The sequence below is a fragment of the Gavia stellata genome, chromosome 1, assembly GCF_030936135.1.
Source record: "Gavia stellata isolate bGavSte3 chromosome 1, bGavSte3.hap2, whole genome shotgun sequence".
Classification (NCBI taxonomy): Eukaryota; Metazoa; Chordata; class Aves; order Gaviiformes; family Gaviidae; genus Gavia; species Gavia stellata.
Genome location: NC_082594.1, coordinates 86,785,668 through 86,929,846, shown reverse-complemented (window position 1 = coordinate 86,929,846; position 144,179 = coordinate 86,785,668).

The window sequence follows — 144,179 nt, the reverse complement described above, 5'->3', positions numbered from 1 at the left end:
ACATGGCAATGTCACAGAAAAACACTGCACAACAGCAAACAAACTGCATAGGCACGACACCTTAATATTAATCAGTGTTTTTCCAACATCCAGGCAGCCTGAGCAACTCAGCATCTAAGCAGCTGATGACCGAAGTTGAGCTTGGGTGAAAAAATGTGACATTCCACATGCATATCACACAGGAAAATGTCATACAATGTCACACCGCATAAGACATTTGGCAATGCTTTCACTGGCTGCTACTCGGGGTCCCCTCAACCCGGAAGACTGAAGCCCCTGCCTTGAGTATAGTATTGTATACCCACATCCATACACACGAGTACAATGTACTATCAATACAATGTCTCTGATCACATACTGTTAAGTGACTGTGATGGAAAGTCTGATTGCAGCCTGCACAAATAAACAAGGAGGATAATCATGTAGAAAAGCCTTCTGACCCTGCACAGAGACCTGGTAGCTTATGAAAGTCCAGTTCTTTTCTGAAAATATTACAGGGGGAGGAAAACAAAGAGAAAAATCTAAAATAACAAGAAGAATCTGAAATAATGGGGCAGAATTAGAGGAAATCTGAAATCCAGCACTTACAAAAGTTAGAAGAATGAATAATAACAACATAAACATGGAAAAATAAAACTAAAAATGCAAAGCAAAGTGGGTATTAAAAATAAGCAGCAGAAAAAAAGAATGGAGATGGTCCATCATTCTTTCCTGACCCAAAAGACAGCATAAAATTATTTTACCAGACATCTTGAAACATTTAGCTTCTCACTGCTACACCTTTGCTTCTTTTCACATTTGCATGGAAATATATTTCAGCATAAAATCATGGTTTAAATGACCACCCTAACTTGCTTGCCATTAACATTTTCTACTCTTCATAGCAATCAGTTACAGGTGGCCTGTTACTAGCTTCTTAGAGGAAATGTAGCATCTCAGTACTGCCAGGCACACACTGTGCTATAGGATAGTAATTGAATAGGCCTTAAAATGTGTATTAGAAAGGTCCAGCATAATTTTCAGAAGAAACAATCAGTCTCCAGCATATGAAAGGACCCAGTTAGCAAGTTCAGACATACGCTTTGATGTAAGCATTTTCTGTCTCTACAGAAAGTTTTTTTTTATTTTGATAATTTTGCTAAAAGCCTTCTGCAAACTGCCTAAACCTTGTTGAGATTTTACTTCCCATTAGTTTCCACAAACTAGCCAGACTTTTTGTCCCTCCGATGAAAATGAGGTTGGAGAGGGCCACATTCCCATTTCTCGTGCAAGTTCCTGACAGTAAGTAGCAAACGTGCCGTAAGAGGTCATTGGATTTCATCTCACAGCTTTGTCCCAAACCTCAGCCATTCTTAGGCTGCTGCCACACTGTGGGACCAAGTATCCCAGCAGCCTCAAAGCGCCGTGTGAGCTCTTGGGAGACCATGCATGCGCCTCACAGCGAGCCTTGCCTGAGATCAATCGTGCCCTTCCCCGTGCGTCAGAAGGATACGCCTGCCTCCCTGCTCAGGGATCCCAACAGGCATGTGTGCATGCAGAGCCACACACATCTCCTCACACACACACAGGCAGCATCACCATTATAAGAGCCAACAGTAACACACACGCAGCTTGGAATAAATATGTGGACAGCATGCAGAGTGGCCTTTTCAGATAGAGGCGTAAGCTGAAGCTGACTGGCAACCAGTTTATTCAATGATTGAATTAACTGAATAAAAACAAGCTCTACACTGTGATAAGGATAAACCCAGAGGGAGTGAGCTAAAAACCATTAATGACAGCTTGTTGGTAACCAACCCACCTGACCTCTCTCACGCTTTCTGTAAAAATTTCCTTTGTCCTCCAGTTTAGGCTTCATACTATGGGCTTCATCACTACAATGTGTTTCTTATTTTTTAAACAGAACATTGGAAGCTGAAAGAGAAAGCCAAGAAAGCTTTTAAAGAACTCAGTAGCATTCAGTAGTGCTGTCTTTATTCTTAAAGTGCCTACACTGAACAAAAATAATGTGCTTTAAATTATCACGTGAATATAAGAAGTGCCTCCACTTACAAAAATAAATAGGTGTTGCAGTACTTTTGGTTTTTAAGTTTGGGGAAATCAGATGCTTTTGGTTTCTAAAGAAATCAACCTTTCTCTTCATTGCTGGGCACAACCATCCAAAATTATGCCCTCAGCGTAGGGCTGACTTACAACAAGACCTTACTCTAATTTATTAACGCAGTCTGTCAAGCTGTTGAGGTGGGGTACATTCTGTCCCAAACAAACTTTTCTAGTAGTCAGGTACAAACAGAAGTTGGTTATCGTACGACCATGCTCCTTTTCTCATAGGAACATCCCATGACCTGTAAGCTGGCCACAGGGCCACATAAAACTGGTTTTGTCACCAAGAGACTACTCTTTGGGAAGGGAATCACTGGTCATCAGTTGAAGTGCTGGTAGTGATGTAGGTGCTTTGCATGATTGGGCTGGTCATTGTAGAGAGACTATTAAGAAAACCCAGTCACCAAAAGCTAACAGGGTTTTAAATTGCTGCAGAACAGCAACCTGCTCTGGGCTAACTGAGACTTTGCCTTGTCCAGGTGCAAGTTGACTAGACAGGCTGAAACGGCTCTAGCCCCCTCTCTGTGAGCACTGTTTAGAGAACATGATATAAAAGCTGTCATTGCCCACAGCTGCCCCCCTTCATCCCAGTTGTAACTGGCCACATCCACCCTTGTCCCATCCACCCAGCTGCTGTCATTAATGCAATTCCAATTATTGCTACTAGTTGCTATTTAAGTCTAAGATCTGAGAGTGAACTCTAATGCAGGCAGGAATTAACAATCTTACAACCTACCATAAGCAAATAATGAGTCCCTACACTAATTTTTCCACCTTGTGGGATGAGGGGGGTGTTGTTTAACATGCCAAAGGATCTGTGTTCCCATTTCTTCTGTAGGAAAGAATTTGACTAGCATGCCATGGAACAGACAGGGAACTTGAGGTATGTCGTGCAAATTTATGCAGAGCCAACTTAAAAGAATAGAAACAGAATTTCTATATATACGCATGCCAATTACACAGTATGTTTCCATTTTTGTTTCCTCTTCTGTGTCACTCTCCCTTCAGTTGCCTGCTTATCATTTCACACAAGCACATATGGGGTACCACACCTTCCACTTGCACAAACAAAACAAAAAAAATCATCTATTTTTAAGAATTCATCAGCAACTATTCATTCAAAAACTGTTTAGAGCACTCATCTGAGGTTGCTAGGTGACAAACTATGTATTCACCTATCTCCTTATTAGCAAAAGCAGAGAATTTAACAAGCAGTTACAGTAAAGGACATTACTGTCCACACAAAGCATGTCAAGGCTGCAGGAACTCGGGCTGTTAACTTGCTCATACTTCTGTGAAACATTATCCTTCTCAGCTGCAGGGAAGTACACGTGTCAATTAGACAGAAGCTCCGACACACTTCTGAAAATGTTTTTTCATTATCCTGATTTAGAGTCTAAATATTTGGTTGTAAGTGACACTGCTTAAATGAGAAGTGTCAGTTAATAACTTGCAATTGCAAATGCTTTTTCTTTTCTTTCTTTTTTTTTTTTTCTGGCAAATGCATTGTTGTTGCTGATACCCTGATCATGAAAACATGAATGAATGTGAATGACTGTAAGACTGGTAACCTGCAGGAATGGAGGAGTCCTGCGTGTCATGGATCTATATATAAAGCACTCAGATCACTGCTAGGGAGACCCATTAAAAGATATCTATAGCACTGCTATACAATAGATCTTACCGGACACTCAGTCATCTTAAACTTTGTGATAGGTGTCCTACACATTTCGTGACTTTGTAGTATCCACCCAATTTGGTGTTTAATGGCCTAAAATATCTTGATAGCTAGCAAAACACCACAGACGTTTTACTATGCTTTTATGAGGTTTACATTCAAGGCTGCAAGGTGCTACTACAAAAACACAGATGAACTGATGGCTCACTTAGTAAGTAGAAAGGATAGGTGAGATAATGAGCAAAAGGTAATGGAATTGTACAGTAGAACAGTCATCAGTCATCCAAAACTCTCATTGCACCCAGCGCAGAGTGAAATCATGCAGTTAACTCCTCCGCACCGAGCCTGTTACCTGAGCTGGTTTCCTTTTTCACAGTGAAATGTGCACCAAGGTGTTGTACAAGATACCTTGCTGTATTCTTGTACCTTCCTTTCTTCTAGGCCTGCATGATACTAACTCTTTACTGAAATACCAAAGAACACAACGTGCAGTACATGATATGGTATGCAGAAAACTGGGTACACTCACACCACAGATATTTGTTGCTGGAATAAAAAGAGCTTGAAAAAGAACAACACACATACCACCCAAGCCATTGCTTTCCATGTAAGGGTCCTTCAAAGCTCACACAAATTCAAGGACAGATTTGGTGTGTTTGTTTCGGAACAACTGCAGGTCAGATGCTGTGGGTGTACCAGGCAGGGGAGGAGAAAGGGAGAACATCTGTTCTTGCTCTTTCTGGACTGCAGGTAGTGGTTGCCTCTACTTTTGGGGGTAACTGGCAGCTTAAGGACAGTGTGAGGGAAAGGGATGTTGGCCTTCATCCCATTTGCCCAGCAGGGCACCGCTGCATCACCACCAGGTTGTAATTAAGTGTCTGCTTCCATGTACCCCAGGGGTACATTTAGAGGCATTCTTCAAGTGTGGGTATTGGAAAGTCACTCATCAAAAACAGCATAAAAAATCACAATCTAAATATTGGTCACCCTTTTCTCTCACCTCACCCCCTTCCTAAAAGTAGGATTTTAAAATCATGTATATAGTTACTCTATGGATCGTGCTTCCACTCCTTCCTCCCACTCTATGTAGTTTTACTTGAGCTCTTTTACAAGCTCTGGTTTAAGAAATAAATTCATAAAATAATTCATCTTCTTCCCTGCTCTGCTCCTCCTCTTACGTGCAGATTTCCGTGATGGCACTCCTTCATTTCTCTGTGAAAATCATGTCTTTCAGAATTCCAAATATCTGATTGTTTGATTCTTGTAAAATTAAACTGTGTTGTTAGGTTTGGATCGGTTTGATTTGATTCAGTTTTGTTTTCAGAAACCTCCCAGATTCCATATCTCCTAATAGAGAATATTATTGGTCTCAGTGCATAGCCTGGCTGAATCGGAAAACTCAGCACAGAAAAACAAGCAAGCAAGATGTCAAAATGCTCAGCCTGAAAGAAAAACAGCAGCATCAACCATTGATTTTCATGTGTCACATCTTCCTGCTCACTGACATATTCTGATTAAAGGCTTACAAGTGCAAACCCAGAATGACTTCATTGACTCTGGCAGAATAACTTCAAATCTACACAGCTGAAATCAAGATCTCAGTCCAATCCTCATTTTGTAGAAAATAGCTCAATACATAGTTCTCCCTAGATAGAAGTAGAATTTATGAGCACCAAACCAAAAACCAAACAAAAATAACCCCAGGAAGTAATACATTTTGGGGCCTGTATCCACCCTTATACAGTTCTTTTTCATAGCATCAGGGACAAATTTGTCCCTTCTTGTTGGCTGCGGTAACTCATGGTGTTATTTTACATTGCTACATTTCTTTTTTTGTTTTCGTTCATGCCAACAAGACCATGAGTAGGCGTCATATAAGATAAATCTCACTAATTTTAAAAAAGAAAAACTAGTGAACAGGAGGTGATAAATGCTGTGCTGCCTACTCAGGTTCTGTCACATAAGATGTCACTTCTTTATTTTAATTATATTTTCTGCCAAGTCACAAAAGCAAGCGATTTGTACTGCATGTGATCCTACTTTTTGCTATGGAATGTTTCTGCACAGCCAATTGCAAAATGCATCTACTTGTTTCTGTCCCAGTTTTTTCCCATATTCGCTTTTATGGCTGCTTCCTGATGTTCTATAGAAACTGTCTCTTCAGGAAATGTTAATACATAAATAACAGCTTGTTCACTGCAAAGTGACTCAGACTATTTGCACATGGAATTCATTTTTTTCAAGCATTAATAAAATACATAGGGAGCCTAAAAAAATCTACATTTTAAATACAGTTTTGCTAATGCACACTCACAGCTACCTAGTTTTGATAAAAAATTCTACTGGATTGAAAAATTGAAAGCTAAAAAATTCTGGGATCTAGAATGCACTAACACCAAATCCTTGTCTGTTTGCATGGCAGGCAAGAATTCTTGAGGGTGAACTAAAATGATCTTCTAGCAACACCAGCTGTTTGATTGACTGCTAATATCAGCAGATGCTTTGAGCAGAAGGGCTACCTGTAGCAGAGCTGGGCTGATCAATGCATGTCACTGAAACAGCATCATGCGCAGACAGGACACAGACACAGTGATAAAATCCTACATTTCACCAAAATAAAATTCGCTTTGCAAATGGGAACATAAAAAAAAAAAAAAAAAACCACTTGCTAAAATAAATGAAAAACCAAAGCCTGAGGAGCATGAACCAGAACTCAAGCATAACAACTAAGTCCTGGAAGAGTTTTAACACAAGGCTCACACCAAGTTTAGTGCTCCTGTGAGTGAAGGAGATGGCTTTGATGAATTTTATTTGAAGTATCACATCTCAAGAATTATTTTCAGTCACAGAATGAGAAGCAATGAAAGAAATTGTTTATTTGCTAAACTGGAAATCATAAACAGGAATGAGAGAATGAATTGTAGGATGGACTCTACTCTAATTAAGAGTAGAAGAAGAAATAACAGCAGAAAAAGATCGCCTAGCTTAACTGCACACATGGGGACCAATCAGATAGCTGGGTTATGCTGCAGACAACTTCAGATCCGAGCTTGGGTAGTTCAACTAAATCAAAACCAGTCCGATCACAGTCTGAATGCAAAATTACATTTCTGAAGTAATCAATGTTGTGATTTTTGTACTATAACTGTCCAGTCAGATTGGTAGTATTTCTGATTGTGTTCAACCTTGAACAAAGGAAGAACATACTATTTTCATTTGACCGTTTGTTTTTCATTAATCACAATATCCTTATTATGCAAAAAATGAGATTGAATTAGAGTTTGAACATAAAATTGAATTACGTCTCAAGTAAAAATATAGATTCCCTAATAGTTTATCCTTATCAAATGAAACAACCACCAATTCAATGATCTTGTCTCTGTGATGGGCCTTCTAGGGACCCTCTGCTCAAGGATAAGTGAAGTTCTCCACCTCTTGTGGAGCCTGGAGTGCCTGGAGCACTCCTCTGTAGAAATACTGCTCAACTCAAACTCCAGCTCTGCATAGCAGGGAATCTTAGGGCGTTCAAAACCACAACTTGACTTGTTTTCCTGGATCCACCTCTACGGCTAGATCCATCAGAGTACTACTTGTACACCTGCCGAGACAAGTCTAACTTAAGAAAGAATTACTAAGGAACCTCAGCATTTGCTTTCTTGACACCTCAAGCCTCTTCATGGGGAGGGAGCATCTACTTCACCTGAGTATAAAGCCAGTCCTTTTCTCCTTCCTTCGGAAAAAATTCTATTTAAACGTCAGTTGCCTCACAGGACTCTTTAAATAAAGTTTGCTTATATTTAGAACAGGCATTCTTATGTCCTTGTTTACCCTTACACATTTAAAAATTACAAATATATCACCCATGTTATCTATGTAAAATCTACATTTCCTGTTTACAGTATAGCATGTAAGCACTAAGTTAACAATATTTTCACAAATCGTTTGTATTTCCCAGAAGAAAACTTACTTTTTACTGTGGACTTAGTCTTTTCTAAGTATAAATAAATCTTCGGCTGTAAGTTCTCTGTTTGCATGAGACAAACACTGGGACTATGCATAGGTGTGAGCTGTTTTGCAGATATACCTTCTCACCAGAGGGGATCTGGTTTCTTTGTCCCCCAAGAATCTTGCATTTGGGAACATACAGAGCCTTTATTTTCCCCTTCTTTGTTTGGATTTGAAGGCCCTTTCTCTCCTCTTTGGTTCACAGTGTGGCAAGCAAGGACCTTGCTGGGAGAATTTTCCTGACTTTACAGCTCTTGTGCTCACAGTTCTATACTATTATTCTTCACTATAAATGGCCTTCGTGCAGTTTACACTGCCACAATATTCTGCTAAGCTGTATATCACAGGGAATATTCTGTATGCACATCTTACCCAACACACAACCTTCATTTCCTTTTGGTTCTCTGTAGGGATTCCTCCTGAAGCAATACCATGGATGACAGGCTTGCTATCAGAGAGCTTCGAGTACCCTTCACCAGTTTAAGAGGTTTATACATAGTTTAACCATACATAGTTCTCTTCTGCAGTAAGTACTCATTACACAAACATGTCAGCATTGTGTGCAATGTGATGATGATCTTTATTTCAGGATCTGTAGAAGCTTCAGGAAGTCAGTGTGAAGTTGAATCGTATTTAGTTTTATGTGCTAGGAAACCACCACAAAGTTTGGCATGAACCAAGAGTTTCATGGTCTGTCAGAAAGTCTGCACGAAGTACATATTCTCCAGTTTGCTACCACTTAGTACGTGACTCTGAAATGGCTCACTCCTCCCAAAAGCATTTGTAGAGTATAAAAACTAACTATATACTTTCTACAAGTTAGAGTCTTCATCAGGGCAAGTTCTTTTAGACAGAAGTATTAATTTCTTTTCACCTTGGAAAGCCTGGCCTTGTGAAACAGCTCTTCTGCAAGTCAGATGCTAGTTACATTGCTGCTCACAGGAGCCAAACTCGGTAGCTCAGGCACTTCCAGGAGCGTGTCGGCAGTAACATAGAGTGCAGTGGAGTTATGAACCCTTCCTGAGCATGTAGTCAAGCTCTTGGCTTGCTTTGGGCTCCAAGCTTCCTCAGGCCCACTGCTAACAGGATACCAACCAGGTTAACAGCTCTGATTCAAAAGCCTGAAGGATTTTAAGCTTGTAAGCTGTCTGTAATGCCATTATTGAATGACCAGGAATTACAGTCTAGTATACTACAGAGCACCAAAATGGTGCCTTTTGCCTTAGGCTCTCAATAGCAGCAATTCAGCAAGTGGTTCATAAGCAGCTCAGTCATCTCACCAGGGACCTCTGGGGAGAAGGTGGTGAAGGAAAGCAGACAGCTAGGTTAGGTGGTATTACTGCTTTCTAAAGACAAACTTGTTCTACTTATTAATTAGAAGCCTTGGACCCCTTGGACTCCTTGTCTGTGAGCATGGCACCGTACACAGGATTTAAATGTTTTCACATATTGACGTGATGCTACTCTCTTTCCATTTTTTTTTAAGTTTGCAATAAAACAAATTACCACAATTATAGAATATGTTCAAAAGAGAGGTTCCCCAGAAAAAGGCAAAATATTCAAAGTTCAAATCCTGGAATAACCATGCCCTTTCCCTTCAATGGCAAAACTACCAAACTAAAAGGAGGCAAAGGGAGGATCTGACCCAGCACCCAAAATGAAAACACATTGTTGCCAGGTATATAACTACATGCATGCTCTAGGTCAAATCTTGTCCTAAGCAGAGCTGTGATGGGGATGAGACTGATGGTCTCATGACTCACTTTCTGATCCATTCTAGCACAGATGAAGGCGAGCAGAGAAGCCACCACACTGCATGATACGGAGGATTTTACTGTCACCATGAGGAGAATGTCCATTTCCTGCTCACCAGTCAGGAGGACCACCATAAGCTATACAGTGTGTACCTTGAGGAAACATGGCTTGTGGTTGGTGTATTATTCTAGTTTATTCTCTTCCACAGTCCTACGTGTTAACGAGGACTCTAACCGGGCAAGTAAAAAAAAATTCTCACACAGAATATTCCCCCACCGTTGTATATCAAGACTTTGTTATCCCTTTTCTGTGCTACCTGCCTATCTTGTTTGTCTGAACTAAAATTAGAGGAGCAAATGGAAGTAGGGTTCTGCTGAACTGTAACATATTCAGGACAGAATAGAAAAGGCAGTAAAGTGCCTAGCACAAGAACTGCTCAGAAGCCAGCACTGCCATATGGTGGGAAATGATCTCTTTTTTGCATTCTGAATAAGAAAAATTAAATCAAAATGTTAATATTTCCCTGGAAAGATACATATTTTTAAACCACTCATTTCATTTCAAAGACATGGACCTATTTTTTCAAAAGATAGAAATATTTTTGTGATTTCATTCTCTCTGTTCTGTAAAATAAACATTTTTACCACACAACTTTTAAAATGAGTTTTCAATAATATAGCAATATTGAATGAGAACAAGAATATCGAATAAAAGGATTGAATATGTTGATATAATAACTGGTAATCACTATAGAAATGGGTTATTCTCAGTGATGTGGCAACTGCTGCTTGGCTTACTTATTGACAGGTGGTATAGCAGACAGTGGAATACAAGTTTGGTACTCATTAATTCACAGCTGGCAATTTTCTATTAACTTCTTTTTGATTTGTGTTGATAAAAATACAATATAATTCTAAAAAATGCAGCAGGTAAGGCTTTTTAGTTTTAGTTGAAATTACCAAGGCAGTGAACACACTTCAGTGAAACACTGAGTCTGTAAGATTCATTTTTTTCAACAGCAATTTTTTACAATATTACTACATGTCATATCTATCTTACCTAATGAGTAAGTTACATATTTAAAGTATGAGGAACAATGGATTTACTCAAATCCAACAAAATTTCTTTAGAATTTAGTGCTAAAAACCAGGGCCCAGTGTCTGTACCAGGATATCTCAGAAAGACACTACCTGCAAAGGAGTCAAATACCTACTCATTATGAAGATAATGAGCGGGACCTTTGAACTGTTTCTTGAGGCAGGCTTCCCAGCTGTTCTGGAAGACCTAGTTAGGGAAAAAATCAGGTGACTGGGAAAGTATATAGATATTCAGACATTTATTCATACCAGAGCTTGGGGTCAATAAAGACTTACTTGGGACTCATTTGCATCATTCACCATTTCACTGTTCTCATCCCTCTGTCTGTTCTTTTCACTGTCGTGTCTATTTAATGTCATTATAAGCTGTGGACTTGTAGCACATAGCTAAAAGAGTTTTCCAAGACTGCTTCTTGTGTTTCATTCTCCTTTTGGTTTACCAATCTGCTAATAAATTCTTATATTCATAAGAGAAAAGTTAAACAGACTCAAATTTACTATATGGGGTCAGATTCTCTTTGATGTAAATTAATACATTTCCCAGCCCAACTGAAAACACTGTTTCTAATAAAAATACTGATACAATTTTATTAAAAACAAGTCACTGTGAGTGCAAATTTTTTCTATACTGTATTTAAGAGTAGAGTATTGGTGTAGAGCTGGGTTTGTTAAGTTAGCTAAATGTAGGGGAAGAATGGGAAGCTTCCACTGAATCTTCTGATAATTGGGAGAAAGTCACTAAAGGTGGTCCAAGTCCTATTTCCAATCACTTTCAGGGAGGTTTATACTTAATTCTTCTTCAAATGATCCATCCAGGATTTCTCAGCTCATTTTCTATCTGGCATTTCTAAAGGTCCTTTAGCAAGAAAATTTAAAAAAAATCACATTTTCTTTTTATAATGAGAGTCTTCCTTTAAAAAGAAACATCTGTCAGTAGTTTTGCAGGGGAATTGGGACTTGGAGACTATGGTCCTATTTCTGCTCTTTCCTGCTACTCACTGGATGACTTTACACAACTCACAGCATGTCTCTGTTACCTCAGCTACCCCTTTTTGTCTTCCCATACTACACTCTGCTGTCATTGTGGCACAGACTGTGATATGCAATCCATTTCTATGGTGCCTCACACTGAGAACTTGATTACAGCTGGGGTCTATAGACACAGTGTGGCAACACAAGTAACAAAAGAGACTTCGAGTATGGGGAAGGGGCAGCAGAGCAAACTGCCCCTAAGTTCTTGGATAACTTATTGTAATTTCCCACCAGAAATACAAGAGAAACAGACTTAGGAAAGTGTCAGACTGTCTTTATCTCAACTCCAAGCAGTACTTTCCAAGCACATGTCTCTGCCAGATGTGCTAAGAAATTTCTGGCTGCATCTGCAATGAGTTCACTGGGAAGGAAAAGGAGAGCAAGCTCTGAATTTGCATGGAAGAATCGGGTTCCTCCAGATCACTGTTCCACTTATGCCAAGGACACAAGGAGGGATATCTGAAAAACAACTCTTAGATATGGATAATATTTCACCTGACTTGCCAAAGTCACCTGCCAATGTCAATGCAAGCTGGAACAGAGCTATTGACAGATGTTAGTGGGGCCCCATGCACAGGACTTCAGCTGCCCCAGTGATCTCAAGAAGAGGAGGAAGATGTACAAAAATATACATGCAACAAGTTGGCAGCAAGGCAAAAGGAACCATAGAACCATGATGACATCAATAGCAGCAAGGAAGAAACTTCCCATGATTACTGCTTTTCTAAGAAATATTAGATAATACTATACCTGTAGATCACGTGAAACGTTACAAGATACAGGAGGTCTCTTAGCATACATCTGGTCCTGTTTATGGAACAAAGCCTCTGGTAGCCTCACTTCTAGCTCCCAGCACATCCGAAATATCATCAATGCAAAGTCTTTTCCTTCTAACTTGTATTTAAATGATTGTACAAACACATCAGAATCTGTTCAGTCTTCTCAGATAAAAAATTCAGTTTAGTTGAAGTGAGATGACTGACGTGACAAGTAGAGCCCATAACTATAAAACCACCAATAATATGCACCTTTATATGACTTGAACTGTCTTTTGACAGATTTAGCTAATTTATGTATTAGATGTCACATACCTGAAGTAAGTGACCCCTCTATTGCAATTATCTTGCTCCAGCATGTTAAAAAAAAACACTTCAGGACCTGTGCAATGAAACAGATTTGGAAATAATCATTTTCCCTTGTCACTATTTCCATTATTAGAAATGCTTAAAGTCCCATATGGGGTTTTTTCTGCCAGTGAATCACCTCAGCCATCTCCAAGTGCTGTGAAGTATCAGGAGAGGAATAGCAATACCACAACACAGGCACCTGTTACAAAAAGAGTTAACCAGCTTTTCTGACATGAACCCAAGATTCACACGCAGAAATGTACATGTGCTTCAGCACTTCTATTTCTGCTCAAAACTATTGCAGTTGTGCACCCACAAGTATTTTAGCTTCCTGAACCACAGGAGGCTTACTTTTATAATTACAGACTTACATGTTCTAATGTGAATGCATTTTCCACCAAAACCAGATCTATTTCTTTATAATTTGACTGCATAAACCACAATAACATTTTTCTGAGCTAAAAGTAAAGGTACTTCTCAGAAATCTACAATCTTTTTTCAAAATTTCCTGCATTATACACTGGTATATTGTATAAAGTAATTGCTAAAAAGCATAGAACAACGCATCAGCATTTCACATATCAGTGTTTCACTGCAACTATAAAGAGATAAGTATTTGCTTAAGCTACTCACAGTATATCGTTCCTAGCTGAAAGAATTATCTAAACCAAACAAAATATAAACATCTTTGCCTAGAGATAAGGCTTCTAATTTTATTGGCCATATATATGGAAAAGCAGCCCAGCAACCTTGATAGTAATTGAATGTAAGGCTTTGCTTGTGAAGCAGTGAACACAGGCAACTTCATTTCACACCTTTAGTTAATTGCAGTGTACTTGAAATATTTTTAAAACACTTCCGTATGTGTAACTGTTGGTAAACATATTTTTATTGAGAGGTCCCCCTTAAATTACAAAGTAACAGCAATTTGTTTTCATTTAATTGACAGCAAGATATCGGAGGCTTAAAATACACAATGGAAGATCTCCAATAATGAGACCTTTGAAGATAAGCTTTAGCAATCTGGAAGGAACAAGCTGGATCTGTCAGTGTGCAAGCCTGTACTGTTCCAAACACATGCAGTCCTATCTTACCATTCAGCTAGAATTAAGATTCCAAAGAGGGGATGTACATCACATTTGTGGCAAAAAAAACCCCCAAACCTCCCCGATACCTGGCCTTTCTTCTTTTCCCCATAGTGGAAGGGAAAAGACTCCTCTATTTGTATTGAGCCCTGCACACAGCTCAGCAGAGGTGCTGCTGTCTGCACTTCCTCACGAGAAGAAGATACAAGGTTTGGAAGACCATTTCTTCCTGAGGGCATGCACACTACGTCCTCCCTACAAGAAGCTCTATCTGTGATCCAGTATAATTCTCTCCCTCTCTGGAGACGGTGCCTAAATATGCAAAGCTAAGCTTGAGGTCTCCTTCTATATACAACAAATATATGCTTTTTTGATGGAGCAGATAGTTTTAATGGTTTTCCAGATAAGAGAATGGAGTTCAGCCTACCAACACCAAAGATCATAGCTTCCACCTCTTGCTCACTTCTTTCCCTCAACCCTTGGATAAAATGCACACCCATTACCACAAAGAAGGTGAGAGACAATTAAAAGGAAAAGACCAAACAGGCACCTGCTCCTCCCCAGAGATGGTTCTGGCTGTTTGTCACCAAGGAGTCCTTCCCTCTCACAAGGCTTGGAGATGTTTCCTGGCCTCAGCCGCACTGCATCTTGGGGCAAAGCCCTCAAGAACATCAGCTTCTCCTTCTCTGACCACATCCTCCACGCAACCCTCCTGCCCAGGTTTCCCTGCCAAGGAGAAACATGGACCCAGCTCACCCAGTCAGGTTGTTGATTTGGACAGCAGAAGCCCCAGCACTGCACACCCAACACTAGCACAGACCCCCACTGACACACCACTGCCTGCTGTTGTCCTCTGCGCTGTGGTATGTTCCCCTTTTTTCCTTCAACTTAACTTGGTTTTAAGACTATCTGTTCTACGCTGGCCAGTGAATCCTGATGGGATAAGCTGCAAACCAGTTAGAACAGCTGGTTTGACTCCCAGGGACTAGTTACAAGGAGTGAAAATTACACAGTATTATGCACAACAGGTAAAGGCACAAGAATTATAACATAAAAAGAGGTATTGGAGGAGACCTGAAAGAGAACAGAGATATCCATAGGTAGCAATCACAGTTAGGATATTCTAATTTTGCATTTTTGACAGTTTAAATAAATTTGGCAGTTCCTTGCTGAAATCAGAAGAAACTAATTAAAATGTAATGGGAGCAATGACAGGAAGTTAATACATTGGAGTCTCTGGTTTGGAAATGCAACCGTTGAGTGCATCACCTAAAATACCTTGCATGAATTTGAGTAATCATGCAAAAACAGCTAAAAAACAAAGCCTAACTTAGTCACAAAACCACAGCTTTTTAGCAGCCAGGAAAAGGCTTCTCTAAATTGGTATTTTGTGTACGCTTCAATGAAAGTTAGACACCCACGTGCCAGCATGTGTGCAAGAGGAGATGATAGCATTAAAGGTAACATCAAATCAGCAATACTGTGAATCTTCCTAAACCTTACTATAGTTCTGTCACAGTCACACCAGATGGAATAGGACTAATCCAGCCTCTGGCTGAATAATCCTGGGGCGTCCTGCAGGTAACAGAATGAAGATTACTACCAGGCATGCAGAGGCAGAGGTGAATGTGGAGGTGAGAGCTGTTCATCTGTGAGGGGCACTGTGGTGGGTGATAAATTCAGCTAACTCAGAGACATTCACCCAGGCATCCCCCAAACCATTCTGTTTCCTTCTTTCTTTGACACTGGGAAGACAGGTGGCCCCATTCGCTTTTAGGACATGTTTTTCTAGTGATGGTCAACGTTAAGGTGGCAGTGAGTAAAGTGTACTTTACTCAGGTACAATACCCTAACGTGATTCCTTTCTAAAATATTAACAGCAGAAAGAGGGGTTAGAAAGCAGAGCCAGCAACAGGGTTGCAGGTGAGCACACAGACATGCAGCTCTAAAAAAGCTTAGGAAAAAAAACCCCAGCTTTATCGCCCTGGAGCAACATTCCCTACACACAAGCATTGCTTTAAACTCCTCCTGTCTCTACTTACTGTCTCACACACTGCTAGTGCTATCCAGTACCTTGCATCTGAAATAAACCAGTAGTTTTCCACTTCAGGAAAGAAGCTAAGAAAGGGAACTCCATTTGTACAGCGTGTTGTTATAGAAACAAACTTTCCTTACAGTGCCCCTTCCACACTCCAGATCCAACTGTTGTTTCAAACAATAGAATAAAAATAATAATAAAACAGCCCAGAAATTTACTGATGGACAGCCACCTCATTATCACGTGTCTTGTTTTTATCATTTCCATGAGACTGTGAGGAGAAAGCACTAAGCACTCGAGTTGTAAAATATCCCTAAGTTGTTTCTGTAGCAGTAACAAAAGGTTTGCTATTGATCCAATTTTGTTATGGATTGCTAATTTACAGGCTGGTTTAATAGAAACAACAGAATGTAACATACATTGGTGACAAGACCTTGTTTGTCCATGATAGCTTGCACTGCTGCAGTCTTGAGCGGTGTATTATGGTGTTATTTATGTTCTCTTAAATGGCAATTAGTCTGCCTAGAAATGTGGAACATGCACACTAGCATGTTAACAATCCTTTCTCTCAGAGAGGTGATAAAGGCAATCTACAAGCTAATGAGGATGCTATACTAAAACATGTGATGGTCAGATCTGTGAAGCTGTTTAGTAAGTTCAAATGCCAGCAGGGAAAGATAAGAGACTCCAACAAAGCAAGATGGACAAATGAGTTGTGTCATTTGGACAGTAACAAAGGGAGAACAGGGACTGTAGTGCTAGGAACAGAGCTTCAGCACAAATATTAAGGAAACAGTCTCTGGGTCACAGGAAACAAAATTGAGGCGATGAAATTGAAGACAGCAGAAACAGCGCAGCATGGGACATCATATAATTGCAAGATCTTCTAGCCAAAGCCGCGCCCTCCTTTGAAGAACAGGTAATTTTGTTCCGCTGCCCTGTATTTGGAACTTCTCTACTGTGTAATAGCGATTTTGTCATGGTGACCAATTAAATGCATCAAATAATAGCATCTCACTTACCTACTCGCTTACTGTCCTGATGCAGGATGAATATATCAGGTACAGAGGAAATGGATACCCCCAAAAATGGGCTCACTGAGGAAGCTCTTCACCAGGCAACATTCACTACTGGGATGCCACACAATCATCTTCCACTGATTCAGATCCTCCTTACTTACTGTCACTAGTGGCAGACTAAAAAGCAAGTAAGGAGGAAGCCCTACTGCTAGCCAAAGATACAAGGTTGCAGGGAAATACACTAAAAAAGATACCAAAGACCCTTCAAACAAACAATCAAACAAAACCACCCTGATGATATCACCATATTAGATTACATCAGTGCTGCAGTCCTTTTTGGTATCTCACTTGTGCTCCTTCACTTGTTTGGGTTATGAACAGATGTCTGCCATCCCACACCTACATACCCATCTAAGACCTGATTCTCCCCATGGGGCTGCCCCTCTCTCTTCCCACAGTAATTACAGAGGGAGACTGAGGCATCTCAGCTCTGAATGGAAGTGCCTCAGTCAAGTTTCATGGTTTAGGAGGGACGAACTGCATAGTATTTGGGCTATAAACTTTTTTTTTCCCCTTCTACATATGCACAGCCCTCACACAATCAAGGGCTGAACCCTTTTAGGGTCCACCACAGTATGAACAAAAGATGACACTTCCACAGTCAGCTCTTAGTTAGTTGGGGCACAATTGACAATGTAGGTTATATGATAACCTGGGCAGAGATTGTGGAGATTGGCACTATTCTGTTACACTCTTTCTGGACTCAAGCCAACCTTAAAGAAATCAAGGCATGCACATAAAGCAGGAAGCTTAGTCTCAGTTGTCATTCTCTGCATGAACTTAATCCACTACCACATGATAATACAGTCTCCACAGTAATACCCAAATAGAAACAAAAACTAATTTCAAAATTTTAGGAGAAACACAATTTTTTCATAACTCTTCTAAATGTAAAATCTTTTTGTTATTTCTTTCAAAATTTAGTCTCAGCAATGGATCTTTATATTTTTTGAGGTTCTAATGTTTTATCAACAGTTCATATCAGGCAAGAAAACTTTTCCCTGGGAATATGTCCTCCAGTTCTCTGAGTCATTACAGTTTTCCTTATACACTGCAGTGGTATGTAACCATTTCCAATCAGCAGTATTTCTCTGAATTGATGTTTTATGAGAAGAACATATTCTTGCCATCATCTATGTAAGTGTTCATTGGCCTGGGAATAATAATGCACCTACAAAAGCAGTTGCACATATAGTCCCACTAATCCATGACTTCACATTACAGTATTAATTCTGCTTTTAGTAAAGGGGAAGTTCCTGAATCCTGACCCTAAAAGGGGGGAAGCTTATGTGAGGAAAATACAGGTATTCACAGGAAACTCCTATTTACTTACCAATATCAAATAAATGTGCTTTCTTGCACTACCCTATATTGTTCTTTCCCATTAGAATAAAGGAAACACATATGTAGAATATCCATTGTATTCAAGGATCAGTAGTCAGTTGGTATCTTTAACCAAGCTTAAAGAAAAATAAAAAGTGTTTGATAGCATCTGGGGAAAAAATTGAAATGCTTCTAAAATGCCCAGATCTGCTGCTGTTCTACCACTGAATGTATTCGTGCACCTTAAAATTTATATGACACTCAGTTTTGATTCGTGTCCATATCTTCCAGTCATTAGATAAGATAGTGCTGTGATAAGTCTGCATTATTTGTAGACATAGGGAGAGTTTTAAAAGCCGATCCTAAAGATCTGTAATTTTGCTGTATGGACACAGAGGATGCGAGGATATGATCATAAGCAACAAGAGATGTCACCAAGTCTCCTTATGTCCTTTTTCTATTGGGCATTTGGCATACAATGGCAAGACACTCACAATAAGAGGTCATTAGACTGAGTTTGTCCTGTAGCAGTGTCCTGTAGTGAGCTGAGACAATTGCTAATGTCATGCATATGACATGCAAATCCCTCATTGGACATTGATTTTTCCCTTATTCTGACTCTCTCCCAGTACATACTAAAGATACCTTGGGCAGGAAGACTCAGATCCAGATCTCAAGACTGCCAAGATCCAGGCATGCTCAAGGTCACATGAATAGAGTAGCTTGAAAAGAATTATCAAAGACTGGTGCATTTTAATAAGTGCACCCTTGTGTGTTTTAAGAAAAATGAAGAATATTTGTAAGAATAATTGTATATCAAAAGAGAGAAAGAATCAAAATAGAGAATGTAAGTCTTCTTACTGATTTCAATAAACTTTGTATCAAGTTTTGATGTTCAATTTCAATGGGCATCTTTACATACATTGAAGCCTACCTTACTCCACCGATAGTTCTATTGGATCTGGTGGAACTAGCACAGATGTATTTCTCATTCTGAATAAGTTCTGAGAATTGACTGCTGTTTGAAGTCTTCCACAAATCCTGATCTTCCTTCATCTTACTTGTTTTCTTCCCAAATTTGAAGCTGAATTCAGAAAGACTACTTCAGGTTACCATGTCAGTAAGAGGAGGGACCACATGATATGCCATAATTCAAGTTATGCTGGCTTTGAACTTTAAACCTTTACCTATCATGAATCTTATCAGAGACAGCCTTCTTCTAGTAATCAAGTGCCTTTGCTTATTTTCATTTTAACTGTCTTCCCTTATTGCCAATGTATTCATTTAAGATGGTCCTAGAAAGAGTTGCCTTTAAAATGCAAATGAAAAATTTACTCTGCCTTGGGTTCTGGAGGTTATCATATGTGCAACTTACTGTACTGATTGGAGTTTAAATTTTGTAGGGATTTAAATACAACAGACTCAAAGTTCATTGGATAAAGGTAGTTCATCACTGATCAAGCAGATACAGAATTAATTTCTAATATTTTACATAGGAAAAAAAGAGAGAGAATGGAAGAGAAACAGATATGCTCAGCTGTGTGGTAGTTGCGATATATTGAAGCTTTGCCAAAGTCAGGGCATGCTAGCACAAAACATTTTGCATAGCAAATAACACCGAGTGCAGTAATCCCAGAAAATTAAAATTCCAAATTTCATATTTTTATTAAGAGAGGTCTTTATTAAAGAGATAAAAAACAACTTATGGAGGTAGAGTAAAATATTGTAGTCACACCTCATAGAATGTCCTCTTTACTGATAAATATCTGCAAGAGCAGAATTACCCTGAGCTATGCAACAGAGCACACAGCCACGGTATGTCCATCTGGTGCTCTAATGTATCTGGGGGTTGATTAATCTCACCAGATACAAAAAGGTTGTAATGTTGCACCCAGAATTTTCCCATTCCTCTAGGTGCTGCCAGGGTCTTCATCACAGCAGTTTCCCATGGCCAAAACATGTTTCCCCAACCAATCAAACTACAGGAGCAGACACAGCACTTCGGGGTTTTGGTATTAACATACAAAGTCAACAAGATTTGACTATACACAGATGGTTTGTTCACTGTTTGTACAGACCTTGAACCTGTTGCTTTGAACTCAGCAGCAGTTTTACTATCTTCTTGAGAAGCAGCAAGTACAGAATAAAGAAGAAACAGGCCAGTATGATCATTTGCTGGTCTTATCACTTGTGAGGAAAAGAAGAAACTTATTTAAAGATGAAATAAAAGAGTTTGTGGACCAGAAAACATAAAAAAATGCAAGATGATCTGCTCATTGACACTGCATTATGTCTTTAGAGTTAGCTATCATGGTTAGTTGACACTATTTGTTATCAACAATTAGTTTTTTAGAACTTAGCAAAACCCTAAGAAAAAAACAAAAAAAAGAATCAGACATCATGCTTTGTCTAATGATAGGAAGCCAGATGGAAAAGAGCTGTGATAATAAGCATCTTCTAATTTCATTACAAAGAACAAACCCTCTGTTGAATGCTTGTTCTCCTTAGTCAAGTGGACTCTCATGAGTCAAACATGCTCAGGAACAGCAACTGAATGTCATCAACCTTTCCTTTCTAATTCTCATAGACAGTCAGATAATTTTTCAAAGTCTCTTAAAATAAAACTTTTAGTTCTCAGGAAGTTCTTGGCAATAATTTGGGCTGATGATAAACAAGCCTTCACTAACTACATTTAAAGACAGAAGAAAAGTCTTTGCATCCTAAATTGGGTATGCTTAAATGGGATGAAGGAACATAGCAATAAAAACACAACCACTACACTATTTCTTTCTTACAAATGGATTCCCAACACAGTTTCTTTGTATGCAGAAGCTTGTTGACCTTCTGGATAGAAACTAGTAGGTGAGTCAATTTTAATTATTTATGAAAGCCTCATCAACAGTTTTGTTTCATTCCAGAAGAAGCTATGCTTGAACTGAATACATCCAACCTGAGAAGAAACACCACAAACCTAATTTTTCCTTGTCACCTCATTACACTCACATCCAGAATGGCAATAATCAGCACTCTGACTTCTCATTCCACCTGCAGAGAATTAATTTATCTGCTGCTCTGTGGAGTTATTACTGGCAAAAGAAACACTAATGACAAAACAGGCTTTAAGAGACCTTAAATACACAAGAGCCTCCTGTAGCAGAAGGAAAAAAGTAATGGACCGTATGAAGAAATTCAGTTTAACTATGGGCTTGTTTGAAATCTCACCAGTGTGAAGTATTCATAGTCATAGAAATAGACTTTACTGACATGTTTGACTTTCTATGATCTTGCTGAATATCTAAAAAGAAGGGAAGCTGACACGACATATGGCAAATGAAACTGTTAATGCAGTATAGCCTTGTTTTCACAGCTAAAGAAAAATTAAAGAATTTTTTTTTTCACCTGATCAAACCACTATGAGCACAATACAGGCAAGTTTTATTATGAGGTAAAACAACAAAAGGTAGCCCCAAGTAGAATGCAAGTTGTGAGTCCTATTTGACTCTGGTGCACAGGAATTTGGAGAAGGTGAAGAAACAGTCAGATGAGACTCAGTGAACCCACTATTGCCCCCTTCAGACCAATACCGTGTTTTATTTTAGTCTCTACTTGTCACGATCCACGAACTCACAAAGTTTAGTCAACTTTGGCCTCTAGGCTTCAAAGCCTATCACAAATAAAGACTAGCTGATATCTTGCAGTCCAATTTCAAACACTGCATTCCACGAGGCAACACATTACCCAGTCCCTGGAGACAAAGCCATGATGACCATATATTGACAGAACTGATCAGTCTTAGCCTTATGTATAACAAACTTCAGTATCATTCTAGGAACCATGATGATACAGCTTAGCTTACAGCCCATCCACAGCTGTTGGCAAAATTTTAACAGAAAAGAAAAATCAATTGGCATTAGCTTCCACCTCACAGTTATACAAAGTCCATCTGTATCTTGTAACATGACTGCTTAAAACATTGCAGGAGTCTCATTCCCAGCTTAACCTAGGACAGGCAAGCAAGGCCTTTGTTTATTCAGCAAATGCCCAAGCTAAGATGAAAATGTATAACTAGAAAGAGGAAACTTTTTCTGCAGGATTCAGAGGGTGATATTCAGAGGATAAATAGGTAGGGACATCTACTTATCACCACAGCTGTCAGTTTTAACACAGACTGAAAATGAAAAATGACCAAGAGCCTCAGAGAAGCCACAGGGAGTAAAGAAGTCATGCTCATCTCTTTGTCAGCATACCTCTTTTTCGCATTTACTGCTGACCTGTTCTGCAGCAACTACCTTGCACTTGCACCAGTGCTCTGGCATCTAGGTTGACACAGTAAAGTGAAAAGTTCACAGATTTCTGACACTACTTTTGTACCTGCTCTTTGAATACAGTAGCTGAAATTCTGTATGCCTGAAACCAAGATTCAGATAGCTTGTGTGATTTATAGGTATGCAAAATCCAAGTCACAATCTGGTCCTCAAATAGTATTAAGTAGTCTCCGAAGTAGAGCTCCTTTATATAAGACATTTAAAATTGAGTGAGACATATCACTGGAGAGCATATTTTAGAACAAACTTGTGTCTTGACTGGGTTGGGGAAGAAGGAAGGAAGAAAAATGGATGTCCCAGTTAGCAAGAATGCACAATGTTTTGCAGTTACAAATAAATTTGGCATTTCATGAACAAAAATAAGAAATGGCCGGGGGAATGGAGGGGAGGCACAGATTCAAACAGTGCCCCAGTAGAGAGAAGGCAGTGGCTGTCACGCAACTTGCATGAAGGGCACACAATACTCCAGTGAATTATGGCGTAATGTGTTTTGTTTCTGATCAGCATATTTCACATGCCCTTCACAAAAACAAAAAAAGCACTGCTCAGTCTGCCACTGGAAGCCAATGAAAACAGGCAAAAGTTGAATCCTGTCATCCATGTGGAGATGCATTACAACATGACAAGCATCCACAAGCAATAAATTTGTAATGCAAAAAGGAATCATAATTCAAGGCCTGCCCCAGTATACTTCAAGTTAGAGCTTGAAACTGTCAAAAAGGCAATGGTTCAAAATTTTTCAACACAGAAAAAAACGATTGAAATGGGATTGTAGGTATAGACAGGGCTGAGATGATGTGCTGCTCAGCTGTAAGCAGCACCTTTCACCTTAGTTTCAGAGATTTAATGGGCGTGAAAGATGAAGAGCAAAGGCAAGAAGAGGGATCTGTGAATGAAAATAGAATGAATAAAGGTTAGTTGTGACATTCTCAGGTTAAGGCCTTATTCAAAGACAAAGCAGTGTGGTGTTGATAAACATGTTCTGGGCTGAAAGACAGGCAAAATACTGGCTGGGGCTTGCTGTGCAAGCATCATGCACAAACCTGCAGCTTCTTTTAATCAACAAAGAGCTCATCTCAAGTGAAATGACTTTCAAAAGACAATCACAAAACATACAGAACACTTCCATAATTGCCCTTCTTATCCATATGAAAACACTAACTATCATCAGGAAGGGCATAAAGCACAAAATAAAAAGTTCTTCAACATTTTGCAAAACCATTAACATTTTTTCTGATCAGAAATTAGTACAAGAAAAACTAAAAAGTGTAATGGCAATTTATGTAAAAAGAAGGATAGACAAAGCCCCTCCAGTCTCCAATTAAACACTGCCCTAACAGCAAGGTCACTGAGGCATCTCCAATTGAATTGAGAATGGAGACTCATAAAAAGTGTCTTCTCTAGAGTGATTACTAGTTTTAGAAAGTTTCCCATTTTTAGTTCAGATAATATTTCATAATATTGACCATATATTTTGTATATATTATTACATATACTATATATTATTATATATATTCATAATATAATGATTCTATAAAGAGTTCTTGAAGTGAACCCAATGATCTGATGACTTTTACTGTGCATGACTAGACAATGTCCATTGCTTACAGATCTTCTGAGCAACAGAAAAACAAGCTAAACACATGCAACGACAGTGAAGCTGTAATATCTAAAGTTCGGTTTCTCTGAAGAAGAGATTCTAAGAACATCCTTGGGGGTTTCTGTCACGAATCCTGATTTAGGATCCTGCTGACTATGCCAATTTGCCGCGAATGGGCTGTTTAGACCACTTAAAGAACCACTGTCAAAGGTATCGGCAAAAGTGGTTTTATTGAAATATGATGTTATAGAAGTGTAACTTAGTTAACAATGTTCCATGGCAAGGTTCACTCTTACTGTACTGCACAAAGGATATAAAAATGATTCAAAACTACCAAGACAGAATCACAGTTACCAAGACAAAATCTCAGTGCAATATAATACAAGCTTATGAGCGATATTAGTCATTTAAAAAGATCTGCAGTTGGTAAGGGGTGTCTCTGCCTCGAGGAGCAACCTTGAGAGGCATCCCAGCTCAAGGGGAGATCACCACCATGCAGCCAGCTGCTTAGCAGGGAGAGCTGAAAGAAGGCTCATGTAGGCTCTCATATTTATGGAATAAAGTGGTTGGCTCGTAGTCAAATTACATGTGATGGAAAAGGTATGCATCAGACTCCTTGTACCTTTCTTTGTTCCTTGATAAATGAGTCTTGGAAAAGCCACCCACTATTCATGTGTTAATTGCATGATCAGTGTTCCAAGCTCATATGCATCAATGCTCACCATGTCACTCTGTTCCTTTGTGGGTTTTCAGAGAACAGATTGGAACTAGAGAAGTTCTTGGCCCAGTTACAGCTTAGGCCTTTACCTCCATTGGAGCCTGGACCAAACTACCACTAGTTTAGTTACGGAGTGGAGTGCATCCATCACAGTTTCTATGCTTATTCTTCCAGTACATTCCAGACCAGGTACAAACATCTTACTGAAGTCATTAGGAGTTTCATTATTAAGTTCAGTCATGCAAGAACTTTAATGAAATTATATAGGAAGGAACATTTCCTAATTTTTGTATTTGATTTCTTGATTATTCAACCTGGCATCTGAAGTAAGTTATTCCTAACATTTAATAAAAAGGAAGGTTCTGTAAGACATATTTCATCGCCACTTTGCTGACAATAGAAGAAGCAAAAAAGAGCCCAGTTAACTCTCACAGAAACTGGAGTGGTACAGAGCGTAAAGTACTAAAAAACTGGGAGTGTGTGTGTGGGAGGAGGCAAGAGTAGGTTACACTAAGGAGGTTCAATTTTGAATGCCCATAAAAGTAATTTGTTGGGTAAAAAAGCAGCTGATTTTTCACAAACACTTTTTCTAGTAGATTATGAAAGCACATTTCTTTTTCCCCAGAACTCATGTAAAGTATGGCTGTATTTGAGCATGGGGAAATATACTGTATCTGTTAAAAACAATTCTCATAGCTATATTCAGAAATAATAGTGCTTCTGTCCACTGCTATAAGAGGATGCCCTGGTGTTAGCTCCAGAGCTATTGGTGAACATGTAATTATTGAAGCAGTGTATATTTTATTACACATACTAATAACTCCCTACTACAAACCTTTTTACCTACAGCTAGCAAAGTGTTTTGTCCATACTACATAAGATCACTTTACCTTCCCTTTGCCCCCACCCACTGTTTCCTTATCTGTAGAGAGCAGTGACAGAGGGTCAGACCTGCTCTACTGGCACAAGAGTCCTCTCCTTTCTTTTCTGATATTCCTTTCACCATCCTCCTTTCTCCCCAATGCCTCTCTCCTTTGTTTTGTTTTCTAAGGTTTCATAGATCTTAAGAAAGATCCAAGAGTGTAATTGGTGAAATACAAATGTGAAACAACCCTCTGCCCCCTTCCCTGATACCAGAGAGCTCACAGTACAGCAGAGCTATGAAGGACTCACATCTGGAGGGCCAGCCGTCACAAAGGAGTGAGTCTGCTGCCTCCTGTCTAGAGGAGAAGATTGAGGCCAAGCAGGAAACGACCTGGCAAAGCCACAAACCTGAGGAGGGATGCAGAACTGTGAAGGTGATCCTACATCATGTGCCTGGCCAAGGGAGCTCTAGCCCTTTTAATGGCCCTGGTAAAACTGTACCCAGAGGGTGACAGGAATAGCAGCACATACAGTTGTTCAGCAAATGGTACCGAGAAACCAAAATAGCAATGCAAGGCAGCTGGGAAGGTTGTCTCCTTCAAAAAACTATTCCTTTTGAAGGATATTCTTGGATGGTGAAGAATGTTTTCCCCAACAGATTTCTGGTAGCCTTCAAAGCAAGACTATGTAAGTAGGGCATGGGCTGAAGCACTCCTGTGTCCCAGTCACTCTCCACTGCTCGAAGAGGCCCCTGGGCAATGGGCAGCTGGATCTAACTGACAACAGATTGAGCCTTCACTCTTCCCTCGTACTCAGAAGAACCTGACTAAACCACCATTATCCTTTCATCCATTAGTCTGTCTATTATTGTCCCCATAAAGGCACATCCTTTTTTTGCTTTGAAATTATTCCTGTTTATGTCATGCTTTGCCCATGCTTTTTTGGACAATTTTCTTCAACCATAAGCCAGACGAGTAAACTTTATTAAGTCAGTGCTATCTCAGAAAAATATTGACAAAACTTCCCTGGAAGAGGCCCATTTAAGCAACAATAACAATATGAATGTACATGCTTTATAAGCTATTAATGCACACTGTGAATGGACTGAAGCCTCCAAGCTAAAACATGAATGTGTTTATCTGCTGGAGGTAGGTATCAATTGCATTACAAAACATGTCAAAATGTCTAATATAAATTTTATTATCTTGTTTTAAACCTTAATTTGTTTAAGCCTTTTGAAAAACGTAATTTCTACTTCACTGAATCTTTCTATTTCTTTAACTTGTTATAGGAGAAAACAGCAGGAAAAGCTGTGTCTTATTTAACTCAACGTGGACCAGCTCCTCTTCAAGGTCGGAACTACCCAACTTACAAGTCTTTACAGTCCATGAGGTTCCCTTTCCACTTTGGCACAGGTGGTAAGTTTGCCCTCTTTCTTTTCTTCTGAGCTAGGTATCATACCAAATACCTGAGGTTTCCAAGGCAAGGTCATACAGAGGAGACTGCAGACTTCCTCATGTGTCCTGGATTCACTGTATCTCTGAAACTGCCTTGGGGTGCCCTATGAAGAAAAAGTATTGTCATTGTTATTGCCTTGAATCATTCCCACTGTGACAATGCTTTCGTCTTACAAAACGTTCCTTAGAGAAATGGACACCATTTACAATGAAATAGACCCTACAGCCACCTAGACGCCAGAGATGGTGGAGTAAAAAACACCTTCCAAACAAATAAGCTCTAGGACTTGCACTGTGTCAGTGATGTACATCACCTGTCCATCAGCCAAAAGTGTAAAAGTAAATTGTGGAGGGAAGTCTTCTGCAAACTGCATTCCTCTGCTCCTCCTCCAGAGAATTTCCCCCACAAGAATGGGAAACTCAACAAGGTGGCATCACAGGCCTTCGTGCAGTACCTTAGCTTAGCCAGCTGAATGAAACCAGTTTCTCCTCTGCTGTTGAAGACAAGCTTATGCTATGCCTATGGAACGGAAAAGTGTGCAAGAGCACTAAAAGACAATGAGGTCACTGTTAATTTTACATAAATAAACTTAAATTTTGCTGCTCTAGTATAGTATAAAGTACAAATCATTACGTTACATGAGTCAGAAAATCACATTCACGCTCAGAGCTGTCATTATGTCATTGTAGATGCTACTTCCTCCATGCTACTTGGTATACAGCCTTCACTGTGGGGTGTCATGCAAGCCCTGGCATTGCATAGCAAAGCACCACTTCTGAGAAAGACTTATGAGGAAGATGAAGGAGCAAAGAGGTGATTAACTTTCCGGAAGGTAGACGTTAATCCACATGACAGCCTATTCCCACCAATACGACTGCTCATGGCAGCCCGGAAATGTTAAAGAGCTTCAAGTCTCAGCTCAATCTTAGGCTGAAACTTGGCAGCTCCAGAGGGAAATCAGGACACGGCCAGATGGGAAAAGAGGTGAGACAGAGCCAAGAGTCCAGAGAGGCTGGCAGCCAGGAAACAAAACCTTGGTTCAACTACATAAAAAGCATCCTGTAATGTTTCCATCTGTCTTCCTCACTATTTTGCAATTTTTCCACATTAATCATTCCACCCAGAACAGGGCAACACTGTACCTCAGAGCTCTGGTGTTCAGTACTCCTGTGGAGAACCAAAGGAAAAGAGCCAGGGGGGTTGGTGACTTGGGCATGGCTTAGCAACAGTAAAAAGATCACAGCTTAATTCAGTTGTTTCTTCCCTGAAAAATGGAAAAAAAAATAAAAAATTCCACTTCTGGTGTTTACCTCTGCACCCTAGTGTTCTGTTCCTTCTTATTTCATGTATTACAGTTTGCTCCCAGGCTTGTTCTGGATTGAGCTTACTAGTCCCCTCCAACTTGCAGTCCAATGTTGTTTCGCTTTAGCTAGGGGCCACACTGCACCACCAAACACTCATCAAACGCTACATGCCCATGAAAGCACCAGTATGGGAGTCAGTCACAGCCATTCGGAGGCAATTTGAACTGAGGGAAAAAATTCATATGTCTTAAGACCATCTAGCCCTCATATGCTGGCCAGAAGACAATCCAGCCATGGCTAATGCAATGAGAAGGGGCCTAGTTCACAGAATCACAGAATCACAGAATGACTAAGGTTGGAAAAGACCTGTAGGATCATCAAGTCCAACCATTACAAAAACAAAAACAAAACAAACAAACAAAAAAACCAACAAAACACCACACCACACAAAAAACCACCCACACCACACAACACCATGCCCATCAAGCCATGTCCCACAATGCCACGTCCACACGCTCCTTGAATACCTCCAGGGAGGGTGACTCCACCACCTCCCTGGGCAGTCTATTCCATTGTGTTACCACTCTCTCAGTAAAGAAATTTTTCCTAATATCCAGCCTGTATCTCCCCTGGTGCAGCTAGTTGGTCCTAGAAAAAATCTGCCACAAGCAATGTGGGTGCAATCTATTCTACCTCCCCCTTTTTATGAATACAGATAGAGCTATGGACACATTAGTTAAGCTCCTGCTATCAGTTGGCATCTGGAGGAGCCTCCCACTCCACTAATTATAGAGGGAGTTTAAGGAGACCAGTGTCCAAACTTGATCATCTGAATGAATTGCCTGAAGAACAACACTGTGAATACTTACATACTACTACATACTCTGTGTGACTAAACTCATGGCATTTATTCCAATTGAAATGAACATGAGAAATCCAGACAGCATTTTGCACTAGGATGCAACCAGGACATTACCTGCCAGAACAGTTGAAAAAACCATGATATAGAGTTACAGTATTTTTTCTTTATGTTGGACATCATTCACCATAAGCTTCATGCAGGGCTGTCCACTGCAGAATCTACAAGTGTTTAGGAAACAAACCTTTGAATATTTGATGGCTGAAGATAGTATCATTGTTGTACCCAGAGCATGGCAAGCCAAAAAACGCTAAGCACATTTCAGGCTACACAGAGAACAAGCCCTAATTCTCCTGATTTCTAAACATTCTGTTTGGGTATGAAGCCTAGTTTCTCTCAGATGAGCAAAACCAATGTGAAATGTAAAACAGATAATATATGCTCTTCTCACTATCAAAAGATTCATGGGTAAATGAAGAGCCTTTAGCACACAGCTTTGAGCAGAAAAAACAAACTTTCTGGTAAATGAAAAATTTTTAAGCATCGTATCTTGGCTTAATCAAGGTTATATTAGGAGAACATGTCTAGCAAATTTCAACAGTGACTTAGGCAGTTCTGAAAATATTTCTGAAGAACAGATTTTTTTTTTTTATTTTTTCAAAAAGAGTCTGCATCCTGTGGAATGGCACTAATTCTTTTAGTAGTGATTAGACAAAGATGTATTTAGTTTAAGATAGGAGAGCTGGAAAAAAGAAACAAAACAACACTGTAGCTCACTGAATATAACAGCACAGATAGTTTACAATTCACCCTGGAGATATCTGTCAGCATACAGACTTTGCAAGTGTTGCTGTTAGACCAAAACGTTATGATCAGTTGGCTCAAGAACAGTGTTGAAGAGAGTTTCTGGGATCAGAGAGAGTAAGAAAGGCTAATTAGAGTCAAGGCAATGGAAGAGAATTAATGCACAACAGAACCATGAGAATGTGATATTTTGGAAAGATCCAAATCTGGTAGACAGTCATCAGAACTGGAATAACATATAGCTTTACAGAGCTTGATGGAAAGACAGGAATAAAACTCCGAAACAAAAACTGAAAGGAAAAGGGCCATTTCAGAAGAGTGCAAGTATTCTGAAATAGATGGTCCTTGGAAAGAGAGACAAGACTATGAAAAAAGAGGATAAGCAGATGTTTTTGATGCTTCATCTGAATGATTGGTAGTACTAAATTCTACACCAAAACTAGGATTGATGGGAAAAATTACATTATCCCCAAGGAAAAGTATGCATCATTACCAGAACACACTCAGATGTCTGGACATGCGCTTGGATAGCCAGAGCCAAAGACAAATTTGGAAGTCAGATGGAATGCAGAGGAGTCAAAATAAATGAAGCAGAATCAGCCATACGAAAGCAGATGGTTCAAGATGCTGCTGGACAGAGCTGACTCCGGCCTCAATGTCATTGCGAGAGTAGTGCTGTGGGGATGCAGAAAGTGACTAATTAGAACACTTCTCTGCAAGCAGATTTTTTGACATTCCCTGATGCTTCATTTCCAGTGAGAACAGTAAGTCTTAAACATGTGGTTGGGATTCACTGTAAGGAGTTTTCAGGAAAAGGAGACGTTTTAGTCCACTTTGTTTCAAACTGCCACACAGAGTGAAATCTTAATTCTGCCAGGGACTAGACACGGAGAATTCCCTCCTCCTTTGTTTTATTTTTCAGGGTCCTTCTCTCCTCAGCTTCTTCCTTTCCAAGGGCCCAACTGCTCTGAAAGCTCTAGTGACTGATTCAGCACTGAATTAGCTACTATTGAAAGTTCAACTGCGAACACATCCAGTGCTCTTGAAGTGACAAGCACAACTGAGACCATCAGAAACTGTCATGCCTGGAACTACCCTACTCTTTTTAAGCTTAATAAGCTGCACTGAAGAATTACTGACTGAACTCCCTGACCTCCAGCCATTACCCTCCTTCTGGCCTTGAAGAACAGCATGCGAAGCATACGCAGACTTTCAGTCCAGTAAGATTCCATAAGAAGAAAACCCGTATTAGCAGAATCAGCCTCCTTTGTCCGGTTTGAGTTCAGATCACAACCATGAGCATGGCAACATGCATGGTCTGTAATTCCAGTTCTCTTTGACGAGCCTGTTATCTCTGCACCATGACTTCAATTGATTAAAGCAGAAAGTATCTTTTATTATTCCAGAAAATCTTTTGATTAGTTAGTCCCTGAAATCAACACACTTCTCATATTAATCTTTTGTTAATTAACGAAAAATGTCAATATGACTCCAAAAGGTACACAATAATAGTTTCTACTCACACTAGAATTTTTTCACAACCTCAGTTTGTTCTTTTTTAATTTTAATCCTGCTTACAGAGGGCTAGATTCGCTAGGACCCTTGGAAATAACAGCTACAGGCACTGGCTGGATTTTTTAGCCTATAACAGTATTCATAGTAAGGTAAAGAGCAGCAAAATCCCTATTTTAAAGATAATTTCTGCCAATCACTTCTTTTTTTGCACAGCCTGATCTCAAGGATCTGTCACCCACAGCAGCTGTCTTTACTTGCCAAGAATCTTTGCTGCAGGACCAGGACATCACCTTGGGACTATGAACTATTCAGACCTTCCTTCCAAGTCCCCACCGCTCTTTAGCAAAAGGATCTGCAAAAAACAGCAAGGCAGTAGCCCTGTTATGAATGACCACTATACCAAACCTTATGTCACATCACATGACTGGTCCTAATGTCATCATCTTGGGACAGAGGAAAGCAGATATAAATGACTGGTGGTTAGAGTAGGTGAGTACAGCAGAGGACCACATACACCGCTGTGCGTGTCGCTAGCAGTCATATCACTGTTGCAATTGACCTAACATTTTTTAAGAGACAAATTACTATTTGACTAGCTATTACTCACAACAAGCTTCAGGGTAGACTGGTGCTTAACACTCACTGTGTCTAAAACTATGGGTTAAAAAGCCCTCTCAGACTCTGCTTGTAGTAGGGCTGGAACATTAACGCTTGCCTCTCCGGGACTTAATTGCTCCCAGATCATTTCCTAGTCTTGTGGGACATTTTTAATGACTGTGATATTCTCCTGCTTGAAAACATCAGAAAGAAGAGTAAATGATTAAAAATGCTTAGAGACATAGCTTAGCCCAGCTAAAGGCAATGGGAGATTTGCAGTGGCCTTCAAATAAGGGCAGAATTTAATCTTGAAAATGACTTAATTCTTTATTTTGACTGGGGGAGGAGGAAAATAACGGACAGTCAGCTAAGAAACCTGAATTATCCAAATGTATTAAGTTGTCTGTCTCTGCCATAGGGAATCTTTACTCTTGTAGTCTACTTATAGGGAGACTTTTGCTGCTTGAAATGAAAGCCAGGGAACAGAAAAAAGAACCCAGTCTCTCAATCAAATATGGAGGCTTCCAGGGTTGGTTTCCTCAGATAGCTAAGCTGCAAAAGACTACAAATTATGTTAAGTTTCTGCACATTTCTTCAGGACCTTTACTTTAGACAAAAATGATTGTTATGAAATTTACTTTGGATGAAAAACACACAGTAAGAAAGAGCAGCCTAAGCAAACAGTTTTAAGAAAGAAAAATGCAGCAACTGTGAGAAAACAAGTTATGCATCCTCCCAGATGATCTTCCTTCCTTTCCACACATGCACAGAGAGGGAACATAACTCATAAAAATGTAGCACTTCCATGACAGTACAAATCACAGTCTCTTCAAAAAGTAGGAGGATGTAGGAGGAGGAAGACAATAATTATTTGGACTTTCTGAATCCAGCAATGGAAAGAGAAAGAGAAAGAGAAAGAGAAAGAGAAAGAGAAAGAGAAAGAGAAGAGAAAGAGAAAGAGAAAGAGAAGAGAAGAGAAGAAAGAGAAAGAGAAGAGGGGAGGGGAGGGGAGGAGAGGAGAGGAGGGGAGGGGAGGGGAGGGGAAGGGAAGGGAAGGGAAGGAAGGGAAGGGAAGGGAAGGGAAGGGAAGGAAGGGAAGGGAAGGGAAGGGAAGGGAAGGGAAGGGAAGGGAAGGGAAGGGAAGGGAAGGGAAGGAAGGGAAGGGAAGGGAAGGGAAGGGAAGGGAAGGGAAGGAAGGGAAGGGAAGGGAAGGGAAGGGAAGGGAAGGGAAGGGAAGGGAAGGGAAGGGAAGGGAAGGGAGGGGAGGGGAGGGGAGGGGAGGGGAGGGGAGGGGAGGGAAGGGAAGGAAGGGAAGGGAAGGGAAGGGAAGGGAAGGGAAGGGAAGGGAAGGGAAGGGAGGGAAGGGAAGGGAAGGGAAGGGAAGGGAAGGGAAGGGAAGGGAAGGCTTAAAGCTGGGTTTTTCAGGAAAGGTTAAGAAAATTGGTGTTGTCAGTTCACACTGAATTTCAATGAGAGGTGGCTCCCTAAGTCTCTTACACTCTACTGCAAGTCCAATCTGAACAAAGAAACTCCCAAACACCTAATGGTTTCTGTTTTTATATAAGTCTAAGAAGGATTCTTTAAATTCTATAAGGGCAGGGATAGGACTCTTCTCCTCGTCTCTCCCCAGCTGTATCACTCTGAGAATTTTCATATTAATATTTATGAGACTGTTTCACTCACAGTTTGAGAGGACAGTGTGAAAAATAGCAGTATGGCTATTTTTAAACATTTCCTTAATGTTGAAATATTAGGATTTTGAAAATTTTTAATGTTTGGGAAGATCTTTACCTGTTATGTCAGATTGAGACAGCCTTCCTCTGTGTTTTCCTGTAGACCAGCAGCACTATCTCAGATCAAACTAAACCGCTCTTCCAAAAAAGCATTAGTTTTTAAGTGCCTTCCTGTGTCTGTAAATTAAATTCTTAAAGTATGTCTAAGCTTCTCTGAATTCAGAGCCACAATAAAGGTTTATAGTCCTGATAGCAGAGTAGTCATCTACAAGGACCTTTGAAAACAAATGGGCATGCCAGACAAGAAATAAAATGGGATTTTGCTCTGATGTGTAAAACTCTTCCATCTCTGTTCTTATATGGGAAGCATTAAGATTGCCTTGGCTTGAGGCACCCAGACCTAAAGAGTTGACATAACTACAGCTCTGGAAACTCTCCCTGGCAGGTCACAAAGGGATGAAAGGCAAAACCAAGTTTTAAACTGGATGAGAAACCAAAAGTCTGAGTATGGGCACAAATCTAGAGATTTAAAGAAAAATATATATTACATGGCACACTGCCTGAATTACAAACATATTTACCATAACACTGCCAAAAGTACATGCATTAAAGCAGTTGGACTTTAAACAAGTAACTGGTATTAATGTGATCTGGCTTATACTATGGAGTGGCATAAATTCAGAAGAAAAGGTTTAACTTTTCAGCGTAGATCATTTATACTTCATGTGGAAAAAAATCTAATTGATAAATTATCAGTTGAAAAGTCTGATGACTCATTAAGGAGCTAGCTACATAGACCTTCATCAGGAAAGAGGAACAAATTTCATTAGGGTTTTTTTGTTTGGCTTTTTTTAAATGAGAAGAAAGTCATGCAAGGACAGGACTTTGGTTATGAGTTTCAGCTTGCTTAATATGTACTGGGAAAGCTTTCAAGGATGAAGCAGAAATAATCCCAAGTGTCAGAATACTGAGTAGGAGGCAAGTGGCAATTTGGAGCTAAAATAACCCATTTTTTAGACACAGTAGGCATATTTCATTATGGTTCCAAAAAAGAGCTATTGTTGAATACTGACTTTTACCAAGTTGATAGAAGTCTTGCTCTTTATCTGGAAGTACAGCATCTGAATGCCTTACTGGTGGCTACTGAGTCTCCCTGGCTTAAGTAAAATTTAATTAAAATGAATGGGACTTGTAATTTTCTGGGAAGAGACAAAGAATACAGACATCTTTTTTCTTTACAACTGAAAAATAAGTATTTCAGAAATACAAGAACATAGAAAATCATGGTAAAAACTGAAGTGTTCTTCCACCACAATTTTTACAGAAGCTGTTAACATCCCATTTAAGTATGGGCATATTTACTTGTACTTTGAGTCTCCAGGGTGGCCAGACCCAGATCATTTTGCATTTCTACAAGATCTGAATGGCAGATTTCAGAATGTCACATTTTATCACAATAAATGTCAGACACAAGCCACATTTTTGGCCAGTTAGACGTGTTCTCCCTGCCTGTCAGGAAAGCTGGGTAAGCAGATAGAAAGGAAATGGTGGTGTTCCAACTTTTATTAAACAACAGAATTGACCATCATGATTCAGGGTCAGACAGTAAACAGGGGCTTATTAAGGTGTCTTGGCATTATATTGTTACAGCATTGGATGCCTAAGACTAAGACATAGAGGCTTGTTAACAGTTCAGGTATCTTGCCCTGTTAAAAATTAGAAACGATTGATCACTATTGTTATCCTGACTGGGAAATGGTCAGAACCAGAAAAACAGATGAGAACACAGGAGACAGGTTGGGAATCCAGCCCTTGCCTCAGAGCCCTGTCCCTTGCAAACCCAGTTGTTAACACTCTACAGTATCCATCAAATGGCAGCAACACCCCACTCAGAAACACTGACATCCTCTTTTCCACTCTTCAGTGCCTCGCCTTGAGAGTTGCTCCAGAACCTGACACCACTAATAGAACCTTTTTTCCAATTCAATTTATTCAGTGCCAGTTTTGCACCCATTTGTTATTGTGCCAAACCATCCTCTAGATTAAATCTTTTATTATCTTTGGCACTATGACATTGCCAGCTGCAACCATAAGTAGAACCATCTTGCAGGAAATCTCAGCTGCTATCCTCTAACTCACCCACCTCAGCAAGAAAGCAGTAGATACAACTCCAGCATCTGCTGTGGACTTCCTGTTTCCTACGACATTTAATGTCGCCTGCCCTGAGCATCACTACACTGCAATATCACCCTTCCATGCTGTGTAATTTTTGGTGTTACCTTTTCAAACACTAAGGACTTTTGGGTTGGCTTGCTTACTTTCCTTTTCAGTAAATACAGAAATAGAAGGCTGCCATGCCCTTGGATACATCACCTCCTCCAATTTCCATATATTTTGTGCTATCTCTTTATTCCAAATTGACGTTCTGTCCTGGGCATCAGAGGACGTGGGAATTCAGGGCAAAGTAGGGTAAGAGGAACCTTTGGATCAAGGCACAGAATCTTATGGGATTCATTAGGCTGAAATTACGTAGCGTGGGCTCCTCAGTTCAAGGCAGGAAAGTTGGCAATGTTAATTGATTATGAAATAATTGGATAGTTTTGCACAGTATACTAAAAATTTTACATACGAACTAAAAAGTGATGCAAATAATAGTAATAAATTGTATTTACTTTGCAATAACAACACAATACTCTCCTAGGGTTAGGAGCCCACTAGGGAGTTCATGGGGATGGGGCAGATGTCTTCAAGCATGTACTAGAAGTAAAGAGCTTAAAAGTTGGAAAGTGAAGCTTATATGAAGAGTTAGCTGCTCAGCTGAGGTCCTGTGCCCTGCAAAACCTCTTCCTGTCCCTCAACCTTCCCATCATTCATCCACAGTTGTGTCTGCCCCTCCAGCTAAGACCATGAACACAGCACTGCTGGCCACCCATGACTTTGCCGTTCACAGGATCTTGAACAAAGGCCTTCTCAAGGCCTCCCACTCTGGACTTTCAAAGCTAACAAGATTGGGTGGAGGAAACCCACTGAATCTCCTCTTGAGGAATAGGGAGAAAAAAGAAGACAAAAGAAAACAGGAAAAAACCCATACCCATGGATTTACATGGATCTATGGCATCTGGGCCAAACTTACTGCAATCAGGCTGTGCAGGACCTTTCGCATGGCTCCTTCCTCCTGCTGGGAGGGGGAAGAACTGAAAGCCTGAACACAGCAAGGGCAGAAACTGTTCACGAGAACTATAAAATATGAGCTGCGTTAACCCCATTTTAACATTATGAAGGATACATGCTGGTTATCAGGTACTATGCACAATCTCAAATACCTTGATTCGGACTAAGTATTCCTGTCAGCTGTGGTGCATGTATAGTGTGGCTTAGTTGTGTGCTAAATTTAGGAGTCATCAAGCCTAGCACCATTTCTGTGCTTTCACTTTCTCATAACCTCTACCTAAACACGTAGACAATACCATTACAATCAATAAGTCCAGACTGAGAGTAAGATTAATGGCATGGATGTGGATGAAAGGGAAATTTTTTATGTATTTGAATTTTACAAAATGAAAAGAAAAATCATATTATCTTTAAAAGCTGTTACTATTATAATGTCTGGAAGCTCCAGGCATGAGCCAAGATTGCTTTGTGCAGGTCACCATAAAGTTACTTTAAAAAGTTACTATAAAATAAGTCATGTTCCCCCTTTCCTACTTTATCTTTCTGCCAATAGTCATTGACAGCATTAGGATACTACAGATAATGGCAAAATAGTCTGATCCACCATGGAAAATCTTATGTTTCAGTCTACAAGAGTTCATTACTTAAGGTTTACATTTAGAGCAAAAGCCCTCTACCTTTAAAATTTGACAACAGATTTACAATAAATAGGAATGCCATTTACTGGCTCAAAATTAAAAACACTGAGCTGCTTAGACCTCTTATCCGTTTGCAGGATCTGCACAACTATGCCTAAATGTCACTGTGTTCTGGATTTAATGTGCAACATATTCTGCAACAGGCTGCACTAACCCACATGATAAAGCACCAGAAAACATATTCAGGTTAAAACTAAGAGAGATGGTGCAAAGAGAGAGTAATACAACAAAAAGCCTTCTAAGTAACCTCCTCAACAGGCAGATTTCCATAATGCTATCAATGAACTGTGAAGCTAGATCTTTCTTTTTTACATGAACAACCTTTGCACTACCAATGCTGTAAACCTGCTTCAGTTTTCTCTTGACGACTAATCGCAGGGAAAAATTGAAAATCAAAGAGACCTGAGGGAGGTAAATAATGTTAGTTTAGGTTACTAGATGAGCAAAGGGAAACAGACAAGCAGAAAAAGCTAAAAGAGAATTAATGGCAGGAGAAATGCAAGCCATTCAGAAAAGCCTACTGTTTCACCAAGAGCAGTGCCAGAGCCCTGGGGATTCCTAGTACTGAGCAGTGATGATGCAATCTGTAAATATAAGTCAACTTTGTTTCCCCCTAATCACATACCCCATTGAAAAATAGCTAAGGAAAAAAGCCCTGGCAGCAAATTACATTGGGTAGACAGCAATGGTGGTCTGTGGTCCTTTCTGAACTATTAGCATAAATCCTACTCTCCTTCAAAGGAACGGCTACCCTTCCACCAAATCAGAGGTCCTGGAAATGATAGCTCAATGCCACAGGAGCTGACAGCTCAGTGGAGAATGATTAGAGGACTAAGGACAGCCGGAAAAAGCTCACAAAGTGTCACCGTTCCCACTCCAACCTGCCACTCTGCATTTAGATTTGTAGGGTCCTTAACACAAAAATAAAAATTCCAAAAAGTTTTGCAAATAGTGTTCTTCCTTGTTATAAATTCTACAAAGAGGTCTTTTCCACTATCCTGTCACTCCTCCTTTCTCACAGCCAGGCTTAAAAATACATTTTCCTTCTGGGAGGATATATGATACAAACCATTTGCAAAGCATAGAGTTGAGCAGTGTTTCTCAGCCTCCTTTAACCTGAGAAAACACTGCCCACAGCAACTCACTGTATTGTTGCAACTGTTCCTTTATAACCAGGTAAAAATTAGAGCAGACTATGAAAGTTCATTCATTCCTTTTATTTTCTCACACTGCTTTGTAGAGAAATGCACATTTATGTTAAAAAAAGAAAGCAATTCCAGTCATTTCATGGACCACAGTCTATGTCTCAAGGAGCATCTTTGGATCACCAGGTGAGAAGCACTGGTAGAGCAAAGTATAAGTTATTTCTAAACCAGCAGGACAGCCTGATGGAAGCACTATTCCCACAAAAGCACAAAGTTTCTTTATGACCACAGCTAGACTGCTTCTGCTACTCAATTACAGCTAGCTTGGCTGTCTCTCCAATGCAAACACACTGACAGAGACCATTAGCAGTTCTTCCCACTAACACCAGTGGGAGACACACAGCCATAAAGTCAGATCAGGTAAAGGTCAGAGCACACAAACCCTCTAGCATGCTAGCTGAAAGTAAAACATTATGCTTGAGTTGGAACTGCTACCTGTAAAAATCAACCATCTATTAGTTTAGAGACTATCTCTCCCCACCTTCTTCAACTACACACACACACATTTACATATTTATTGAGAGGGAACTTTCCTCATCAATACACTTGCTCAGCCTGGTTTCAATAACTCTGACTGAAGTGGTAAGCAACAGTTTGTCATCTCAGCTCACACACATGCTCAGTTCAGATGAAATACCCTCTTTAACCAAGTCCCAAACACAGCTCTACTCCATCAGTTTATTTGAAAACTAAACGTATTTGGCACTGTCTTTACTCATTCCTGCATAAAATCAAGATAAGGAGTGAAAGCCCATTGCAAGTAAGGATACAGCAACCTTTGCTAAAGTTTGCCCTACAATGCTTAATACCTAGGAACTTTGGATCATTTCTGGATGGAGGGATCCTGGCTAGTTCGTATTTCTTTTTCTCATGGAGACACAAAGGATCTTTCCCCTGAGGAATTTTCTAGCAAAGAAAAGAAATATGAGAGTTTAGTTTAATTTTTTCAAAGATAATGTTATATTGCTGCAGAAAAATTACTGAGCTGGAAGTTTGACCAGAACTTGGTCAAGTTTGGTTTAAACTAGAAAACATTCGATAGCTTCTCTCCAAACAATACCAGAAAGAAATGTTGATCCCTTCTCCAGCTAGTTTTTGAGTTAAAAAAATCTGCACTAACTACATGTGCACTAATCTGAGTTTAAAAATCTGCATTTATTTGGTAAAGGTACTAGAATATTTAGGTACTGCAGTTACACAAAATCTGTAACTAGATTATTTAATTTAGAATTAAATTTAGAATCTCAATATTGTACTGCATGACACCATGAAACTTTCCATCAAGACAGTAATCTTTAGGCTGTCACTTGAACCATTTTCTAGTGCATACACTGGTTCACAGACCTGCCAGTAAGTACCGAGACTGCCTTCTGGACAGAAAAATTAGAGACAGTATGTCCAAACCCAGGACATCTTGTACAGGAAACATTTCATTTCAGGTAACTGTTTACATTTGAAAAGAAATTAAAGAACTGGATTATTCATCAAAGTGACTGGGACGACTTCCTTCTTATATAACAATGTAGGGATCTCTACTCTGTCAAAAGTGACTTATATGGCAGTCCCTTTTGCTGAAGCTGCACAAATATTTAAACAGTAATGGTGGAAGGACTACCTGTCTGGTATCTCCTATGAGAGTTAAATGTCCTTGCTCCCGGCTACAGGGTATTTGTAGTGGGGTTTGTCAGTCTCTTCTATCAATACTGCTTCATTTACCCTAAATATATGGACTTGAGACAGCAAGCTAGAAAGATTCCTCAGTATGGTTTTTAGGGCACTTGCTACGGAAAGGACAGCTGAGTCCTTTCCCCATTCAATGAATGTTTAGTTTTGTAGACAGGGTGGGAAAGTTTCAGTAAAAGAGAATGAGTTTGCTCTTCTAGGAGGCACAAAGCACACACCCCCCCCCCATCACTTAGTCTAAACAGAAAGCCTGTTCAACTTCAAGCCTAGAAGTCAGGCTCAGCTGTGTCCCAAATATGTTCTGCTGAAACCTACCTATTCACTTGGGATTTCTTTGAAGTTTAGGTAAAACTGGAGAAAGCAACGCTGGACTCTCTAAACTGAGCTTCAAATTGGGTATAGATTACTAATTAATTGCTACCAAAAGCCATGCACACTTATGTTTCCATGGTCCTGCTCTCAGGGCAGTGTCAACATGAGAAACACATTATTTTGGAAGCTGCAGGAATAGCCTCACTCCAAACCTGGTGAACTGTCTCAGGCTGTTGGGAAGGATGGGGAAGAAGATGCATCGGACAAGATGATCCAGTAGGGTTGCAAGGCATACAAATGGAAGGCAACTTCATCTATAACATTCTGGAAAATCCTAACTAATCAAAGGAAGAAAATCTAAGACACTAGCAAGGCAGACAGAAATAACAGCCAAAGACTTGTGATCGTGGCAACAGTTGTTAAAAGGCATTGAATTTTAGATATATTGTTAATGTAACATCTCCTGCATTTTTGCTTGCTGACAAAGCTCTGCCTAAGATGATCAGTACTGGGGCTGGTGTACCACATGTTACACAGGGAAGCAGTAATCTCAAGGCATCCATTTCATTCGTCAGCTCACCCTCCTGGAAGATGCTAAATCACATCTGTTCTTCCAAGCTAGAAATAAGTCTGACAACACTTTAAGACATTGCACATGTGAAACCAAGTTGTAGTTTGCCTTGCTAACATCATTCTTGATACACTACACTGGTCCATGGAGATTCCTACTTACGGGCATGGCAAGACACAGAGATCCGTTTTGTGTGAACACTTGCTTTCCAGGCACTACATTTTGTGCAGAGATATTCTGCTTCCTCCATGTTGGAACAGAACCCTTTCATACACCAGGCAAAATTGTGTGGAATACAGTATTTCTATCTCCTTTTAATGCATCACGTTATGAGTGATGAACACCCCCATCTGACTGAGCCTGAACATGTCTTCTCAAACACTTAGATTAACCTCTCACTTGAAATGCACTGGTGTTAATGCCAAAAAGATTCTTCATGTAGACAGAGCTCCAGCAGCTCCTATTGTTCTCCTCTTCACCCTCTTAGCTAAATCAGAAGGAAAATGAATGTGACTAATGTTGAGCTTTCTACATGGAAAGATGGCAGACAAACCCAAATTCTCTCTGCCCACAGACCATGTTGTCTACAGGCCAGTAAACATTTGCTTGAGCACATGCTCATAAAACTATGTAGGTCTTGGACCACAGCACTAAGAAAATGCTTAAGCTTGTTTCCATCTGCTGATGGAGATATGTCTCCAGTGATGAAGAGGGGTCAGGATGCAGCTTATTCCCAGTGCTCTGAATTAATCTGTAAAATTCCCTTCTGCAAGGTGGCTTACTATGACAGGCTATGCAGTAAAACCATGAGTGAGAGAGAGGCCTTGTAGCCTGCATTTATTTATTGACAAAAGGATGCAGCTGTAGCCATGATAAGAAGCCCCTCCACCACATTGGAGAGTCACTGCAAAGCACCTGCTGCTGACTTCACTACCACAACCATCTGCCCCCTCCCCAATCCATGGCTCTTGCAGCTTTCTCCAGGCACTTATAACATCTATCACCAACATCCAGCAACCAGAGGAGGCTCCAAAGAAGGGGAAAAGGTCATGACTAAGCAGCTGGAAGAGAAGGTGAAGTGCAGGAAATAAAGACACTACCTTCAGCAAGTAATACAGGCTGTAGAGAGGCAGGGGAGAAGAAGAGTGGGGCAAAACAGAACTGGTGATGGGGTTCTCACTGCATCTCACTGCAGTTCTGGAAGCAAACACTTAAAATCTGTTAAAAGCCAGCAATGTGAAACAGCAAACATAACATCTTGGCAGGCAGTCTCACCACCACTTGCAAAAGCTAAGAATGTAATAAGAAACAGAGTAAATGAGCAGTTCCCACACATGTATGGGGTCTTCAGCCCCTGCATTCTTCTGCCACATGAACTGCTCCCAGAGCCACAAGGTTGGGAAACTCCAGTTCTCCAATTCTTCAAGATCCAGGCAGATCCACCAAGAACCTCAGAGCTGTCCAGAATTCCCCTCTAAATTCAGCAGAAGTTTATTGAACTGGAGTTGTTCTGAATGAAACACATACTTCTTTGCAAAGGAAGAATTTCTATTCTTGACCCAACTTCTCCATCATTAGTAATTTTCCTACATGGTACTGTCTGTTCTCAGAAAAACAGCGAGAGTACTGAGCAATAGTCTTTGAGAAATACATGTTGTATTTCACGCTCATTTCTAGTCTCTTCCTCATCCCCAGGGAGGTTTTCTCTCAAGAATTGCTTTAAAACTGTTAACACAGATGACAGGTTCTGAAGTTGGCTGAGTGACCTTTTCCATTGTGTTAGCTCAAATAAACTAGGACAAATTAGCAGAAAATCAGCTGTGCATTTTTTACTTCCCTAAATGTGGATCAGCTGGAGATAGGGATTTCTGTATTGTAACTTTGGCGTTAAAGACTGTTTCGCTATATGAGAAGTATTCTTTGTTGTTGGTATTTTTCCTGACAATGTATATTTTAAATGTTATTAAAGCTTAAGGTAATGCAATTGCTATTTAATAATTATGGTTAGTACTAACAGCCCATCTGTTTGGTTTGAAAAGGTTGGCTCTGCTTCAGAAAGGTGAGACACCACATAAAACATCAGATGACTAAAAAAGAAACCATAAAGTTGCGTGATCATAGTTTAGCAGTCGCCCAGCTCACTCTTCATGGCTACCAGGAAGAATGTATAAAATATGAACCAAGTATGCAGGGTGTAAAACACTTCAAAAAAATAAGACAACTAGGCAATATTTCTCATTTACAATTGCTTTGATTTTCCAATTCATGAGACAGATTAATGAAGGGGAAGCTTCCCACTTCAGTGATCTTCCTCCTGTGAATGCAATAAGGACTTTCTGTTTTTAAGGCATTGGTGAAGCAGTTTAGGAATCCTCTGGGTTTTTGATGCCAGATCCTCCCCTGACATAAAGAGGAACTAATGGCTGCAATCACCTTGCCTGCAGCAGCATCAATGTTTTTAAAATACAAGCCTCTGTATTTTTTAAGGATCAGTAAGATGCTATTCGCAAGGAAGCAACTTATTAACAAGGATGGGGGCCTCAGAAGTGGATTGATATTTCCCATAACTGAAACATTCTTTGCAGTACATTTCATTTCAAATTCATATTAGTAAAAACAATTACTGACACTCACATCCTAGAATTGATTAATTTCCTGTCCCCTCTGGCTAAAACCTTACATCACAAAAGATTGCATAGCAGCACACCACCAGCAAGTTAGAATAGTAGTTATTTATTTAGTCGCTGGAAAATACAATTTATATACAATTTCAGTGAGGACTGCATCTGTTTCCCTTTCTCTTCTGTTCAAAAACTGAGTGAACCATTCTTCCTAATTCTCTTGTATGATGAGATCTTTCCTGTCATCTAGTCTTTCTGCATCACTTGAAGTCTTCAGAATCCTGAAACTGTCAAAGGACAGAGCATTTGTTCAGGCCCTATGGAAGGACTCTCTGGCCTCAGATCATCCTACCTAACTTTGGTACTTACAACGACAGTTCAGTTGCCCAAATTCCTTTTATATTCAGTGAAAGAGACAGGCGCCTCCAAAAGAGTAGTTTAGACGAGGTCATCAAACCTGCCTATTTCTCATCATTAATTATAAAGGAAACCAAAGGAGTCTTTAGCTATGTTCTGTACCACTAACCTAGTCTATATTAGTAGACGAAGGTCTGCTTCCCAGTTTCCAGGGGCTACTTATATACTTGGTTGTCTTGTTAACTTGCCTTGTTAAAAGAAAAGCCACGCAACAGACTCACTTTCACCCAGCTCCTTTCTTTCTTTTAATTTACTTTCTGTCATGGCGTGACATATTCCTGGTACAGTTTGCTCCTGTATTGGAAGAGAGAGATTGGACTGGCTGTATTCACGTGCTTGAAGATACAAGCACTGCAGGTTTCAGCAAGGGTGGAAGACATCTTTGGATCTACATCCTGAAGCTTCATTTAAACCCACAACACAAAGCATGAATGGCATCTCATGCAGTCACAGCTGTGACAGCAGGTCCTGGGGCCAATCTTTAGTTCTATCCCAGAGAGCTCAGTGAGCTGTGGTCACTACAACATGGAGGTCAGCACAACATTAACTCACAGCCTGCCCCTCTTGGGAGTTTGCAGCCAACTCTCAATGGTATTCTCGCAGCGTTGGGGCTGCTTAGGTTAATGTTAGTTCAGGTATGTCTTCACAAACTGTGTCCACAGTGAAGACTACAATGGACACAGTTCCTAAGCAGAACAACCTTTATTCTCTCTCTTTGTTCAAAGAGGAAGCAATATCAGCTGGTTCCTTGAAGCAGACTACGTTTTAACTCTGCTCCAGTTTGAAGCAAACAAACCAGAGTATTACTCAACTTGTTCATTATGAGTGCTGAGATGCTCTTAACAAAAGGAGCTCCTTAAAACTGTATAAAAAGTAGGGGGTAAAATGCCCTGGAAAATGGTTAAAGATCATGTTAGCTTCCCATAGGCAGAGCTTTAGGAACACTGAACTGATATTTTTCAAGCATGGAATCCTTTCCGAGATACTCTGAAGACAGTCCCAGAAAACAATTTTCAAGACAACATATTTAAGTTTAAATGGAGTTCAATTAAACTAAATGGGACTTATGTAGATAATGATCTGCACACACTATTCCAGGGGCTCCAAAGCTAATTTTTAGACTGTTCCCATAGGGAAAAAAGAGTGTATACTCACAGCTATTGAGAAGCATGCTTGCAAATAACGCATAGGGTGAAAAACTGGCACGTGGCAGAAATTTTTTATCCAAAATTCAAAAATGTTTCTCAGTTAACAGGACTGGGCCAGGGGAAGAAGCAAAGGGTATATAGACCATGCAGTTATGGTCAGGGGCAGAGTTATGCAATGACCCTACACCCTATTTGGCATTTTCAGCAAACATCAGGTTTTTGGGGTCTTTGCACCTTTTTATCCTCCACCTTGGTTATAAATCTTTGTTCTATTACAATACTGGATTTTTAATGGGTTTGGAAAGCTTTATAATTTATAAATTGCACAGTGGGCAAAAGCACAAACATAACTCTTTGTTTTTAAATACAGCCACATAAAACACTTCTCAAAGGATAGATCCCAAACTACACATCAAGTCAGTCAATCAATATTCTGCAGCAGAGCCTGCATAATCACTTTCTTCTGTGCTGTAATAGGGCCACATTGTGCTTTATGGCCATCATTAATTATTAAAATAGTTTCCTGCACTAGTGTGCATCCATACATAGCACCTGCTATCAGTCTTCTTAGGTCAGAGTCTTTCCCACTGACTTGTGTCTGTCTCGTGGTGATCCATCTAGGCCCTCCAGCATTCCCCTGGGATTGCAGTCAAACGCTGTGCAATGTTTCCGCAGCTCACTGTTCAATCTGTCTCCAAAGTCCTTGAGTGTTTTGCAGTCAAAAACAACCTGTCTACACTTTGTTATAAAGAAATACCAGGGAGTTTCAGCCATGTTTATGAATGAATACAGCTTTGCCATCCTCCGGTTATACAAGGATAGCTCCTGGCACAGAAGTTTAAATACAACAAAATGACAAGATACATACAACTTGTCACCAGTGGGACCCCACTCAAACCAGTCTGTAGCAGTGGGTGCTCCACAAACAGGTATTTGTAAGCATGTTTTAGCTGGTTACCAGGAATATTGTTGAGTGGCCTGAGGCCTCTAGTTTCTTGAGTTCTTAACACTCAAGACATATAAAAATAGAAATGGAAAACTCTCCCAAGACGAGCAGTCCTTCCTTTTCAGTGCTTACAAAACATCGATTCACTTTCCAAATGATAGTAGAAGTATTTTGGCATGTGGTTTTCCTTAATTTTTTAAATATAAACTCATGTCTTTTGTTCTCGTTTCTTGTAACTATCATATAAATTATCTCTCTGTTTGATTTTCTCCTTCTAAGTGCTTTCTCTTTTCAGCTGCAACCAGGTCGCCTCTTATCTACACTGAGAGGGACAGCCTCCATTTTTAACATCTGTTTTTTTCTCATATCTAGCTGGCTGCTTCTTATTCGTATTAACTTGGTCATGATTCTTCATAACAGTAAATGCAAGAGGCGATTTACAGCATTTTTGGTATGGTTAATAAAACAGCATCTAGATACTGACATCGTATACAGAATTTGTAGACACACGGTTGAAGCATTTCAGTTTGTACTTATGATTTTCTCAGTGCTTAATGCTACCTATCTTTAAGTATCAAACTCATGTGAAAGAGAATTTCTGAAGATTTAGCAATAATTAAAAAAAAAGTGACACTTGTAGCAGGTATTATTTTCATTATTTCACATTATTATTGTCAGGGTCATCTGTCCATATTAGATCCTAACTATTCTTCTCTGCAGCTGTGCACTTCGTTCCAGCTAAAGAAGAAAGACAGGCAGGATAACCTGGTAAGACATGAATTAGGGAGGGAATGACTTCTTTGGTAGGTGATATCCCTTGAACATACTCATTTAGTATCTAAACCTGCATCACTTGTTCCTATCCCTTTCTGACTCAACAGGGTTTTATCCCAAAGGAAGAATTTCTGAAAAAGTAATAAGCTAGCAAAAGCAGGGCTAGTTTTAGAATTACAGTTTTATTAGCTGCCACCGCTGTTCTGCAGTTATCACTTCGACAATTCCCCACTGGGGTGAAACATAACAAGCACTTAAGAGTATGTAGCAACAGTACACAACAGGTTAGGACAGAGAGTGAAGAACAACAACTGCAGGAGGAATTAAAGTAGGTGGCAAATAATTATCTCATTGATATTTGGTCACAATACAGTGTTTAGCACTTCCACTCCTGTACAAAGCTCGACAAAGTCTTTCAGCACCCTAATAAGCCTGTCATTAGTTTTTACACCCTCTCAACTCTGACTGGCACATTGCTCAGGGTGAACCTGCTAAAGCACTCACGGTTGCCAGGTTTACTTGAGGTCCCCCATCACGAAGCCGTTAGGCGTGATTCTGCTTCACAAAATCCTCGTTAGATCTCACCGGGAAGAACGTGAAGGAGACTGATCACTTACCAATGTAATACTGTTGAAAAAATTGCATTAATCCCTTCACTAGGCCCATCTGAAAAGAAAAATCAAAGCTTCTTTTTTAGCCTAAAGTCCACATGAGTTTAAAGTTCAGCTGCACTGTGACACCACAAGACACAGCCTGATTCTTCACTGCATCGCTCCTCATTCGCAGTGGTTCACAGCTGTGCAAAAATGAGTGCAGAACATCTGTGCATATTGGTCAGTGTGCATTGGGCACATTTTGTAGTCCATAATGGACACCCTGAACTTTGTGAGAGCTGAAACCACTTCAAACAAGGAAAAAGATGACATAACAACAGATTCTCTCTCTCGCTCTTCTTTTTTTTTTTTTAGTGTTGGTTTTAATTTAATTAGACTTCGTGATTGCTAGGTTTCCATTTAGGTTACAACAGCATCAGCAATTCTAAACTCCCCAAAGCCCCAGTAAATGGGCTGGCTGCCTGAAATAGTTACGGGAGAGACCTCCTAAATATTACCCCTTTCCTCTGGGTATGCTAAAGACTTGGAGATATCTGCATGGAGGAAATTCCTATATATAGCCAGGTAAATTAAAGAGAGAATATTGAAAAAGATGAACCACTTTTGTAACAATTTAAATAAGAGTGTAGTATGAACCACAACCTGCAGTCAAGCACAGTGTATCAACTGCTTTCATGTGCTGTTTTGTAAGACAACTTACCTTGACTTTCTTATTGCCTAATGGCACTAAGAAAAATAAAATCTAGTTTACCATAAGCGTCAGAGATTTTTTTTAACCTACTTATTATTCGAAATATCCTGTTGATACTAATCAGGCTAGGCTTTCCAACAATATTATCAAGCTTCTAATAAAATTACATACAGATACATAAAAAACTCTGTGGAATATATTTTTTAAATAATTTCTAGTCCCTGTTCAGGAAAAGTCATCACCTGAAAATTCAGTCTAGGTCTGAGATTTTCAGTGCCCAGGAGTGTGCATATTTCAAAAACTCAGCATGTGCATATTTCAAAATCTCAGAACAGTGAGTCTACAAAATTAAGGGCTGTAATGTAAAACTGTTCAGCTTAAATCCCATGAAGCTGCAATCAAAGACAGGAAGTATTCATAGGGTCAAATCTTTATAAAAGCTGTAAAACAGCCTTCAGGTTACCATATGTAAATTACAGTGACAAAACTCCTCAAGTAAATGAGTTTAGGATATGGCAAAGATATTGTATGCTTGCATTACCTTATTTCTGTTGCTTTGAGTAACAAACTCAACGTGTCAGTTTACAGCTACAGAAAGTACTATTTTATACAGAGATTCATACTAGAAAAGTTTCTTCCATTCCAAAACACACTACAGTTTGTAAAACGCTTCCCATGCTGAAAACAGGGAATATAAACTTCTCAAGCACAGCCACTTATTTTTGTATATGAGCATATTGTGACACTAGTTTCTGTTTCCAACCAGAAGCTGCTACTGTCTCAGCATGTGAAAGGATAAGAAAATGGCTGGCTTTTTCATCTGCAAACTTGCTGGTTATATTATCAGAGAGTAATGCAACTCTTTCTCTGGGTCTCAAGTTCTGCTTCCTTGCTGGTTGCCACAGTCTCTCCGTGCAGAGCAATCCAACAACATGTGCGAAACCAAAGGACACCAGAGTTGAATTATTCAGACTTAAATACTGGCCACAATTCAGAAAGGAAAATGAGATTCTGGGAAAAGGTCCTATTTGTGCTCCATCACTACTGAGTGAATGGGGTAGTGATGGCAAAAAGTTAGAGCTTTTGACTTCTCTGCTTACAGAAACTCTGCAGTACTGTAGGTGCCCAAAGATTATCTGTGCACAGACTGTGTAATTTGGTGAATACTGTGCATTGGGAAACATTATACTGCAAAATAATAATAATAATAATAATAATAATAATAATAATAATAATTATTATTATTATTATTATTATTATTATTATTATTATTATTATTATTATTATTATTTCTTGTTTTGCAAAAAGAAGGTTTCTGACAAAACCTGCAAACTTCTTACAATCATCCCCAGAGAATTAGAGGGTATGACACTTGTACAGAGTGATCACAAAGCTCAAAGCATTAACTTCAGGTATACTAATCCTACCTAATAGGCCACACTCCCATGGTATCCCCAGGTCCCTCACAATCTTCAGCGTACTGATCATGACAATGTCTCTGGGATAAGGGGAAGAATGAGTAACCCTTATGCACACACACAGGCAACTTCAACCCAACAAGGCAAGGTCACACTTTTCTTAAGCTAATCATCAATTTTGAATTCCTTGAGTTTTTTGTTTATGCACTTGAGAGATCAAAAAATATTCCAGTTCTGAGAGAGTGGTAAGCACCCCTTGAAATCTGGTATAGCCCAAATCAGCTCATGACTTCAGAAAAAATTTGGCATAAGTGAAATTGTCCAAAACAACACAAGTCTGTGGGAAAGCAAGTCCCCTATAGCTCAGGCGAGACATCTACCTACCAGATTCTCATTGTCCTCCACCTTGCTCTATGATTTACTTGGAGTGGCTACACTGCCTGGAACTGAAGGATACACCTCAATTTATAGGTGAGTGAAAGCACGGATTCTGGAGATATTTACAGTGTATGTAGTAGTAAATCATATTTGGACATAGTTTCCATAGTCCTCCTTCTCTCTCTTCCTTTCAATCATTTTTACTACCATTTTAGCAGCATAAATCGAGTTAAGGTCACACTGAAATTACAGCTGGTTGCCTAACATTTTCTCTGTATAATCCTTATAAATTCCAAATATGCCAACACACAATAGCGTGACAGGAATGTATGAATAAATAAAATTAGTCAGAGAAAGGGCATCACCTGTTGTCTTTATTATAAAATGCCATCAGCTGTATGTGCTAAGTCCCCTGTATAAGAGAATTTCTTCAGATATTTAAAGGCCATGTACTACTTACTTCACACAGTTACTACACTGCCCCCACATATTTGGATTTTTTTTTTAGTAAGAGGTTAAGGAATGAAAAAATCTTTCTTCAGTCAGCATCATTCTTTTTTTTTTAAATGTTGGTTAGCTATGTTTTTTCTGCTTTTCTTATCAAATGAATAGTTATGAGCTACATAGAAGGTGACAAAAGCCAGGTGGCTTATCTAAAGTGCAGCTCTCTGGAGATGAACTGTCACCTAGTCTGTGGCTCAAGGAATTTGAAACTTCTAAAAGAGGATATTTAGAAGAAGTTCAGTATTCCCTCCTGATCACTGTCTCATCCATTAAATCACTTGAATGTAATCTTCAGAGACTGACAATGTTAAACATCATTCTGACCTAAAAGCAGTACCACATATCTACAGGGAAAAGCAAATTTGTCATAATTCGAGTTAAAGTGGAAAAAAATGACAAATATAATTAGCCTGACTTCTCATGCAACTGATGAATGCTGATGCTTTGAATGAAGTCAATCATTTTCTTCATGTTTTTCAGGGTCTTCTTTTGGGTGAAAAATCACAATGACAGTACTCTGTGAAGCTCTAATCATTGCGATCTAAACTCTGCTTGCATGGTTCAAAGTATGTTTTGAAAGAGTTTGGCTAAAAACTACAGTTATTTTATAAAGATATTTTGCCTTGGCTTAGCTAACACCACCGTCACTATACGTTTCCTTCTATGGGTGTTACTAGGGCAGCAACATGGCAATCTGTGCGAATAATCTCTACTCTCTGAAACCAACTTCAAACAGATTTCTCAAAGGTCACAAATTACTGGTGTGAAATGCTTATCTCCTTTCTAGCTGGCTGCCATAAACAACTGTGCCATATAATCTCAGTTGTAAATTAATCAAGTTCCATCTTAAGACAGGGCAAGTCACTGCTACTGTTAGCATCAGTGGCACCTGTTTCTCTGCTCTTTAAAAGGACCTTTCAAAGCACAGAAGGATTCATATGTCTACAGCTGTATAGTCCAATATACTGGACTAAGATACTTGTTTTATTACTTGGGGAGACAGCATCTGGATTGTGAAGGAAACAGATGAAAAGGTGTAGGGCTGTTTTGGGAGAAAATCTTCAAAAATGTCTGGTTTCCTGTTGAGGTTTTTCTCTTTTTTTCAGTGCCATAGTCGAAGGAATCTACCTCATTCTCCTTGTTCTGCACCACCCTCGACATTAGGTCCTATCCAAATTTAGTAGGGGAGCTCCAAGGTGTGGTTTAGTCCCAGCCGGCAACTAAGCACCACCCAGCCGCTCGCTCACTCCCCCCAGGTGGGGTGGGGGAGAGAATCGGAAGAGTAGGAGTAAGAAAACTTGTGGGTTGAGATAAAGACAGTTTAATATGTAGAGCAAAAGCCGCACAAAGAAGCAAAGCGAAAGAAGGAATTCATTCACCACTTCCCGTCGGCAGGCAGGTGTTCAGCTATCTGCAGGGAAGCAGGGCTTTATCATACGTAACGGTTCCTCAGGAAGACAAACGCCATCACTCCGAATGTCCCCACTTTCCTTCTTCCTCCCCCAGCTTTATATGCTGAGCATGACGTCATATGGTATGGAATATCCCTTTGGTCAGTTGGGGTCAGCTGTCCCGGCTGTGTCCCCTCCCAACTTCCCGTGCACCCCCAGCCTGCTCGCTGGTGGGGCGGTGTGAGGAGCAGTAAAGGCCTTGACTCTGTGTGAGCACTGCTCAGCAGTAACTGAAACATCCCTGCTTTATCAACATTGTTTCCAGCACAAATCCAAAACACAGACCCATACTAGCTGCTATGAAGAAAGTGAACTCTATCCCAGCCAAAACCAGCACACAAGGCAAGGGACTATTTGCATCAGCCCTGCTTCTCGAAGGCATCTTGGAAGAAAGATTACTGAACACATTTTTGATGTGTCAGCTATCAGAGGTAGGGACTTAAACCTGGAGAGAAAGTACAACATTCTTTCTTCTTCCCCTGCAATTTTTCCTATCTCCAGCTAGACAACCGGACTCCCATTTACAATTTAATTGAATCAATGTAGTTCACCATCTGTGGACAGCTTTCCCAGGACATCAATCTGTTGATGAAAAAAATATTAAGGCATGTGAAGAGATGTTGTGCTTTTAGAGAAGAATGGGATTGCTTTCTAAGACATAGCAGGAGGTTTCTTAAAAAAACAGCTTATAGGATAAATTCTTGCAGTTGTCTACAAGAGGTATGTTTGCAACTCATAGACAAGGCCAGCTATTTTGCAAGTGGATTGTGGTGGCTGATATCCATTAGGAAAAAAAATTTCTTTTTAACACAAATGACCTTATCACAGACATAATAAACATTTAAAAACAGCATAAAGCACATTGTTTTCAACAATGTCAAAGAGTGGAGCACATAGCACCCATGATTCTCCTTCTTACTTCAAAGTTTGGGACTACGTAAGGTTTATTCAGGTCCTCTGAAAAATGGCCATGACCTAATTAGATAAAAAGTCTTCTTTTTAAAACTACAAGATATTTGAAAGACAGTCCTCTCATTTTTGCAACACAAATAACCTCATTCACTTCCCTTTCCATTATTGTTAAAAATGAAATATGCACTTGACTAAATCACTTAAGATGTCATAAGAAGGTGAAACTGACTATGTCAAAGTGCTTCTATAAAAGTCAGACCATTTTTATTTAAATATATCTCCAGTATATTAAAAATAAAACTGTGCTTCTCTAAATCGTGACATTTAAACCCTGACACTGAAAACTAATCGCAGAAAACATTTGCTTTTCAAAGATGGACTTTGAAATACTCTTTGAAATTCATCAAATGTAAATGTAAAGCAATGGTAAAAATTATTTATCATAGATTCCTAACATTTTAATCTAAAAATGCACAGAGTTACATCACTTACGTAAATTTTTTTTACAAGTATAAATCTAAAAGTTAACACTAGAATTGAATGAAATACAATTAGGTTTGAAAAGGAACATCAAATTAATAAATTTGATCATAGTTTCAGCCTGTCTGTAACATGGAGAAGACGACTGATCCAACACTAATAAATATAGAAAGCTGGAACAATATTAACTCTTGCCATTAGACTCCACCACTTCAGCTATCCCACTGGAAGCCCACTGTCATCATTCCATCTAACACAACACCTCCTGGGTTTCTTAGTTCAGAAAAGAAAAACAATTTCAGCTTCGCTTTCGAAACTTCATTTAAAAGGCCATAGACTATTGGGACACTAGCAGAGGGCAGTTCAGAACTCAGGATATTAAACAAACTGTCATTTCAACAGAGGCATTTTTTTGGAAAAAAATTTGCCATTAAGTCGCTCACTCTCCCTTCTCTAGCTTTCTATTGCATATTCAAGTGGGGTTTTAGGACTTCATCTGCCCATGGCAAACAAAATTTTGCTACTTGAAGTTACTGCAGGACACTGCTCTGCCAGTCCCAAATGCTGAACTGCAGGGATCTGAGGAAGAACCAGGCATGTTTGTCATTCAAGCAATTGAGTACATTCTCTGTAGTTCATAGCCTACATATTTTGTTTACATTCCCCAACCTACATATCAAGTCAGATCTATCAAAAATCAGAGCAATCACCTAGCTAATGCTTAAAAAAAATTATTCTAGTGGAACATGAGAATATGAATATGACCCAGGGCTTGTGTTAGATGAGAGACTGATGAAACCAAGGGTCACCATAAATCAAGACCTCCAGTGACCTACATTGCTACTAAGTACCACTATCAGTTCAGCAATACAAAAACCACTGAGTGTCACAAATGGAAGAATACAGGACAGTCCGGGTGGTTATTTGAGGATGGGACTTTTTAAAGATGAAAAACATGGAGCAAATCAGTCCTATGGTCATGGCACCTTATAGCCTCTGTCCCATGAGAAAAATGTTGTACACCCAGTTTGCAAAGAATATAAAAAGCATGAGGTAGCAGTTCTCACAGATCCTAACTTATGTCTACAACCCTTCCTTTCCCCTTAACTGCTATATAGTGTGGCAGGACATCTGTAAGACCACTCCTGATGCAAACAGGCTGTGGCTACATTAGTATTTTAATTCAGAGAAGTGCTAAGCTGTTAAAGCAAAAGCCATCATCCTCACTTTTTGTGCACTGATGCAAATTTCAAAGTGTCTTGGTGTGTGCAGGCTAGGTACCTGTGGAGAAAATTAAACCACGTGATTTGCTCCATGTGCTTATCATGAGCAATTTCCCCTTAGTTAGGACACACAAATCATAACCTGCCACTCTTTGGATCACGACCACAAAATCCTCAAGCATTTACTGAGGCCACATGCTTTAACAGAAAGTTCTCAAAACACCAAGAGTTGTATTCTGAAATACAGATACACTTGTTATGCTATATAAACAGGCAATGACATCTGTACCCTTGTATTTACTGTCAGCCGCCAGCCATCAGGTCTTTCTTACTTCTGTACTCATCTACTGTACCCTTCTCCTGCTTTGATAGCCTTTGCATTTCTTACCCGCTGTACTTCTTTTTCCTATTCCTAATTTGAAGCCCTCATTTCTTCCAACAACCTCTTTTAATCCCCTCTCTTTTCCACTGCTGTCTTCCCTGATGGCAGAACCAACCTTTCCAGAGCCCGAGACCCACTGTAGTTCTTCACGGGGTGCAGATGAAATGACACTGCCCATCAGCCTGGACCACAAAAGGCCCAAGAGCTTCTATAGCATCAGCTAAAGCCTGTGAAATAACAGGAGGTTGCCGCCTCATGGCTGCCACCAGGGATGAGAGGTCTATTATCAGTACCATACCAAATTCCAAAAGACGGAAGTCATCTTCCTGAAAACCTGTAACAACAACTGAACCCTAGGGCAGCCCATGTCATCCTAGTACAGAGGTCTTGAAGAGATACCTGTCCACAACTGCTTGAAAGTCCAGATGCTATACTGGAGTCTTGCAGAAGACATTGTATTTGAGGAATTAGTAATCTTGAGCAGGCCATGTCTGCTCTATTGGGCCTTGTTCTTAGGTCTTGAGAAGCCCTTATGTTAGTAATGCAATCTGTAACTTAGAATATCTTTGGGAAAGGTAAACTGTATGTGGGTCAAGGGGTGGAATGTAGTGATCCTGGGATATCACTGTACACCAAGGAGTCAGTGATCCACAGAACTGCTAACCTGCGTAGGTGCAAGCCTGTGCTGTGCAGAGCTATGCTGCACGTCCAGCCTGGCCTTCAGGCTGTGCTCTTGCGACCCATACCCCTCTAGCTTGGACCATTCTTCAAACAGTACAGGCAGAGCACAGCCTGGAGCAGACTCACCACAAATACCTTTAAGCTTTTAAATGGGGGGGCTGGCAGGGGAAAAGCTTGACTGCTGAAAGCTTTGAGAGCAGGAAAGGGAAAGCAGTCTCTGGGATTCAATTCAGAGCAGGGGACATTGGCAATGAGGCTGAAAGGGCATGGTCACTCTGAGCAGTGCTTAGACTTTTGGCTGAAACACAGGACCAATGGATGATTTCTCCTAAGAGTTGGAGTAGGAGATGAGGCGGGAAGCTTTTGACTCTCAGAGGAGAGTAGAAGGACAGGCTAAGAGGCTAGTTTTCTTTCTTGTAAAGCATCATCAGCCAGCTCTACCTCCCTAAAAAGATATGGTCAATCACTACTCATCTTTTACTAGCTGTGTGCTGAAACCATCCTGAGGGACTAAATCTAACACTAGTTCTGAAGAAAGCATAATACACTGGATCAGCAGAAAGCATGTGGGATGGTTGCTTTTCCTACAATGACTGGATTTTTTGGTAACATAATTGCAGTGTGAAAAACAAACAGCAAATACAATTGTAATAAAAGAGAGTGAACTTTCTACCCACACATCAGATTTGGGAGAACCTGAAACAATGCTTCCTGCAGGTTCTGCCCTTCTTCTGGAGGGATCCACTTTCTTCCCCAATGCTCTTGAGCAAGACAAGCACATAAATACCATGAAGATTACAATGCTCTGGCTCCCCTTCTTCTGTTCTTTTCTCCAACATGAACCCCCAAGTTGTACCTCTGAGTTGTACTCAAGACTTACCCACTGTTCCTCTGCTGCTTTTGGGTTTGAGCAGATGCTCCCATTCTCTGCTTCAAACTTCCCTGACAAGTCTGGCAGTCTGACAGTCAGGCAATAAATTATTTAAATTATCATGTGAGGATTGCTGTGTTTTGCTTCTGAACTTTTAGGATTCAGCCTAGGTCAGGCTTAGAGTCTTTCTACAATGTCTCTAAAAGCTTAGACATGCACTTTCAAAAATATTAAATCTGAGGTTCTTATCTAATCATATGAATCTGGGAGGTGAGAAGCCCTAGAAAATCACAGCAAGAGCTGATAACACCAGACAGGTCCTATTGTAACAGGCAACACAGGTCCACCAAAGGTGATATGGATAAGTCTTACCTGAAAAGCATTGCTTTCCCTGGCAGGAAACTCCTCATGCAGCGAACTTTTCTAGGGAAACTCCATCTGCATATACGTCCCGGTTTTGGCTGGGTGTCGTGGTTTAACCCCAGCCGGCAACTAAGCACCACCCAGCCGCTCGCTCACTCCCCCTGGTCGGATGGGGGAGAGAATCGGAAGGGTAAAAGTGAGAAAACTTGTGGGTTGAGATAAAGACAGTTTAATAGGTAAAGCAAAAGGCAGCGTGCACAAGCAAAGCAAAACAAGGAATTAATTCACTACTTCCCATCAGCAGGCAGATGTTCAGCCACCTCCAGGAAAACAGGGCTCTGCTTTCTCTGGGACAGCCCAGCCAAAACCAGCACACTGGTTAATTTTCTTCATAGTAGCCAGTATGAGGCTGTGTTTTGGATTTGTGCTGGAAACAGTGTTGATAAAGCAGGGATGGTTTGTTATTGCTGAGCAGCGCTTACACAGAGTCAAGGCCTTTTCTGCTCCTCACACCACCCCACCAGCGAGCAGGCTGGGGGTGCACAAGAAGCTGGGAGGGGACACAGCCAGGACAGCTGACGCCAACTGACCAAAGGGATATTCCACACCATATGACATCATGCTCAGCAATATAAAGCTGGGGGAAGAAGAAGGAAGCGGGGGATGTTCGGAGCAATGGCGTTTGTCTTCCAAAGTAACCGTTACGCGTGATGGAGCCCTGCTTTCCTGGAGATGGAACTACAAAGTTTAGTGTCCCAACCCTTTAACCTTGCACAATGTTTTCAGAGAGAACAGCCAGCCAGGTACCGTGTGCAATCCACCCATGAGAGGTTGCTACCTGTTAACTTCAGAAAAATCATTAAGTGGCATCAGGTGATAGACAACCTACACTTTCTGAAGAGCCTAAGAGAACTAAAGACTTAGCTCCCCTCAAATTTTAGTAGGATCAGTGCACAGTCCACCAGTGCACACAGCCTCTTTGTAGAATCCCACTGCAGAAATTGTCTCTTCAATATAGGTGAAAAATAGTTTGAGTCTGTTTCTGAAAATCTGAGGTGCGGAAAAAGGTCTAAACAGAAGTAATTCTATCAACATTCACAGGCATCTGTTTGCAAGCAGCATTTAGCCTTCTGCATTTTCACCAAAGAGGTAATATTATTCCTTCTCCAGACTGACACCTAGAAAATTCTATGTTGCATATAACACAGTTGTTAAGGCTAAATTTGAACTGCTCACTTAGAAATTACACCCTTTCTAGGCAACTTCAACATACTTGCCGGAGTCTATGATATAAATGAATGGAACAAAACTGATATAACCATCAGCACATCAGTGAATCCAAACCACCAGGAGACTTGAGCAACTTTGGAAAGTGTTCAAGGAATGTGTGGATGAGGCATTGCCACACATGGTTTAATAGGCATGGTGGTGTTGGTTGATGGTTGGACTTGATGATCTTCCAGGTCTTTTCCAACCTTAATGATTCTGTGATTCTGTGGTTCTGTGAAAGTGAATGGATTGGCTGTAGATAACAGAGAATAAGACAAAGAATGAACTCATCAAGACTGAGGTTTCTGAGTCAGGAGCCAAGGCATTTTCTCCTCCATCTTACAATTTTATCAATAACCATAAAACACAATTTTAAATTGGGATTTCAGCACTGCAGAGCTCAGTTGTAAATTAGTTTTAATTATTTTAAAGCTTTAAAGCTTTTCCTTCCATGAGCTGTTAGTGTCTTGCGCTAAATAAATACAAAGAAAATATACTGTGAACAAAGTCTTAAGAAATTGCTGGTTCATTGCAAAAAAACCCCTATTCCTCTTCAAGATACAACTTCCAATAAATTAAGACTCCTATAAATTCTATGCAGCTGATTTTCAGAGACAGGGCAAAAACTGATGACCCATACTAATTTAAAGGACCATATTGAATGTTTCCTTATTAATATGAAGGCATTTGATCAGGCTCATAAATATACACCAACCTGCAGCAATGCTTATGGTAAGATGAGTAGATCAGAACTATGCCTAAAGAAATATCCAGAAGAAATTAGTACATTGCATTAGTTGTACTCTGCAATTTATTATTATGTCCTTTTTAATTACTTCCTTAACAGGTCTGAACTCTTTTCCATATCATTTGACAACCCAGATGAGAAACAATATGCCTGACTAGTCTTGCTTTATATTCATCACAGAAAAATCTAGTCTCTAGAAAATTCTCAGCTTGAGGAGCTATTGTAGTTTTTAAAGTTTTACATACATTTAGTCATGTTTAAATATGGACCATCCAAACCTTTCATTAAAAATGTGCCTGAAGGAAGGTGTGTGGATTTACTTAGGTACAGGCTGTATATTATTAAGCAATAAGCAAGAAGATGATGAAATGGCCCAATAGGTTCTCTCCCACTTGGAGACAGGAGAAAATCAGAAAACATTTCTACTCCTTTTCTGCTGACTTCTTTAGTCTACTATTCAGATAGGATTAACTAATGCAGTAGTTTTTGTTCTAGTTATGGCACACAGAAAATCTCTGATTTTATGTAAAATTAGCTTTCTTAGTAATAGAAAATTTAAGTTAAAAGCAGCCTATGTGTCAAGAATTAGTGACAGCCAGTAGCTACTGCTTTGAAGCTCTCTGGTGGGAATTTCTTATATGCCAGACTTTAAAGAATTCCTTATTCATTCGAAGTCTCGTTTTAAGTTTCATTCCTTATTAAAAGCCAGATGGTGCAAAATCTTAAATGCAGATATACAAATAGGAGCAAAAAGCTTGGTGCAAATCTGAGAAAAGAACTTGATACATGACACATGAAGCAGTGGGAGAACTCAGCACTGATTTGAATTGCTCTGATAACCCTCAAAGCTTTCTGTACATGTCACACCAAAACAAATGCTTCAGCTCATACCTCTTCCAGTTTCTGTCAACTCATTCTCCTCCACTAACATCATTCTCAGACGGTATCAGTATCAAGAAAGACAAGCAGAATTGCCAGTCTATCATTGGAGGCTCCATGGCATCTCCTGCATCTTTGTCTCCTTTGAGGAATATAAAATAAAACAAAGGGAGTCCTAAGAATGGGCCATGGCTTTGCTTGCCTATCCCTGCAGACAAAACAGAGTCTGTATGCCCCTGGGGTCAAGAAGGAACATGACTCCCAGAGTTACCTCTTGATCCCTTCTGCGCAAAGCAGGTCCTCACCCTTTTTTGTGCTCCTATCACACAATATAGCTCTGACCATCCATAAGAAATTACCTCTTTGGCACCCACCCTCCAGATACTTTGACTTATTAGGCCATCGGCTACTCCATCTTAACAGCATTTTTCCTAATATAGAAAATTGTCTTTTGATCATCTCCAAGGATGACTGGCTATGAAGGTGCTGTTAATGAATTCTTACTGAGCAGTGACATCTATTACTCATTACCAAAACTGATGTGGACTCTACAGCAGGAACTGACCTCAGCAGTCAGTTTGTATTCATCTCTGATTCCTGGAAATGCAAAGAAAATTCCTTTTGCTCTTCCTCTTATCTGTTGGGTTTTTTTGCAGTGGGTATTTTCTTTCTATTTGTTTGCTTGGTTTTTGGCTGGTTTTCTTGTGTTCTAAATTTTAAAACTGTTATTGGTTTCATTACAGCATGAACACTAATAGATTTGTTTTTGCAGTACACTGCTTTTTGCACACAAACTAAACACAGCAGTTGTATAATGGCATGTTACACATACACAACAGTTAAAGTATGTTGCTTTTGTTATATCTTGCTATCTGGCAGGAATTCTTGTCGGTATTTTCCTATACTGTGGACAGTATCAATATGGATGGAATAAGAGCTAAGGTATATTGGGTTTATTTGGCAAGGTTTTGGCAGCAGGAGGGTTGAAGGGGTGGCTTCTGTTGGAAGACACCAGAAGCTGCCCCCATGTTGAACAGAGCCAGTTTCAGCTGGCTCCAAGACAGACCTGCTGCTGACCAAAGCTGAGCCCATCAGTGACGTTAGTGGTGCCTCTGTAATAACATATTTAAGAAAGGGTCAAAAAAGCTCCGCAACAGCAGCTGGGAGAGAGGAGTGAGAATATGTGAGAGAAACAGCGCTGCAGACACCAAGGTCAGTGAAGAAGGAGGGGGAGGAGATGCTCCAGGTGACGGAGCAGAGATTCCCCTTCAGCCTCTGTAGAAGACCATGGTGAAGCAGGTTGACCCCCTGCAGCCCATGGAGGACCACGGTGGAGCAGATATCCACGCTCAGCCTGTGGAGGACCCCACACAGGAAGAGGTGGATGTGCCCTGAAGGAAGCTGTGACCCATGGACAGCCTGCACTGGAGCAGGCTCCTGGCAGGAACTGTGGCCCATGGAGAGAAGCCCCTGCAGGAGCACATTTTCTGGCAGGACCTGTGACCCTGTGGGCAATCCATGCTGGTGCAGTCCGTTCCTGAAGGACTGCGCCCTGTGGAAACGACCCATGCTGGAGCAGTTCGTGAAGAACTGCAGACCGTGGGAAGGACCTACACTGGAGAAGTTCATGAAGGACTGTATCCCATGGATGGGACCCCACGATGGAGCAGGGGAAGAGCATGAGGAGGAAGGAGTGACAGAGGCAAAGCATAATGAACTGACCACAACCCTCATTCCCTATCCCCCTGAGCCACTCAGGGGGGAGGAGGTAGAGAAGTCAAGAGTAAAGCTGAGCCTGGTAAGAAGGGGGGGGGGGGCGGTGGCGTGGGGTGGGGTGGAGTGGGGGGAAGGTGGGTTTAGATTTGTTCTTATTTCTCATTATCCTACTCTGTTATTAATTGGCAATAAATTACATTAATTTCCCAAAGTTGAGTCTGGTTTGCCCATGATGATAATTGTTGAGTGATCTCCCAGTTCTAATCTAGACCCACAACCTTTTTGTTGTATTTTCTGCTCCTGTCCTACTGAGAAGGAGTCCTACTGAGAAGAGCAGCTTGGTGGGCACCTGGCAGCCAGTCAAGGTCAACCCACCACATAAGGTTAACCACAAGAATAAAAAATGCCATTCTCAAGAGTGTTCCTATGTCCTGGGTTGTTCAGGTAGATGCCTGGCACAGACATACGACTGAATGCCAGACACAGAGGATAACAGGCAGAGCTGGTCAATGGCTCTTTGAAGGTGAACTTCTCCTCAACCAGTTGCTCAGTTCTTCAAATCAGATGAAGAGAACCAAAAGTATGATGTGTGTATCCTATTGTTAAGTAGAATGAAGAAAAGGGAAATCTTTGTGTTCAGCTCTACCTGCAGCAGTTCAAGAAAATGTCAACCAGTTGACAAAAAAATAAAGGAAATGCAGTGTGAAGATTTTCTTTTTCCAGAAACAAATATACTGGGCCTAAAAACTCCAATAATCTCCCACTCCATCCACAGGCACTCCAAGGGTTAAGAGTATTTTTTTTTTTATTCTGGATGACATTTTAAGGACAGGCTGCCAAGCCCATCTGTCCCCTCATTTGCAGTTAATTCTTGTTTGCATGAGCTTTCCACATGCTGTTCAATTTTCTGGTAGAGAACAGTTCGTTTTCTTCTGCAATGGGTTTCCTTTCTGAGAATATGCTGCCCTCCCACCACCTGGGGAGCTGCAACCTTCACAGAAAATTGTGGGTGATCGGTATTTCTGATAAATAACCAAAATGAATACCCAATACACTCAAACACTCAACTACTTGAAAAGTCATGTCTAGCATGCCCATTCAACTGGGCATCTTGAAATAGAAGCACCCAAAGTCAGAGGGCAGTTTTGGCCTATGATCTTCCATGACATTATTACTGGAGTTTTGTCAACTGCCTAATGAATTCCACCACCACATTTGCAAACACCTCCACTACATGTGATATGAAAACAATGCCTCAATCCCTAAATAGCTATGTAACAGGTATGGCCACTCAAATTGTTCTGATTACACTACAAACCACAAGAGGTGGAGACCTCAGCCCTCCAAATACTGTCTTGAGTCATGCTGCTGCATAATTGCTGCTTTAATAATTTTGTTTTTAAAATCTTCTACTATAACCAATTTAAGATTTTTTTAACTGCACAAAAATAAAAAAATGCAGACTAATTTTGCCTTTCCACTATCAGAAGAGCTGAGCCATAGCTTCTTAGGGAAACCAAAGGAGCAAAAAATCAGACATTAGCATATTAGAAAGCCACTCTAACTCCCATAGAGGAAAACTAATCACTCTCAGAAATAGTAACAGCTGAAAAATGTCCTTTAGAATAACAACGAGAATTAATCTTTGTAATCAGATTTTGTAATATTCCTCATTGTCTTCAGTACAGTGGAATATGCTGCTGTCTTCTTAGGACATGAAATTTCATCTTATCATTATAGATTACTAGATTCTTACAACGTATTCCCTTTGATCAGATCTATTAATAATCTATTCCATATGTGAGACAACTCACTGACAGAATTTCAAGAAATAATTCAGATTTATTATTTTTTGTTCCCTCCTTTTCTTCTTTTATGATTTTTCTTTTCATTCTTTTTTTTTTCCATCTGTCTATTGGTATTATACAATAAAAGACAAAATAAGAGTTTTATTATATGAAGATTGTACTGAAATAAAAGGGAATTAGGGTTGGAAAGTAATAAATTACACTACATAGATCTCACCATAGTAGAATCTGCAGATACTTCATGTTCGTGAACTAACATTGACTAATGCACTTGTGGATTAGAGTATAATTTTCTCCATTATCAGATACATTTCTACTTTACTAATTACTAAAGAACGCAGAGTACTCTACCCACTTAACAGCATTCTTTGTATAGCACACTAGAGATATGTCTTTACAAACTATGCATTTGTGTTTGTTTTATAGAGTACTCAATGCATTTTGTCCATCTTCAACTTCATAGTTTCTTGGCAGAACCTTCCACACTTTTCTTTCTCTGTGTCCCTCTCATCCAGTATTTCATGGTTAATGATGCTGTTTCCTTGTTGGCATACACAAAAGGAGACATTGCATTGGCTGTTGCTTAAGGTTTGCTTGATACTCTGAAAGTTAGGTTATTATCTGTCAGACTAAGCTGAGATGTTTGCCTTTTGTGAAACAGTTACTTTCAAGTTTGCAGCCTTCAAACTTTTATGCTAAGCACCATAAAACCTGAAATAAATGTAATTTTCTTAACTAGAAACTATTTTCCTTTGTCTTCTTAAAAGATGTAAATGTCAGCTGCTTTCCCATATCATAACCACTGAACACATAGAGAGGACTAAGAGGCTTAAATTACATCAAATGACATTTAGGTTAGACCTCTAGAAGGAAGCTTTTCTGATTCTACAAATAGTGAAACACTGGAAGACACCACCAAGAGAAAATGAAGTTGTTGCCATTAGGTGGTAACAAGCACCTTTAATGGAAGATTTTCAGGGAGAGGTTATATTTCTTTATTAGACTCAATGATATAATTGCAAAAAAAAGGACATCTCTTGGGGTGCCTTAGTCCTTCTTTAGATATAATAACAGCACAACAAACATCAGACTAAGTGCAGGCTGAGACTAAACTAATTCACTAGATAAACTGAGGGAGTAGATTGCATCAACAAAAGAGTGAAGGTGTAGCAAAGATAGTATATGAGGAAAATTATACATGATCATGAAAACAATATCTTGATTGAACTTTCAATTTTATTAATCCATATTATAAATTTTAGTCTTCATTTTTTTAAGGTTATTTTCTGTAAATCTTCATCAAGGATCAGGACAGAGCAGTCAGAGATGGAGAGGCTGTTTGTTGAAAACATATTCATGATTGTAGCTACTCATTTATGTTCTTTATCAGTTGCCTGTGTGAACGTATTCTGCTGCAGAGAAGTTGTCCATTTTCACTCACACTTTCCAAGAATGCGGTGAGGGAAATACACCACAAAAAACACTCTTGTGTGTGACTCATGCAAGTACCCTCACAGAAGAAATTTCACGGCAATGGAAATGTGTTTGTCACTCTTACAAGGTCTGGTTTTATTTAGCGTTTGTTGGTCTACAGGAAGTTCATTTCTGGTGATGTGTTTGGCTAGGTTGGGAGGCTGGAAGGTGGGAGATGGAATCCAGGAAAATGTTTGTTAAGTCTCATTTTCTTCTACATAAATTGCTGATAGCTTCTAATAGAGATTTCAGCATCAGTCAGTGTGTAACACATTCGTGTATGTTTTGTGAGACTTTTCTGGGTAAAAAAATGGCTGGATGGCCGGGCCCAAAGGGTTGTGGTGAATGGAGTTAACGGCCGGTCACAAGTGGTGTTCCCCAGGGCTCAGTTTTGGGGCCAGTTCTGTTTAATATCTTTATCAACGATCTGGATGAGGGTATCGAGTGCACCCTCAGCAAGTTTGCAGATGACACCAAGTTGGGCGGGAGTGTTGATCTGCTTGAGGGTCAGAAGGCTCTGCAGAGGGATCTGGACAGGCTGGATCGATGGGCTGAGGCCAATTGTATGAGGTTCAACAAGGCCAAGTGCCGGTTCCTGCACTTTGGTCACAACAGCCCCATGCAAAGCTACAGGCTTGGGGATGAGTGGCTGGAAAGATGCCTGGCCAAAAAGGACCTGGGGGTGTTGATTAACAGCCGGCTGAAGATGAGCCAGCAGTGTGCCCCGGTGGCCAAGAAGGCCAATGGCATCCTGGCCTGTTATCAGAAATAATGTGGCCAGCAGGAGGAGGGACATGATTGTGCCCCTGTACTCAGCGCCGGTGAGGCCGCACCTCAAATACTGTGTTCAGTTTTGGGCCCCTCACTACAAGAAAGATATTGAGGTGATATCCTGAGTGTGTCCAGAGAAGGGTGACAAAGCTGGTGAGAGATCTGGAGCACAAGTTATGAGGAGTGGTTGAGAGAGCTGGGGGTTGTATAGACTCGAGAGGAGGAGGCTGAGGGGAGACCTTATCGCTCTCTACAACTACCTGAAAGAAGGTTGTAGAGAGGTGGGTGTTCATCTCTTCTCCCAAGTAACAAGTGATAAGACAAGAGGAAATGGCCTCAAGTTGAGCCAGGGGAGGTTTAGATAGGATATTAGGAAAAACTTCTTCATGGAAAGGGTTGTCAGATATTGGAACAGGCTGCCCAGGGAGATGGTTGAGTCACCAACCCTGGAGGTATTTAAAAGACATGTGGATGAGGCACTTAGGGACATGGTTTAGTGGTGGACTTAGCAGGGTTAGATTTACGGTTGGACTTGATGATCTTAAAGGTCTTTTCCAACCTAAATGATTCTATGATTCTTCTTTCACCCTAGTGACAGGAAGTTGTCTTATTAAAAAATATGATTTATTTGCCTAGGGAATGGCTTTGATGTAAGTCCTCTGTGAGTTTCTGAAGCAGGTGATAAAATCATTTTTTCATGGTAAGTGTGATAAACATCCAGACCGTCAGATACAATCAGAGTCTTTAGGGCGTTTAAGAGGGTTTCTGATTTTGTGGAGAAAGGTCTTTGGGTCAAGAGGTTTTCTGCATATAGTAGATTCTAAGTCGCAATTTTTATGATGCTCATGTAACTGAAAAAGTTGATGTTGTGGACTGGTACTCTGGAGACAGTTTTGTATCAGTTGTTATTAATGACATACTACGAAAACAATGAACGTTCCCTATCTGGGTAAGCAAGGTGATGGAGGTGATCTGTGTTAGGTACAATAGTGGTTTAGTGAATCAAGTATCTAGAAAACCTTCCTAGCATTATTCCCAAAACATACCAATTAGTTCAAGAACTATCTTGATGTCCCTAGCTATGCCTAGAACCTGAAGAAAATGGTGGCTATGTAAACTGGACTTAAGAGATGAAAGCCTTGACCAGAAGATCTGCCAAGGCCCCTCCCTGAACCATGCTTCATAGTTCAGTGTTTCATACATATTGTAAAAATGTAAAGGGAAATTCTCCACAGTGTTGAGAAATAACTTTGGATTCACAAGGGGGATAGATAATCTAGCAATTCATGTGGCAAGCATAAAAAAAGAGAGCTGGTACTCTTCACTACCGAGGGGAGTAACAGGATGACTTCTTTCTGAAACTGGGAAAGTGTTTACCCAAATACATCTTTCAAAGTGCAATAAGACGACCAGTAAAATGAGGATACAGTGGTAGGTAAGATGATCAGAAACAGAACTTGATTGCATTGCTATTTACATTTTCTTTAGGAACAGGTATGAATTAAGGACGATTAATAAATTCAGCTTAATATTCTTTCTAAATAAAAAGGGGGTTATTTATATTTGACCTAATTAGAAGAGGAGCTGAGCATCTTCAGGTGCTTCAGACTTCAATTAAAGATGAAAATATTCACTATTGTCTATATCCATAAACAGCAGCTGCACCAGTATTCTAGCAAATTTACAGAAAATAAAACATCTTTAATCAAATTATGCTTCCTTATAGCACCACCTTTTTCAATGGAAGATGGATAAGACTGTAAAAATGAGACTGAAAATCACAGACCTTGAGGAACAAGTAATCTAAAGCTTATATGATTAGAACTTTTAACAAGATTTTAAATTACTAGATACCATTAATTGTGTTTTCCAAACCAACAATGCTAACATGGAAAAAGAAGCAAGTGTTAACATTGCACAGTATTTCACCTTAGACTAACAATAAAGTTTGTCTATCTCTAAAATAGTTTTACTTAGTCATCTTTCCCCCTTCATTTTCTGGAGTTTGAATATAATATTTATAAAAATAAGCATAAACATATAGCTCTGGTTAGTGGTGTGTAATGAGTTTTAGCCACCACAACTCATTTCTTTCTCATTTCCTCATGGCACTCATTTCCTCCTTCTCTTTCCTTGACTGTGGAAGAGAAATATATGTACCCATACTCAGGACTGATTCAGAGGTCTTGCTCAATCATCTGCTTCACAGACAATAATATTACAGTTTCTCATGTACCTGGAAAATACACTGAATTCCCAAGAGCTGGGCACAGAGTGGATAAAACTGGTGTGCTGAAAGGATGACAACATATGGAGGAAGGATAAGCTAAATGATTCAGGCTAGTTTAGTCAAAGCTTAGTCAAAAACATCAGTTCATAAACCACAGGGATAGACTGCAGCCCCTGCTGTGACAGCCAAGAAAAGTAGACAGGCCTGGGTAGCTACTTCTTTTACTTAGCTCTACGATAACTCTACAGCAGCATTCCAGCTGTGGCAACACAAGGCACAACCCAGCTCACCTAGCAGCTACCTGGGCAAGTATCCTGTTCTAAGCTATAGTTAGACAGTTACCAGTGCCTGAGCCACTGTGTTAAAAACTATCACAAGTGTGTTTATACTAGATTTCCACTAGCAGCTCTGCTGGCAGCACATCTGTAGGATTAAAGCTTTGTCACACCAAAGCAGTGGGGTAATCCAACGACATTTAAACACTGAGCAAAACCATGAAGAACATACCATAAGTAATAATCCTACACGAGCTGGGGAGGTGCTTTCAGGTACATATTATGATGTGACATCATTTTTTATGGTCCAACGATTTTTATGCCTGATTCAACAAATAATAATTCTGTGATACCCTTTTCCCCAACTGAATTACCATTACATGGGTATTCTGTGAAATATGGAAACATACTTTAAACATTTTTTTTAATACTTACAAAACTACTGAAATAGTGTAGTTTCCAGCCCAAATATATTATTCTGTAATACAGCCCTGACCTGCATAGCAGAACATCGAAGTATTTTCATTGCTAATCTGACAGGTAATATACTTTAACTAAATGATCTACCTATACATATTACAAATTATTAGTTGTCAATTAGATATAATGGTAATACAGATAATTGTATGTTTCAAGTAACAGACCTGTACTTTGACATGCATTTACAGACTAATTAGCACTTCTGGCAAGCTTCTAGAAATAGAGCATTCAAAGTAGCAGTAACAAAGTACTTTTAATCCAGTTCTTTCTCTTACCCTTTTTTTACCCCATGACTTTTTTATTCTCCATCCATTTATCTTTCACCTTAATGGGGAGTATTTAGCCTCTCAGAAATACATATATTGTTCCTTATGGAGATTTCTGCAAATGGTTTCTTTTGCATCTTAAGAATAAAGCAAAACAATCCAAAATTTCTCACCTCCATGAATTTGGTTTTTCAACATAACAACAATTTATCCTGTTCCAAGGGCCTGGACTGTAAAGAGCAGAACTATTTTGGGGCCTTGTTGAAAATTAAATGTTTCATAGACATATGGAAGTGTCATCAGGAAAGGGTTTTGAGGCCAGTGCTGACCAAGAGAGAGCAACTAGCGGAATGTAAGAAACCTTCCTCCATTAAATGGTCCTGGCTGCAAACCAAAATGCAAAATCATAATTCTGTTTCCAAATAGCACTTCGAAGGTTTTGGTCACGCACTAATAACAACATGCATTGGAATGACAACAAAATGCAAAACCTTGAAAGTCACTAAGAAAGAATTCTTGCCCTCTAGATACCTCTATAGTAAAGATCAGCTTTTTTTCTGCGAGGCCAGTGACAATTTTTACCCATGACTGAGCACACACAAGAATAATTTTTTGTCTGTTTTCATAAATTCTAGAGAAAGGCTTTTAGATGTGTCCATGGACAGATGCTGTTCTCTGAAATCCTAAATGAAAGAGCTTTTTATGACTTCTGCTGGTGAAGAAAATCCTAACACTCAATGGTCTCTCAGACCTACAACAACAGAACAGAGGAACTGGGTGTCTACAATGCATGGGAATTTATGGATGTCTGTGGTATCTAATTTTTTCTACTGTGTAAGGGGGTGGGAATGACTGGGATTTTAAAAAATGAGAAAAACATTACTAAGAAAACACTTCCTACCAATTGCAGCCTTCATCCCAATAGTGCAGTCTTCACCAACAGCTTCTTGTTTTGAGGTTTATGAATGAATAATTTATCATTTCCATATTTACTTTGACATTACCTATCTACTTGAGGTACTATTAAATCAGTACTGGAATGAAACGTAAACCTTTCCAAAACTACAAAGCTTACTAACAGAGCTTCCTTCAACAATGAAAGGCATTGTAACTGTTTAATAATCTGTGCTCTTTATTAGAGGATACAGAGATTTATAGTGAGATACAAGATAGATAAAGACTCATAACACACAGTCAAGTCATATAAGAGAGGGTTTTTTCCCCCAGAGGACTTTTCTAGCTGGGACGTATAGAACTTAAACAAAGCCACGTGTTTTGTGCTCCTTTCTACAATGGATGCCCTTCTGTACTGAAATGCCTTCCAGTAGGATAGCACAAGCCAAACTGAATTATGCAATTTGAATGAAATAAGATGTCTGTCACAGAGGCATGCCTAGTGTACAGTAAGGGCACCCCCAGCATGGGTTAGGTCAGAGAAACAATCTGATTTCTTATTGTTCACCCTTATCTTACCATGTCTTAAGCCAATATTCCATGAAGGTAAGTCAATAAATTTGCCAACTAGAAATAGCAAAGGAAATCATAGCACTGTGCAAGTTAAACTTTCTGTAAAAATATCAGTGTTTGCTAAGTGTTTATGTAGTTCTTGTGATGCCTTTTAGAGGTCTAATAAGGGAGAAAACTGGACAAAAAGATATGTTGGAATCCACTATGCTTCATACAAAACTCCTTTAGGAATTCAGCTGGCTTTTCAAGAACACACTGTGACAGAAAGAGTGAGCAGAAATTCCAACTTAAGTTCACTCTTGGGCTTCTGCTGTCATTATCAGCAGCATCACCATTATTGCAATGATCAAGATGTTTGCTGTGCTGTGCACCGTATCAATACAGGGTAACAAAACGAGCCGCACAAAACTTCCAATTCTAACTTAAAAGTGTCCTTTTAGTGCCAGTTCCCAGAAGACATTTTCTCTTCTGTTTTCAGAATGGGATTATGGAACACTCCTCACTTACAGCATGCCCTGCATACTTCACATGAAGCTGCAGTTTCACAAGACTACAGACAACAGCTATCCAACGGTACTCAAAAATCGGGAGGTGCCAGAGCACCCAGGTGAATACCCTCTGTCCTTTCCTTCATCACTCACTGAGAGTCAGCACTCTGGACTCCAATGAGGAGAAAGAATTACATGTCTTCAGCGCAAATAAGAGTGAGCTTCATGTCAAAAATACAGTCAACACTACAACCTCTCTATGTCAAAAGCTACTATGCATTTGATACTATGTTAGATTCCTTTACATTATATTAAATGGGGATTTTGTGATCCCTTAACTAATATAACGAAACTTGCATTTAAGACCATCCCAAAACAAACTATATTTATCACCCTTCCCAACAAAATTCAGTTCTCAGTTACTCTTCCTTTAGTCTCTAATCCCCTAACAAGAAAGCTCCCAGAGGGAAACCTGCATAATGGATAAGTAAATTTTACAAAATTATTCACTTTTCACATACTTTAATTAATAAACTTGTTAGTCCAGCAAATAATCTGTTACCAAGTAACACAGAAGTGCCTACATCACTAACTAAAAACAGGAAAACTGCACTCCTTTGCAAGTTCATCACTTCATAATACTTTTGTAATGCATCATTATCTCCTGTATTTTAATTTGAGAATTCAGATCTGCCTTTTGTGACCACAGCACATACAATGCAAGTCTTAACATTATTTTTTTGCAAGGCACTGTAGATATATAAGTTCCAAAAAGCTTGAAGTTGGTAAACCACAAAAAAATGGGTTTTTATATAATTAAATAACAAGTGCTGTCCCCTGAGTCTACCTTTTCTCAGTGCACTGTTTGATGCATCATAAACATGGCATTTCCTAACTGTCTACTGCTAGAGTTTGCAAACTTGATATTCCTTCAGCAGTGTATGTGGGTGTGTATTTGTTGGTTTAGCATCTTCGTGGTGTTTGTAGTACACGATGTATGCTGCAATATTCAATTATTTTCTCTAGCTACAAATCTTTTCTAAGAGAAGCAAGAAACAATGAGTTCTAAAACAGAAAATCCCCCTGCTGATCATCAAAGATGAGCTATAAACAGCCATCTTTGAGACCTCTCAAATAAAAGATTGCCTTTACAGTGGAAAGCATGAGCTGACCTAAATACAAGGGAGACCATAAAATTTCCCTTTAATTCATATGGGTAAAACAGAGGCATTAATGCACGCTCATGAGGGAGTTCTGAAAATCTTGCATAAATGTTCCCCAGAATAGAAGTCCATATGTTTTCAGCCATAGTCCCTCCCTTTCACCCTCTGCTAGGATACACAACCATGCATGCTAACAGAGAATGCTGGTCAGACTCTGGGTTACAAAAATTAAGAATCACTGAAATTGCTTAAAAGACAGTTACAGAATTGCTCATATGTCCATTCCAAGTCTTGGTCTGCTCCTTAAAGACATAGCCAAATACCAAGATACTAATTTTAACGTATATTACAAATGGAATGGTTAGGAAGATAGAAGTATAGTAATACTACACTTAAGGTTTCTCCAACCAACAGCATGGGAGCAGCCTGCTTCTAATCCAATCCTGTTGATTTCAGGGAAGATTCAGTCAAGTCACAAAAGAGCAAAACTTTTGCAAAATCATGCCCTGACATGTCTTATAATTTTGAATGAAATCATGACATGGTGTAAATTTGTGTTTGCTGAGAGGTGCTGGCAGCAGGACTTATTGGGAAATGGGAAAGCTAGGACCCCAGTGCTGAGGGGAAAAAAAGGTTTATTATTTATGGAAAGGACAGGTTGAGGATACACAGAACAAGAATTGACAGGCATAACCACAGAATCACAGAATCACTAAGGCTGGAAAAGACCTGTAAGATCATCAAGTCCAACCATCAACTAACACCACCATGCCCATTAAACCATGTCCCTCAATGCCTCATCCACACATTCCTTGAACATCTCCAGTGAGGGTGACTCCACCACTTCCCTGGGCAGCTTATTCCAGTGTCTCACCACTCTCTCAGTAAAGAAATTTTTTCTAATATCCAGTCTGAACCTCCCCTGGTGTGACTTGAGGCGATTTCCTCTTGTCCTATCACTAGTCACTTGAGAGAAGAGGCCAACACCCACCTCTCTACAACCCCCTTTCAGGTAATTGTAGAGAGCAGTAAGGTCTCCCCTCAGCCTCCTCTTTGCCAGACTAAACAACCCCAGTTCCCTCAGCTGCTTCTCATAAGACTTGTGCTCCAGACCCTTCACCAGCTTTCTCGCCCTTCTCTGGACACACGCCAGCACCACAATGTCCTTCCTGTAGTGAGGGGCCCAAAACTGAACACAGTATTTGAGCTGCGGCCTCACCAGCGCTGAGTATAGGGGCATGACCACCTCCCTACTCCTGCTAGCCACGCTCTTGCTGATAACAGGCCAGGATGCTGTTGGCCTTCTTGGCCACCTGGGCACACTGCTGGCTCATATTCAGCCGGCTGTTAATCAACACCCCCAGGTCCTTTTTGGCCAGGCATCTTTCCAGCCACTCATCCCCAAGCCTGTAGCTTTGCATGGGGCTGTTGTGACCAAAGTGCAGGAACCGGCACTTGGCCTTGTTGAACCTCATACAATTGGCCTCAGCCCATCGATCCAGCCTGTCCAGATCCCTCTGCAGAGCCTTCTGACCCTCAAGCAGATCAACACTCCCGCCCAACTTGGTGTCATCTGCAAACTTGCTGAGGGAGCACTCAATCCCCTCATGCAGATCATCAGTAAAGATATTAAACAAGACCGGCCCCAAAACTGAGCCCTGGGGGACTCCGCTTGTGACCGGCCACCAACTGGATTTCATTCCATTCACCACGACTCTCTGGGCTCGGCCATCCAGCCAGTTTTTTACCCAGCAAAGAATGCACCTGTCTAAGCCACGAGTCGCCAGCTTCTCCAGGAGAATACTATTGGAGACAGTGTCAAAGGCTTTACTAAAGTCCAGGTAGACAACGTCGACAGCCTTTAACTTCAGTAAAGGTTCTTGACTAACTCTACCTGACTACTTCCATTCATTTACTTAAAACTTCCTCTGGCACTTGTCCCAGTCTCTAAACATCTCACATCATGAAATTCACATCTAAAATCTTCAGTAATTCAGCTGTTCAATTAGTCAGCCAATCAATTATACAGCTATTGATCTGCCCACAAGGAAAATAAAACTTTAATGGATGGACAGTTTACCTTTCACAAACAGAAGAACTTGAGTTGCTGAGTACAGCTTAGATTTGGTCTCTGCCCAGACACAATTCTCTGGAAAAAAAAAAATTGTTCAAATTTTTTTCCCTTTGCAGTTCTCAGATCAGCCCTGTTATAGTTCCAGAAAATGAGAAACATCTGAAAGTTTCCAACTCTTTGCCACCACCAGTAACATTACAGGTGATACTTATCTACCTCATTTGCGTCTCGCTTAGGAAGTGATTAGGACTGAAATGATGCTTTGTGCTGGAGATAATTAAACACTCTCCTCTAAAAGCTATAATGGAATTTTTAAAACTCAGTTGCATTATTTTGCTTCTTGTTTTTCCTATGCTAGATGTAATTTCTTCATAAGGGAACCTTCCAAAAGGTTTTTCTTTTCTCTTACGAGCTCCTTACTTCTGATCTACACCTTTCTTTTTAAACCTGCTACCCACCAGTTCCTCCTCCTGCCTTTCTCAATGACCGTTAGGCTGAAAGACCATCTCTTTCAATCTCCCCTCGCAAGACTAATGCTGAGCCCTGTAGATTTCTACAAGGACTGTGCTTGCTTCAGAATAGCTCCTACAGTTAGACACTGGTGTCCCAAAGCACTGAGACCCTGTTAAACAACTTGGCCAACCAAGTTCGTCCCAGGGCACAGAACTTATTCCTGCAGATACTCCAACTTCTGTGCTGCTTAAACGCTGCCACCACCAGTTTCATATCCTCCTGTCAGCACAAAAAGGCAAAGCACAACCAGCCAGTTACTGACACATCAGCATAGCCTTACATGGTATTTTTTAAATCAAACCTGTTTTCTACTGTCACGGTCTCTAGCTTTTTATTTTATTCCACTTCTGGAAAGAAGGAAGGAAGGGAAACCAGAAGTAAAAGCAAAGGAGAATACCTTACATGCTTTCCAGAAATGAAGACAGCTATTTTCAAAACATTTGCTGATGAACCACAGGTGAGAGTAAGACTAGTGAAGAAAAGTGAGAGGAAAGTGGGTCACAGATCAGCCTCAAGCAACAGTCCCCCTGCACAGGGAAGGTCACCCCAGTGGAGGTGCTAAACTAACCCAAAAGGAGCAAGGTGCCTGGATCTCCTCCTAGAGCTCTCAGCAGAGTTACGTGGTTCTTACCATACTTACCAATGCCTATCAGTTGAGCCCACACAACTTACACCATTACTGGGTTTGTCATAGGCTGATGAAAGGTCTGAGAAAGATCTGCTTTAGGGAAGGGGGAGGAGGGGAGAGCTCATACAACACATGTGATGTATGGTACACAAACATATACATCTGTAAAGGACCATAAGGTATTTTTCCCAATTGCAGTTATATGAAACATAGCAGCCATTGCTTTGCATGATGGCAGCAAAGTATTACTTACGCCACAATACAGACATGCTATTAAATGTATCCATCTTGAAAATGAGCAGTGAAACATTTCTGATCAATAATTTGTAGTTTGTGATCATTTTAATTTGCAACAGTGCATAGCCCTACTGCAAGAATCCAAACAATGGCACTTAAAACAAAAGAAAAAAGCACAACTTATCTAATTTTCAGTTTAATGTGTACCAAATTTATGTAAGCTTGTGCAGACAAATATTTTTTTCTAGTCAAGCACAAATATACAAATAATAAATCAACTTCATCAAATTATTGGGAAATATTCACTAAAGAGGAAAAAAATTGGCAGCTTTACATTAATGCTGATAGAACTCGAATCACAAAAGTGTCAAAGATAGCTTATTAGTTACTTTAAATAGGCATTCAATAATTGAAGTACCCTGCGGAATAATTACAGGCTATATTAAGATGACAGGAGTTTAAATTTCTAAAGCTAAGAGTACATGCCATGAAGTGCCAAAGACACATTGAATGAGTCCCAATTTCCTTTGCATCTATTCCTACCCCCGCATTTCTCCTCCCTCTTATCTATGTACAAAGAACAACCAAGTACTTTCAATCTAAGTCAAATTTTTTTAGGTTTTTGGAAAAACGCAAACGCACACACCTGACCTGAGAAAGAAGCGTCAGTGAAACCTTCCTGAGAAACACTTGTACCGATCATCAACTGGGAAGTGCCTTCACCAGAGTGAAACTGCCCAGAAATGCACCTGTGTGGCAAACAGAAAGCAGATGAATGGAAGAAGATGCTCCTTACACAGTCTTTCCTAACATATCAGTAATATCATGCTATTCATGCTAAATTTCTGGAATGCTAGTGTTTCCCACAGCCCATAAAATCTTGAGCACCATCTCTGAAAAATACATATCCCATCAGAAGACCATCTCACTTGAAGACAGGCAGTTTTTCTCTCCTTCCTTTCCACCAGCTTAGACAAGGCAAAGGCATCGAAAGATATCAAAATCTCTGCAGAAAACCAGGAAAGAACCAGACACAACACAGGGTGCTTGGACTGATTTTGGATGTCTCTGCTTTCACTAGTCAGGGGTTTCCTTCCCCCAGATGTTTCTTTTTCCACAGACTGTAAAGTCACCAGTTCCACCACCTTCTCCCAAACAATTCTCACCAATCAGACTGCTTATAGCATTATCCAGGCAGAGTTTGCCTGGATATTCCCATGCTCCTTTTCAGCCATGTCTTTGCAGAGAGATACAGGCCAACACTCCATCAACTGGAAACTAAACAACCTCACATGAGATTTATTGCCATGAAAAAAATTATTCTGAGGAATATATGAAAATCATACGCAGAAAAAGAAAATGCAATACATTACCACTGTTATTTAGTGGCAAATCACTAACTCCAGAGTTTATTGCTGTGAGAGACCAAAGACCTTTTCTCCCTGCAGTGAAACACCCCAAATTTTACAGCAGTTACAACTGAAGTATATGATGGCAAACAGGACAATATAATGGGGGAAAAAAAAAACAGGAACATAGAAATTATTTTATTTTACATAAAAACTAGCTACCACTTTACATGGCTAAACATTAGTACTAACATATATGAAAATAAAATTATGTAAGCAGGGGCTACTATTCCTGTATTTAGTGTCCTAAACAAGTAGCTTGAATTCCACAAGCAAGGAGCATCTTCAAGTCCACATAACCTTTATGATGATTTCATATGACTCTGAAAATCAGATTACTTCATTTAGGATCTCACATGTATATTTTTAGGCAGAAATGCAAGCCACCCAGACTGAATGTTTTGGCCTATGGAGAAATTCGACAGTAAAAAGCACCTAGAAAGGATCCACAGGATAGGGCAACAGCAGTGTTTTCCAGATCAATCTGACTGTAGTTGCTTTGATTTATTTGGCTTGAAAAAAGGCACTGCATCTTTTCAGAGTTACATATCTTTTTTTCTCTGGCACTCTTTATTTTATGCTCTCCAAAGATCCATGTTCCAGCTTACGCTGGAAGTTGTGTTCTCAGTCTAATAATTAGTTGTATTAATCAGTTTAGCAATTAGTTCCCACTGAAGTGAAACTTCTTGTTTACATGCTATTTTCCCTTTGAGATAGAAAAGACAAAGCATAAATACAGCGGTATTTAAGTAACTACTGGAAAAATACATTTTATCTGATGTGAAATTTCCTTCTTTTCTTAGCTCTTTGCTTTTCTTAGCTTTTTCTTCTTTCCTTGTCCTTTTGAGGAAGACCAAGGTTTGCATTTAAAATGAAACACTCCAAGCAAAATCATTATCAGTTCTAAGTACTGTACTACACTACTGTACTCAGAGTACACTATACAGCTCAGCAACTACCTGAAATACTAGACATTTTCATCTCTAATTTCCAAGTGGGGCTGACACATACTTTTATTTGGCCTTATACTTTAGAAACATACTTAGCCTTGAAATATATTGATCTGCAAATAAAGCAAGATTTTTTCCTCGGAAGTTCAACAGACTATATTGTAAGAATACTGTGATTATATTGCTAATAATCATAATTCCTCATGCTATGAGATACAACTGTAGTTTGCAAACACTGTTACTAGTTGCAGGGTAGGAAATACTTCAATCAAAAGCCAGTATGATTGGATTATTTTTCCCACCACTGAAAGAATAAAATCTTTGTATACAGATTTCTGTATACAGAGTTCTCTACAAATGGTGATTTCTGTATTTTCATATCACTGTTAAATAGGGGGATCCCTGAGCTACTTTGATTAATATACATCAGAAAACAGGCTGTGTGGAGAGTGCTTTGGGTCAGAAAAGCCCTCCTTAAGTCATGTCTGCTTCTGAGAAGTTTGAAACAAGAAAGTTATTTCCTCAAGCCTTCAAGTGAACCAGGCATCACAGACTAGTCCCTCCTGGGAAGCTGCTACTAAACCCAGGAGTTAGAAGCACATCTGTAACTACTGAATTCAAAAAGCAACGTTCTACATGTTATCTTTGAAGTTTATCTCAAGGCCCAATAGTTACAAACATAAGCAATCCTTATAACTTCTCCTGCAATTCCACCATACCTACCCCAGGCAACCAACACTTATGCACACAGGGACTCTCAAAGTATCTTATTCACGCCTAAGTATAAATGCAAACTGTAAGAAGTATACACTGACAAGCAAAGAAACAGATTAAACCTGCAGACCTTGAAGGGGAAAAAAAGGCTGTTTTCTTTGGATGGAGACTTAAGGCACTGCTTCCTCAGTGAGTTTAATATTTTCTTCCCACACTAGGTTTATTTTTTATTTTAATTCTTTCCTGTGGCACAGTCTGAAGTGCCTTCTACTGTGTGCTTGGCAGCCACTCTTTCACTGTCCAGCTGCTTTCTCTTGCCATTGACACTGGGATGCCTTTTCTATCAATGGATAAAATTTACAAGCATATTACAAGCAAAATTACAGGCAGTCTTCCCGCTCGACAGGAATAGTATTGAATTATGATTTCCAGAGGAGTATTTTCCACAAACAATGTACGCAGTTTCTCATTTCCTCTTGGCAAGAATGGTATGTCCAATCTCAGCTAATTGCTTCCTGTAGACACACTTCTAAATAACAATTTGCACCAAAAAAAAAAATTAAGAAGCTGATTATTTTAGGCAAATCTTTTTCAGTTTAAACTATCCACAGAAAAATAATCTGATATGCTGCATAGCAGTAGAACCTTAATGTTATCTCCTTCCGTTGAACGCAGCAGGATTTTGCAGATGTTTAATTCTTCTCTATATGATGCCAGGCATAGGTAAAAGTGCTCAGAACAATTTCCTCTTAGATCAACTTTGAGAATTACACCTAAGTTATCTTTCAAAAACAGTTCATTTCTTAACCTAGAAGTGAGTAAGTTAAATGCCCTGACAAGACTTAGAGCTGTCCAATGTCAGCAATACTAATATGACAGACTTTTCTCAAGTACATATTTGGGCAATTTCCAACTTGGTCTGAAGCTGCAAAATTCAGGCTCAGAGTAAACATGAGTAAATGTGCCAGACTCTAAAGGACCACAAAAGCAGCTGATAAATCAGTCCATATTAAATGTGTCAATATTATCTAAATAAGTGGCATCTAGTGGACTAGGCACCTGATAAAAGTCGGGATATTTAAGATCTATTACTGGCTCTGGCTATAACCTGTTAGATGATACCTGGAGAGTATAGCATTCTCATGCTTCCTATCCCTCCATCTATATCCCCCAGACTTTCTAGAGTGCTTCCAGTGTGAGGTTCTGTTTAAAAATATCACATTTTCACATGCATATCCCAGAAGCTATCTGTGAAAAACTAAAAATTTACCAGCATGGATCGTAAGTGTGTATAATTGATATAAAGGTTACCCAAAAGAACACCCTTCCTCCTATCTTCCCACTCCTAAGTCCCCATAGCCTTCTTTCTCTTCCCAATATATCCCTTGTCTCTGTCTCTCCTTATCTAAGGGGTGCATTTCCAAGCACTAATTCTTTGTAAGGGTGCAAACTGAACACATTAAAATACATGTGATTAACCAAACACTTGCCTGCTGCAGTTGTATTTCTGTATTTCATGAAGACATCAAGAATGGAACAGGTGGAGGCAAGAGGAATCTATTCCATTTTAAGTGCAGCATATGAAATATGATCCAAGTGACCAATGCTTCTCAGCGCAGGCTGAGACAAAGAGGTTATACCAATGGTGCATTCCTGCACAGGAACTGCACACTGCAACATGCCTTCCAGGGCTGCTCCAGCTTAAAACAGTTGTGACACGACACTGACCTCCAGCTGTTTTATAACTAAGATATATACCTTCCCTACTTGCCACCTACTTCCCGTAACACAAAGTAAAACAGGAGTAAATTCAGTCCAGCCTCTTCTTTTTTAACAACTATTCTGAATACAAATGTCAAGACTTGGGCAATGTGTGAACTTGGGTAGTTTTGCCTATACAAATGTACATAGAGTATTAGGCCCAAGCTTAATATTAAATTAAGATTAGGTTGGTTCGGTAACTAGAAGCTGATGGCATGAGTCAGAAAAATTACTTTTCAATGGGAGGGGGGTCTCTTACAAAAAGATCACTGCAGAAACCTACGTGGTGACAAGCATCAGAAAACAAGATTAAAAAACTATAGAAAGTGAAGACAAAAAGAAAGGCCAGATACCAAAAGACGGCTTTTTTTACACCTGAAAGGCACTCGAACTGAAATATTGTCAATTTAGAGACAACATCTGAGAGGTTAACTTCTTTAATTCAATTCTGCTTTAGGATGATGAGCCCCAGATAAATGCATGGCTGACTATGTTGACTGCATAGTGAATTTCACCTCTTACTTTCTGAGTGCCATTCAGTTAGCTCTGGTTTTGATTCCTTAGTTTGCTGCTTTTGTGGTGGCAGAAATTTTTTAGTTATTGTTGTTTGTTTGCTTGAATTTATTACTCCTCTGTCACTTGACAACACCTATACATTCCATTTTTTTCAGTGGGAAACACGAGAGAGGTTTAAGACCTCATTTTTGACAGGCGTCTTTTTGAAAACTATTCATGAGGAGATGGGTTGTTACATACCAATTACTTACTTTTATGAAAATAAATTGCACTTGTTTTTTGTAAGAGGAAAAAAAAAATCACAATTCATTTAATACTTGCAAATCCAATAAAATTGAGTATATTTATTAGTTTCTAGACCCAGGGTATTTTCACAACACTTTGACCTCCAAACTCTTGCAGATGTTTGCTGCATGATGAGATATGGGGCTTACATAATAACATACATCAAGAGTTAAAAAAATACCACATATAATAATAGCCAAAAATTTCACAGGATTAAAAATGGCAAAAACCCAAATCTCCTAATTACTTAGCAATACTTTTCTGTATTGTTTAACAATAACTGAGGACAATAAGGGTCTGATCTTAATCCCATCAGACACTACAGGAACATTGACACTTATTTTAGTGAAATTACAAGCAAGCCTTTAATTATTTCTATATTTAGATTCCTATGTTGCAAGCCAGTGGATATAACGAAATGCCGTGTTCAGTGACTTCGGCTCCATTTGACGTCCATATACTTGAAAAGCATCTCTATCTTTTTTTTCCTTTACAGCCTCATTCAAATGCAGCAATCACTAAGAATCTGAAGGGACAGACCACACACCACACATTAATCAAGGTACTGTAAACAGAAACAACCTTCATTCTAAAAGATCTATGGTTAATACCATCTAAAGCACTCCAAACACTCAGCTTTTACAAATTCATTTAATAGGAGTGTCACTGCAATACACAGAGTGGGCTTCCTCTGATTCATTCTAATCATATGAAAGTCACGCACTTTGCTCTCACATATGGTTAGCAGCCTACAGTAATTGTTCCAACCTTCAGTGATTAGTTTATTTTATACTTTATTTTGCATACGAATACATAAATCCATTAGACCAATTCCAGGCCAACAAACTTCGAAATCTTATCAAACCATACAGCTGACGATCCAAGGCAGGATGTGATCAAGCCTACACAGGAAGCATTCAAAAACTGACAATTAGGGAAACAGTCACCTGGAAGGGTAGTATCATTTTGTCTTGCCTTTTTCTGCTTTACATTCCCAGTCTTCTTAGTGTCCAACTATCTTCAAACACCAACATAACAACATGAACTCTCATCCTGCACAGTCTTTCAGAGTTGGTACATGCCAACAAGTTTTGCAGATAGAGAAATATATTACAGAGGTTTGTACCTCCACTTTTGGGAAAGGACAGACTTAGATGATAATCTGCATAAGTCTCTAGCTGACTGGCCTTTATAAAAAAACAGCATTATTTAATTCAAAAAGAAGTGTTTTCTTCTTGGGAAGAAGCAGGGTGCTGTTTTCTGATTTTGCATTGATGCAAGCATCTCCTAACTGTTCCAAGTTACTGAAGATACCAGACAGCAAGTAAAATAATTAACATTTTTAAAGTCAGTGAGATTAGATATATGACAGTTAAAAATTTTGAGGAAAAATGGCTGGGACATTCAGAGAAGATTCTCCAACAGAACAAGCCACAAACTAAGAGGGAACCGATACAGACCACGTCTTTGGATTCCAGAGTTCACAGAATCACAGACCAGCTGAGGCTGGAGGTCACCTCTGGAAAGCATTCAGCCCAACACTCTGCTCAAAGCAGGGTCAGCTACAGCAGGTTGTTCAGGGCCATGTCCAGTCAGGTTTTGAGTACCTTCAAGAATGGAGACTCTACAACCTCTCTGGACAACCTATGCCAGTGTTTGACCACCCTCACAGGAAAAAGATTTTTTCTTATGTTTACATGCAATTCCGTATATTTCAATTTGTGCTCATTGCCTCTCACTCTATTGGGAAGAGTCTGGCTCCACCTTCTATACTCAACCCCATCAGGTATTTAGATGTTCATCCTGAGCCTTCTCTTCACCAGGTTGAACAGGCCCAGCTCTCTCAGCCTCTCCTCATACGAGAGATGCTCCAATTCTTTACCCATCTTTGTGGCCTTTTGCTGGACTTGCTCCAGTATGTGCATGCCTCTCATGTACTGGGGAACTAATACAGCCCAGGACTGATACAGCCCTGTACCAATACAGCCCAGGATGCTATTGCCCTTCTTTGTTGCAAGGGCACACTGCTGTCTCATGTTCAACTTCTTGGCTACTTGGACTATGACAGAGCTGTCCTCCAGCCTTTATCACTATATGGGGTTATTCCTTTTAAGATACAAGACTCTGCATTTCTTTTTCTTGACCTTCATAAAATTCCTATCACTCTATTTCTCTAGCCCATCCTGGTCCCTCTGAATAGCAGCCCTGCCCTCAGCGTATTTGCCACTACCCCCAAATTGGTGTCACTAGCAAACTGCTGAGAGTGCTTCTGCCCTGTCATCCAGGTCGTCAATGGAGATATTAAACAGGGTGGGTCTCAGTAGCAGATCCTTGAGGGGAACTACCAGTTAGTGTCCACCAGGTGGACTTTGCCTCATTAAACAGGACTCTTTGAGCCCAGCAGTCCAGTGAATTTCTACCCACTTATCCAGCCCATATCTCACTAATCTGGTGATAAAGAGACTGTGTCAAAGGTCTTATTAAAACCCAAAGTTTACAAAATCCACTGCCCTCCCCTACACTGTAGGGACAGTTACTTCATCATAGAAAGCAATCAAGTTGGTCAGATGTGATTTGCTCTTTGTAAGTCCATCTTGGCTGCTCCCAGTCACCTTTCTGTCCTTTCTCCATAACACTCCCAGGGGCTGAGGCAAGGCTGACCTGATTCTTCTTCCTTGCCTTTTTTTAAAACATGTGTGATGTTTGCTTTTCCAGTAATCTGGATTCTCCCGCAACTGCCATGACCTTTCCAAGAATAGCAGCCTTTCCTGCAGCGTCCTGAACAACCATTAGAATACACTTTTTTGTTTTGGCAAAAGGCTTTTGAAGACATTAGCAAAAATTTTTCCCACACTTGAAACATGTTATCACTGGCCAATGAAGTCAGTGCCAACTGCTGTTCTCCCTGGCAGTGGGTCTTGCTGTCCTCAGGCTGTCCCATTTGAAGTCAGCACCCTCCTTGCACCTTGCTGCCTGTCTCCACCCAGGCACAAAAAAGCCATGTATATATCTCTGTTTTCTACAGAAACCAACTGTTTAATCACCTCTTCCCCTCTTCCAGTCCCTGTCAATATTCTGTCTTTTCCAGTTATCAAGTACCAGTTCTCTTATCTGTTTTAACAGATACATATTAACTAAAATGCAAACCATTTTCTCTGACTTTCTACTTCATTTTAAAGTTTGTTGTTTCTGTTTCAGAGCTGGAGCAACCAGTTTTTCCATGCATGTTAGTTGATGTGATAAAAGGTAATACCTTTACCTTGCCTATGGAAATAACATGGTAATTTCCATTCCATTCTTCACTCTGTGCACTACCCTTTTCTTCCACTTAGAAGGTAAACCATTTAGGACAAGGGATCTGTGCTACTTCATGTTTCTTCACTGCCTGGCACAACTGGGATCTTTTATTCTTCTTTAAATATCACACTAAAATAACTTCTAATAAAAATAGTCATTCTTCGAGATTATTCAAATTATTGGGAAAAAAGCTACAGGTGGTCTAGCAATATAAAAATGATAAAGACAATGACCTGGGTAACTCTATGTCAGTTAGTGCATTATCATTACAGGCAAAGCAGTAAAGAGACTGACTGAGAATACAGCCACAACATAATGATAATCACTGTTTCATGGAAAACAGGTCTTAAATTTTGATGGGACTATCTATTTGGTTAATTTGTGTTTCAGTTAACGGTAAGTATGTTAATAAAACTTCTTAGAAACATTGTGATAAACTATTTAGTTGTGTCACATGATAAAGGAATAATAGCACAATGCATAACTGTACTAAACAGAGTGAGGATTGGTTGATGGATGGGTCTCAACAATAACTATAAACGTCAGACCACTGTGCTGTGAGAATCCTTTTGCCAAGACTGGCAGGAATTACTTCTGAACTGACCATGAGTCCTCGTGCAAACCAATGTCTTTATGAATAACCCAGAAGAAAAGGTCCAACTCTTGCAGATGACAAAACGGCAACAGAGTGCAAATGAATTGTGGCGACAGATCAGATTGATCTGAATGGCTTTGGTGAAACAAGTTCATTTAAGTAACATCAATATTAATACAACCGAATACAAATCTAGTTAAAAAGAACATATGCCAAAGCACATAATAGATGGAGGACTCTAATCTCAAATTTAGAAGGATGCTGGGGATTATGGTAGATCACTGACTGAACTGGAGCTCCAAATGCAATGCTGTGACAAATGTAGGTGTCCACACTGCAAGTGAAGATTTGGAAGTGACTTAGGAAAAACTGCAAGAAAGACACAAGTTCAGAAAACATGCAACTATGACAAAGCGACTTAATCTACCCAAGAGAACATTTAACTAGCCCCCTTGATCAGACTAGAGAAGCACCACCATCAGGAAGACACTTCTGATAGAAATCTCAGCATAATGAATATCAGAGAGAAATCTGGACTAGAAACAAGGCATACCATTGCAACAGTAAGGGCAAATAACTTCTGAGGAGAGCTTGCTAGAAATGCATGCTACTATCCACTCTATGTAAATAAAGACAAGATATTTTTCTACACAATATGTCATGGGAAAAAAAAATTACAGGCTTGATGCAGGATTTGAGTGAGGTTTTGCATCCTGGATCATAGAGGAGGCCAAGGTATATGTTCCCTTCTGCCCTTAAAAATCTGTGAATCTAAAGTCACACTTGAGGTCTGTGGCAGAACGAGCATTTTACCACAATGCAAAAATTTATCCCCAGACCAATCTTTCTTCTGAGTCAAGAAGCTATGTGATGTCTTCTGTTCACAGAAGGTGAACTGTCTTGACAGAGGTCATGTTTTCACGTTTGTTTTCTGCTGTTTAATATTTAGCCAACACTGAAACATCTGAGAACGGGTTCAGCACAGTCAGTAACCTCACATGCACCCTGATTCTGCCTGGCTGCTGTAAGCAGTTCAGATCAGTCACACTCAGGTGTGACTCTTGGCATTAGTATAATTGCCTTTAGACTCAGAACTTGATACTACACTTATCTCAGCTCTTGGTCTATTTTACTTTTTTTCTAAAGTGACACCTAACTATGAAACATAAACAGCCCATAGAGTTTTAATCAGTCAATGACATTTCTAGTTCTAGCTCTCTTTAGCAGATTCTAATACAGTATGTTCTGGGCCAATACACCAGCCAGCTTCTTGCTTGTAATTGGCAATGCCAGGTATCCACAATTCTGCTGGTACTGATACAAATCACTTGTCATCTTATATATTCTTTCAGCAGTCAAGTTTGTGCAATTATTTTCCTTTTGCATCCGTAAGTATCATGAATATCTTGCATCCATAAGTATCATGACTATTGTGATATGCCAGGCAGTCATTTCTCACATGCTCTGTGGAAATCGTGGAATTTTGCAGTTCCACAAAGCACAACCGTTATTTTGCTATAAAAGTAACAGCTCCTTGGGATTCTTGATTAATATTTTCTGTATGAAGGCAGGGTGGTTGCACAGCCATCAATTTGAAAGAATCTTTATAATGACAAGTGTAGCCCCAGTCTCCTTGCTTTATTGTCTAGTCTGTTCACTGGTAGATTTGGACAGCTGAGATTGACTAGCAACCAACATCATTACTCTCTTTTACAATTACTGCCAGTAAAATGGCATGGCTTGTAGAACTGGCAAATACTGACCATCCAGCAGACCTGAACATTGAAACTGTTTGTCTAGTGAGCATTTTTTCTATGTGTGGTCAATTTTTGTTCAAACAATTTTTAAAATTTTACATAGGAAACTGCAGGTTATGATGTGCAATTGGAACCACTGGTCTGTGTCCTACTTTATCTTGATCTTTTCTTCCTGTCTCAATTCACATGTACTGTATTACCCACCTTACCCTAATACCCTAATATCGTGTCTTAATATTTGTTGTTCTCCTCCTGTTCTGCACCGAGTGTTGAAACTAGAACCAAGTTTGGAAGCTGCATATGACAGCATTAAGTTCTTTGAACACAGACAAGTCAGGAAATTATTGTCCAATAGCACTTTAGATCAAGAAAATTATCTGGAGTCTCATTTATTACCATGATAAATAGACTTTCAGCCGCAGAGCTGAGTACTGTCTCTTACTGTTTGTTTCAGTCACTTAATATGGGATAGAGTGTTTTATAGTTGACCGTTCAACTAGAAATCAAGACAGCATAGTCTTCATGTAGCATATGACCAGTCCTTTAAGATCCTAATATGTGCTCAGTTCTGTACCAATGGAGGACAAATATTTGTCTCTGATATAACTGTAAGAAATTGTGAGCAGTTTGGGAACAAGGTAATTCCAGGCATAAGAATTAAATAGTTCTTAAACTGTCTGAATCTGGGTAATTCCAGGCAAAAAACTGGAGAGCAGTATGATGAATACGTCATCTCATGTTAAGCTTCTATGTACTGCCAATGTAAAAATAATCGTTCTAGACTTACTTCTCACACCAAGCCTATTTTAGGCAGCTCTATGAAAAGTCAGCTACCACCAAAATCCCTTCCAGTAAGTCCAGTTTCAATGCAAGCAGGGAAAACTTTGAGGAACCAGATTTGCTTCCTTAGCAGAAATTTTATATATCCATAGCATGAGTAAGTGCGAACCTCTATCGAAACATATTCCCATCATCCACAGTTATGTCCTTGAGTCAGAGAACTGCAAGTACAGTACATTCTGCTGTTTCTTTTGCTGCATCCATGCTGTTGATTCTCCCACCAGAAAAGTTTTCCAGAGCACCAAGCTGTTGTTATGAGTCATAGTAAACTCCAACGCAAAGCAAGCAGCCCAATGTTCTTCCTCCCTCATTTCACTCACACACATTCAGTTAGAAGGGAGAAGAAAAAAAGAGAAAGGAGAAAATAACAAAGATTCAGTTCTTATAAGCTTGTAAGTCCATGGTGAGAAAAGAGAAGGCTGGAGAGGACTAGACAAGAGACGAACAAAAATACCATAGCGATTCAACACATGGTGAGGAGGTGGAGTGGGATAACACTACAGAAATGAATGCTTATGACTCTCGCATCATCGCCCCCAAAATAATCAGCCAAGAGAGATAATTACCAGGTTTAGCTTCAGTATATGTAAGGGTATATGTAGAAAGGAACAGAATGAAAGCAGCTGATCAAAACCTCCATCTCAAATGAGAGATGGGTTCAATGTATTACTTAGTAGCCAAACATAAGCTCTAGTTGCGATCAAACTCTAAATTTGAGTCGCAAGATTTCTGACAGCAGTGTCTGTCTTAACAACATGAATTGAGTGGGTTATGGCACAGTGATAAGATCAAAGCCCACAACTCTAAAATGGTTTCTAAAAATCCTCAAATAGCACTTCTGAAACCACAGGTTTAAGAAGTTCATCGAAACCCAAGCTTCACCCAATTTATGAGCTTTACATACTGGTAAAAGAGAGCCACAACCCTGGCACCAAGAGTTTTAGTTGGAGATTGCTAATGGGTTCTACCTGAGAAGTGAGGACAAAGACCCAGGGCTCTCCACAAGGCCAATCCATAACTGCTACTCCAGCTACTCCTTCATGGGTCTTAAACCATATGGATGACAAAATCTGTGGCAATAGCAGGTGCTCATCACCTTGGACAGTCAGACTACCTTTTTTTCTCAATCTGTATTTAGGAACATAATTTAAGATTCTTGTATTTGACTGGAACCTTGAACCATTTTATGAAACTGAACACTTTCGCATTTTCAACATGCAAGCAAGTGAAAAATAAAATGCAAAATAAATTAAATAGCCTTGCTACATAAAAACTATTCTGTTTGTTTTCTGATTTAATATCATAAGCTGTTTTGAAAAAAAGACAGAGATGTAGCTAAAGGAAGGCTGGCAAGTGTACTCTGTAAACAAAACAAAAAAATATAAATTCCTTCAAAAGGTTTCTCTATTTCAGAGTGATCATTGCTAATTTTAAATAAAGCAATGAGAGGATACAGCTATCCAAACATTATGTTTTGTTATATTTGAAACAATTTCTAAACCATTATTCTCTCTACTGTTCAGTTAAAGATCAACATTCAGGTAATGCTGAAACATTCATCATCACATTTGTCCTTAAGCAAATTCAACTTGGAGATTATTTTTAGAATGAAAGTTCCCTTAAGAAATGTGAAAGAAAATGTGGGTCACTTTTGTTTTTTGAATTAAATACAGAAGCCCATATCATGGTCTGCTTTTATAATAAGTTTTCATCTGGGCATTTTTTTTAAAATGACTGTTATTCAAATTAAAACTTGCTCTTAAACCTCCAAGTTGACATGATGATTCCCTCCAAGAGTGGGCTACCACCCTTTACAAAGCCAACAAGATCCCCAAGTGTACCTCAACTCCAGGATAGCTTTTAGATAGGTCAACCATCTCTTCTCTATAAGGAATGGGAAAATAAGAAGCAATCTTGTCTATCCTGCTACAAAAATGTTGAGGTGATGCATAAAGAATTCACCTGCAAGTCCAGTCAGGCAATTGCTGATCAGCTGGTAAGTTTCCATTCTGGTTTTCTACTGCTCAAATTCAACCTCAATATTCCCTTTCTAGAATAGAAATTTTAATTTGGGAGAATTCAGAAACTATATTTGGCAATGCAAACTACTCCTCCAAAGGACAAGATACAAGATTGAATTCACTGCCCTAGAAACACATTTGAAAATTTCTGTGTCCAGAATATCAAGACCAAAGAATAAATTATATTCAATTGTGTTTACAATTACATATTCGAAATGCATACCCTTTCTGTAAAGAATTTTGGTTTTACTATTTTCTTCTCTGGAAAAAGCCATTAAAACAAAGCCCCATTGCAAATGTTCCCATCAGCAGTAAGTTCCTTCTCAGTATCGTTGCAATCAATACCAAGGCTTTTCTACACACTCAGCAACAGATTTAGGGACTCAAAACAGCAGTAGGTGGGCCACATGCAACTACTAAAAATGTCACTCTGTTAGTTAATGTTTGATAGCAAGCATTGAACTACGCAGGAGGAATAACTATAACCACAGAGGACAATGGAAAAATGACTGACAACTTCCTCTAGCTTAAGGAAAGCATCAGGAGAAGTTTCAAACGGAGAGGAAATGGGAATAGAAGAATCATAAAAGCGACTCATAAAATAGTCCTACTCAGAAAGACTAAGGTTAAAAAAAATCTTGCGGTGGGGCTTAGGGGAGCCATCTACCACTGATTTTGGGATCGTGGCCTGAAAGAATGCTGAGTGTTTCTGTGTAGAATGAAGAAGATTTAATGTAGCCATGGGAGCTATCACAAGTCAAGAATGACCTCATTTCATTTCAGAGTGGGTGTTCTTGTAGAATTTAGACAATTTTGATCCAGGATCAATCAGCTTTAAAGTATCTCCACTTACTACTTTGTCTGTGCTATTACCTTGTCACCAAACTGCAAGTGAGAGAAAGTTCCAGAATCTGCAAGGTGCTACAAGAACAGAAGGGACTCAGAAAAGAAATGAGTGCCTGCAGCCCAAGCAAAGAGACTATTGGGAAAAGTAGGGAGCTGACGCTCCAGCCTCTGAAGTAATGGAAATGAAACTTTCCATGGTTCGGGGAGGACTTCGCAGAATTTGCCTCAACCCAGGAAGCTACTGAGATGCCTGAAACTAGAAGGAAGCAAGAATCCAACTGCAATGAAACAGTGGCAGAAGGAGATTTAATTATGGACCTTTATTCCATCTCTAGTCACCTTCAGCCTTCATTATTTAAGGAAACAAACTGCTAATTATTCTAACTTATATTCTCATAAAACCTGACATCTCTTCAATTTAAAATCTTGTGGTCTTCTTTTAGAGTTCTCCAGAAGGAAAAGTTTTAAGCAAATCCACCTCAAAGTTCTGGAGAACTCGTCAACTCCTCCAGTTACACCAGACATGGTATTACCAAAAGGCTAGGAGAATTTTAGTTCCTTTGCTAGCACTGGCTGTTGTGCTGCATAACCACATGGGTGTATCACCTGCTCTACCAGCCATTTAGATCAGGACAGAGCCTGGTTAAAAACCAGTCAGGAAATACAAGTGGGAGCACACAACTTACAGTAACTGTATAGGATTTCTATTAGGGCAAAAAGTCCTAGGCAGATATTCTTCCCTGTCATATGACTCCAAGTAAGAAAAAACCCACTATTTCTGTCACTTTCACAGTCAGCAATGCCATAAGTAGCTGTAGCAGCATCTTCTGGAAGAAAGAAAATTAGATAAAAGGGAGCCAGCAAGAAGAAAAGTTTAGAATCATACAGTGGTTAACTTGATTTTATCAACTGCCTTACCAGGCTAAGAAAGAGATCTGGCATGTGGCCTGTGCTGCAGAGACTGCAGTGGCATGCATCCAGTTATATATAACTGGCACCTAAGTTTTTCGCCTCTCTGCCCCTCATCCTGCAGCTAAACTTGTCATAAAGGATGATCCCTCTCCTTCTCATCTCATATACAAGCACAAGTGAGGGATGGGGTCTACCGCACAGTTGAATGAGCAGGTACTGGTTTGAGAGTGCAGGAGGGCATGCCTTTTTGAAAATATGTGGCTGTTAGCCAAAGGTTAACATCTGTCTGCAGCTAACGTCATTACAAGCCAGTGGTATTTCAGTGAAGAAAACATAAACTTCTCCACTCTTCTCTTTTAACAAATAAATTATGACCCAAGAGAAAGAAAAAAAAAGTGAGGAATCTGGAAAGAAAACAGATGCAACAGGTGCCAACTACGAAAATTAACTCCTGTGCCTGTAAAATAGGTAGAAACTAAACAGGCTGATGGTCTCGCATTACCCTCAGTTTTTCTCAGTGCCACCTTCTGTTACTATTTCAGCAGCTTTTGATATACACACATATTAGCTGCTTAGCTAAAAGAAGGCACAGAAGGGCCTTTCTCTCTAATTGCTGACTCCTTAGATGGCTGTGTCATTTGCTCTTCACAAAAAGAGTTTGACAAAGCCCCACATGCAGTCAAGTCCCACATACTTGTCTCTACTCAGTGTCACAAATGTGCAGGCCTAGCATCAGCTCTGGCTGGCTTCTGGCAGCGCCTACACAAAGAAGCACATGAATGCTATTAAAAGACACATGTATTATTCAGTGGGACACTGCCCAAACTTCACCCACTAAATTGAGCAAAAGGAGTGTGCAGAAAATGCACAGGTCAGGCAAGAGCATTCTTATGGGTGTTCATATACAGAGAGAACCAAGCACTGCAGTTTATGATAGATTCATAGAATAATAGAATCATTTAGGTTGCAAATGACCTTTAAGATCATCAAGTCCAACTGTGTACAAATAACACAAATAACCTTGTACATAAAGTGAGAAAGAGACCATGTAATATACCATGCATTTATGATACTTCTGTAATCTGGTAGCCCACTTAAAAAGGGTCCTATGAACTGTCTGATCTTTCACTCTTATTTTTTTCCTCTCAAACAATTTTTTACTTCCATTCTCTGAGCCTTAGAGTCACAGACACCATTAAGAGAAAAAGAACAGGAAGTTCAAACAAATCATCCAGCTGAGATCCAACAAGAAGCTAAAGGGTCCAGACACCCATTTTCAATAAATGGCCCTGCAAATACTAGCTGGGGGTTTTCAATGTCCTCTTATAGCATGGTACATAACTGTGCCAAGAGAAAAAAACCACCCTTCTCTGCCCATAGGCTTCCACTATGTAGTACTCTGAGGGGGCCCTCCGAGCAGGCTCTCACCATGCTTTGCAGTGTAGAACTGAGTAGAGTTTGCACAGACTGTCCTCTGCACTGGCAGCTGTGCAGGCCACAACATGGAGTAAGGAACATAATGCAGGAACATCTGGCTGCCCTCTCCTCCTCAGCCTCAGTTTTAGTATTTCAATTTGCTGTGGGTTTGAGCTGTTTCACAAGTTTTGAAGCTAACACACATCCTTCACAAGTCAGATGTTGGGGACTGCTACTCTATAGGGCCTGGCAAGGGAACTGGAAAGGAAAAGGCCATAGAAACTACCTAGTCCTGTGTCTGAAGCAGGAATCACAAACCTCATCTTGGCACTCCAAGATGGCAAATAATTAACCCATACTGCTTTCCAAGAAAATCAGTTCTTGTGCATAGTCACTTCCAAAAATTTGTAGCATATGTAGCATATATTTTTAAACTACCAAAATATATGCAAAGTGATTTGTTTCATCTTTTTACTGAAAGCCAGACTACTCAAAAATATATTTGGTTGAAAGTGTTTTGCAAGATGATTTTCAAAGCATAGGTCAGTGCAGTTCTCCATAGTCCTTTGATCCAGGCCTTCTTCAGCCTCAATCTGTTGAAATCAGCATCAGCATTCATAAACATTGTTCTCAATCTATGTATTTTCTTCGTCTATTTGGTTTCTTTGACACGCTGAGTGTTGGCTATCAGCCATCTATTATAATCTTACTGTGTTTGGAGCAAAACTGGTAAAATGGTTTCATTATTGCATTCCCTGAAGCAGTTGCTTTTGCTTCTGGTCTTCTACAGACTTAGTTATATTAACACTGTGTTATGAAAGACACCAGATGAACAGTGCTGGAAAAAACACATCCTTGTTTTCAACAATACATGCCTTAGGTCATCACCTCTTTTCCTCACTGTATCAGGAGACATTAATTACATTTCTTAGAAAAAGTCTAAGCGGTGTAGCATGTGAAATTTTCCCCATATTCTATAAGCAGACAATTACATCAGACCACAAAATGGTTTCCAAAATAAAGGTGTTTCATACTGCAAGTTAATACCAGTGGGACAAAGAAGTCTGCTGTAAATATGTCAAAGCTCTACGTTTCTTCAGACTTGTACTCAGCAGCTTTCATTCCACAACTGTTTAGACAGGCATCTCTTGTGTTTATTATTTTTCATAAGTTGAATGTTGGTTTTTTCCATAGGAAAGGCGTAAGTTTCAAGATGAAACTGTGAAAGCCTCTTACTAATTTTCTCGGGATCTTGAAATGAAGGATAAGAATAGGAACTGAAACAAGAGATTAATAACATTCACAAATAAAATGAGACATCTCCATATTCGTGAAGGAAATTCCCTTTGCCCAGTATTCTGTCCACTCTACGCCTTTTGGCACCACTATCTTTTTTCAGGCTGATGTGCTATAGTTTAAATGCAGGAAACAGTGAAATAGGTCTGTTATTTGGCTGACATTATACCAGTGGGTTTTCCCAGTGGAGAAGAGTAAGGGTAGTAAAGTGACAGTATAGGTTAAAAAAAAAAAAAAAAGTCGAGTTAAAATCAGTTGCTGAAAGCTGAATTTCTCTCAGGATTTCTTGCAACTGAGAAGAGGGAATGTCTCTTCTCTCATGTGTGAGCTAAAATACAGTATTTTCTGTTTAATAGTGCCCTCTAGCGAAAGAAAAAGAATTTTCAAACAGAAGACGTGAACATTCTTCAACAAGTTAAAAATAAGGTGGAAGAATATCTGGAAACGACTTGAGTCGATTTGTTAATGCTCTTATTGCCACCAAGGGACTTCAGTGTTAATGTATGCCTCTGCTACGTTGCAAGTAAAAAGCAGCCTTATTGTGGCAGCTGCTCCTGAAATCCTAGCTGAAAATCACAGTTTGAGAATATGGCATAGCATTGTAAGGCAGGTTCACCTGAAAGGGATGAAAGGAGCATCCTGCAACTGCATACACTTGTTGAAGTCTAAGACTACTATCTCCACCATGGTAATGAAGTGTTTCTGATTCTGTCAGAGAAGGTAAGGACTGATACTGCATTGTATCCTAAATTCTTGCATCATTCCCAGGCAGCCTTTAGGCCTACAGAAAGGTGGACAACCTCTACACCCCATGGTCAATAGTGTAACTTACAATAAACACTGTCAGCTGAGAAGTCTAAAGTAGTCTTATAAAATCTATTTTTAAGCAACCAGATTAATAATTTTAAAATGTAGCCATAACAGCTAACTTTTTTTTGTTAATATTGTATTTTTTGAACTGTCACAACAGGAATAAGCTAAACCACCAAAAAAGTAATGCAGATTATCATGTGGAGTTTTTTATATACAGCTGAAAACATAATTCATTAATCTGGCTTTGCTGAAGTCTATATTGGTAAGTCTGGCGATCATTTTTCATCTCATGTTGTGTCCTTTTACGCATATAATTCAAGCATGTGGAATACTGCATAGAAGTGAAACACAAGACTCATTTTAAACCAGCTATTTTCTAGACAGTTTTATACAAAACAGAGGAGACTGTAGAAATTAGAGCTAATTAAAATGTGACACTTATTTAAATTCCCTCCTTCCTGATACTTTGGGCTGCTCTGAAAGACACATTTCTTACTGCTAATTTACTTTCAGCTGTGGCATAGAAAAAAAACTTCATCCTCAAGTTTATTCCTTAAAGTGAAAAGTCTCATCCTCCTTACCCAGCTGGATGACATTTTAAAGATTTTTAATACTAAAACAGTAAAAGAGAATTCCCATTTCTCCCAAACTAACCCAATTACCCAGTTTCAGGTCTGCTGAAAAACTATGGGAAACCAGTAGAAATATCACTAATGCTATTATAAAAGCTCAGTATTGTTTGACAAGCACAACCTGGCCACACTCCACCACTCAGAAGAGAGACAGATGGACAGACAGACATCAACAGGGTGCGCGCTGCAAAGCCTCAGGGTGGTAACATCAACTCCTTGCCAGTTTCTCCAGTCAGGGACAGTGGCATCCCGACTGCAGTACCATTGGTGGCAGGACTCACCTCCCTTGGACCAGCTTCTCCCTGAGGTCTCAAAATGACTGTATGAATATATACTGAGTCCCACTTTGCACACAGCTAGTGCCAGCTGGAAAACTCAACATCAGGCACTTGCAAGCCCAGTTGCAGCAAAGTATGCATTTAAGCATCGCCCGTTGAATCAAATCCCTATTGAGGTGGATGGCTCTGCCAGGGATCCTTCCACAGGTTCATCCCCTTGTTGAATCCATTTTTATGCGAGTACCCAGGCCAATGTGCAAGAACGGGTTTCCTTAGCGTTGTCAATGCATATCCCCAACTGAAACCAGTTTTGATGAGCAGAAATACCCAAAGATGACAAGAAGTCAGCTGGGGGGGAGCAGTTCTTAATGCTATCGTCATTTCCACCCTGCATGCTTTGAACTTTAATTTCCTCAAACTTGTGCACAGGTCTTTTGTTTTCCCCACCTTTTGACTCACCATTGCATGTTGAGAGGAAAGAAAACATGTGGTTCACTTTTGGTTTATAGACAAGACTAAAAGTGCGTAGGATGTGTATAGAAAATCGCCAGACTTCTAACTCAGCACTGATCCCCACGCCCCTGCAGCGAGAGCGGCCCAGGTGCGGGTTTCTTGCAAAGTTTCCTGCTCCAAAGTCAGAAGAGGATTTTTTTTCTGGTTTAGTCTGATTTGCTATCAGCAGTCTGAAAGCTTTTCCGGCCGAAAATACAGCCTCGGCTTTATCCTGCACCAGGACGCTGCCCAGTCCCCCACCAAATGGCGGCCCCGCGAGCGACCGTTACCTCGCCCGCCGCCAGGGTACAGCGGCGCGCGCCACGGCAGCGCCACCTGCCGCTGACCACAGGCGCCGCCGGCCAACCGCCGCGGCGCTGAGGCGGGGACGGCGGCGCCGGCGAGGCGCTGAGGGCGGGCAGCCCCGGGAGGGGACGCGCGGGGGCCCCGCGCTGCCCGTGAGAAAAAGTGCCCCCGCGGGGGGTAGCCTCAGGCGCGGGTGGCAGAGGAAGGCGCCCAGCCGGAGAGATCTGTGGTGGGATCAGCGGCGCCGCCCTACTCAGGGCGGCCCGGGAGGAGGGCCCGGGCTGAGTACGCCGGCGGCAGCTGGCGCCCAAGGCCGGGGAGCGGGGCTGCGAGGGAGGTGACCGACTGAGCGCGCTGTACTGCCAGGGCTTCGCAGCCGCCGCCTCTCCAGCACCAGCAGGCAGCAGGGCGCCTTTCCTCTGCAGTGCAGCCGCTGCAGCAGGAGACAGCCCTTGTCCCCAGGGCCAGCTTCTGACACAGTTGCTGCCCTACGCCTTTCCCTACTCTTTTTTTTTTTCCCCCTCCCCTGTCGGTGGTCAGAACGTGCAGGAAGATGAGCAGGGAATGATATGGAGAGTCATGGGGGTAAAAGTGAGCAGCTGCAGGAACAGCTGGGATGGGGAGGGCACGAGACTGTGGGTGCAAGGGGAGTGTGAGAGCAGGAGGCAGAGATTGTCAACCCCACAGGGAAAATTGCGAGGGGAAACAAGGAAGAGAAAACCCCACAGTTAGACCTCTTCTATGTCCTGTTTCCTTCCATAGATGAAATCCAAACCTTCATCAACCTCAATCTGAAACCCTTCTAAACGCCCATAGTCATCTCTACCATCCTAACCCCAAATCTCTTTTTAGAGAGAATCTCCTCCTCCTAAAGATCATTATCCTTCCACCACAACAGCAAACTGAACTTCTAGGTCCTCAATTTAGTCCGCCACCGTTCTCCCATACATTTTCCATCAGAGACCAGCCTACCTGGGGCAGCTTTTCACTCCTTGACCGACTTCTTCACAGAGAGCATTGCATGAAGGCTAGGAACACAACATTGGCAAAGCGTTTTCTAAAACAAAGTGACTTTGCATGCTCCAGTGCTGTCTTTAAGGTTCACAGTTTAATAGTTCTGAGGCGGGAGCTTGCGTACCGTTTGGCCTGATCTCTCCATTTCTGCAAGTCAAAGTTATGGTGTCTTCTCTGCCTCTTATTTCATATGTATCATCTTACACATGGCTACAGATAGCTTCCCCTGCTCAAAGCAGTCACTTCATAAAACTCAGTCTTTGATCCTGTTTTGCTATGTGCTTGTCAAACCTGAGATGGACTGATCCTATGGAGTAATTCTAAGTCTCTTGAGTCTCTGTCCCTTCATGACTTTGACATTGTTCCCAAGTAATACAGGGTCTAGTATTGAACTGGCCCTGTCCAGGTCATGCTAGTTGTTGGTTTTTTTCAGCAGCCCTGTTTGCAACAACAGACAGGAGACAATGGAAGAATAGCTAAAAAAAATGAAACTGAAGTTTCATACAGCCAGGCCAAATTTTACCATAATTCATCCAAGTTCTTCTGTGTATGCACTAACCATAGCCTCCCATGCCAAAAAGGCTCATTTGAATAACAGAATAGATCAAGTTGGAGGATCTGGAAAAAGTCAAATAGAAGTCCCCTTCATCTCCAAGAAGGAAATCCAGCAATTGCCACACACAGCAGATTTTTAACAGCATGATGTCTCACTGCTCTGCTAGGTAGATGTGCGCTCAGCAGCACGTACAGAAGGAGATGGCCTTCCCTGTTCCACCCATCTGCATCGGCTCAATGCAAGTGAGCACTAGACACACGTTCTTGCTTGGTTTTTACTTTGCATTAACAGCACTGGCTACATACAGTGCAAAGATGAGATTCAGAATGTTTAGGATTTGCTGCTATTTCCATTTGAAATGTAGTTATGCAATAAAGGATTCAAGATTAATCTGCTTGAAATGCTAGAGATGTTAAGTGACAAGAAGCTGGGAACAATGATTTAGAAATGGCAACTCAGTTACAAAGCTTGGAGAAGAACAAACAGAGACTGAAATTGAAACTGAAATGCTTGTAATTCATCCTATTTTGAACCAAAATTTGGATAACATTTACTTACTGGTGAACAGCCCAACTCAGCTGCAAATAGCGCTGTCTAAAGACCAGTCTGAAGGCAGTTAACAAAGGAAATGAGTACAGACTCACTATGCTTCAGAGACTTTGAGACAGTTGCAGGAGGGAGACAAGAAAGGAAAAACACTCTCCCTGAGAGGTTCTCCACACAGCTTTGGCCAAATGAGCAAGTCCAAAGGCTCCCATGAAGCAGGGGTTAACTGAGACTTTCTTTCTTTCTGTTTGTACGGGAAAGAGGCCAAAGTAACAGCCACAAACCATGAATAGTCATGATGAACGACCATGTCAGATTAGCTCTCTGTAACACTTGAGAGGACTAGGCTGAGTTCACAGGGTGTTTTCCGAGTTTGTCTGCCCAGCCTTCAAGGACAAGCCTGAACAGCATTGACTTTTCAAGCTTTGCCAAGGCTGCCCTCAAGACCAGAGTCCTGGTCCACACAGGCAGTAAGCATCTGAGTGCAGGCCACCTGTGTAGCCCGCCCATACTTTGATAGGACAGTGCAGTACACTCTCCCATAAGGAGCAATGTACCCATGCACCGACAGGATTGTGCCACCTCCTACCCAATGTCTTCCCACCACCACCACCACATAAGCTGTGAGCGGAGGCTGCCCCAAGCTCCTAAACATGTTCTAAAATGTTCTTTGTAAATAAGAAAAACATAGTATTACACACTTGATTTCTTTATAGTTATGATTATTGACAGCAAGTATTAAAAAATCTTGGAGGCTGTTGAGATTTTTTTTCTACCTGTCTCAGTTTAACCGTATGCTTTTCAGTCTATATGTCTGGCTGGGGGGAGAATTGCTTGCTGGGAAAAAGGAGGTTGAAATTTTTAAATCCACACCAGAGATTTCTCTTCAGTTATCAGGGGCTACAACCTTTTTTAAATTTTCATTAATGGAATTTCTTATACATTGATGTGGCCATAAGAGACACACTTCATTCATCTATAGTTTTTATTATTTTGGGATATGGCTATAGCCAACACCCACTGAGCCTGAAGGATAGAGTGTCCAAGAGATTTCCCCTCCAACCAGCAATTTCTTGCAACAATTAAGGTGGAAAAGAGATGGTTTGAGGAGTTTCCCTGACAGGGCAGGAATATGTGAAGCCACAACAGTGCTCCTGTCTTTGAAGGCTAATGGTATCTTCTCCTCGGCTGCATTAGGCAGATTGTTGCCAGCAGGTCAAGGGAGGTGATCCATCCCCTCTACTCAGCATTGGTGAGGCCACACCTGGAGTGCTGTATCCAGGTGTGGACTCCCCGGTACAAAAGAAGCACAGACATGCTGGAGAGAGTCCAGCAAAGCACCACTGAGATGATCAAGAGACTGGAACATCCTTTCCTATGAGGACAGGCTGAGAGAGCTGCGACTGTTCAGTTTGGAGAAGAGAAGGCTCAGGGGGATCTCATCAACGTATATACATACCTGAAGGGAGGGTTCAAAGAGAACAGAGCCAGGCTCTTTCCAGTGGTGCCCAGTGGCAGGACCAGAAGCAATGGGCATAAACTGAAACACAGGAGGGTCCCCTGAACATCAGGAAACACTCTTTCACTGTGAGGGTGACCAAGCCCTGGCACAGGTTGCCCAGGGAGGTTGTGGAGTCTCCGTCCTTGGAGATATTCAAAAGCCATCTGGCCATTTTTCTGGGCAAGCAGCTGTAGGTGGCCCTGCTTCAGCATGGGGGTTGCACCAGATGACCTCCAGAGGTGCTTTCCAACCTCAACCAGTCTGTGATTCTGTGAAGGACTGTCTTAACCTATACCTCATGAATGAATCCAGTGGCCTATTTCTCCATTGCCTTTATAATTCTCGTAAGTTACTGAAAGCAGTATCAAGAGCATGCACACACACACACACACAAAGAAAAACCACAACATCACCAAATTCCAATATTGTAACATTTTACATCTACTCTTTCTGATGTAAATCACTAGCCCAAGATATTCTAAATTTTGCCTATTTTATCCCGTTTACAAACAAGCCAGCCACCTTCGCCCCAGGAAAAGCTTACCTCTCTAAATGTTAGATAGGAAGGTATTTTCCCCTTCTTTCAAGATAGCCTAGTATAGTAGTGGTATTTGAACACATTAAATTACAGTGCCTCAGAGCATGGAGAAGTAGTACCTCAGTGGTTTGATTTAAGGAGTTGCCTACAAATGGGAACATAGCAATGACTAGCTGAGGTATTTCTAATAAATCTATTACCTTGGCACAACAGCAAATATAGATGTTCCTCATTTCACAGATGGAGAAACTGAAGCACAGAAAAACCCATTAGTGATGTGTGATCAGTGAGTCAGAGTAAAGAAAAGGAAAGGAAGGATATCAGGAAAATCTTTATGGCTGAAAAGAGTGAGAGAACAAAGAGCTGTGAAAAGTTTTGCTGAAAGGCTTATAGTGATCTTAATGTGTACTTACCCATGTAAATGCACAGAAATGGCACACTTACAACTGAAAAGTTTGGTACCTGCATTTTTAACTGACTAGAGACAAGTGATTCTGTTTTCCTTGAGTCACTCCTAAATTACTCTGTTTAGATATAGGGAACAAAAATAATTAAAAATAGCTCCAAAACACACAGAATGTAAGTATCTTGATACAGCATAGCATCTACAAAAACAGCTGTGCATGGTTCTCAGCTAAATTCACTGAGAATGGTCCTGATTTTTGTTCCAGTCTTTTCTGTTCCTTCCTGCATAATGTAACTTGCTATAACTGCAGTCAGATTTTAACCCTTGGAGTTCTACATGTGCTCCAGCAGTAACACGTCTCTAAGACCTCTGTTTGCACCGTTCTTGCTGCACTTCAGATAAAGTGCGCAAAATCAATACCGTCTGAGAATTCCCCATCTGCAGGTACCGATGGCAGTATCTAGCCATCATTTTACACAGAATGAAATGAGCCATAGAAAAGTCACAGTGACATATACCACACTCAGCAAGAAACAAATCGAAAGCATGAACCAGGAGGCCAAGTGCAGGGAGGAAACTGAACTGATACCTCTTGGAATCTTTTTTGAAATGAGGAAGGTACAGAGCTTATGACACAGGAGCACAGGAATATAATGAAAATATTTTTGCACATGTAGGAGGTAGACTTTGGAGCTAACAAAATAAGTGGTCAGGAGACAGACACAATCAGTAAAGATGCATGAAAAAATAGCGTTCCCCTCCTGTGAAAATATCTAAGATTTTGCAGTTTCCCTTGCTAAATCACAATAGTCAAAATCTCAAAAGTAATCACAAATGAAGCATATGCAAAAAACATGACTAGACAGAGAGGTCACATTACACCTTTTCTGTTTCAGTCATTTTGAATGTCATGTTTTTAGAAGTGGCTTAATTTTCTAAGGAAAAAATAAGTTGGCAAAAAGAAACTGGATTTGTTTATTTTCCAGAAGGCTAAAGCAAGATGTCAAAATTCACACAAAAAAATGAGACTAAGCCTTTCCTATGAACAGGCTTTTCTGAAGAAACAGGTTTTTGAATGAGAAAAACAGCCACTGAATACTCTGAGGCAGCCATCGTAATCTAATAACTTCTTCCACACCTCAAACCCTATAGTAAGGAGCTGTTTTGAAACAGTAGATGTATCTTTTTTCCATTAGTTTTCTCTCTTTTCCCTTTTAACCACAACACATTTATTGTATAGTAAGTGGCATGAAGTCATTCATGGACATTCACGCACATGAAAGAGGAAAGAAGAGGTGGAATTTACTCTTCTTTTCTTTTCCTTCCAAATCTGGCATCAATGAAACAATGTCTAATAAAAAGCCATTGTAAGTCCGAGAACAACTACAACTCAAATTGCTATAGACTATTGATTATGGTGACAAGAAAAGCTGGAACCAAAGTGTAATGTCGAAAGATCAACTGGCACCATCTAGTTCTTGAGAAACACAGACCCTTTAACTGCCAGTTATCTCTATCCTTGCTATTTTCAACATGTGAACCATGAATCCCTGGCATTATGCTACAGCTTAAGTATATTCCATGTGTGGATAATAGTCTTATAAAACAGTTCCATCAGCATCATGATGTCTTTGTTCTGGTGTTCCCAGAATAAATAGAATTTAGAAGAAAACATTGGACTACTCATTAAACATCTCTCTATCTATCTTGTGCCATAATAACGCAATTCCTACAAGAAAAACATATTTATCTTCATTGAAAGTGTGCATCAGTGAAGAGCAGAAACTAGCTGAAATGCAATTTACAGCAAAAGAATCAAAGTGGTTAATCAGGGTATACATCAACCCCTTAGTGGAATTAATAAAAAACATACAGAGCAATCTAATAACCAGTTTGTAGGTTGATTCATATAACTCCTTGTTAAATTTTAAAGCTGTACGAGGAAGATGGAGATCTGTAATCAAAATTGTATTAGCAATTCAAACTCCAGTTACAAACTATAGCCCAGCTGTCTACAAGAGGCAGGAAGGATTTCAATTTGCATTGTCTGACTTTATGCAGAAGATAGAACAGCATGAAGTGTGACCTTTCTTGGGATCATCAGAAATGGTCAACAATTTAACAGATCAGTTATTCTGATCCTTATGAGCAGCAGGCAATCTGACAATGTAGTAGCAAGATGGCAATTCAAAGCCAGCAGGGTAGGGAATAAATTACTCAGGATGACCGAAATTGAATAAAACGTCTCATCTGTATCTTGCCTATTTATGGTCTAAAGCTAAATTGGTGACTCATTTAACTTGTAACTTCCTAAGCATTTCTAACCCAAGCATTTAGGGACAAGGCCTAATAAAATATTACTCTATAGGACCACATGACAAAAAGTGACACTATTTAGATGCTTAGCCCAGAACCCTTCAATTGTAGTGCATGATGTAACAAGCATTTACTGAAGGAAGCCCACAGATCTACCTGTTCTGCACAACATGTCACAAGCTGAAGGCGGTAGCAGAAGATCAAAAGTCAGCTGCAACATGTCACAGGAAGAAAAGAGGCAAGCACTTTCAGATGAAATTCCCAGGTTGCCTTAGGATGTGAGTAACACCCTCCTGTTACCAGGGAAAACCTAAACCATATTCAACAATCCCTGACCTTCTGACCTGAAAAAAACTTCCTCCTGCCTTCAGATCTACTGATTAATTTAATCCTGACTTTGTAAATGCAGTACATCAACCAGACACTTCACAACATCCTGCCTTGTAACCACATCAGAAAGCTGAGTTACATTTCCAGAGAAAAGGAGGGGAATCGTCTCCGTGCCCTGTCAGCAGTACCCTGACGTACCGGATCGCTGCGGCACAAGTGGAATGCAAACAAACAGCAACGCCGCGTGCTTCCAGAATATCTGAAAAATGCGCTTCACCTGCTGCATCCTATAATTACATTAGCCTTTCTTGCAGCTACCTCATACTGGTGACTCAGTGCTATTGTATGCTCAGGCAAGACATTCAGGTATCTTTTTGCCACCTCTTACAATTACAGTCTTTACAGTTTACTGCAGAAGTTCCCATTGTAAGTCCCTAAGAGCACAGCTTTGAACATTGCACTATCCCATTTCTATCCTTCTTCATAACATTATGCTGTCTCTATTTCTATTATTCTAGGGGAGAAGGGCATCTGTTTCTTACTACTGATGGAGCCACCCTTTGACTGGCAAGAGCAATCAGCTTTAGTGTCTGTGGCATGCACAAGTACAGACCTGTGTGGATATTGTGTCCCCTAGCACTTTCACTCATTAAAACCTATAGCTCCCTGCACACAACAACAGCAGTAACTGGAAAGAAAGCACAGAAAAGTGAAGAAATGAGAAACAATATGTTTGTAGCAGCAGTAGGATTAGTTATTTTTTCTTAAAATTATTACTTTCTGTCTATTCCTCATTAAATTTCCCAATGCTAAAAAGGCAGCACATTTAAGCCATGCGTGGAGGGGTTAAAATCAGACAAAATGTAGTAATTTTCTTTCACAGCATGGTGTATTGCCATCTTGTGGCTGTTTTACCTATACTGTGCTGAAAATGTGAATAAAGTCAGTGCACTTTTCTTTTTCTTCTTTTTTGTAAGCATAACCTTTTAAGAAATGTGAGAGAGGTTGATCACAAGTGGATTATGTTTATCGGAACTTTTCTGAAACTTCATTCTGACTTAGTACCATTCTATCAAACTATTTCTCCTTTATGCGTGCAGGCTGTTTTTCTGAAATGTAACCTGTGTATTGATTGCCTCACGGATGTTATTCTTTCTTATTTTTTTCTGTTACGTTTAGTGAAATGCAATTCAGTGACATTTTTTCTTACAGCATCTTATTTTTACTTTTTATTGTATTTTGCTTTTGATTCTGAAAAGAAAAACTCTAACCAGAATCTGTGAAATCGTTGAAGTAAATTTAGCAGGAACTTTGATGTGACCACGGAATAAAATAATTGGCTAAAAAAGCACCAAGAATATGTGAAGATAAAAGTGATATTGCAGCAGAAGTGTCTTAGTTATATGTTTATATGTTCTGCTCAATAGAACAATTTTTTTCTTAGGTATATCTCCAGAGTACACACACAGAGTAAACGTCTGCACAGAAAATTATGTGTTCTTTGGATTATCATTAACAACACTTAGTTGCATATAGTATCATCCATATAGAACTAAATTTATGTGAGATCACCTTAATTCAGGAAGGGATCTCTACTCAGTAATATACATGAGCCCAAGACATGTTTTCCTGAACAGGAGTAGACTTGGTCTGGCACTTTAATGCTTTTCTGGATTAATGCCTATAAAGAGATCTGTGTTGATTATGAAACTGTTGTACCTTGGTGACAGTAAGAAGAATAAATCACAAAGTGACTTAGTGATTTCATCATTGCTTTGATCTTGTTCTCCTTCATAAAGATGCAAATAAAATATAACAAAATCAAGAGAAAAATCAGTGGAAGCAAATGAAATTACATTGGTAGGAGATAAACATAAAGACAAGAAAATCACTCTCTGTTACCACCTAACAATCTCCCTTAGAAAATCTTCTGGATTTCGAAGCCTTTCACACTCATTCTTATGTTGCCTGAATTTGAATGTTCAATATTTAAGAAACCTGAAATTTCTTCAGTCTGAAGAAAGTTGTTGCTGTTGCCCAGGGCAGACATTGGCAATGGGGTATAGTCTGTTATGTTGTGCTAGGATTATAAGGGAAGAGAAACAAGCCTTTTGGCTACTGGACATTGCTTAGTCCATAAAAATGAATGGAGGAATTTACCTGACCAAACATTGTTCCATTCAACAAGGACTGGGACTGAAAAATCCCAGGCTTTTCTGACCTGGCCCACTGTGAAATTAAGGCTGTTTTCAGCTTGTTTGTGACACTCTCACCTGACCTGCTGCTTCTGAAGATGGCTGAAGCAGCCTCCCGGTAAGACAGTTGTGTACAATTGCATACCTTCAGTGTTTATGTGGGGATTTCTGAAAAAATCCTTGGCAGCTCTCCCTTTCCTGTAGTCAGCTCCATGGTTGTGGTCAACTGTGTTACTCCTTCCCTAGCAGGGACAAAAAGGCCCAATGTTCACTGGCTTCCAGATGGGAAAGATAAACAGTCCATGTAGCAGAACACGACCCTGGCATCAACTACTGTTTCCCATTGTGAACCATTGATACCAACCAGTACCTACTTCCTAGAGCAGTTCTTTGGGAGTCTCGCAGCTGCAGCACACAAAGCTCACACTAAGCAAAAAAATCAGCCAGAAAAACACTGCTGATCTTCACAGGAAGCAGAGATGAATCACTTCCTTTTCATAGTCCTCTGTCTCCCATTTTGCTTTTATGTGAGATTGGAGTAGGGAAATAATCACAGCTTCCATTTTCTGGGAAGTAGAGAAAAACCACAGAATAGATTTCCAGCTATGGTTTCTCATTCAGCTGTGTTGCTTATAGCAGTTTAAACAATCCCAGGCCTCCTTCCTCACTCCCTCTTCTCCATGTCTTGCAATGCAAATGCAAGTGTTTGTGCCCCGAAGTCTAACAGACAACTAATCTGTCTGAAAAACAACCTGGCAAAATGAATTGGCTATTTGCAGTCATGCTAGGTCCCTGCTGCGATTCACTGCTCACCTACATGAGCAGTAGAAAGAGAAAAGAGGTAATGCTGGAGTGAGCACAGGAAAAGTGAGTGGGTAGCGGACAGAACCTGCTTTCTTTCATCCAGGAGTACCTGAAATGTACATTGAATTTCAGCTGTAGAGTTCTATCATTTTCAGAAAGCGTTAAGCCCTCAGAAAGCTGTATCTTGGAGAGCTCAGGCCAATTAGGACTGTGTTTGTAGCACACTTTGAGCAATACAGAGATAGATTTACACAAATAGGGATTTCAAAAGTGTCTTGGCACTTGTCTCCAATGGATTTGAGCATCTGTTCTGAAGTGTAACTGTACTTGTGTAACAATTCGCAGGGTACTAACTCTGTTGCCTGAACAGAGCAAATCCAGGTCCTTCTGTGCTAAAAGCGCAAGTCCCACAGGATTGCCAGCTTTCCCTAGATAAGCAATTAATTCAGCAGGTAGCAGTAGCAGACGCTGATGTGCCCACACAGAGGGCTGTGTTATACGTAACCAACCACTAAATTTCACTTTCAGTACTTTAGATGATGAGAAGGGGAGGGGGAGCAATTTGCCAGACTGAATGAACTACCCTATATTCCAGGTGCACTTGTGATTGCTGGTGTCAATAAAACATGCAGCAGAAGGTAGCCCTGAAATCCTAACTTCACTTAGTTTTTGATAGTCTGCAAATAGAAGGGCCCTGATCTAGGCATGAAGAAGACACAGCAGCCTCAAAAATGAGGAATTGAACTATGCTTCATGTTTTTTTTGATAGTCTGCAAACAGAAGGGCCCTGAGCTAAGCATGAAGAAGACACAGCAGCCTCAAAAATGAGGAATTGAACTATGCTTCATGTTTTTTCATGTACATTGTGACACCTGAACCAATTTGCAAGTTGGATCAGCCATTAAAGTTGAACAGAGTGTGGCTGAGAGCCTGCAGCTGTGTTCAGTTTAGCTAAGAGTTATGTTGGGAGGCATTATGTATTTAAGGTCTGAGTACAAGATGATGACACTTGGCAATTCCTAGAAGCTGATAGCCACAGGTAGTAGCAGAGGAAATGGCTATGATACAGCACTAGTGTCAGTGCTGCCATTCTTAATATGGGTTGACTGCAAGTGCCCAGGGGTTTCTTCTTGTTCAGTTTCTGCATTTCTACTTTATATTTAGAGCAAACACTCTTCCCTAGATAACTGCAGGTGGGATGTCCCCTGGCTTTCTCCAGGAGTTGCTGGAAGCCCAAGTGGAAGTGTCTTGGAACATGCAGGAATTGTCATCAATGACAGAAGGTAGTATTCAAGGAAGAATGTGAATTTGAAGTACATTTCCTTTAAAGATGACTCATTGGATAGAGAATGTCTTCATCTGGAGTTACTGATTTCTGTCCAGAGAGTCAAACATTACATACTATGTCTGGAAAATATGAATGCATTTTTTGATAAATTAAACCCTTGAGCATTGTTGTTGTTATTGTTTTTTTGCTTTAAGCCATATTAAAGTAAAAGAGGGTATTGATTGGATCTGGCAGGTGGTAAAGCAATTTATCCAGGCTGCAATCTCTTCAAGTCCAGCCAGTTTCAGCTTTCCTATTTTAAAAAATTTAACCATTTGCTCTGTGCCTGGCAGTCAGGGAGAGATAACCATGAAATGCAATGAAATTACTTTACTTCTTGGGAGGCAGGTGGAAGGGGATGAGGGGTTTAGTAATGACTTCAAAGTTGTTACTAAGTCCTCTCTGATGCATATATGAAATTAAGCACCCTGGAAAATGCTGTACATATCCACTGTAGAAAACAGTGTTGAAAGTGTCTCTAGAAAATACCTGAAGAACAGGCAAACCACATGGACTGGGAGATGAAATATGTAGGGAAAATAGCTGAAAAAGCACCTAAATATGTGAGAGGCTTAATTAAAAATCATTGACCTGCTTAGTGGATGAGGGAAAGGCTGTGGATGTAGTCTACCTAGACTTTAGTAAAGCCTTTGACACTGTATCCCACAGCATTCTCCTGGAGAAACTGGCTGCTCATGGCTTGAACAGGCATACGCTTCACTGGGTAAAAAACTGGCTGGATGGCCAAGCCCAGAGAGTTGTGGTGAGTGGAGTTAAATCCAGTTGGCAGCTGGTCACAAGCAGAGTCCCCCAGGGCTCACTATTGGGGCCAGTCTGGTTTAATATATTTATCGATGATCTGGATGAGGGGATGGAGTGCTCCCTCAGTGAGTTTGCAGATGACACCAAGTTGGGCGGGAGTGTTGATCTGCTTGAGGGTAGGAAGGCTTTTCAGAGGCATCTGGACAGGCTGGATCAATGGGCTGAGGCCAACTGTATGAGATTCAACAAGGCCAAGTGCCGGGTCCTGCATTTGGGTCACAACAACCCCAGGCAACGCTACAGGGTGGGGGACGAGTGGCTGGAAAGCTCCCCCGCAGTAAAGGACCTGGGGGTGTTGATTGACAGACGGCTGAATATGAGCCAGCAGTGTGCCCAGGTGGCCAAGAAGGCCAACAGCATCCTGGCCTGTATCAGAAATAGTGTGGCCAGCAGGAGCCGGGAGGTGATCGTGCCCCTGTACTCGGCGCTGGTGAGGCCGCACCTCGAATCCTGTGTTCAGTTTTGGGCCACTCACTACAAGAAGGACATTGAGGTGCTGGAGCGTGTCCAGAGAAGGGTGAGAAAGCTGGTGAAGGGTCTAGAGAACAAGTCTTATGAGAAGCAGCTGAGGGAACTGGGGTTGTTCAGTGTGGAGGAGGCTGCGGGGAGACCTTATCACTCTCCACAACTACCTGAAAGGGGGTTGCAGAGGGGTGGGTGTTGGTCTCTTCTCCGAAGTGACAAGTGATGGGACAAGAGGAAATGGCTTCAGGTTGTGTCAGGAGAGGTTTAGATAGGATATTAGGAAAAAATTTCTTCAGGGAAGGGGTTGTCAGGCATTGGAACAGGCTGCCCAGGGAAGTGGTGGAGTCACCATCCCTGGAGGTATTTAAAAGATGTGTAGATGTGGCACTTAGGGACGTGGTTTAGTGGTAGACTTGGCAGTGTGAGGTTAATGGTTGGACTCAATGATCTTAAAGGTCCTTTCCAACCTGAATGATTCTATGATTCTCTTTTTGAATGGTAAAGCTACTGGAAAACAAGGAGGGGGAATCATAGATTGCAATCTCTAGGTTTTCATTAAAAGCAAACTAGAGATCATGGAAAACATTCTTTTGGAATTGGTATTAACAGAGAGTATCTGTGTTATCAGTACTGTTAAAACCTTGAAGGTGAAAATAATTTAGAATTATGGACATTTGTAAAGTTGTACTTATATATAGCACTTTGTAGAAACACAGAAACTGATTTTAGGTGCATTAACCTGAGTATCTGAAGTGACCTTGCAGTGTCAGCACTGAATTCAGTGGGGGGTTTCTGAGCTTACTGAAATGTTAGTCTAGCCATGACAAGAAGAAAATCCTAAAAGCAGCAGGAGATTTTATTTTTAAAGTTTGTTGAATCATGAAGAGCAGAAGACAGACATCAAAGTGTTTGTGCTTTGCTCTGGAGTTTTGGGCTTAAGTCAGAATTTAGGTGAGACAACAGAAATTCGCTTTCTCAAGATCAAGTCTGGCAAGGCAACTGTAAAACTCTGTGTTGCTTCTAATGAAGTTCTCTGGTATCCCCAAGGAAAAGTTCTTATTTTCTCAACATTTTCTTGACATCTTAGCACATCTTCTGTGCTAAGGCTATACTGATAAAATCGTTGCATAACAGATGCAGATTTGCTTATGGTACACTGGAAGGCAAGAACTGACAACATGCTAATCCCTATAAAGTTTTTGCGCCAAAATGTTGATGTGTGTCACTTCCATTCACTTTATATTCCGTGTTCTGCATCCCACCAGTCCTGCCTAGATGATGGATGGATTCCTGCTCCACTGATGTGTGTGATGGCTCTAGCTGCAGTGAAGAATTAAGACTCCATAAGCACCTGTCACTTTTCTTAGGTTAGGGTTGCAAAAGAATAGGTGTAACCTTACCACTGAACAAGGCAAAACTACCACGTTACATGGCCTTGACTGTCATTCGCTCTGAACAGAACTCTAATAATCTACCAAAAATGAACTGCAAAATAAAAGGGTAACTTTGAAGTATTTGTCTGCTTCTTGAAATGACGCTTACTGCTGCTGGAATTCCATGTTTATCACATCCTACAGGCTGCCAAGCCAAATCTGCCCTACTTTGAAATAAATTATAAATTCAAATTGTTTTAATCCAGTCCTGAAAACTTCACCAGGAATCTAAAAGTCCAGGGGTTGGCTGCATCGTCAGGAAGAGAGGTTTTGAAAGGTTTGGAATAGGAATTGAGTGAACAGGGCCATAGACACTAAGTAATGCAGAAGGACACCCATCCTTCCTCTGCTGAATGTCAGTGGAAGGAGGGAGGGATGGGAAGGACAGGAACTTGTTGTGGAAGGATGGTAGTCAGTGGAGACTGCAAATGTGATTCGGAACAGATAAATGGATTTTGATTAAGTATCAGGACGTCTTTTCCCCCCCACCTTTTTTTTTTTTTAATCTTACTTTTCAACATAGAATGACCCTTTGGGTTCAATCCCAAACCCTACTGAAGACTGCCATCAATTCAGTAGACTCGGTATGACATTTTTTAAATTACTTTATTCCCTTCAGAATAACGCAGCCAGTAAGAACACTTTTTGACACCTTAGTAATGTCCTGACTATTACTAGTCACACTCGAATGCAGCTGCCTGAAATCGTATGTCCATTTTGTTTTAGCAAAACAAATTGATTTCCTGAACGCAGTAAGAAGAGGTTAAGGCTTAGTTCCAACTCTGCATGCTAATATCAGGCAAGAAAAATCCATGGCTGGGTAGATGAAAATGTGAACAAAGGAAGAATTAAGATGTTTTAATTAATCATATCGTTAAGCTGTCCTAATTATTTCATTAAGATGTAAACAACATTTGTGGAATAAGCAACTCGGGACACAGTCAGATCTGCTGCCTTTCCACTGTGTCCCTCCACAATTAGGGAGAAGAGTTACAGTTACGACTTAACTCCCCTTAAGCTACCATGGATCCACATCTTTGGTATCCTGTTAAAAACCTGCATTGCTGTCCTCGGATTTCTAGTGTTTCTTACATTAGTTTTTAACAGACCAAACCTCTTGGAAAGGAGTAAGTCTGAGTCTGCTATATTTACTTGAGACTTTAAATGTCCAGAGCTATACATAGTGACTGTGGGAGGGAAGAGAGAGGAAAGTCCATCTTGCACTTCTTGGGAAGCAATCCTCCGGTTGCTTTGCATTACACCACCAGCAGTCCATGTCACTCAGAGCTCTTGGTGCTCAAAGTACAGCACATTTCAACCAAGTCCAGTGTTTTTGATATGATACTTAAGCAGGGCCACCTTATCCAGATCATACCTCAACTAAACCAAATATCTCTTCCTTCACAATAATGCTGAACTAAAAAGAAAAATAAATTACACCCGTTGCCTCAAATCTAACAGGTTTTCCCAGGATAGAAATTTACATTGTTATACCTTAGTGGCCTCTCAGGGGAGGCCTCTGCCGTCCATTACGCCAGGCTTCTATCCGAGGGTGTCAACAATGGTCCACTACTCAGCTCAGACTTCTTCTGTGGTGTAGACCTCCTGCAATGTGTTTCTCTCTGGCTATTTCTCAGACTCTTTTCACACCTATGAACACACGAACTGCCGCACTGCATCAGGTTAAATGCCAGTTTAGCCCAGAACGTGGACTCAACAGCACTCATTAGCCAGTATTTCAGGAAAGTGTGTAAGAAACAGAAGTATACTGTGATATGACAGAGGAGTATGCAGTGGTAAAATAAATGCTGTTTTCCAATAGTTAGCTGTTCAGAAGCTGATTATTCAGGAATTTCTATTGGAACACAACGTTTAATACACATAACTGGGTAAATTTAATTTCATCTAATATCTATTTTTTTATCCCTCTGGCCTTCTTTTGCAAGGAGTGCTATGATTTAATTTTGAATAGTATGAAAAAGTGCTTCCTTTTGTTTTTTTTAAACCCACTGTTGATGATTTCATTGGATGTCACCTCAACCTCAAGGACAAAAAATTGCATGTAATCATTCCCTATTCACCTTCTCTAAACCATTTATAGTTTTATAGGCTTTTATCATATTACCTTCTTATCCATCTCTTTTCCAGACTGGAGAGCTGAAGTCTGTCTTGCTGTTGTATATCTTTGATCACCTTGCAGCCCTTCTCTATCTCATCTCTAGCTTTCTTACACCTGCCTTGAGGCTACCAGGGAAGAACTGTACACTCATTCAAGCTGTGGGAGTACCATGAATTTATGCAGTAACATAAGAGCATTTTCTGGCTTTATTCCATCCGTTTCTCAGTAATTCCTAATGTTTCATCTATTCTTTTGACCTTCCCTGAGCACTGAGCTAGTATTTCCAGAAATCTATCCACAGTCACTCCAAAATGTATTTCCTGAATGGTAATAGCTAATTTAGAGCCTGTTAGTATGTATTAATAGTTTGAGTTATTTTTATTCCATTTGCATTACTTTGCACTTATGAGCATTAATTTTCATTTGTCATTTTATTATCCAGTTACTCAGTATTATGAGATTCTGCTACAGCTCTTTGCAGTCAGCTTCAGATTAGACTGTTCTGAATAATTTATCAGATGCAATTGTCTCAATGCAGTATTTATCCCCTTTTCCAGCTCTTTCCGGCTTCATATTTTCCATTCTCTGTCTCTTACATAGATTTCTCTAGAACATGGCCATCCCCCCCTTCCCGGACCTTTTCTAGGCTTCCTCCTCAGAACACCATGAAAAAAAGATGCTCCTGAATCTTCCATTCAGTTAGCATCTCTACAACAGGCTGTCTGTGTGGGATTCGTTTCACCTAACTTTAGATGGTGACATCTATTGCTGAGCCAAGTTCTCTCTATAATCAAATAGAGAGGAAATAGGCAGTGCTTCAGTGGAAGTGATCCAACTCTAATGTAAATGTCTAAAATGCATCAGATGATTCATGTCCTAAAAGTGTTTATTCCACCTCATTGACTCAAAGGGAGTCTACAGTGAGTGGAGCAGATACAGATTATCTACGTCAGAGACATCATAAATTAGGTGAGAAGAATCCCGCTTTTCCCCCGCAGATCTCACTGGGCTGTGACCATATAGTTCTGCTGGTGAACTAAAAATCCGAGAACCACATTCTTTAACGACCTCAAACCTGGAGTGGAAAAGGATTGGACTTAGCAGAAATCTACAGGGTAACATCTTTGGTATTTCCCACATAGGGAAAATGCAGCTTCTTTTGCGCTGTATGCCATACAGCAAGTGACCCAAGGGTAGCCAGGATCTGGTCCAGCTGGATGCAGGCTTCCTAGAACAGAGTGGGCATAACTGTGCACAGGCAATGTTTCACATGCCCTGTCCCTCATTCCTGCATTACTCTAGCTCTGGAGTACTGTAATGCCACCACAGTTACTATCAGAACGTTTTGACAGGATTGGTCCTCCCTTTGAAAGATTTATTTGCACTTGAAATATCTTCCCATTTCCTTGCATTGTTTCTATAGCATCATGTCTTCCACAGAAAGAACAAGCATATAAGGGATATACGTACTTCAACTTCTCTATCCTTTCTTACTCACCATCCTTTCCATGCCAAATCACCCTTCAGAGCAATCCAGAGTCATGCCTGGCAGGGAATCATTCACTTAGAGCTTTCAGACTGTTCCCTCCACAAGTTAATGATAAAAGCTACATTTCTAAAAAAGCAATGTTCTCACAACAGTCCACTGAGGTAGCTAATATAATCTTGAGATACTTGGCAGTAAAGTTACCTCTGAGATCTGTTTTACAGCCAATAGTACATAGTGAAAGTGCTGCACTCAGGACATACAAAAAATCTTCTAAAAAATCTATTATTTCATTTTCCTTTATGCAATATTCACCAGGGCACAAATATCCAGGGAGCAGCTTGTTCTAAAGCTTCAAAATGTTACTGCAAATTAATGTGCACTGGTTAGTACCCTTAAGCAACTGAACTACTCTGAAAACATAGCTTATAAAAATACTTTTTCCTCTCTCAAGGAAATATTCAGAAAACACAGCCTATAAAGCATTTGAAAAAAAAAATATTTCTTTTATCTCCAATTAATCTTCAAAGCAATCTTCTGACCCTAGCTTGGATCAAATACCGTCTGAGATAAGAGTAATGAAGCAATAAGATACATAAAATATAGTTTATAGAGAGTATTACTGCCTACCTTAGGAGAAATGACAGTACATTGGAGATGGTAACAACACAAGCTTTAATTCTGGACCTTTCTAAGGTCCAGACTAACTCTCTTCACTACAGTTTCACGTGAAGACCCATGTCCTCTCCAGAAAGAAACCACCTGGACATGGTGTTTGGCTTGGAACTCCTGGCCAGGGACTGGTAAGTAATGCCAGCCCAGAAATGGCAAAGGAGTGCAGCTATTCTCCCAAAAGAAAGCTTGAATCTAGAGAGAAGACATCAAAGGATTTTTTAAGAATATTCAGTGATGAAAAGGACAGAATATCGTTAATGTAACTATCTAATTGTTAATTGTTAATCCAGCAATTAACACAACATCCTGTACATTTTCCCACCTGAATAATGGGAGAGACTTAGTCATGTCCCTCATATACTCCCAGGAGCTATCTGTGCCGTGAGATAAAAAGCACTAGATTTCAGTGTAAAGCCCTGCCAAATGCCTGATAACTAAAACCGTACGAAACTGTGACAGGGAGATGGAGGCTAACCTAATGTAATGAGGTATATAAAGAAAAATCAGGTGATTGCAAAAATCAACTGTTACCGTATGAAGGTAAGATTTAGCTGTGCCCAGGGGTACAATGTGGATGCCCCCAGCTGAGTGTGCTCACCTCTGGCCCCTTTTACAGTCAATGGAGAAAAAACAGATATTTCTGGGGTATAATTCACCTCTTCTTCAATTAGACCCTTAAATTAGGACAGAGCTGTGGAAACCCCACCTCCAGAATGCTGTCTTCTGAGCAGGCTCCCATCCCTGGATTCCTGCTGCCCATTTTCACTAAGGAATTTTCTAGTTATTACTGAATGCAAATGATGTGTCTCAAGAGCCCTATTATTTATCTACTCATTCAGAAAATCTCATTGAGCTGTATTCTTGTGTAGCTGTTTAAGACCTGCACAAATGTTAATGGAGTACTCTTATGCTTGTCTGAAATTGATTCCTCTGTGATTTGTAGAGAGGTTGTTCATAGGGCTGCTTCTTCCCCCATAATTGTTTTTTATCTTAGGAAGTTAACTGACCTGTAGTTATAAACCTGAATTTTGGCATTGTGTATATTTTATATCTCTTATATAGTATATAACATATATGATAAATAATTTCTCTCATTAGATGGCAGTTTCAACAGTATGGGGTTTAGTCCTTTCGGTAAATCATGCATGCCATAAGCCACAGGGGCCAGCCCATGTGTTACAAATGGCTTCATGCCAACAGCAAGGCATAGCAATTGGTGGAGATGCTCAATGTTCAGACAGTGCTGCAGCATGATTCCCTGCATCAGGGAAGCTGCTGTAGCAGCATTGTTGTCCTCTCCCATCAGTCAGTACGTATAGCAAGCTCGGAAACAGAAGTGTGAGACGTCGACCAGATTGCAGGTGGCAATGGGACACAGGGGGAAACCCTGGGCTGGATGCAGCTGCAGTCTGTGGGGAGTGGCCGTCCTGGTTTTGCTGCTGCTATACATCTCACAATCCTGAACGTGCTCTGAATCACTTTCAGATGAAGAGATGCTAACTGGAGTGAGAGGCAGATTTCTGCCTTTGGAGTCGACCTTGTAAATCTTGCCCAGAGTGTTGAGCATTTCTCTTGAAAACCATCACTTCTGGGTGGATGCAGTATATAGAAGGGAAGTAGGTAACAGTTAATCCACATAAATTCATGCCAAAAATCATATTCAAAATTTTCGTGGTGCGAACATGCCCCAAGCCAATACAGAGTTACAGAGGACACAAGCACAGAGCTTGCAGATCTACCCTTGGTTCCTAATTCGGTATTCTCCCCTTTCTTTTATGTAAATAGCAAAAAAGAAAAAAAAATAATTTTACGACTTCTGTTTTGTTTCAAGGGAGGTAACTGAAATATAAATGAAAGTAAAGGCATATAAGACAAGTTTTAGGAAACCTTATTTTGAGTTTTTGGAGATTTCACTGATACTGCAAAAGGAAAGATGCTGCTTTTCACAGATTGTGATACATTTTACAGAAGCGGCTAAATGTTTTCTCCATTTTGCTCACCAGGAAATGCATGTCTCATTTTTAGCACTTAATTCCTAAGTGTTCAGAATTAGCTACATCAGATGAAATCTTGGAAAAGTTCCCTTTAACTACAGCAGGTCCAAGACTTCACCACAGGCTTGATTTTCAGAACTGCTGCTGGCTCCTAGCTTGGAGAGAGATGCATGGAAAGCTCGGAGAAGCAAAAAATCTGGGTCTAGATATAGGAATCTCAGGTTGAGCAAAAGCAGAGGCATCTCAGTTCAGACTCTGCTTTTGAAAATTTGCCTGCATGTACAGGAATTTATCACTTTCAGTATCTGTGTCCATGATCTACCTACTGGGCTACAGAGCCTAACCCATGGGATTTTTATCATAACTATAGCTAGGGTAAAAAGCCAAAAGTGGCATTTTTGTCAATATGGCTTTTCTTGTAATTTGAGTGCCTTGGATTGCTCAATGCAACTTCACCCCATGCAGACTAGACATAGAGGAAGGGAGAGGATTTTGACAGAGATCAATAATGTAGTTTAGACAAGGCATTACGGGGAGCGTCTGTCTGCTTTAGTATCTCTCTCTAGTTTACCACTGGGGATAATGGGCTTTGACATCTTGCCAGCTCTGCCATCCTAGAGAAGAGGTCATTGCTAGTTCAACTCTGAGTGCCTCTTGCTAATCCACCATTAACCACAGCACTCTTAGGCAATTAATTCTGTCTGGCATTTCCATCATGAACAGGATATTCAAGTTACTTTACAATGCACAAACCAGTTTTCTTACCTGCACAGCTTTTTGTGATCTCCCAGGAAAGAACTCTTGCATGGGATAAACAAGTAGGAAGCTTTCTACCTGGAAGTTAATTCATACCAAAAACCCAAGGAGAACAAAGATCACAAGCTCAGAAAATTGAGCAGGAGTGGAATATATGTAACAAAGTAACACCTTTCAAGGAGAGATGACTGATGTAAAGTTTAAAAGGCAGCTAAAATTGCTTTATGAAGAGAAATTCTATTTATTCTGATTATGATGAGTATTTTTATTTGACTTACTCCAAATACATGGGTTTATTTTATTTTTACATCTCTTGACTGTTACATATTAAGCAGCAGTCTTCTGAGACAGATACTTACTGGCAAACGGAAATCAGAATCCATTGAATAAATACTAGATGAAAGAAAATGCTGTATTTTCTGTATTGTCTCTTGAAAATGTTTTTCAGCGAGCTTGACAGCAAAATATAATTGATAAAAGTAACAACACGTGAAGGAAAAATTAAGTGGTGCGGTAAAGAACTGAAAGAATTTTTCAGGTGAGGTTTGCTGACAGCAAATTAGGCAGGAAAAAGGAAAATCAGGAAGACTTCTTTATCTCACAGCACATGCAGAAGGAAAATGCTCTTGCAGTAGTACTTTAAAGGTGGTGGAAAGGAAGAGAATGAAGGTAAATCCCATGAGAACAGAAAATTAAATGAAGAAAAACAGGGTCATGTTTGGACAGCTAGGTCCAGATGCCCAATTAGACTGGAAGATACCACATTATCAGTGACATGTTACTGAGATACCCTTATTTTCACTTCCCTCTGCAGTACCCTTCACCCCTCATATCTCATGACTTCCTCCAACCTCTCACTGTAATAATTCCCAGGTCTTCATGACCTTTTTGTCCTGCTGTGCCATTTCATCTGCTCCTGATATCCCTGGAAACCCTGGGAGCTGGAAATCTCCACCCCAGCCAGGCCTGCTGCTGCACCAACAAGACCCACACAGGTACCTGCAGCTGTAGGTACCCCATCAGCCCATTTCTTCCATGCTCAGAACATCCTGTACAAGATGACGTGCTGCTCTGCCCAGTCACGTTTTTCCTCATTGAGCCACTTTTCTTTCAAGCCCTCAAGAAAATTGCCAGCAAAAAAAAAAAAAAAAAATCTTGCTTTTACAGTTTTCTAAAAATCTTTTTCTTCTCTCTGTCCCCTGCTATGCAAGGCCTTTGCTAAGTAACTAGATATTCTTCTGAAGATGGCTTTATGCTTCATCAGTACATGTGTAACTTTGTCAAAATTAGTGTGTGCTTCCTCCCCAAATCTCCTTGTTCTATCCTGGTTTGTTACCCATCCTCCTTCATGGCATTGCAATTGAAGTGAGTTGTTTGGGGCAGGGACGCTGTGTTTTCTTTTCTGTTATGGAAAGCTTACAAACCTCTCTGTGACTATAAAATAATAATTATCCCAGCATTTATTGTTGGGGCGATGTTAGGGGACTCCAGAGAGGCTGGTCACTTTAACTCCTGTAAGCCCTGCTTCTGAATGTTGTCATTCCACAAAGCATTTCTTCAAAGGAGAGTTTTTGTGGCTGGATGCCAGAGAATTATGCAATGTCTTTAAAATGTGAGGCACAGGATGGATTAGTACTTTGTGAGCTGAAAATTTGGGCTATTTTCATGTACTGGGATAAAGGTGGTTCAAAGAAATTGTGAAGCTGCCACAAACATTCTGTTACCATTTGCCTGTTATGAGCTAATGCTGAAATAGCTGCAGCAATGTTGTTGCTACCCCATCACTGTGTAGGCAAAGGATCATTGCAGGGGACACAAAAGTGGGACACACGATGCTATAATACTGCGAGCCTACTGCAGCCCACTTAAACCGAGGAAGTTGTGCGATTAGTTTAATTCAAAGTGATAATTGACCCAGCTCATGACTGTTCCTAGGATAAAAAGAGAAGGAAAGATAGTTTGGTGCTAGCTCTGTCTCAGCCACTTCAGGCTTTCTGGGTATCTTCTTTATATATTTAATTAAGTATATTTGAAGGACAGATCTATAGAGTAATGAGCTTTTACAACTCCCACTGAATTTAAAAGCAGCTGCACATGATCAGTTCCTGAGGTTTTGAAAGAAATATATTCATCCCATAAAAAATACATTAGATGACCATTAAAGTTCTGAAACATGACAATAAAAGCAAATACATTTATAATTAGGGCTGCCCCTCATTCATTAGACATGGGCTGGTGTCTCCTTCACTACTCAATCAATGCTTTGCTCTTATATTGTACTTTCTTAATTTTGCCTTCGTGTTTGTGTGCAGAGTTCTTCTGGATGAAAAGTACTATAAATAAGCAACCTGCTATTACTGCTGACTACAGCCTGTTGCCTAGTCCTGAAAGCTTCTGTTTTCCTGGGTGTCACACTGATTTGAAAGGAATTGCTTACATGAGTGAGGAGCACTTGTCCTCATCCTAGCAAGTTTCTCTAGAACAAGTAGAAGGAATTGAGCCAGAGATTTCATCCTGTCTATTTAGGAACTTGCAAATGCAAAACTTTTTCATGTCAAAGGCACAGAGTTATGATGGTGCCAGATGACAGGACAAAGCCCGGTGGTACATGACTGATCGCTTTGAAAGATAAGGCATTTATTTATATCGAATGGTAGATTATAAAAAATGTTGGCAGTTCACACCTGAATATACACTCCATTTCATGTGACTTGAATTCCAGTAAAATGTGTCATATTAAGGGAATTAAAAGATGATGATTGGATTGATAGGGGCACACAAATTAGATAAATAGGTTATTTCAGTGGGTGCAAAGATTCATCATCTTGCAGACCTAGAAAAAGTACATAAAATCAGTATTGGCAATGTGAGTATTTCCATATAAATAGTGGTAAATAATGCTGGAACATAACAGTTACACAAACTAATGTCTCTCTGCAGACCTTGAATAGACTGATAGGATAAACTTGTTTGAACAAGCATATGTTTTAACACAGCCATAAACATTGAGCGTGGAATCTGAGACATGCTCACAGGACGGAGAATGAGATTTTGGAAAGCATGGACACTATAAATGTTGTAGAGGTCCAGACATCTATTCCACTAAATATGTGTTTCCTTGTATCATCAAGTAGGAAATTCTATTACTATAGCTAAGAGAGGGAATATAATCATTGTTTACAATCAAGGAAATTTCAGACTCTTGTATCTGCACATCAAAGAGACATTGACAGATGGGCTACAGCTCAAACGAAAGATTCAAGATGCAGAAAATGTATTTTCTTGTCTCTCCCAGTATAAGTTATATGTTCCAGTTTTCTTGTTGTGAACACATGAAGAAGTGTCAGCAAGGAACTGGAGACTGAAGAAAATCATTGCTCTGTAGGATTCCCTGATTTCCCATCACAGGCATTTAAGTACTGTGCTTCCTGTTGAAAACAGTGATGCAGGAACATAGCCAAGAGGGCAGATCATTCAGAAGTGGTTTCAGACTGCATGACTTTTTTGTCAGCATTTAGTCAGTATTTTAGTCAGCTACCACAGTGCTGGCACTGAGCTGCACATGAGTTATTGCCTCCTTGAATAAAGAATGAGGAGGCATCAAAACTACCACAGTTGGGCAGCTCTCAGTAAAAATCATCTTTGCACCCAGTGGAGAAAAAGGAGGACATGAGGGTGCATTCACAACAGCATCCTTCCATCCTTCCCTCCTTGCATTGAAAAGCTTCCAACAGAGACAAAGGAGTGGAAGACAGAAACAGAGGGGAGACTGTGGAGTCATACATCAAGGACAAAGGTGTTAGGGAAAGAAGGAGGGAGGAAGAGCAGAGAAGTGAAATCATGAAGGATGCAATAGGGCAGGAATAAGAGGAAAGAAAATAAGAAGAAACAGGCTTAACTAAAAAAATATCAGGAAGGATACCTCATACTGTAGAAGAGTTGCATTATTACAGTGTTATTAGCATAGGAAGAAGAAGAGAAAATTTGCTTAAGCAGTTAGAAGTCTGTGACTTCGATGGAGTCCATCATACTTTCCTGTCTTCTGCCCCTGTCAATTGTAATTAGGGTCAGGAAGCAATGAGGGACTGAGGATCTTAGCAAGAGAGCGGATGTTCTTGACTACCCTCACGCTTCCTCTCCTCTCCTGGTCTCAGTTTATTCTTGTATTTCCTCTGCAAGTCTGGGACCTCGACTTGGTGTCTCGTACAGCGTTACACAAGTCACCCATCTGGAAGCAGCCTGTTGTGCAGGCAAGAAAGAGATGCTGCTTCTTTGTAATTTAGATACATGTGAAAAAAGAGCAACTCAGACACTGTGGCTGTGAAATATTGGCTGGTTTGATTATTTTTACACATGCTTCCCCCTTCATTTTCTTGAAGTAAGCTTTGGAATATTTATACTCTTATCTACTCTTACACCTTTACAGTTACTCTGTAGGAGTGGGTTTAGCTCTGTCTTTCATGGAGTTTGATCTTTTTGACTGATTTTTTTCCTACTGTCTCCTTCCACAGTAATGAGGTTATATTTGCAATATGTATCAATAAGTATTTTTACTGTATTTATATGCATGGCAGTACAAGTAAGACATGGCTGAGAACAGATCTTCTGCTTTTGTTTACTGTGTCTTTTCTGTTTGTTTCTTCTGGCCCTCAAATTTGGTGCTACATAATCATTTCCTTTAAGTGAGAGATGTGGTAAATTCTGCCCTCTTACGTGACACTCATGAGCAGGACACCGATTTCCTTAGTTCATATTCCTCTATCTTCTGTCTTCCCAGTTTTCCTTCTGTCCTAAACTGAGCCCTGCATGGACACAATCCCTCCAGATGACTCCCAGTCCGGGATTGTTAAGGGAAGCAAGCAATTACCCAACAACAAATACAGTATCTCTTTTGTTTTCACCCCTTCTGCTCATTTCATATGTAAAGCACTTGAGGAAAGACAAGGTGCCAGGAGTGGCTGCAAAGGAGATTTTCTTCTGGAAGAAAGTGCTACAGCTTTCCCAGCCCTGAAGGAAAATTAACAAGCAAAGGCAGAGGCAATGGTTGTGAGAGAGAAGCCAGTGCTGGGGGAGAGAACTGAATTGATTCTCACTACCTACATGGAGAGGTTACCTACACTCCTCACTCATGTTCTTCAGGTTCAGTTTCTCAAATTATGTGTTATATATTCTTGGAAATATCATTATTCGTGGAAATAGCATTGGTGTCTCAGATTGTCGAGGGCTGTGCCATTACTTTGATCTGAATGTCGACACACTGAGATTGGCATTTCTGGCTTTGAAATTAAATCACCGTTTCATATTTGGCACAGAGCTTGGAGAAACATTTCCGAATGATGGTTACACAATGCAGCTGCCTGTTAGTGAGAAGGTACTATCCCAGGGGAATTTCAAATCCTGACAAGCTGAGGATTCAGCTGGCTTTCTTCTGGCTTTTTGTGTGTTTCAAAAGTTGACTACTATTAAAAAAGGACCTATCTCCTTGGCATACCACTTTTGTGGTCACAACATAATAGTCAAGATAAGGCATAGACACTATCAAGATTATAAAATACAAAAACATTCACAAGACAGTTCAATTTGTTCTGAATAACAGAAATAGCTCTTGAGGGATCACTTACCAACTCAAACAAAAATAAAAAATATTTGGAATTTAGAATACTTCTTTCACACTTTGTCATGAGTGTAAGTCAGATGACCAGGGGAACTCAGAATTCTTTCTAGTTGTACTGGTAGGCTAGTAAAACCTAGAATTTAAGAGTCTGACAGCTGATCTCAAGACAATTCCCCTGGAGACTTCCCCTCACTTCAGGAATGCAGTTCTCTGTTGGTTGTAACTAAGGCAAAGCATGGTGACCCTTCAGAGTCTGTGCATGTTCTGTCAATTTTTCAAAATACTGTTTGAGAAAATGTTTGATTGGACAAAATAACTCCAGTGTATTCTGGGAAAAACATCTTTTTTTTGCTTCTTTACTAGAGAAGCAAAACTATGCAACATTCTACACTCTGTCATGTGCAAGATCTGTGGATAATGCTGAGAAAGGATCATTGAAAATATTCACACATTATGTCAGACACTTTGATCAATGGCTTTTCTCCATTGGTCAGAGGAAAATTTTCATTTAAAACTTTCAAATGTGTTACCAAGGCTAACATGATTTCAGAACTAGGGATAATTTCTTTCCAGTTCTACTTCTCCTGCATTCAAATACCAAAACCAGGGAGTAAACTGAGTATGGACAGTGATGTTCTTATCTGAAAATAAGTGCTCACAAAGAACATTACCAGAGTGGGTGATGGTTCTTTGCTCCACTTTTATGTGGGCTTGCTTAATGAGATAGGAGGTCTTCCATCAGTATGTGGTTTCTACCTACATTGTAGACTACAGTTTGAGGAAGGTGTGTGCCTCTACTCACATCCATTCAATCCAACCTGTTTTCTTTTTCAGTTCAGTAGTCTTCCTTCTTATAACCATCTGGTTAATACTTCTCTTCCTCCTTTGTACACACATATTTTACCATGAGAGTTCCTGTGCTTGGCACCAAATATTAGCTGACAAATATTACCCTACTGCTGAATTATTGAATATTCTTCGGTATTGATTTCTTCTTTATTTGTACTCCAGCATACACTAAGCCAATTATTTTTGCACCTCAAGATTAGGAGGCAATCCTTAGTTTTCTCTATTGGCTGACAGTTGCTTTCCATGGACCTTAACAGTCTAATAGAGAAAGAAGACCATGCTCTTATCAGTCAGTGTAGTCAGTGTAACAGTAATTTTGATTCACTTGCACTGAAAAGTGAGATGTGCTATTCTGTAGATTCAAAAATATTTATATGCTCTCTATCAAAATTCTGATTTCAGTTTTTACTTCAGATAACAGATGCAGCACAATCACACTGTGTTTTTTCCAAATAGATTCAGTACCTGATCTTCATTAATACTAAAGCTTCTTGCAAGCTTCTGTCTGAAATAAAGAAGCACCAGTGAGAGGGAAAATGTACAGTATGTCAAAAAAATGCTGGATACTCCAGCATGCCAGCAACCAGTCTATTTATCATTTTGAATCTAACTTGTTGACCCTTCTTTCAGCCATCGCTCCTTTCAAGCCGTTCAAAATATGAAAGCAACGAAAGTAAGTCTCCCGAGACTGAATGTCTGCCATGAAAGACAAAGTGTAGTAAAGGAAATAGTACAGGAATACATGCATATATGATGTGATGGCCGCTGTCTTTGGTGAGATGGGCAGAGGTGAAGTGAAACAGGAGGAAGAAAACTTTAAAAGGCATCAGAAGCAGTGTACCTGGAATATAAATGCTTCAGTGGAATATACGAGTTGTACAGTAAGGAATCCATAGCCCAAAGAACTGTTCAGATTTATAAGCATATAATTTGTAAAACATATATCTCTCACATGTTCTCTCAAATGAGGAAATTATAACTGTAATCAGAGATGCACTATGACAGGTCTCTGATTTGTTCCATGTGTATATTACCTTGACAGTCTACTACACTGAGCGATTTAAGAACTTGCAAGAGCATGCTTACCCATAAATGAATTCCTAGACTAATGAACTCTCCCTTCACTTGATGAATATTTCTGTTGGAAGTGGTAAGAGTGGAACAAAAAAAAGTAAAATGGTAAGATGCAAGGCACTGTGTCTTTGAGACAGAGATGTCTAGTGACAAACATGCTCTGAGCTTGAGAAACCCACATAACAGGATAGTCAGAGAGCATCTTTCAAAACCTATTGCCAAATGTAGGCAATGACAGTGTGAGATGACTGTTTCCAGAAGATGAAACATACTTTTCAAGTGGTTCATTTGGGCAGGAAAGCTGTAATGTGCCTTATGCAATGTTAGTAGTTTCTAAAGCAATGCACATTTAAATGCATGCCCTCAGTGAATACTGAGCAAAGGGGGCTGGAAGCCACACGAGCTTCTAATATAATGGCATTTTCAATCAAAACATCACTCTGCTCTTTCAGAGCAGCTATGTTTTTCTTTAATGACTGATAGTATCTATCTGCAAAGACTTGAGCTATGTCCGGGAATCTTTCCTAGTAATCCCCAGCTTACTAAGGAATTTCAGTCCTACAACAAACATTTTTAAGGCTATTTCCACAGAATTTTTTTTTTTCTGTTTCAATGTGCAATTTCTGCCAGTGTCAGCTTTTCTATATTGTTATAAACTGACATGGATTTAAGTTAAGTTTTGTCTTAAATTAAGACAAAGTTTTCTGGCCATTTTCTGAGCTGTTATCCATTGACTGAGATCATTTCTCACACGGTCCTTCTATAATTGCTATCCTCCCAAATACTGATGTCACAGTTTAACAACATGTTTATAGCAAACAACATTATTTCCGCCCTTTTAAAGCAGTGAATTTGTCAGTGACCTTCTCCATATGAAGGTTTGTCTTCAAGCCAGGAAGAATAGACATCGAAGCTGCAGTAAGAGGACACTTGAGCTTAAATTTACAGCCCATGCAGTCACTCAAACTCAGTCATCATCACTGAGCAAAAAGCAGTGATCAAGTCCCTCTGGAAACTGGCTACCAGACTCATGTGCAAAGTCACTGGCACCACTTAAGTGTCTTCTGCACTCTAGTTAATATTATCAAACATTAAAGAAAATCTTGAAAGAGGGAGAAATGAGCAATACCCTGGTTAATGTCAGGAGCCAGCCCACTTCCCACCACCATTGCTTCAGCAGAGCTTCTGCCTGGAGACAGGTTTCACTCCACGCACGGCACAGAGCATTAGTTTACACTTACTGGATGAAGCTTCCTGTACCCCAGAGTCTGAAAGAAGATTGCAGCAGTATAGACACTGTACTAAATGTTACAAAAAGACCCCTCAGGAAGGCTGTCAGCCCCCTGCACCTGCCTCCTGAAAGGGATGGGTAAGCAAACAACCCCAGTGGGATGGAAATCTTTACTCTGGGCAGCAGAGACATAAGTGCCCCATGGGAAGGCTGAGCACCGACAACTCCCAGCAGCTGCCTCAGGGCCGCAGGAGGGAGCATGAGGGTCTGGGCAGCACGGGGAGAGGCTGTGGACCAGCGCCATGGAGGATGGCCAAGGACCACCGTCATCGAGGTCATGGGTGGGGGAGCAGACGCCGGTATCTGGGGAAGCCAGGGCTTGAGGCCCCTGGGGGTTCCCAGGGAAAGGGCATGAGAGGATGCACAGGCATCAACAGCATCTCCCTCCAATTTTTTTTCTCTGTGAACTCAAATATCAACCTTAATACATAGCAAAAAACAAAATTAAGAGAATCTGTTTAACCTAGCTCTCACCATTTTTTTTTTTTTGGCTGATTTGGGGTTTTTTTCCAGCAAGATGATTTCACAACAAGAAAATTGAAACTCCAGATTGAGAAATGCAAGAAAAGTTACTGAAGCCAGATGAAGTATTTGAGTTCAGCTCAATTACCCAGGTATCTATAACCTCTACTCTTTTTACTGAATGGATTAGGAGGTCTGCAGAGAGTGTACAAGTTTCAATGAGTCAGAAGATAATTGGAATATTCAAGTGCTTCATACGTCTTCAGTTACCAGCGTAAGCACCTCGTATCTCATGTTGTTCTCCTACAAAATGTAATAATCTGCTTTAAAAACAGCAAGTTTTAAACTTTGATCTCCAGGTTGTTCAGACAATCCAGAAAATTACTCAGAAGTGTAGTAGATTGCCCACTATACTGAAGTATTAATTGCATCTATGTTCACTGATGCCTGTTATTTAAAGCACTTTCTGAAAAAGCAGGCTGCTGTCAGTTACTAGTGCATCGCCAGCTTGAATAACATCCATATTAAAACAAAAATTTCTATCTGTACATATTGTGCAGCTGTTGTAAAAGAAAGTAGGTTTGGCAAATGGCAAATTGGAAGGGTCATGCCACTAGGAAAAAAAGGAGAGAGAAAAAAGTCTGATCATCTCTTGCTTAGTATTAATTTTGAGCAAGACAAAATACTGCAGTGGATGGTAATTACTGTTAATAAAAACAGTGGTTTAAAAAACAAACAAAAATAAAAAAATAATAATAATAAAAAAAAAAACTTCCAGAAAATTAATGTTGTGCAGCAAAACAAGGGAGGATGGAGATAACGGAGCCAAAATCATATCTTGCTATAATATTTGCATTGTGATGTCACACAGTAAAGGAATGAGGTTTCACCCTGGCCCTATCAAGTTCTTTTTGGGCTTCCTTCCCCCACCTCCACCACTACACCCAAGAGTGTCAGCCTATGATCCACCCATTTGGAGCTGGAAAACCAGAGCATCACACCCATTTACCAGATGTGTCATCTCCAACGTGTCCAAATGGACTCAACCCTCCCACGAGCAAGGCTTCTGGAGTCTGTGCCTAGTATGATGCTGCATTGACTACAGGGAAGCATCTTCAGAACATATGATGTATTTGTCCCTGGCAACATAGTGCAGAGCAAAAAGGTTGAAATAATAAAACCTCTGCACTTATTATGCTACCCAACTCCAGATTTTCCTCTGATTCTGACTAACTGGGTATTTAAAATTACATTTTAAGATTTACATCCCTCTCCATCAGAAGTTTGGGAGAGACAGACTATGCCATTTTCAAGACAGGCTGGATATCAGATCTTCTGTTCATGTCAGGGTTTCTTTGTTTCCATCTGGATATCATCTGTGGTAAGAACCTGAGATACTGCATGTGATGAAGTTAATTTGTGTGTATCAACATTGTAGATTACACAGCGTATCTTACCAATAATCTTCATTAAACATCAAGCAATTGAATTAGAGTTGTTACCACATTTCTGGATACACAGTAAGAGCTCCAGGAAGAGTTAACTCTGCAGTTCCACAATAATCACCAAGTCCATGACCTCCTAGAAGGTATCTAAAAGGTCACACTTGTCAATTAATATCTATCTGTAAAAGTAGTATTAGCAGAGTATTATTATAAGTAGAACTTTCCAGGTTTTTCGTATTTATATGTGATAATGTTCCAGTTAAAAAACCCAAAAAAACCCAACCAATTTGTTACTTAATGTCATGTTTAAAGTAACAGATAATGTGATGATTATTTTGTAGCTCTCTTCTCTCTCCCGGCCCCCTCTGCTCACAGATATTAATATAGAAAAGGATAATCCTTCCTCTAACACTTTGTTTTGTGGATTTTGGAGACATGTCAGGAGTTTCATACAGTTTACTCAAACTTTCCACTGCAATTTTACATCTTACGTAGCAGATAACATGATATGTCCATGAGGGGAATCTACACAGTAGATATGCATGTACGGTAGGTAGACTTTTCACCACAAAGCCCCAATATTTCAAGCAGTTGCAACACCTACAGGTCAGCTACTGACCTCAATTTAACAGTAGCATGTATTATCACTAAAATGTGTGCCTCAAGATGCACCAGATCTACAGCCTAAGCAAACCAATTAGTTCCAGACATATATGTCATTTTTTGCTCTGAAGTCTTCCACACGATTTACAGAAAGATTTTGGCAAAAGCCAAAAATGGACATGTGACTTCTAATTCCTAAATTATGCTGAATTCCTTGATGAGCTGTTGTTCACTAAGAATGGGAACTCTTGCACTTTCAGCAGACTATATGAAGAAGTAGTTATTTGGTTCCCTGTGATGATTAATTGTTTATCAGAACTCCTAAACATTTTTGTTTCTCTTTTTCTAGATGATTTTTAAAAAGTTGGTGGAAGATGTAATCTTGGTATGCTGAGGGGGTTTCTTTCTGACATAAGAACAAAAGAGGAATCATCCCCATTACTGTGGAAGAAGGTTCACCAAGCGATTGAATAAATGGAAAGAGGCAGGAAATGAAGGTGCTATCAAGTCAATACACATGTACCAAAGAATGAGTGGGCATTACTCACATAGGTATGAATAACACGTTTTGATGTCTGTGCTATTTCACATTAGCCCAGGATGTTTCACATGCACTCATGATTGTGGAAATAGAAACAAATTGTGAGTCAGAGAAAAAGTTGAGTCAGAATGAATATGTGAAGTGAGTAGAAAGGAATGATCACAGCCATTAACTTTGCCTGTGAAAGGTAGTAAGGCAAGACCAGTCAAAGAACTGAAAGGGCAACTGGGTAAAATTGCCAAGATGTGTTGACAGCTAAAATGACAGGTATTTCTATTATCCATAGCAGTTACATCTGCATGTTACAGAAGCTCAGATGACAGTTTATGTAAAACTTTTGGGCACTTTTTGTTGAAGTCATTTCCCTCTGTCCTTGTGTTCATAATCTAAGACATGTTTGTACCTTGACTAAACAAGGTAAAATACAAATGCTTCCCTGTGACAATGTAGGAAGTCAATAGGAGTGCTCTCACAGACTGTGTGTATGAAGGGGACATAGGTATTTGACTTCCTGATATCTGATTTATTTCACAAAGCTTGAAAGAGCTAGAATGCTGCAGCTGTAAATGCAACAGGGGAAATGTGCCAGGCAAACTTTCTGTAGGAAAATGGGACCAAAGAAAATTAGATTTCCTTATAAGATATTCATAGTTTTCTGTTTTGACTAGTTCACAGATAGCACGAAACGAGAGTATATAGAGTATTTTAGTGTTGCAGCTCTGATTTACTGAAGGTTGCATCAAGGGACAGAGAAATGTTAACAAGATGTCAGTTTTATCAAATCATAATTCATTTAGTGTCTTGGGTTTGGGTCAATAATTCTGTTAACAAAGAAGTTTGCTTCTCAACATGAACTTAACATCTTGAAACAGAAACCTAACTGACCAAAATAATTTACAAGTCATAAAGTCAGAGAAGATGTATTGTGCACACATACTTCTCAGCTTCAATAACTCAGCATGGTAGGAAAAAATCACCCTATAATGATCCCTTAAAATTCACTCTAGAATTTTTTGTGTTACATAAATGTAAGTTTGGAATACATTATAAAATTCAGAGCAGTTCAGGTGAATTGGTTAAAGATACTGTCTTGCTGGAAAGGTACAATTTGCAAAGACAGGCAATCTCTTTATTAGGTCATTTTACATCACTGAGAAAACAAATAGGCTTTCAGGCACACAAATACTTGTTCAGCTCTGAAATAGCAGAAGCATTTTGCAAAGCTAAACACAAATAGAGAACAAGACTCTGAGTTTAACTTGACTGTTGAACAGTAAGACCTGAGAGAAAAAGTTGCAGGCGGCATAGGAGTGATGGTAGGACATGATCATGGAGAGAGGTGGTGATTATCTCCTATGGGTCAGAAAGTAAAAAGGGTAATCCTAATCTGATGAATATGTTTAGCTCATCGTGACTATTATTACTTTACAATGGAAGGCATTGGCTTTTTTCTGGTATTTCCATCATTACAAAATAAAAAATGCCATCAATCTTGAACAGAAACACTAGGTGCAGCCAGGTTTTGCCGACGCAGGAAAGATGATGAACTGAAATTTTTTATTACTTGTTGAACCTGACCCCTCAAAGGAATATATTTTTCAGTTTACAAGTGAAGTCAGACCCAGCACCCCTCTGTGTGTTATTCCATGGTTATGACAACACAGAATAAGGTCTTGACCTTGCAGACATGTATATCTCTAAGCATAAGAATAGTCCTTTTAATATCCCTGAATGAATTATATGTTTACCACATGTTGTAGTATTGCAAATTTTGAAGACTATGTAAAACCCCGAGCATTTTTTATTGTAGCAGGCTCAGGAATGTTTAAGAGTTAATTTTAAATAAAAGCATATTAGAAGCTAAAAGACCACGATTGACATAAAAAATTATCTTTTGACATCACAGGCCCCCCTACCTCAATTGATGCTAATTGAAAAGCTTGTTGGCAACACCGACAGAAAAGCCATGGCCCGCATCGACAAGAACTCACAGTCTGATCCTAAAACTGCTCCTTTGATTGATGTATCAAAGGTGAGAATGGCGGTGCATGAACAAATCCAAACACTCTCCAGTCAAGATACAACAATTTCAGATTGGGAATTCTTCTGTGATTTCTACCACAGGAAATCCAGCAGCCACTCCAAGCCAGGGAGCCTGGCAGAGGTCTGCTCCACAAGTGTTTTGGGTCTAGCTGCTCTGCACTGCTGAACATATACTGCTCTGCACACTAATCAATCCCAGCTGGCTCCCGGAAGAGGGTCTCAAACAGCTCCCCAGCCAAAAACAACAATAATAATCAAACTATATTAAAATTTTTCCATGCCAGCCCATGCCTCACTTTATGGTGTTTGCCATAGCATATGAAGCTCCATATGTTGTTTTTTGTAACATCAACTTTGAATTCATCACTTCTTCCTGCACCAAGTCTCCTTTATTCTGTGTTTTGGATTTTGTAGTATCAACCACATCTGAGATTTTCTGCGTCTGCTGCATCACTTCTGAACAGTGCTGTGCAACATGAACCTTTGCCTAACACAATCCAGGGCTTTAACCATCTTCTCTGAGATCCTTGTAGATGTACAATGGCTATCAACGGCAAGTCTTACTCTGGAACAGGTACATTCTTTTGAATGGTAATTTGTAACATTTATACCTATCAGTAGTTTCCTGTCACATGCTTTGCGCTGAATGCTGACCAAATTTCCCACAAGAGAACTTTTTTACCATCCAGTGTAAACACAATTTGGAGCTCCCAACCCATCTGCAAGATTGGCTTATCAGCTGCAAATCAGTTTTTCCTGGAATCAATAAAAATTCCAAATACACCAGGACCACCTATCATCAGAAATGATGCTACTTTTTTATCCTCTGATGCCCCTTCTGGTCTGTTTCCCCATTCAGATTGCTTTCTTTTCTTTTCTTTTCTTTTTTCTTTTCTTTTCTTCTTTTCTTTTCTTTTCTTTTCTATTTCTTTTCTTTTCTTTTCTTTTCTTTTCTTTTCTTTCTTTTCTTTTCTTTTCTTTTCTTTTCTTTTCTTTTCTTTCTTTCCTTTCCTTTCCTTTCCTTTCCTTTCCTTTTCTTTTCTTTTCTTTTCTTTTCTTTTCTTTTCTTTCTTTCCTTTCCTTTCCTTTCCTTTCTTTCCTTTCCTTTCCTTTCCTTTCCTTTCCTTTCCTTTCCTTTCCTTTCCTTTCCTTTCCTTTCCATTCCTTTCCTTTCCTTTCCTTTCCTTTCCTTTCCTTTCCTTTCCTTTTCTTTCCCTTTTCTTTTCTTTTCTTTCTTTTCTTTTCTTTTCTTTTCTTTTCTTTTCTTTTCTTTTCTTTTCTTTTCTTTCTTTTCTTTTCTTTTCTTTTCTTTTCTTCTGATCCCAAGTATTCTTCAGAAAGTCTAAGCAACCAGGGTTTTATTTCACTCATTTGTTTTTCTTTTTCTAATAGCACAGCCACCTGTGGTATGAGATCTAAGCTAATACCACATGACTTTTCTAAGAGCATCTTCAAGGCAACTCATCCAAAAACTTGCTCTAAAAAAGGTGTCTTCAGCCTCTTCATAAGTTGGGGGGTTTTTTTGTCTCTTGGTCTTACAAAATCTAGTCACAAAATTATCTTTTCAAACTTATGTGAGTTTTTATCATATTCTAAAATTCAGAAGGGAAGAAGCCATTAAACAGGAAATGAAGCTTTTCTTTTTCATCAAAAAAGCAAAAATCTGAAAGCTTTTTATGCATTATTATCAAGCAAAATGCAAAGTCTAAAATGAAATTTAAATAAAGAACCTCCCAAAATTATTTAGAAGTGGGATGCTCCTTTGTCATCAGCATCCCTAGAGTCTTTGTAAGACTATCAGCTAATTCTGCATATGGTATGTTGTAATAAAGTATCACACGAATCCTCTTCTTCCTGTAGCAGAACCAAGTGATTAATGCAACTCTGCTGTGCTCTTCGCCCTTCACTTTAATGAGTCACGCAGGCTGGATAATAGTGGCCTCGCATCCTTTCAGTTAGGGTTTATTTGAATACTTGTTAATTTTTCAGGGCCACTATAATCAGGATGTTACACATTAGAGGCGTGCAAGATTACAGCTTTTGACACTCTCCCATCTTAAAAATAAATTTAGCAATTATGATAAGATGAAATCATCTCCTGTTTTCTGAGGAACAGGGAAAAGCTTTGGTTTTTAAAAAAATGAAGAATAACTGGTCTCAACTTACTCCATTAGGAGTGTTGGGACTGAGTAGCCAACAGAAGGACTCCTCATTCAAATGTTAATCTTCTCAGCCCAATAGCCAAATGCTCTGGATCTCGGTCTGGGGCAAGAAGAAGCATGCACTGGCAAGCAAACAACCGCTATTGTACCCTGAGTGCCAAGGCAGCTTCCCCAAGACTTTCCACACCTACAATGGAGAGCTGATACATACAACAGCATGTGTCACTCTTCCCCTGTGCCCTGCCTGTAGCCATGCATTTGCAAGGGCAACCTCCCCTCAGACTTGACACACACAGGCTACTTGACTGGACTCAGTACTAAGGGTGAGAAGGCTGATAAAGATATTTGACACTTCACAGTCCTAGAAAAAAAAAGAAACAGAAAACAAAAATAATCGCCACACCAGCCCTTATGCACTTCTACAAATCCTATCAACTGCTAAGCTGTGGTGGTAACCTGTGGCGTAGCAGGGAGCCAACAGCATCTGTAGCCCTCATCCCAACCCTTTGTTGAAATTCAGACCCTGGGAGCATCGGAGGAGTGTTTCTCTGGTCTTCCCCTTCTCTAATTCTTGCAATCTACCTGCATGGGAAGAAGGGAGTAGATCAAGCACAGAACATATGTTTCTTTTCTTTAGTCTACACAGAAGTAAAAGTGCAGAGATTTCACAGAGAGTTGGAGGAAATGTCAAGTTCTCCTTTTTCCTAGTCAACAGCGTGGGAGGAGCAGCGTGAGTGATTCTGATGAGAGAGAGAACAAAAAGGTTGATGTGACCAAGGCAAGAAAGGACACAGACTCTTAGGACGGGGGAAGCTGGAAACTCATGACTTCAGTCACCGGAGGAAAGCTTCATTCCCACATGCACTTGCAACAGAAGAGGAACAAGTCCTGCTGGGTGGAGGCTCAGGGCTGGACACCTCTCTCTTCAGATTAGCACCAACATTATCAGAATAAATTTTGAAGTGCTAGTGACCATTACCCCCTTCTGTAGGAAGGAAAAGCACCCCTTTGCCAGCCAGACCTATCACCCCAGCAGACTTGGTGCTGGAGCAGCTCTGCCTGGAGCCCAGATCCATGATACTGTAATGAGATTGCCAAGGGCCAGGCAGATGCCTGACTGCTCCTCTTTGTTGCTCATCCACATGGGTACCAGTGATACAGCCACAGAAAACCCTGAGGAGATTAAAGGTGACCATAAAGCCTCAGAGGAAGGGTGAGGGTATCGGGGGCCCAAGTGGTGTTCTTATCAATCCTTAAAGTCACAGAGGGAGGCCGTGTGAAAGGAGCAGACACAACTGGCAGACTAGTGTCTGACTGCACAGCTGAGATCTGTAGGAAGGATTCAGGTTCCTTCACCATGTTGTCTGACTGTGAGCAAGGACTGCTGAGAAGGGAGGGGACCTATTGGACCAACAGAGAGAGAAGAATTTTGTGGCCATGTTTGTTGAACTGCTGAGATCTTTAAACTAGATTCACCAGGAACAGGGGCTGAAGCCCAGATGTGAAAGAGAAGCTGCAAACAGAGGAGATATATAAGGGAGAAGGCCCCCAGAGGTACTTTGGATTCCTGCTCAGAGGGGAAGTTCATTCAGAGGCTTTCTTCTACTGCTTGTACAGAGCTCATGTGCAAAAGCCTGGCAACAGAAGGACCCACAAGTCCAGGCACAGTGGCATGGTTACAACAGGACTGGATGGTGCTGACATAGTGGGATGCTGCACCCACAATCGGAGCATGGTTCTGGATGAGTACAGGCTGATCAGGAAAGACAGGCAGGAAAGAAGAGAGGAAGCAGTCACACTCTGTGCTAAGGAGCTCTTTCACCGTGTAGATCTCCAGTATGGAACTGCAAGTGAGCCTCTAGCTCAGTACCACACAGGGGGAAAAGTACAGGGGAAGGAACACTTGGGATGCTGAAGTGGGATCTGTTGCCATTCCCTCTAGAAACCAGATGGCTGTCCTGGGCAGCCTTCTCCTTCACGCAGCTCCCCAGAGGGTCGTGCCTGGCGATCCCTGAATAAGCCCCCTTTTCTCCCCCAAAGCCTGAAGTCCCAACTCTGCTGCTCACCTTCCAGCCTTCTTCTGGACCCCAACTCCAGCATCTCATGGTTGTTGCAGGACGGGCTGCCCTGGATGACCAGCACTGCCACCAGCTCTTCCCTTCTTGGGAGCAGCAACTCGGGCTGGCAAAGAGAAAGCTAAGGGACATTGTAATGACAGCCTCCTTGGTGGTCAATTACAGAGATGATGACCAAAATCCCTCTTAGTATTGTGAGACAGATAATATGACCAAGGGCAACAGGCACAGTTTTGCTGGTCAGAACAATCAAGTTGGGTGTTAGCAAAAACTTAATAGCAAGATAGTGCAGTACTGGGTCAGGCTGTCCGAAGAGGTGGTGATATCTCTGGCCTTCTGGACTAAACCGGACAAAACCATAACAGAGCTGATCTGGCACTAGCAGCACTCCTGCTCTGAGCAGGAGGCTGGCCTAGGTGGCCGCAAGGGCTTTCCATCCAGTATTTCTGTGGCTCTGCAAGTCCTCTCCCCTTATTTGTTTTCCTGTCTGGGAAGGTAAACTGCTAGGTCAAGATCTAGCCTTTAGGGTGCCTGAGAGAGGTTTTGCCAAAAAGTCACCAGGCCAGACCTGTCAGGGGAGGATAGGTTGTCATTGTCAGTGTTCTTGGGGAAGAGGGTAGAGTAATGAGGCATTTATTTTTCTATCAAAGTATCCACCTGCCTAGCATTAACTTGCATGTTACACATTTGTACAGACCGTGAGAACTGCTTTAGGAAGTAGTAAACAGACTGTTCAGCACCTGGTTGACAACCGTAACGCATTCTGGCTTTCTCAAGGCCATTGATTCTTAGGCTTCAGCTATAGGTTAAATGTTTCTGAGTTGTCATCTCTGGATGGGTTGATCAACAAGGTCGTTCAACAACAGGTCCAGAGGGGCCTGGACGAGCTTGAGAAGTGGACCCATGTGAACCTCATGAGGTTCAACAATGCCAACTGCAATGTCCTGCACCTGGGTTGGGGCAATCCCCTATCAGTACAGACTGGGGGATGAATGGACTGAGATCAGCCCTAGGGAGAAGGACTTGGGGATACTGGTGGATGAAAAATCAGACATGAGCCGGCAGTGTGCGATTGTAGCCCAGAAAGCCAACTGTATCCTGGGCTGCAATAAAAGAAGTGTGGCCAGCAGGTCGAGGGAGGTGATTCTCCCCCTCTACTCTACTCTCATGAGACCCCACCTGGAGTAGTGCATCCAGCTCTGGGGTCACCAGTATGAGAAAGACATGGACTTGTTAGAGTAGATCCACGAAAATGGTCAGAGGGCTGGAACACCTCCCCTATGAAGAAAGGCTGACAGAGTTGGGGTTGTTCAGCCTGCAGAAGAGAAGGCTCCGGGAAAACCTTATTGCGGCCTTTCAATATATAAAGGTGGACATATAAGAGAGATGGAGAGAGACTTTTTACCAAGGCCTGTAGTGACAGGACAAGGGGTGATGGTTTTAAACTGAAAGAGGGTAGGTTTAGATTAGACATAAGGAAGAAATTTCTTACAATGAGCATGGTGAGCCACTGGAACAGGTTGCCCAATGAAGTTGTGGATGCCCCATCCCTGGAAGTGTTCAAGGTCAGGTTGGACAGGGCTTTGAGCAACCTCATCTAGTGGAAGATGCCCCTGCCCATGGCAGGGGGCTTGGACTAGATGATCCTTAAAGGTGCCTTCCAACCCAAGCCATTCTGTGATTCTAGGACTATGATTTCAGAAGTGAGATCACAGCCTCTTAATAAGGGAGCTAAGTTTTTCAATTGAACATGTTTACAGCATAGGAATAAATGAAAGGTAAATAAACAAAGCAATTACCTTTTTGCTTTGATCAAGAAAAAAGCTTTCCATCTACCATGACAGAAATAAGAATCTTGAGCCAATAAAAAGGGGATTTCTGTCATGGAAAAGATCATCTTTTTTCTGTTCAAACTAAATTGAGCTCTAAAGCCAACAATTATCACAGAAGGTTCCCTCCTTCAAAAAATTACTTTGTATGACTCCAAATTTTCAGCTCAATAAACACCATTTTGAACCTCTTTTTTGTAGAAAAATCATATTTTGAAGTGATAATTTTTTCACTCTGAAAAATTTTTTCTCCAAAAATAACTCCAAAAAGCAATCCACTGAAATCTGTATCAATTTAAGACATATATTTCACTAGCGCACTCTTCTTTCTAGAGACAGCTGTTCAACAAATGTTTTTGAACAGCTGTCATGGAATCTAGATGGGGACTTATGAGGAAATCTGTCTTGTCTTTATGTTACGATCAGGACAGTTTAATTGTTAGAAAGCTTTAGCTACAACATGTATGTCATCTCCATCAGGAGACAGAAGTTGAGGTATCCTACCCTCCCTATTTTATGTGGTCACTAAAACAACATAAAAGTGGCCAAATTCAATTAGTGGAGACAGATCTTGTGCAATATGATAAAACTTATGTGCCAAGCTCTTCTTTCTTTCCTAAATGCACTAAGAAGCTGCATCCTAATCTTTTAAAATTTATAAATGTATGGCTATTAAACGCAGTGGTAACCACTTGCAAGAGTAAATCTGCTTCTTTAACGCTCATCTTCCCTTTTTGTGTCAATATGGGAGAGTAAGAGTGGGGTGCACATCTCCTCAAGGAGAGGAATCTTTTTAAAAAAGAGTCCACCAAGACTTTTACTATAACTATAGGGCTATAACTAAAAGATATTTTAAAAGAATATTTATTTTGCACCTTCTGTTCATGATCTGTTAGTCCTGTACTGCACTCTGAGATCAAAATGCAATATAAACAGAAAGATTTACCACAGTCCTTTCCACCTCAGTGAAAGATGTCTGCCTCTCTCTTTTATTTCTCAGCCGTCACCATTTCAGCAGAGTGCCTTTATGGGATAATCAAAAGAAAACATCCCGGAAATTTCTGACATAACTTCACTTTTTTTTTCCCCTCCATCTCAAACAAGGGCCAGATGCACACTCTGAGACTGTCGTAGTGAGGGTCTTTTTGGTTATTTAATTACAGTTTTTAATTAATGTGAGAAAGCTTAACTGATCCTGAATAGTGGTAGGAGTTGACAAATTACAAGAGCACTCCATGCCCACAGAAAAGCTAATGCTGCAAGGAAAGCACAGGCAATCAACACTGGTTTGTAATCAGTTACATTTCAAAGAAATAGTTTTTCCAAGTGTCTTTGTGCATGTGGGATTACTATCGTCTTTGAAGTTTAAATCATTTTTAAGATCTGGCTAGGGGCAAATTAGATAAGAAGGTGGCTGTGCAATTAAATTAATACTTTGGAAAGCTCATATGGTTATAAGATCCAAATACTTATCCTGATAAAATGCTGCCAACACTTTAAAGAGGTGTACCGACTTATTTTTCGCCTATAAATTTTGTTGCTGACAGATTTGGTAGGTGCATGATTCAGTGCTTAGCACTGGTAACATGATTCATCCAGGTTTCTGAACAGTTGTTCCAGATGAAGGCTCCAGTGAAGACTCTAGCATTGTGAATCGACTTCCACAGGACTTGGCCACGCTCGCAGAACAGCTTGGAGAGCCTTGCTGAGCCGAGGCTTGGTGCTGTTTTCCAGCTCAGCCCACCAAAACAGGGACCAAGAACATCTGCTTGAGGTGGTGCCAGACCCATCGAGTCCCACACATGATCACAAGACTCATTTCTGTACTCCCCTTCACACCCACCGTCCAGGGCCTCTGAGCAGCTGTGCCTGGTGCCTGGCTTCCCTGGCAGGGGGGCTGCACTGCAGCCAGGGACAGGCACCACTCCGAGGCAGATGCTCTAGCAACAGCCTCTCCCACGGCACACGGTTTCCCCCTGCCATCTTTGTCACGTTGTCTGGCATGCTCAGCACACGCCTTCATCACCTGGTTAAATGCCTGCCCCCATCACTGAGCCCGGTGCAAGATTCCTGCACAGGACTTTGCTAACTCGAGAGGTCTGTTGTGAAGGACTGTCAGAACCTGTCTCTGCATCTCCTTTTAGACTATGTGGGTTTGGACTGTCAATCACTCCTGCTGACAAAGAAATCCATTCTCTACACAGAGCCAAGTGGCTTTGTAAAATGTATTCTGAATCATATCAACCAGTTGCCTTTATAAAGCTGCATTTGTGACCAAGACTTGATAAAAGAAAGGCAGTTGCAAACTAAAGTATATCTTAATCTTTAAACCTCTTGAAAAGTCAGCTAACTGTATGGAGCCATGGTAGGCAACTGAAAAGGGGGTGTTATTTGAGCCTGTGTATATAAATCTTCATTTCAGTGAAAAACTCCAACAAAAATAGTCTCATTTTTCAAGGAAAAAAAAGGTCTCATCTCTGTTTGCAAGAAGAAAGAGCCAAAGCTTTGTGTAGACTCCTTTCACACAGCCTTCAGGAGCTGAGCCCCATTTGTTTGAGCTGCAAGCGTTCAAAGTGATTCCTTGTGATTCACTCCAAGAGAAATTAGACACGTGTTCCTTTGAGAACCCCATTATGCCATAGTTTGCCACTTTGGATGTCTGAATATTATTAGAAGTCTGCCCTGGTTTGCCTGTCATGTACACACGATTAAGGTGAGGCATTATCACCATTTTCTAGACCTGGAAATGGAGGTGCACAGAAGTTGAATTGTTTACACAGGGAAGCACACAGGAAAAGTCCCACTGGATTAGAGCAAAGATCCACTCAACCCAGGAGACTGTGTTGAATGGTGTCAGCAATGGAGACTTAAGACAGGCTGTAAATAATGTGTCTTTACTTGTATTTCCCATTTTGCCTTCACAGCTCCTAGCAACTGTTAGCATAGGGACTTTTGGAGACCAAGTTACATCCAGCGGACCGTGTTCAACAGCTATCAACAGAGAAGTGAGCTATTGGCTGAGAATGGATCAGACCCAAATTTTTAGCTTCCTGCCTTGTAGGCCAGATCCTTGTAAAGGATGTCTGAAGCCTGGAATCAAGTTCACCCTAAGATTGAAATCTCCTGAAGATGAAACAATTGTCCCCTGAGAAGTCGGAGACAGAACTCAGCCTGGCTTCAGGGACACAAGGTTTTCACATGGACTCTCTCACAGAATTTAAATTTTCTGTCTGGAACCTGGGTCTACCGAGGTGAACAGAAGTGTAACAAAACCCCACAGAGCCAGCTGCGCAGTGAAGTTTGATACCCATGAGACAGAGCAATGTGAATCACTTATCACCATCATTACATTCAACGCGCTCCTTAAGGAATCACTGAGAGCTTTCAAGAGCACTCCAAGGTTTGCTTTGCTGCAGTGTCTGTTGCAGAGGACTGCATTTGTCATTGTAATGTATTGCTTTAGAATTAATCCCTACACGGTAAAAATTTCTTACTAATACCACAAAATTTCTTTTGTGGTATTATAGTTTTAATAAATATTTTCCTCGGTTACAAATTCTCTAGTACTCTATGCAACCAAAGCAAGGCAGAAGTTGCTGCAAGCAATGTCAACTAACAACTAACTGAAAGAATCAACGAATTCACCTGCCAGGCATCACTCACTGATCAGGTTGGCTTTCATTTACCTAAAACTCCCACTAGTGATTAACGGTACTTTACTTGCCCACTAAAAACAAAAAGCACACTTCTGAGAAATTAGCTGTATTACATCTGGTAGGATGTTTGTGGCAGAGGGAGGGGTAGGTTTTGCAGCTCGTTCCAAGAAAACTAATGCCTTTGCTTAAAGAAAAATGTCAGAAAAGCAGAGGGTGAGAAACAGAGGACAAGTGGGAATGACACCGCAGCAGCACAGCTCCTTGGAAGCTGGACGAGGTTACAGGAGAATCTCTGGTTTAGCAAGTTAATGCTGAAAAGTGCTAAGCATCTCCATTCCTGCTGGAGTTAATGGACACCCAAAATCCTGAAGGAGGAGAAATATTTCTGAACTAAAAACTCTTTTACTCAGCTCTTTCTTTTTGCTGAAACAAAAAATCACTGAGTTCAAAATCAGTGAAAAGCTGATCCAACAGCTTATGCAAGTGAGTTTCTTGCCAAAAGAAGGAGTGCTGGAACAAATGAATAACTTAAGGAAAAATGGGAATACAGTGGTAACATCTAAGATGATTTAACAATGTGTCTGAGCCCATTAAAAATATGATATTTTTTACTGGACTAGAGAACTGAAACATGTATTTATATTTCAAAATAAAAAGCAAAACCTAAATGTCATCTTGGCAATTATTAAGCAGTTACTTTTATTTCAAGAGAAACAGAAAAAAATTAACGGTTATGTTTATATAGCACAATGCAGTATCACGTAAAGATGCCCAAACTAGCCCTTAACACTGGATGTTGGAGAAGGGTATTGCCAAGCGAGCAAGGAGACTATCTATGCCAATAGAACCTGCTGCTGCTTAGGAAGGGTAGTGAACCAAGGCAGGGTCTTTCTGTGATGACCAGGTCCCTTCTAGAATCAGAATTAGCTTGTAGAGAACTGGTATGAAAATTTCTGGATGGCACTGTCCTTTGCTATGTAATCCCGAAGGAAGCTATGTTCACCTAGACATTTTATCTAAACTTCTTTCGGGTTTATAGAGGTTTTTGAGCAGTCTTCTAGACATTGTGTTTGGGTTTCCCTCTTTGCCATTATATTCCTCTGTATACTTTATTCAATGTTGAAGGAGGACAAACTCGTAAATGCAACTGATGCCTGTCCAAGCTAAAAAACTTTGGGTATTTCAAAAACAAGCAAATAGAAAAAGTACCAAGTGAATGCATTTAGGCTCTTGTGACAATCCACATTGCTCATAAACTGTGTGTCTGCAGTCCCTGTGGGAGTACGGGCCAGGAATCCAACTCCATTTTGGCTATGCAGACCTTCACCTTGACAGGCGTCCTTTCATCTGCATCTTCAACATAAATTCCCAAAGGCTGCTATCACAGACCTAAAAACAGAGACTCACTAAGTGAACTGGCTCCTTCATAAAGACATAAACATCTTGGACAACACAACAGAAAGGGATTGATTTGACAGATCACTTTGCAGCTCTCCTTGGCAATGAAGCTACCTGGACAGGGTCTCCATCCCTTAGGGAGCCTGATCACGGTGTCGCGTGCCAGTCACACTGCGCTGAGGTCTGCTGAAAGATGCTTGGGAGCAAAAGAAGAGTTTGACAGGGAAAAGATTCTTGAAACTAAGCTGCTTTAGACAAGGGACAGTATGAGAAGTAGAAACAGGTGGATAAGCTAAGGGAGAACAAAAAAATAAATCTGACTTTTATAATACAATTTTTATATTTCTGTGAAAGACAGCCATCATTTTTCAATACAGTCTATAACTGGTCTTTGCACAGAGCTTTGCCCTTTTTTGCTCTTTCTCCAGTTAGGTGTCTGTTATCTTCCTACTGAGATCCTAAAAAGCAAAAAGACTGTTTTCTATAATCTCATCTCCTTCAGTATGCCTCCATTTGCCTCAGCCCCAAAAACTAAAGTCCCAAAATACTTCGGGAGAAGCCTGGAGTGGGAGCAAAGATCATGGTAAAACTCAAGTCTAATTGTCCTGATGAGACCAACA